Below are 144,179 nucleotides of genomic sequence, written 5' to 3' on the forward strand. Positions count from 1 at the left end.
TAGATACGTGAAAAACCCTCTATAAGAACATTTGAGATCCTCTATAAGGAGAAAGACCCTTGAATACGAGTAGGCTGGCTTAAATTGGTTGGAAGTCTAGGCGCCGCACAGGACTACTGTCCGAGCTAGGAAGTGGCCCCGTGACACCATCCACGCTGCCTCGGGCTCTATGTGCCATCGAATAATTTTTTGCAAAAACTCTTATTATGCCCAAGACACTTGCAAAGAAAATAGAATATTGGAAATAAATAGTAAAATCATGGTCACCTTTGGTTAAGACTTTCTTCGAACGCTTGAGGGGGCATCCGAATATCCAAAGCAACTCTAATCCTCATGTAACTCTTTTAGCCTCCTTTGCTAATGGTAGTGTCATAAGAAATAAATTTTCCAATAAAATCACCTAGTAATTTTGCAACAGCTTCATTAATATAGCCCACCGCCATATGGTGAATTTGGACCTAGAATAATGCTTCATTCAACTCAACTATAAACGGATCCTCGCGAGGTTGCAAATGGTGAGTCACCAACAAATGGTTATTGAATGACCAACGTCCACCGTCTATCACCCGATGCAGATCCACAGGATGAAAAATTGAATCAAATAAAGATTCGATCCCAAATCCTGTATGAAAACACCCCTCCATAGCTTCCAAAGGTGGGAAAGTGTATTACGCATTGCGCTAAAGTTAACAGTACGATCTGTCAAAAGTCGTCCAACCAATGTATATTCGTTATTTGCCTGGTGATCTCCTGCCTCTGCAACCATAAGATCAAAGGCCTCCACTTCATCTATCTTCTGCAAGCGTTAGGTTTTCGAAACTAGACTTCATAGAAAATAGGAAAACTCGCTGCCATAGGCAAGAGAATTTCATACCATTAGAGCAAGACTCAATACCACAATCCAAATACAACCATAATGTATTTGAATTTACAAATTATAATGGAAATTTTTACAAAATTATTCATCGATGACATGTCATCAACACCTCTAACAATATCAAGTGAGAACAATTTTACATTGTCAATATTTTCATGAGGAGAGAGAAAACAATTTTAGTTATCTTTGATATTAATCGCGACAATTCTAGTGGTGTACTTTCAGTATCTAAAAAAATTCTAGTTCATTGATGTCTTTTAGGTATTCCAGACATATCTTTGGGTCGACAAAACTCCACTGAAGAGCTGATAGTGAATTAGATAAGATTCGCGAGCACTCAAAAGCTCAAAGATCATTGTGAAAAATATTTTTTTTTTCCTATGCTTCAAAACGTGCCAGTTGCATCCATTAGTTGAATTTCATAATGATAATCGCTAACCCCAATTTTTAGTCTTGGTATACACCATAGAATTAGCTTAATACCGATGTTTTATGTATTCTATTTGAGCTATATAAATATGCAAGTGTTTATATATAGGGTCAATTGTCAAAAAAAAGAAAAATTTCTAAATTTGGTATTTTTTGCAATTAAATTTTGAAGTTTGATTGATGTTTTAAATTGACCCAACCGTTAAAAATTTATTAATATACTTAATGGGAATTCCATATCAACTACCATGTCATCGCTAGAAAAACCACGTCAAAAATCCTAACTTAGGGTAATTGCCAAAAAAAAAAAAAAAGTTTGTCAATTTTTACAGTTAAACTATAAAGTTTGCATAATTGCGAAATAAATCTTCAAGTTTGATTGATATGAATTCTACAGTAATGATATGGCAACTAACATGGAATCCCCTAAATATGCTAATGGTTTATTGACGATCAGATCAATTTGAAATATCAATTAAATATGAGGGTTTAATCAATAATTATGCAAACTTTATAGTTTAATTGTAAATGTGTGTGTGTGTGTGTGTGTGTGTGTGTGTGTGTGTGTGTGTATATAGAGAGAGAGAGAGAGAGAGAGAGAGAGTATGTAAGATGTTTCTTAGAGTTGATACATGACACTTATTCTTAGTACTGCCTCGTGATGTTTAATATACAAAGATTAATTTCTTTATAATTAATGGTTATTGCTATTTATATTAGGTATTTATTTTTCTTTAAGTATTTTTATTATTACCATTATTACCTCAATTTTAATACTTTAAATTATTATTTTATTAATTAATTCAATACCTAAGGCCCAATAATTAAACTTATTATATTATTTTTTTAGTTTACTAAATATATACTTAATATTGTTCTTTCTTGAGCACTCATATATCTCATAGTATTCATAGTATATATTTTTATAGATGCAATTAATATTATTTTATTATATTGTTCATATATTATGTTATATATTAATTTTATAAGATTGATGAATAGATCTTTCCTAATTGTTGATACATTTTTAAGTTTTGGGTAGGATAGTGAATTTCAGAAGAAAAGTCAAAAGGATTTGAATTTTTTTACATTTAACTTTTTTTAAAATAACCTTGTTATTTATATTTACCCGTTAATTATAGAATATAAAAGCATTATTTAAAATTGTAAGGTTGGTTAAAATTGTCCTACAATTTAAAATGCCCACTTGGAAAACTCCGTTGAAGTGATGCAACCTTACATGCCTGTTTGGCATTTTGAAATAGTAGGCTTATTGTTTGGCTAGTAACATTTTCTCGTCTCCTTGTTTAATTTAAGTTTGTAATATGGTATCAGAATATGTCTGGTCTAGCTCAGTTTAAATGTCGAATTCTTAGTGTTGCCTGCAAGCCCATTTACCCAAATCAAATCAAATTGGTAAGACCCAACCAAAAACCAAACTCTAAATCAACCTTAGGACTGTAGAGCCTCTTAACAGAGCACCCATCGCCGTCCTCCTCCATTGCTTGCCCGTTGTCAACGACTAATATCGCCCATCCAAGCACAGCTACCCTGCCACAACAAAGCAAACTTCTAGAATATCAGCAGAACGATAAACCCAGCTCTGTACCGGGCAAAGGGGGCTACTACAGAGCTCTCATGGCACTATAAGCAATCAAGAAAGCCTTCCCAATTATGGTGTAGAAGCCGTTCACGAAAATTCAAAGACGGCCAATACAAGGAAACCTTCTCACTGTGCAAAAACCAAACCGTAGAGCCAAAAGTCGAAACACCAACTAGAGGCCTCCAAACTGCTTTCGACTATTACCATCGCAGCTCCAGCCAGAGACCTCAAAACCAAACACCGCACACAAGCACGGCTATAAAAGCCCTTTCATTGAAGATCATCAACCTACATGCAACCCCTCAAAAACAGAATCATCGAAGATCCAAAACTTGAAAGGAATGAACTCACCGAGCTGCCGAAACAACTCTAGACCAAGCAATGTCCTGCAGATCCCAACAAAGAAGATCCGAAACCTCCCTTCGGGGAGACTGAACAAGATTTATAATATATACTCATGTCCTTATTATTGTAAAGTTTATAATTTGAATCCTTATATGTAATTCTTATTACAAAATGACGAATTTATTTGTTTCTAATATTTTAAAATTAAATTATACTTTTTGAAGTATTAATTAGTTGCAAACCACATATAAGGTAGCAATATTGAGATGCTCAGCAACAGAATCAATATTATGAACTTCTTGTATTAATTTTAACCAATTTGGTACAAAAATCCAACCCAGAACAGAGAATGCCATGCAAACACTTTCTTTCCTCGATCAGAGGAGAGTTAAAATAGCATATGTGAAATCAAGTTGCATTTTTTACATATAAAGACATGAAACAAAAAGAGAAGGAAAAGGGGTAATCTATTGTTCAACATTTAAACTGGAACTGAATTCTCCTCCTGCATTGAGAAGTCTGAACCTGGAAGTTGAGTTTTTGGGCTTAGAGATAGAACTCCTCTTACAACTTCAACCATTGATGGTCGTTTCTCTGGGATTACAGACGTGCATCGAATAGCAATGTCTAGAGCTCCTAGCATCTCTTGTGGGTAAGAGTTTGATATCTTAGAATCTAGAACTTGGATTGCTCCATTGGTTATGTTGATTTTCCTTCGAACCCACTTCACGATATCAAGTGAATCCACTGGTTCAGCTTGCTCAGCTTGACGGCCAGTTATGAGTTCTAGTAGCACAACACCAAAGCTGTAAAAATCCATTTGTTCTGTTGCTTTCTTACTGTATCCAAGTTCTGTAACCAAGAAATCAACCATGTGAGGAGTTTTTCAGATCTTAAATTAGGCAATAACTCCAGTGCATATCAAAATAATATAGTTCAGTCAAGTCTCATCTTCTGAAACATATTTGTAAAAATCATGGTAATGCTTCTTAGTTTTAAATGAAAAACCCAAAAGCAATTGAAATTTTGCAGAACGTTATCAAAAGAGATCAAATAAAAGGTCCTAAACTGGTGTGCAAATTAATCTGCAATTAAAAGTAGTCCACAGGAAACAAATAAGCATCCGTCAAATGATTAGGATTCATATGTAAGTGGTTGACTAAGAAGGAAAGAAGTGTACCAGGAGCACTGTAACAAGAATCTGCAGATTCTGAAGCAATTGTTGACCGGAATGCAGCTTCTCCCACGAGTCGATCGAGAGCAAAATCAGTGAGCTTTGGTTCAAAATCTGTATCCAGAAGAATATTTTTCGACTTGACATTTCTGTGAAGTAAATGTGGAACATAATCCTTGTGAAGATATGCCAATCCTTGAGCAACCCCAATGGCAATCCTCAGTCTAACACTCCATTGTAACTGCCAATCTGTTCCTCCAATAATATCCCCCAAGCTTCCCTTTTGCAAGTACTCATAAATTAGAAAAACTGATTCATCTGAATGGCAAAATCCAAGAACTTTAATTCTGCTCTTATGCCTGATCTTGGCTAATGTCCTGACCTCAGCCTTCAGTGCTTTCGAAGTTTGGCTCCCAATATTGACTAGCTTCTTTACAGCAACCAGTTCTCCACTTGGTAAACTTATAGTATATACTCTGCCAAATGCTCCACCGCTTCCTACAGCACTTTTCTCATCCATTGCCATAACCAGATCATGCTCAGTTATTCTAAGAGGATAGAAAAACACAGAGCTCCAGCCACCCATTTGAGATTTCCACTTAGAGGATCGATGGAAAACAAAGAACTCAGCAGCAACAAGCAAAATTCCAATACCAACTGCTATAGAGATTAAAGCACATGCCATTGCACTAAGACCAATCGACCTATGGTGACAGAACTCGCATGCCTAAACCTTGATAAAACTGAGGCTTTTTGCTTCTCTTTCAACACTTCTTGGGAGGATCCAAAGGGGCTAAAAGATTCATGATAGAATGTCGAACCTGATGTATTGTCTAGCACTCTTCTTGATACTCCATGAAACCAAATCTTGAATTTGTTTTTTGTTCTTGATTACCAGGTATTACTGAAGTATGGTGACAGGTGAAAGCCCTTTTTACAAGGTTTGTTTTTGCATCATAGTTGCTCATCCATTGCTCTCCTTTCTACTTCATACATGTAATGTCAGCAGCAGCAGCAGCAGCTTCCTCTTCGGTTTCTTGATTGTCTATCCATTTTTTATTCGGGTATATTAGTTTCTACAAAAATTTGAATTTTAAAAAGAAGGTTTTATAACTGACCAACTTTTCCCTAGATGCTATGTTCTTTGGCAGGTCCCTTCCTTGCTTGATATGTCTCAGGAGTTTCATCATGCCTGTTTCAAATGAAAAAAAAAAAAAAGAAAAAAATAAAGAAAGTAAAAGCAGGCTTGAAACACGGTGACAGAATACACTTTTATGTATATAAATATACATTCTAACAGAGGCTACAACATCTTGGTCAGTTCTCAGAGCCATCTTCTCCAATGCCTCGTTAATTTCCTACATTAATATTGAAGTTCCATTACCAAATTCAACAATGTCTCAATGTCATACAATAAAAAAAAATCTCTTTCTTTTCTCAAAATATAAGTCCGTTACATTAAAACTTTGATTGCGTTATTTGATAACATAAAAAAATTTAAGTCACGTTTGGTAAAGCTTGATATAATGCAATCTAATCAATTATGTAATGCAATCTAAATTGTAAGGTAATTTAATTGTCGTTACATTACTCAATTTAGTTACAAAATAAATATATAAGTAGTAAAATATAATGATAAATTTTATTTTAATATTAAATTTATTTATAATATTAATAATAAGTGATAATTATTGCAGTGATTGGTAGTCAAGTAGCAGTGGTGGCGGTGGTAGCGACAGTGGTAATTTGGTAGTGGTGGTGGTGCAAGGTTTGGTAGTAGTGGTAGTAGTGTGGGCAAGTGATAATGATAGTAATGGTGGTAACATGATGGTGATGGTGATGGTGGTGATGGTGGTGGTGGTTGTGGTGGTGGTGGTGGTTGCAGAGTAGGAATAGTGGTGGTAGTAACAGTGGTAGCTAAGTAGTGGTAATAATGATAGTATTAACAATAAATAAAAAAATTAAAATAAGTAATCATTATTACATCCATCTTTGTTTGTAATGATCATTACATTATTGTAAGCATAATTGATTACATTATATGATTGTCATTCTATTACATTAAAGGCCATGTTTGGTAGGACGCAATTAAAGTTGTAACATAATCACGATTACATTGCATATTTGATTACGTTATTGGTAATATAAAAAAATATGCAATATAATCGTGATTATATTATAACTTTAATTACACCTTACTAAATATAGCCTTTAATGTAATGGAATGACAATTATATAATGTAATCAATTATGCTTAAAGCAATGTAATGATCATTACAAATAAAGATAGATGTAATAATAATTACTTGTTTTGATTTTTTTATTTATTGTCAATACTATCACTACCACCATTATTCAACCATCACTGCTACTACCACCACGACCCCACTTTGTCACCACCACCATCACCAATACTACTAATACCATCACCACCACCACCACCCGTTACTACCATCGCTATCACTACCACAACCACTTGACCACTAATATCATCATTTAGCCACTGCCACTTCTATCACCACCACTACCTCACCTTGCGACCACCATCACCACCTAACCACCGCTGTCGCCACTGCCACCACCACTTAGCCACCATTAGCATCCGATTACCAATCCTCAATCACTACCCCTTATTATTAACACTATAAATAAATTAAATATTAAAATTAAAATTATCATTACATTACTCTAGTTATATTTATAACCAAACATATGAATATAATGACAATTACATTATATTACATTACAACTTTAATTGCATTATATTACGCTCTACCAAACATAATCTAAATACATTTGCATAAGCAATAGAATGTAACTCAAACTAATAATGGTGGGAGTTGGTGATATTACCTATTGGAAATCACAGATCTTGAACTCCCCATCACTCTACCTATTTTGATTTGATTGCATTTTTTTTAAAGTCCTTTTAATTTCTTATCCTTAGTAGAAGAGGGATTTTATAACATTTTTCATACTTCACATTTTTCATACTTCCACACTCTCCTTAAAGTGCAATTGGGTTCAAACTTACAAACATCTAACCCTTAATTTTTTAACTTTCTACTAAATGCATCCTAATAATCATGCCATGTTATAGGTTAACCCGCTAACTCAATTTAATACATTTATGAAAAACTTTATTATTTTTTTCACAAGTCAACTTGTGAACCACTAACCCATAAATAGGCATTACCAGAAAATCATAAATTAATATATAAGCTTAACTATTTATTTTATTAGAGTTTTGTTATTTAGTTTGTAAATTTATGTATTATTTTGAAAATTATATTGTTTAACAATTATTTATTTTATAACTTTTGTTTAAAATATTGATTAGCTAAATATTGAAATATGTATATATTGCTTACTTGTTTAATTTTAAGTTTTAAAATTAATGTATTGTCTATCCATTTTTAATTAGGTATATATTAGTTTCTACAAAAATTTGAATTTTTAAAAGAAGGTTGTATAACTGACCAATTTTTCCTAGGATGTTATGTTCTTTGGTAGGTCCCTTCCTTGCTTGATATGTCTCAATCGTTTCATCATGCCTGTTTCAAATGGGAAAAAAAAAGTGTAAAATCAGCCTTGAAACAAGGTGACAGAAAATACAGTAATGTGTATATAAATATACCTTCTAACAGAGGCTACAACATCTTGGTCAGTACTCAGAGCCATCTTCTCCAATGCCTCATTAATTTCCTACATTAATATTGAAGTTCCATTACCAAATTCAACAATGTCTCAATGTCATACAATAAAAAAAAAAAAATCTCTCTTTTTTTCACATAATATAAGGCTATTACATTAAAACTTTGATTATGTTGTTTGGTAACATAAAAAAATTTAGGTTATGTTTGGTAGAGTGTATTATAATACAATGTAATCAATTATGTAATGTAATCAAAATTATAATGTAATGTAATGCAATTGTCATTACATTTCTCTATTTGGTTTCAAAATAAAAATGTAAGTAGTAGAATATAATAATAATTTTTATTTTAATATTTAATTTATTTATAATGTTAATAATAAGTGATAATGGTTATAGTGATTGATAGTCAAGTGATAGTAGTGGCTAAGTGGTAGTGGTGGTGACGGCAGCGGTAATTAGATGGTAGTGGTGGTGGTAAGGTGAGGTAATAGTACAGTCAAGTGATTGTGATAGTGATGCTGGTAACATGATAGTGATAGTGGTGGTGGTGGTGATCGCAGCGACAGAGTAGGAGTAGTAGTGGTAGTAGCAGTGGTGGCCGAGTAGTGGTAGTGGTAATAGTATTGACAATAAATATGAAAATCAAAACAAGTAATTATGATTACATCTATATTTGTATATAATAACCATTATATTATTTCAAACATAATTAATTACGTTACATAATTGTTATTCCATTACATTAAAGGGCCCTGTTTGGTAAGGTATAATCAAAGTTGTAATGTAATCACGATTACATCCATTTTTGTATTGTCATTCCATTATGTTAATTTTTTTTGTTTTACCAAATAACATAATCAAATATCAAATATAATCGCGTATTACAACTTTGATTAAGCCATACCAAACATGACCTTTAATGTAATGGCATGGCAATTACATTATATAATCAATTATGCTTAAAGTAACGTAATGATCATTACAAATAAAAATAGATATAATCATAATTACTTGTTTTGATTTTTTCACTTATTATCAATATTACCACCACCACTATTACCACTACTACTATCCTAATTTGTCACCATCACTACCACTATCCTATTACAATGACTACCACTACCCTGTTACTACCATCGCTATCGCTATCACTACCACCACCACCACTTGACCACTGCTACAACTTAGTAACTGCCACTTCTACCACTACCTAGCTACTATCACTACCACTACCTCACCTTGCCGCCACCACCACACCACTGCTATCACCATTGCCACCACCACGTAGACACAACTATCACTCAACTACTAATTGCTGCAACCACTGCCACTTAATATTAACACTATAAATAAATTAAAAATTATATGTAAATTATTATCACATTACACTACTTATATTTATATTTTGCAACCAAACATAGGATTGTAATGACAATTACATTATATTGCATTACAACTTTAATTACATTATATTATGCTCTATCAAACATAACCTAAATACATTTGCATAAACAATAGAATGTAACTTAAACTAATAATGGTGGGAGTTGGACATGTCACCTATTGGAAATCATAGATCCTGAACTCCCTATCACTCTACCTATTTTGATTTGATTTTCATTTTTTTCTTTAAGTCCTTCCAATTTCTTATCCTTAGTTGATGTGGGATTTTATCACATTTTTCATACTTTCACACTCTCCCTAAAGGGCAATTGGGTTCAAATTCAAGCGCATATGCCTAACTGTCATTTACCATTGTATGGATTGTATGGATGGCCGATCTACTTGGGTCTCGTTCATTTGACTCTACCCCTTGGGTCTAGCTCTCACTGACTAGGTCATTGACAAAAATCTCTCACTACCCTGAGCAATATTAGTTCAAGTTGTAGGTTGCAAATTTAGACACGACATAAAAAATAGAGAGTTAGTATTGGCTTTATTTGTGTTTTAATCGAAATCGTGTACACCTACTTATGACATACTAAAGGGATATTTGGTATGAGGTTAATAAGGGGTAATTATTGTCCTTTTAACTTTTAATCCACCGTTACTTTTGTTTGGATACTTAAAGAGATTATATTAACTTTTCATCTCATTAATATTTATACCTTCTTGAGTGGTTAAATGTTAACCTTGGGGGGCTTACGTTAATAATTACTCTCTTTAAAGAATAAAACTTACAAGGGCAACATTTAACTCTTAAATTTTTTAACTTTCTACCAAATATATCATAATAATCATTTCATGTCATGGGTTAACCCGCTAACTCAATTTAACACATTTATGAAAATCTTTATTATTTTTATCACAAGTCAACTTGTGAACCACTAACCCGTAAATAGGCATTACTAGAGAATCATAAATTAATATATAAGCTTAATTATTTATTTTGTTAGAGATCTATTATCTTATTATAGTTTATTTGTATTTCCTTTATTAAAACTTATTTAGTTTGTAAATTTATGTATCAATTCAAAATTATATTGTTTAACAATTATTTTTTTAAATTTTAATTAAAATATTGATTAGCTAAATGTTGCTTGTTTAATGTTAGGTTTTAAAATTAATGAATGTATTTCACATAATACATTATTTTTTAAAAAATTAAAAATATTGAATTATGTTAAATCATGTTAAATGTTGTGTATTAAATTCATCTTATACAATTTAATATAAATTGTGTTAAATATCTCACATAAAAAGATCTCGTATTTATGTCAATCTTAATTGTGCTCACGTCATTTGTTGACATAATAAGAATATAATCCATCAACTGAATTTTTATTTTAATTAAGTTACTTTTAAAGCGACGCAATCTCAAGTTTGAACTCTAATCAAAACTAAATGAAATTGGATTGTTAATAATAATAATAATAGTAAACCTCTCTTCTATACATCAGCCTACCGGAAAATTTTGCTGTGCAGAGGGTGATGAAAGCTTTTGAGACTCCATTTCTTGAGCTCCTGCTGCCTCACCTTCTTTCTCAGACATACCTGCTTGAACGATTATCAACAAAGTTCATCTGAATTTACATAACTATATTTATACATGTAGTTAAATTATCCAAATTGTATAAATTTCATCAGGCAATTAATCACAGAAAGTTTAATTAATTATTAATATTTACTTGTCATTGGTTGCACGAATCCTTGGTCCTTGATCCTGCATTTCCATGAACAAATTAAAGCTCAGAATGGTCATGGAGTTAGCAAGAAATCCAAATTAAAAGAGAAAAAAGAAAATAAAATCTATCTATATACATGTATATGCTGACCTATTCACGCCTGGATGTTTTGATGATTTTGTAGCTTCCAAATCTACTGAATCTGAGGTTTCATCAGAAGCAGAAGCAATTGCCTAGCTTAGATTGGTTGACCTGTTTATTTTTCACCTGGGAATTTATATAAGATTGAAAGAAAAGTTGCTGAGAATTAATCTTTTTAATAAAGAAACTAGAATTAATACAAATACAATAGTTATCATTCTTGTACTATATACAGGTATTTTTATATGGAACCTATCATGATTTTTACTAAAATGACAATTATTGATTGGTTGGCGATGTAGGTAAGAATTGCCCTTTATTCAAATCTATATACAGTGACACATATACGCCACATCAGATATCCATATATATAAATAAATAAAGAAATATAAATAATTTACTTAACAAATTTGTTTAAAATGGCCATTTTGGAATTTATATTGCCATTTGTGCTTTATTTGTATTTATTCTTTCATGCATGCTTTTATATCCATGCCGGAATACCTTTTTGAAATATAAATTATTATAAATTCATTACTAAAGTGTTTAATATCCAATATAATTAATTTAAAAGGTGGAATTTGAATTCATGTGTAAAATTGATTGTGAAAATATAAATAAGAAATAGCAATCTATTTGAAGCAAACATTTGTGAAAAATCTCATGTTTTTAGAAAAAAAAAATTTCATGGTAAAAAATTAATTAGCTGAAAAAGAATATCCAATAATAATAATAATGATAATGATAATAATAATAATAATAATATACTATCTTAGAAGAGCAATTAATAAATTCCCACAATCTATATATATTAAATTTATTTGACTTTCCAACATTTTCTATCAAAGGAAAGTGTAAATTTCATTTCTCATTGCATATAAGACTAAAAATGTCGATATCTGGTCTGCCAGTGAGTTGGTCCTTCAGAATTTCTCATCAATTATGGAATGTACATGATTGTAGGTTATATAGGAACAAAGACTTTGATAAATTACTATAATTTTAAGGATGATTTATTTTTATTACTAATTCGTGTGTGCGTATATTTTATCTTTGAAAAAAAAATGTTCATGTCTAATTAAGAGTAACAATAGATGGAAAACTTAATTAGCAATCAATTTTAGATCTTTATTACTCTTGTTAATTATTATGCAAATTCAATCAGAAAAATTTTATTTGAATAAAATTTTGTTTTAAATAATAGGCCTGATTTAATTTGAATAATAAAAAGCTCATATAAATAGTGATAAATAATAAAATAGCAATCATACGTAATGAATTTTAATTTGAGTAATTAAACGAAGAAAAAAAACCTAAATTAGTAACTATCTTTTTTACCTTTTTACTTTGGTAATTTTCTTTTTTAAAATATAAATGAATTTCTTAAGAAATAACTAACTAATAATTAATCAGTTTGACTTGGTTAATAGTTGTCACTCACCTGCAAGATTCAGATCATTCCTCCAACCCTCTATTAAAAAAAAAAAATCGTTCTACATTTCACATTAAAATTTTCACATTTTTCTCTATTTCTTTAAAAAAAAAAAAATTACTATTAAAGGCTATTAAGGACTAGGCAGTACTTGATTGTCTTTGCCATAGAAGCAGATTTCTTCGATACCACATATTCCACATCTGCACACATGCCTCTCCCATAGCCCCATCATCCAACAAATTAAAGAAATAACTTAATAATTCATGCATCGAAAAGAAAGAACGTGCACCTGGATGATGACCAACTCAATGCCAATAATCTTACGTAAGGGGGCAATGAATAAAAACATGCATATCATCTTCCACCGCATTACAAACTACACAACCCAGCTCAATATTAATTCCCTTATCTCTAAAGTTAGACTTTATAAGAAGGATACTTCTTAACATTCCCCATAGGAAATTTTTAACCTTAAGAGGGACACGAATTTTTCATACCTTTTTCCAATCTCCAAGCAGAACAAAAATAGAAGTATTCTCAACCGAATTAAAAATAGAATGATATCCAGATTTCACAATATATTTTCCAAACTTGGCAAAATGCTAGATCTGTAAATCTTCCCTCCTAGATATACTTAAAGGAATTCGGGTAATAGCTTCTGCATCACTAGGAAGAAATAATTCAGAAATCAAATTCACATTCCAACTAGAACCATTTTCATTTATCAAAATCGAGACCTTAATCCTTTAAACCCTCAATAAGCAGGGTATCCAAATAAAAATTATGATCTCTATTAAGGATCCCCCCAAACATTTATACTAGACCAATCTCTAACTCTCATCCGATACCCCTAGATAGCAAATCTTGGGACTGCAATAAGCTTTTCCACACAAAACTCTGGTCATACCCTACTTTAGCATCTAAAAAAATCCCCTCTTGGGAAATATTTTGCTTTGAGGATTCTACTTGGAAAAGCATTTGGATTGGAAATAATTTTCCAACCTTGCTGACCCAACATTGCTACGTTAAAGCAATGGAGATTCCTAAAACCCAACCCTCCGAACTCTTTTCTTGAACAAATCCTATCCCAAGACAACCAATGAATTCTTCTATGCCCATTACCATTAGAACCCCACCAAAAAGAATTCATCATTCTTTGCAGCTCCTCACATAAAGAGATAGGGATACCAAAAACACTCACGCAATAAGAGGGAATAGATTGAGCTACAGACTTCAACAAAATTTCCTTACTAGCCCGAGAGAGAAACCTACCCTTCCAACTGCATATATGCTTCCAAACCCGCTCTTTCAAATAGGCAAACACTTGCTTCTTATTCTTGCCTATCAAGAACGGAAGGCCCAAGTACCTACCATGATTGAGAGGAGTAGAAACATCCAAAATATTAAGCTTCAAATTTAGTTGCATCAAAAGTATTAGCACTAAAGAAAATTCCAGATTTTTCAAAATTAATGGCTTGACCAAATGCATCCTCGTAAGTGGCTAGAATATATTTAACAGTATGACATTCCTTAACATCAGCCCAGAAGAAAAAGAAACTATCATCAGCAAAAAGTAAATGAGACACACTTAGGGCACGTCTGCTAATCCTAGAACCATGGATATCACCCCTGCTCTTAGCCTACCTAAACAAAGCTGATAACCCTTCAGCACACGAATGAACAAATAGGGTGATAGTGGATCCCCTGTCTAAGACCTCGATTAGGCCTAATAGGGCTAAAATTCACATCATTCAAAGCAACAGAATATGAAACAGATGTGACGCAAAGCATAATTAATTATACCCATTTATAATCAAAACCCAATTTAAGTATGGACAACCAAAGATATTCCTAGTCAACACGATCATATGCTTTATTGATATTAACTTTTAAGGTTATTTCCCTTTTTTTTCACTCTTGTTTTCCTCTTCATATGGTGAATAACCTCGAAAGCTACCATAATATTATCAGTGATAAGACGACCTGGAACAAAAGCTGATTGGCCAAAGATATTAAATTGGGTAAAATAAGCTTCAATCTATTGGCTAAAACCTTTGCTACAATTTTATACAGCGCAGTACACAAAGAAATGGGATGCAAATCCTTCAACGAACCAGGATTCTCCTTCTTCGGAATAAGGATAATTATAGTGTCATTTAAAGAATCTGGGAAAATACTAGTCCTTAACCACTCTTGACAACAATGGACCACTGATTCACTAATAATATGCCAAAACTTTTGATAAAATGCCAGGTTCATCCCATCAAGACCAGGAGACTTGTCAGGATGTATCTAGAAAATTGCTTTTTTAAATTCCTCAGCTGAGAAGGGAGCTAATAGTCTAGCATTATCAGAAGCAGCAACTTTTGGATCAAGAAGGTTCACCACTCTAGAATAGTCTCCGATTGCTGCAGAAAATAAATCATTGAAACACTCAGTAATGTCTCATCCCCACTTTGTCCTTTTACCAATGCCCCTTTGAATCTTGAAGAGCTTCTACATAATTTGATCTTCTTCGAGAGGAAGCTTGGGCATGAAAGAAATGGGTGTTACTATCCCCTTCTTTAAGCCGAAAAATTTTGGAACGCTGCTTCCAAAAAATTTCCTCCTCCGATAAAACTCTATTAAGATCCTCTTTTAACCCATCCTTAATAAAAATAGAAATACCATCCTCCTTACACTAGATTACACACAATTCTCTTTTGATCTGATCCACTTCTTTCCTAAAACCACCCCGTAAGGCTTTTCCCCACTCCTGAAGCTTATGCCCACATAATAAAATGCACTTGCTAATTTGTTCCCCGACAGTCTCATCCCAAAAATCTTTAACAACATCACAGATATCAGAATGAGATAGCCAGAAATTCTCAATTTGGAATCTCCATGTCTTTCCAGTCCATCTACCATAATCTGTTTCCAGAAGGATCGGGGAATGATCTGAAACTGAAGCTTGCAAGGTAGAAAGCTTACAATTTTCAAACAAACTTAACCACAAAGGAGACACCAAGGACCTATCCAGTCTTTCTCTTATCCATCTGTCTATTCCTCGACCTCTTTCCCAGGTAAAAGGATAGACATGCAACGGGATATCAAAAAGGTTATAGTTATCTATTATTTCTTTAAACCATAGCACAAATAATCCGAGTGAGGATTACCAGCCCTTTTATCCTCCAAATTTAACAAGTTATTAAAGTCACCGATGCACACCCAAGGAAGTGAAGAACTACCTTCCAAGTGAGATAACAAATTCCAAGATTCTTGTCTTCTTCCCCTTTCGGAAGGCCATAGAAACCAGTAAGCCCCCAGTTAATACTATTCATGCCAGAAATGGAGATATTAGTGTAATTAGCAGAAAAGCTAGTAATAGTAATAAGAGAAGAATTATTCCAAAGAACAGCTAAGCCACCGCCACCCAAATTATCCTCACTAAAGCAATAATCATACCCAAAATGAACTTTTATTTCTTCAATTTTATTTGAATGAACTAGAGTTTCACAAAGGAAAATAATATTTGGCTTTTTAGATAAAATAAGCTCCTTCTGAGCACGAACTGCACGAGGGTTAACAAGGCTCCCGCAGTTCCAGCTTAGGTAAATCATGGCTCTTGGCAGGCCTGCTTACCAGGTCTTGCCGTTTTACAATTACCAGATCTAGAAAAATGGACAAAAGAGGGTGACATGCCTGATTGAAGTTGACCCTCCTATGGAATCGCACCATGCACCATACGTTTACTTTTTAACTCTCTTCAAGAAGAATGGTGTTCTCTTTGCCAATAATAATAAGCCCATCCGAACCATCAACTTTATAGCCTAAAGATTGCGAACCCATATTTTCCTTAGGGCCCATTTGGAAATCCGCATCAGCCATATGTAAATCAACATTATTTAACCGAATATCTGCATGATTAATGAAAATCCCATGCGTCTTGCTCATCACTGAATCAGTTGGACCTTTAAATTTGAATTCCTGTGATCCCGCTAACATACCCATAACTTTCGCACCTCTCCTATCATGTAACCACTGATTTCCTACCGTCGATGATTATCGAGTGGACGGTCGTAACCAAGCACCCCATCCATGTAAGGGGGACAGTCCGTTACCCCATGAGGATTGGCCAAATCCAGCTAAGCCATAGGCCTATGAGATGGTGTAAGGGTACAATTGATGAGAATGAGAAGTTTGGCGGACATTTTTATAAATATGGAAAAGTGCAGGGGGGTGTGACCACTGAGACATACTGATGTCTCCTCCTGCCAGAGGTCACTATGTTCGTAATGCTCTTTAGGGGGGTGTGACTAGTTGGCCACTGGTGAGCACGATCAAGCCCAGCTAGTTGCTAAGTTTGGTGTCAAGCTTTCCACCATCCCCGGGGTCACTGGCGTAAGGGCGTGACTCTAAGTGAGCTCCCTACGTACTCATGGTACTAGGCGGCGGGCATCGTGCTCTCGTGAGAAAGGAGCTCGGTGTCACCATGAAGAAGGAGCTTTATGGACACTACAAGGCTGAGGGGCTTGTAGTGCACGTCTCTCCTAGGCCTGAGGTTTCCATATAAGGCCGACGATGCTGCTCGGTATAAGGGCCAATGACGCTACTCAGTATAAGGGAACAAATATTATACATTGGATTTGGGTTCAGCCATATGGTTGGATGATGCTTATTGCCTTGCTTTCGGACGATGCTTGTGGATGTACACAATGAAGGGTGACATCGTGCTACAAAGAATATCAATGCTCCATTACTGGGCTAGATACGTGAAAGACCCTCTATAAGAACATTTGAGATCCTCTATAAGGGGAAAGACCCTTGAATACGCGTAGGCTAGCCTAGATTGGGTGGAAGTCTAGGCGCCGCACGGGACTACTGTCCGAGCTAGGAAGTGGCCCCGTGACAGTTGGTATCAGAGCAAGGTCAGTGCTCGTGATGGATAATAATCCATACCTCCCTTGAGAAACCTTCGATCGTGTGATGCATACGAGATGCAAAAATAGTGAGAAACGATGTAATGCGATGGTTGTTAAATAAAGCGATAGAAGCTAACCGTGTGTTCACCTTGAGAAAGGGTGAGCGGAGATACAACCCCGAAATGGGGGAAGGGCATGATGTCCCCATTAGAAACATATTGTGGTATGCACAACGTATAAGGGATATGTTGCGCAAATGAGTATTCTTGATGTTGTTGAGCCCTGAAGAGGTGGTATGCGAGTGCAGTACACCAATTGGGGCTCCTCAATGCAAAGGATGCTAACGTGGGCAAAACAGTGTGCGAAATTGGCAAATGACATTTGCCAAGCAAGTAACATCATTTGAGACTTTGGTCGGACAAAAATGAGACGATCGATATTGAGACATCACTAGAAAATATGGGGCAACTGGTAGCCCTAAAGCCATTGAGATGGTGAATGACCCTTGTCGGGTGATGAGATACAATACTCGGGATTGCTTAAAAAAGACTGTAAAAGTCTTCGAGATGTGTGGGGACGAGTAAGCCCCAAGGATTGATAAAACGATTATGAATTGTTAATAGATTGTGGAAGTCTTTTGAGATATGTGGTGTGCTATCCCCAACAGATTATGAAACTGATGGCTTATCTCACTGAGATGGCGTCTTACCCTAGTTGGGTTAAGAGTTGGAAGTCGGGAACTACTTATGGGCTATGAAAGCTTTCAAAATACCTTAACATATTTTTTGCGGGTAAAGAGATGGGAAATTTGAGATAGCTTAACGGTTGTGAAAACCTTTGGAATGATGGGTGTGTTAGTAGTATGCCCTAGAGCATATCATTTAGCATGTATCTTGTACATATTTTTATTAATAAAAGGCATTTTCACTTTTTTGTTTACATAATATATTTATGTGTAATAGAAAAGGTCCATTGATATTTTATTAGAAATTCTATTCTTAAGTTATTAAGAATATGAGTGACAGTATTTCTAGCACAAAGTATCATAAATAGATTCACAATCAAGCATACTTCACAATAAGAACATGACTTATCCAGAAAGATTGTAATCATGTTTGTTCCCAAGTTATTTATATGAGATGTAAATAAGATGGAATGGTGAGTTTCATGCCATATTACAAACATGATAGGCACTTATACATGATAAGTAGGTCGAACCAGTGACATTTATGACAAGCACATAGAGTTTATTCTTATCAATGTATTGTCATAAATTATATTAGTGCATATAATCTTTAAACCTGAGATAGCACAGTTATCTTGTATATAAGTGGTTTGAGTTTGATACTACTTTCATACTTGTACTGTGTATGGGTATATGGGTATGTGTTGGCTTCTACTAGTTATATATAGAGGTAGGTGTTGATCAAGATGGAATCTGTTGCCCTAAGTAAATAGGGATAAAATTCTATATTCATTTAATTGTTCTTGATATTTCAAGTTCCTGGCTAGGACAGATAGATTTATTCAGAAAAGAGTTTCTGAAGAGAAAATCTTTTTACTCAAGAATTGGAATTAAAAGAGAATATAATATTCATAGCAAATGGGGTTTGACATAAACCATGACTCCAGCTTGAATTGGGATTTTGTAACAGAGAGATTCTAGTGCATGGTAACATATGATTATAGGTTCATTTAAGGTAAACCTTATTACTAATTGGGTGGCCATGGCATGCTATGCTCGGTGTTAACCATGGTCTATGAGGTGCATAAAATGATTTAGAGAAATCATTTATGGTAAGAAAGAGTTCTAATGATATTAAGAGTTGATATCATGTCTCATTGCCAATTAGTGATGAGCCTAGTAAGTCACACACATACACAAGTAATCACCAAATTAAATATGATTTAATTAATTAATTAAAGAGTTTAATTGATTAATTAAATAATTTTGGTTTGCAATTAGATTGCAAAGTCCCTAGCATGGCTTGAAACCAAATCTAAGTTATTGGATATATAATATAAGTTAAAATTATATTTAAAGTGTTTAAATATGAATTTAATTAATGAGAAATTAATTAATAGAGATTAATTAATTAATTTATATTTGATATAAATTGAGTAGAAGAAGAGAAATAACTATTTTGGGTTGAGAACTCAAAATTAAGACACAGGGGTATTTTGGTCATTTCACAAGGTGACATGTGGCACCATGAGATGGTGACACATGGCACTACACATAAGCTTGCCATATGTCTTTTAATCATGTAAGATGATTAAAATCAAGATTAAATATAGGTTTGACACTTGGCACAATGTGATTGGGTCAATTAAACCTAGAGCCAATCAGAAGGTGACATGTGGCAAGGGTTTTAAGTGGTGACCTAGCTATATAAGTGTAAGAATGAAAGAACAAAAAAGACAAGCTACTCATTCTTTCTTTGGTACCGCCACCCTTGGCTGCCTCTCCCTCTCTTCTTCTTCATCTCTCAACAATTCAAAGAGATTAGCCAACAATCTCTTGAATTAAAAATACTAGAAATCGTTTCTAGTGTCCTGTTTACATCTGTAATCTCTCAAAAGGCAAAACTTGATTTTCTAATTGATTGGGAAAGCTTTAGAAGCTGTTCAAGGGCTGCCATTGGTGATCTTGGTGTGGACAAGCTAGAGGGACATCTGGTGTCCTAGGCGCATCCCAAAGGTGCCAAACACACTACAGTGCGTCAAAAAGGTTAGTGCACTTATTCTTGATCTAATCTAGGGTTCTAAAGAATTAATCTGTTAATTCTAAAATCTTAAATGGCAAATATAGATCCAAAAATATATTAAAAGAGTTTTAATATACTGTTTATCATTGAAATCAAATAGATAAAAATGAATCTTGCATGATGCATGTGACCCTAGATGAAAAATTTGGAATTTCAATGATCTAAACTTGTGTTTTTCATGCTTCCGCTTTTTCAGGGTCAAATACCCTAATTGATATTGAGACGGTTGTTTTCTCCCCTGGAGAATAACCATTGCGGTTGGCTGCTATAACCTTCAAATGAAGGATGAGTCCTGTATAGAGTCCCTTGAGATACGATCGTTGCTATTCTATGGATAACATAGAAAGTGAAATTGTTGCTAGAGTGCAACTCGAGATGAGACGGTCATTGCGTGCCATTGATGGCAAGTTCGGATTATGCACGGATTCCATTGAATCCCATTTAATTATGAGGCGATAGATGCTAAGAGCTGCCGAAGTTACAATCAGCTATGAGATGAATTCGGAAAAGAGACAAGTGGATCCCAAATCATGTTGCGTAAAAATTGAATTGGCTTACTATAAGCCTAGAAAGGATATAGAACCCAAGATCCAATTTCGGAGGTAACAAGTTGGCTTGTGGTAACACTAGAAAGGGCGGAGGCCCAATTGTGCATGGAAGCACTATGAAGTTGCATTGGCAAATGGTAGCCCAAATATTCATATAGAACTCAAAGTCGCGAATTCTTGGTACTAGTAACCGAGTCATCATGTAGATGGTGGTAGCTTATATGAGAAAAAGTTTGCCAAAACAATCTTAAAATGCGAGATGGTGGTGATGAGAGCCACATTGTGATAAAAGTGGTGATACCACATGTGGGAGGGCTACACGCCTCATTAGATGTAATCTTTTGAGGAGAGGGTAATGACTCCACGATGAATTGGGTGTATCAATAGAGCTTGAGGCCACCTTGAATACCTATGAAGTGAGAATACATAGAGATGATGAAGCACTTGTCAAGTGAAATTGAGTTATGGGCAAACGAATGATCTTGGGATCACAATTGTGATGATAGTGGTGTTAAATAGAGTTCTAGACATTCGTGGGAGCTCTAAACAATTGTGATGGCCAAGCATTTAGATTGTAATAACGAGATGAGCTTGATGACTGTGGCAGTCGTGTATATGTGTTTTTCACTGAGGAAACTAAAATGAGAAGCATGTGGGATAAGATAAGTCCCTCGAGGCTATCTTGTAGAAATTTTACAGGTGGAGACTGCAATCATAAGCAATATGGTATCCCTTCGAGGTGTCAACCACATTCCAAGTGGAAGATGAGAAGTAGCAAAAAGGTGGAGACCTCAAGAGAACATGAATGCAAAACTCACTTTGTGGTGCCCAAGGTGAATTAAAACCAAACAGGAAGAGAACGAAGCGAGCAGAAGCAATTGGTAGCCGAGAATTGTTTATTGTTGATAGGCGGTTGCATCAAGAGATGGGTGTACGAACAATGGGTGTGCAGTAAGAAATAAGGGCAAAACTAGCACGAGAAATGAGTCCCACGAGTATAATGTGAGTTCTAGAGAGGAACGTGGTGATACACGAAATCGATAATGTGTAAGTTTCTCTATTCATTTACATGATGACTATGTTGTTCATTATTGGCAACTATAATATTATAGCATAGCTCCGAAATGGAATACTATTACTTCCTTATGCTTGAGTTCATATATAACACTATTGTTTTGTATTGTGATTATTTTGCGAGGTACTTACGATAGCGCGACCATAAGGCAAAGCCATAAGAATGACTTAGTGAAGGCCCAATACTATTCATGCGGAGGCATGTTCATCACAATACAGAGAAATGAAGCACCGAAGGAACCATCATAAAATGAGCTTTAAAGAATTAAGTGGGGGAGTATGCAAAGGATTAAACTGATCCATCAAAGTGAGAACTCGCTGGAATGCAATGCCACGGCAACAATAGTGGTAGTCGACAGGGTTGTCGAGTATCTAAGTGGGGGAGAATGTCACAAGGAAAAAAATGGTAATGTCATTATTAATCAAGCGGGGCAGCCATTCCATCATTGATCGAGTGGGGCAACCATGCCACAATCCTAACATGAGGATGATATGAAGAAGGTGTATGAAGACACACACAAGTTCATATGAAGATACATAAAGGAATCATGAGATCAATATGTGACAACCAGACATGATGAAAGATTTAAAGAGGCACAAGATGTTTGGGAGAGCTTTGTTCAAGATGGTGAATAACACGGAGAGGCACAAGATGTTCAAGAGAGCTTTATTCAACAAGGGTTGTTCAAGGCAAATCGATGAGGACATCGATTGTCTAAGTGGGGGAAAATATAAGGGGGACAGCCCGTTAGCCCTTGAGGATTGGCCAAACCCAGCCAAACCGTAGGCCTATGAGATGGTGTAAGGGCACAATTAATGAGAATGAGAAGTTTGGCAGACACTTTTATAAATATGGAAAAGTGCAGGGGGGTGTGACCACTGAGACATACTGATGTCTCCTCCTGCCAGAGGTCACTATGTACCTAATGCTCTTTAGAGGGGTGTGACTAGTTGGCCACTAGTGAGCACGGTCGGGCCCAGCTAGTTGCTAAGTTTGGTGTCAAGCTCTCCACCATCCCCGGGGTCACTGGCGCAAGGGCGTGACTCTAAGTGAGCTCCCTACGTACTCATGGTACTAGGCGGCGATCATCGTGCTCTCGTGAGAAAGGAGCTCGGTGTCTCCATGAAGAAGGAGCTTCATGGACACTACAAGGCTGAGGGGTTTATAATGCGCGTCTCTCCTAGGCCCCAGGTTTCCATATAAGGCTGACAATGCTGCTCGGTATAAGGGCCAATGACGCTGCTCGGTATAAGGGCCAATGAAGCTACTCGGTATAGGGGAACAAATATTATACATTGGCTTTGGGTTCAGCCATACAGTCGGATGATGCTTATTGCCTTGCTTTCGGACGATGCTTGTGGATGTACACGATGAAGGGTGACATCGTGCTACAAGGAATATCAATGCTCCATTACTGGGCTAGATACGTGAAAAACACTCTATAAGAACATTTGAGATCCTCTATAAGGAGAAAGACCCTTGAATACGAGTAGGCTAGCTTAAATTGGTTGGAAGTCTAAGCGCCGCACAGGACTACTGTCCGAGCTAGGAAGTGGCCCCGTGACACCATCCACGCTGCCTCGGGCTCTATGTGCCATCGAATAATTTTTTGCAAAAACTCTTATTATGCCCAAGACACTTGCAAAGAAAATAGAATATTGGAAATAAATAGTAAAATCATGGTCACCTTTGGTTAAGACTTTCTTCGAACGCTTGAGGGGGCATCCGAATATCCAAAGCAACTCTAATCCTCATGTAACTCTTTTAGCCTCCTTTGCTAATGGTAGTGTCATAAGAAATAAATTTTCCAATAAAATCACCTAGTAATTTTGCAACAGCTTCATTAACATAGCCCACCGCCATATGGTGAATTTGGACCTAGAACAATGCTTCATTCAACTCAACTATAAACGGATCCTCGCGAGGTTGCAAATGGTTATTGAATGACCAACGTCCACTGTCTATCACCCGATGCAGATCCACAGGATGAAAAATTGAATCAAATAAAGATTCGATCCCAAATCCTTTATGAAAACACCCCTCCATAGCTTCCAAAGGTGGGAAAGTGTATTACGCATTGCACTAAAGTTAACAGTACAATTTGTCAAAAGTCGTCCAACCAATGTATATTCGTTATTTGCCTGGTGATCTCTTGCCTCTGCAACCTTAAGATCAAAGGCCTCCACTTCATCTATCTTCTGCAAGCGTTAGGTTTTCGAAACTAGACTTCATAGAAAATAGGAAAACTCGCTGCCGTAGGCGAGAGAATTTCATACCATTAGAGCAAGACTCAATACCACAAATCCAAATACAACCATAACGTATTTGAATTTACAAATTATAATGGAAATTTTTACAAAATTATTCATCGATGACATCCCAACACCTCTAACAATATCAAGTGAGAACAATTTTACATTGTCAATATTTTCATGAGGAGAGAGAAAACAATTTTAGTTATCTTTGATATTAATCGCGACAATTCTAGTGGTGTACTTTCAGTATCTAAAAAAATTCTAGTTCATTGATGTCTTTTAGGTATTCCAGACATATCTTTGGGTCGACAAAACTCCACTGAAGAGCTGATAGTGAATTAGATAAGATTCGCGAGCACTCAAAAGCTCAAAGATCATTGTGAAAAATATTTTTTTTTCCTATGCTTCAAAACGTGCCAGTTGCATCCATTAGTTGAATTTCATATTGATAATCCCTAACCCCAATTTTTAGTCTTGGTATACACCATAGAATTAGCTTAATACCGATGTTTTATGTATTCTATTTGAGCTATATAAATATGCAAGTGTTTATATATAGGGTCAATTGTCAAAAAAAAAATTCTGAATTTGGTATTTTTTGCAATTAAATTTTGAAGTTTGATTGATGTTTTAAATTGACCCAACTGTTAAAAAATTATTAATATACTTAATGGGAATTCCATATCAACTACCATGTCATCGCTAGAGAAACCACGTCAAAAATCCTAACTTAGGGTAATTGCCAAAAAAAAAAAAAAGTTTGTCAATTTTTACAGTTAAACTGTAAAGTTTGCATAATTGCGAAATAAATCTTCAAGTTTGATTGATATGAATTCTACAGTAATGAATGGCAACTAACGTGGAATTCCCTAAATATGCTAATGGTTTATTGACGATCAGATCAATTTGAAATATCAATTAAATATGAGGGTTTAATCAATAATTATGCAAACTTTATAGTTTAATTGTAAATGTGTGTGTGTGTGTGTATATATATATATATAGAGAGAGAGAGAGAGAGAGAGAGAGAGAGAGAGAGAGAGAGAGAGAGAGAGAGAGAGAGAGAGTATGCAAGATTTTTCTTAGAGTTGACACATGACACTTATTCTTAGTACTGCCTCGTGATATTTAATATACAAAGATTAATTTCTTTATAATTAATGGTTATTGCTATTTATATTAGGTATTTATTTTTCTTTAAGTATTTTTATTATTACCATTATTACCTAAATGTTAATAATTTAAATGATTATTTTATTAATTAATTCAATACCCAAGGCCCAATAATTAAACTTATTATATTATTTTTTTAGTTTACTAAATATATACTTAATATTGTTCTTTCTTGAGCACTCATATATCTCATAGTATTCATAGTATATATTTTTATAGATGCAATTAATATTAGTTTATTATATTGTTCATATATTATGTTATATATTAATTTTATAAGATTGATGAATAGATCTTTCCTAATTGTTGATACTTTTTTAAGTTTTGGGTAGGATAGTGAATTTAAGAAGAAAAGTCAAAAAGATTTGAATTTTTTTACATTTAACTTTTTTAAAAATAACCTTGTTATTTATATTTACCCATTAATTATAGAATATAAATTCATTATTTAAAATTGTAAGGTTGGTTAAAATTGTCCTACAATTTAAAATGCCCACTTGGAAAACTCCGTTGAAGTGATGCAACCTTACATGCCTGTTTGGCATTTTGAAATAGTAGGCTTATTGTTTGGCTAGTAACATTTTCTCGTCTCCTTGTTTAATTTAAGTTTGTAATATGGTATCAGAATATGTCTGATCTAGCTCAGTTTAAATGTCGAATTCTTAGTGTTGCCTGCAAGCCCATTTACCCAAATCAAATCAAATCGGTAAGACCCAACCAAAAACCAAACTCTAAATCAACTTTAGGACTGTAGAGCCTCTTAACAGAGCACCCATCGCCGTCCTCCTCCATTGCTTGCCCGTTGTCAACGACTAATATCGCCCATCCAAGCACAGCTACCCTGCCACAACAAAGCAAACTTGTAGAATATCAGCAGAACGATAAACCCAGCTCTGTACCGGGCAAAGGGGGCTACTACAGAGCTCTCATGGCACTATAAGCAATCAAGAAAGCCTTCCCAATTATGGTGTAGAAGCCGTTCACGAAAATTCAAAGACGGCCAATACAAGGAAACCTTCCACTGTGCAAAAACCAAACCGTAGAGCCAAAAGTCGAAACACCAACTAGAGGCCTCCAAACTGCTTTCGACTATCACCATCGCAGCTCCAGCCAGAGACCTCAAAACCAAACACCGCACACAAGCACGGCTATAAAAGCCCTTTCATTGAAGATCATCAACCTACATGCAACCCCTCAAAAACAAAACCATCGAAGATCCAAAACTTGAAAGGAATGAACTCACCGAGCTACCGAAACAACTCTAGACCAAGCAATGTCCTGCAGATCCCAACAAAGAAGATCCGAAACCTCCCTTCGGGGAGACTGAAACAGATTAATAATATATACTCATGTCCTTATTATTGTAAAGTTTATAATTTGAATCCTTATATGTAATTCTTATTATAAAATTATGAATTTATTTGTTTCTAATATTTTAAAATTAAATTATACTTTTTGAAGTATTAATTGGTTGCAAACCACATATAAGGTAGCAATATTGAGATGCTCAGCAACAGAATCAATATTATGAACTTCTTGTATTAATTTTAACCAATTTGGTGCAAAAATCCAAACCCAAAACAGAGAATGCCATGCAAACACTTTCTTTCCTCAATCAGAGGAGAGTTAAAATAGCATATGTGAAATCAAGTTGCATTTTTTACATATAAAAACATGAAACAAAAAGAGAAGGAAAAGGGGTAATCTATTGTTCGACATTTAAACTGGAACTGAATTCTCCTCCTGCATTGAGAAGTCTGAACCTGGAAGTTGAGTTTTTGAGCTTAGAGATAGAAGTCCTCTTACAACTTCAACCATTGATGGTCGTTTCTCCGGCATTACAGACGTGCATCGAATAGCAATGTCTAGAGCTCCTAGCATCTCTTGTTGGTAAGAGTTTGATATCTTAGAATCTAGAACTTGGATTGCTCCATTGCTTATGTTGATTTTCCTTCGAACCCACCTCACGATATCAAGTGAATCCACTGGTTCAGCTTGCTCAGCTTGACGGCCAGTTATGAGTTCTAGTAGCACAACTCCGAAGCTGTAAACATCCATTTGTTCTGTTGCTTTCTTACTGTATCCAAGTTCTGTAACCAAGAAATCAACCATATGAGGAGTTTTTCAGATCTTAAATTAGGCAACAACCCCAGTGCATATCAAAATAATATAGTTTAGTCAAGTCTCATCTTCTGAAACATATTTGTAAAAATCATGGTAATGCTTCTTAGTTTTAAATGAAAAACCCAAAAGCAATTGAAATTTTGCAGAACGTTATCAAAAGAGATCAAATAAAAGGTCCTAAACTGGTGTGCAAATTAATCTGCAATTAAAAGTAGTCCACAGGAAACAAATAAGAATCCGACAAATGATTAGGATTCATATGTAAGAGGTTGACTAAGAAGGAAAGAAGTGTACCAGGAGCATTGTAACAAGAATCTGCAGATTCTGAAGCAATTGTTGACCGGAATGCAGCTTCTCCCACGAGTCGATCAAGAGCAAAATCAGTGAGCTTTGGTTCAAAATCTGTATCCAGAAGAATATTTTTTGACTTGACATTTCTGTGAAGTAAATGTGGAACATAATCCTTGTGAAGATATGCCAATCCTTGAGCAACCCCAATGGCAATCCTCAGTCTAACACTCCATTGTAACTGGTAATCTCTTCCTCCAATCATATCCCCCACGCTTCCCTTTTGCAAGTACTCATAAATTAGGAAAATTGATTCATCTGAATGGCAAAATCCAAGAACTTTAATGATGTTCTTATGCCTGATCTTGGCTAATGTCTTGACCTCAGCCTTCAGTGCTTTCGAAGTTTGGCTCCCAATATTGACTAGCTTCTTTACAGCAACCAGTTCTCCACTTGGTAAACTTATAATATATACTCTGCCAAATGCTCCAACGCTTCCTACAGCACTTTTCTCATCCATTGCCACAGCCAGATCATGCTCAGTTATTCTAAGAGGATAGAAAAACACCGAGCTCCAGCCACCCATTTGAGATTTCCACTTAGAGGATCGATGGAAAACAAAGAACCCAGCAGCAACAAGCAAAATTCCAATACCAACTGCTATAGAGATTAAAGCACATGCCATTGCACTAAGACCAATCGACCTATGGTGTCTAGGCAGCTCATCGGAACAAGAATTAGGCAATCCTGGGCCACAAAGATCAGGATTTCCTTCCAAGAATGAAGCAGGGAGACCTGAGACTAGAGCAGAGGGGACTCTACCAGAAAGTTGGTTAAAAGATACATTGAAGAGAGCAAGCTTCAAATTTTGAAGCCCTAGCGGGATTGAACCAGTGAGATTGTTATCAGACAGATCAAGGTAAGTTAACACTGGCAAATCAGCAAGGGATGTTGGGATTTCTCCAGTAAGACTATTGTCTGCCAAAGACAATGAAACCAGTTTCCTGCATTTTTTTAGTTCAGGAATTTGACCAGAAAGGGAATTATGGGAGAGATTTATAATACTCATAACTGGAGAATCACAGAAATTGGGAGGTAATTCACCATAAAAACCATTAAGAGATACAGAGAATCTATATAGGCTCTTAACCAAACCAAGACCCTTGGGAATTTTACTAGAGAAGCTGTTGTTATCTATCTGAACTTGCTCCAATTGAGCTGCCATTGATATTGAATCTGGTATTTTACCAGAAAATCTGTTGTTTTCCGCTCTAATGAGCTTTATTTTGCTCAATGACCACAACGCATCTGGAAAATCACCAGAAAACTCATTGTTTTGAACTTGAAACCTCTCAAGGTTCAAGCATCCATTAATTGAGCTGGGTATTGGGCCTTTGAAGAAGTTCGTGTGGAGACCAAGGTTTATGAGGCCTTGTGCACCGCATATACCGCCTGGAAATGACCCTGAAAGCTTGTTTTGTGAGACATCAAAAGACACTAGGCTCTTGAGAGAAGACCCCAGTGTTGGAGGAACCACACCACTTAGATTGTTCTGTGACAAGTCCAAAATTTTTAAACTTTGCAAACCCACAAAAGAATCAGGAATTTGACCACGAAAACCAGAGCTTTGCAAAAAAAGTTGCTCAAGCTTCTTAAGCTTCCCAATATCACTAGGAATCTCACCCACCAAATATGCATTTTGAGACAAATCAAGAACAATAAGCTCCGTGAAATTCCCAAAAACAGAAGGAACACTACCTGAAAGCAAGTTGCTTCCCAAGTTGAGTACTTGCAGCTTCACCAAGGAGCCAATGCCTTCTGGGATCTTTCCCTCTATATGATTCCTGCTAAAATCAAGAACTCTCAAAGATTCAAACTGCGAAATCTGATCTGGGATAGTACCCCAAACGAGATTGTTACTGAGATTCAAAGTCACCAAAGAACTACACTGAGAGAGGTGTAGAGGTATAGGCTGGTTAAAAAGATTATCAGAGAGATTCAAAAGAGTCAAATTGGTTAGTTCACATAATTGAGAAGAGATTTCACCAGAAAGATTGAGGCTTGCAAGATTGAGAGTAGTTACGGTAGGCGAAGATGAGTTAGTGCAGGATACTCCAGTCCAGTTACAGTAATGGAGATTTGAGCTGCTAGACCAGCTAGAAAGCGAGTTCCTGGGGTCTTCAATGGAGGCCTTGAAGGAAAGAAGGATATCAGCTTCAGTTAAAGCTGAACTAACAATGAAGAGAGTGAAGCTGATAGACAGAAGGAAACAGTATCTGTAGGAAGCAGAAGCCATAGAAGGACCCTGAGAGAGAGAGATAGAGAGAGCTTGGCTATGTTGTTTTCAACCTTTTGTATGTATGAGTGGAGCTTTGAGACTGAGAGAGAGAGAGAGAGAGAGAGAGAGAGAGAGAGAGAGATGGATAGCCAGATGGTGATGTTGATGTGTTGATGCTATCAGACCTTTGTAAACAAGCCATTAGGGACTTTTTGGAATTTTTCATAAAGTTGAATCATTGCACATTGAATTTAGGGTTAATTATAAAACTTCACATTATGCTTAGCTTAAATTACACTTTAAACCCAACTATTGATTATCCTAATTAGCAACTTTTAGTTCTATACTAGTATTAATGAAATACAAAAATTTGAGTTCAAAAGTGTCCAACAATTTAAAAGTCAAGGCTTAAATACTAAAGGATAGAGATCAACTTTGTCATTTTTGTACAAATAAAGATTTAAGTGTGTTTTGTAATTAAATAATTAGGTTTATGCTATATTGTGGCATGATACAAAGTAAAATAATCCAAAATTTTGTACTTAACTTTTAATTGTGGAATGAAGAAATGTTTTTTGAGTCATCATAAAAATTGAGAAATAAATATAGCAAGAAAAATTGCTTAGTACTATTGTAAAAACAATTAAAGATAAAATATTATAAAATACTTATTTTTTTAAAGAAAAATTGAGACAGTGAATACTCAAATTTAATGATAAATAATATATTTTTAGCCATTAGATTAAACCAGTTAAACCAAAATGCTTGATTTAGTCATGTGAAAATATTCATATAATTTTGATTTGAATGTCTTTTTTTATTTAGACTGTGAAAAATAATTTATATATGAAAAATATTTTTAATGAAAAATATTTTTTAAAAATATTTTTTATTAAAAATATTTTTTATTATTTGATTGTAATATTAAATTAATAATATGTATTTATATATATATATATAAGTATTTTCACATTTTAATAAGATTATTAAAATTAAAAAAAAATGAAAATTATTTTTTTAAATGATGTAGTTTTTATTTTAATTAAGAAAATATTTTTTATTAACTTTTTGTAATACTTTAAATGTTAAAAATATATTTTTCATAAAATAAATGAAACCTAAACAATTATGGATATTCTCGAGTTACCTTTTACACATCCAAATTATTTTTTTTTTTTAGCAATCTTAAAAATGCACTATCCCATGTCATGGATGCTAGTTGAAAAAAAAAAAAAAAAAAAAAAAAAAAAAAGCAGAGCTCCCATATTTATTAACTGAAAATACTTTTTTTTATCAAAATATAAATATAAGAAAATTATAGTGTTCATGACTCTTAAAAGAGTGGCAAAACAAGAGTGAAAATCCACCAACATAGGCATAGCTCAAGAAGCCTGTCAAGTGCATATGCTAAGGTCCAGTGGCATGTGAGAGCATTATCTTTAACTAGGTTGAAAAATTAGACTTAATATCATGAAACTTTGTATAAAAATTGACTAAACCAACAAAAAGAAAAAAGAAAGAAAGATAGGATAAAATGAGGACATAATTTTGTCACATATGGTATGGACAAGCATGATCATCTGATGAGTTAATTTCAAATGGCAGTGATTGATGTGTGCATCCTCATCATCAGAAGCTCAACAGATTCAGCATACATACATAGATAGCTTCAGCTTGTACAATATATTATTACATCAGCAATTCTAGCAATAAATTACACACATGAGATCCAACCCATTTATCACTTGCATACAAAAAATATTGGCAAAAAGAGAAAAAGAAAACCATTGTATTTGAGTTTAATTTCTATGGTTGAGAAGAAGGATTTTTATTTATTTTTATAGTGCAATGGAGACAGGATCTGACCGTCTAACCAACAACCAGAGGGTGTATTTGGAAGGGAGTAGGGGTGTGCAAACGTTCGGTTCGGTTCCGAACCGAACCGAACCGATAAAACCGAAAATTAAAAATCAAAAATTTTAAAAATCGAACCGAACCGTTTGATAAGAGAAAATCGAATCGAATTGAATCGATAAATTTCGGTTCGGTTCGATTTTAAACCGATCAAACTGAAATTTATAAAATTTCATATTTTTAACATTAAATCTAAATAATAAAAACATAAAAACCAAAAAAATTAGAAATCAAAACTCAAAAATCTAAAGGTTCGGTTCAGTTTTCTTTGATTTCGGTTCGGTTCGATTCAATTTGATTCAATTTTTTTATTTCTTATATATATTAATAATTTCGATTCGATTCGATTTTTTTATAAAAATAACCAAATCAAACCAAACCGATTAAATTTTAAAACCAAACCGATTGAACCGAATTAATCGGTTCGATTCGATTTTTTAGTTTAAACCGAAAACTGCTCTCCCCTAGAAGGGAGTAACTAGACCCAATGAAGAATTAGTTTTGAATCAAAATTAGATTGAAATCCAATTGGAACCAATTATACCCTTTAATTTTTTTACTAAAAAAATAAATTAATTTGGACTTAAATAAAAGTTATGAGCTAATTTAAGCAAAAATCTCATAATTACATTATTTGGACTTTAAAAAAATTCAGAGATAAAATCAAACATTGTTTTGTAATTTTCATTAATAGGATATTTTAGTAATTTTCTTTAAAAAAATGTAGCAACTAAAATAACCTAACGCCGATTGCAAACCAACCAGACAGAGACCCTTTTCAAAGTCAGACCCAAAGCATTAAAAAATTTTAAAAAAACGACAAAAAAAAAATAAAAAGCCTTCTCGTGAGCTGGAGCGAGTGAGGACAACAAAGGTCGCAGAAGAAGAGACAAAGTCCAAATCGCACGTGCCATACGTGAGAACTCCGGACTCTTTTTTCAACGACATATTTATCTATTTTTTTAGAAAAAAAAATTCTAAAATTTTATAAATACATTTAATTGAGGCTGTAATTGTGTGTGTGTAGTCATTTTCCAGTTACAGTACAGTAGATTTGGACAATCTCCTTTCCTCTGACTCTCCCCGTAAAGATCACCCGCTTTTACCGCTGAGATATTGTTGCTTGCCTATTGGTTCTCTTATATGATCTGAAATCTTCCAACGGTTCAGATCTTATCAGGACCATTTTGACTGACAGTGGAATCTAATCTTGGTCCCAGTCAAATCTGGCCAATTCACAGATAACAAGGACGCTTTCGCTTATGCTCCGCCCTCCGGGTTTTTTTTTTAATTATTATTTAATTATTATATTTCACATAAATTAATTATATATTTTTAATATTTAAAAAATATATTATTTTATTTTTATATTTTATTTTAATTAAATTATTTAATCTCCCATTTATTAAAATTTTTTAATTAATCAATGTATATCTATTATTTAGTATTTATTTTATTATAATTAATTAATTAATTTTTATAATTTAAAAAATATTATTAGTTAGCCTCTTTAATTTATTTAATTATTTTATTTTAATAAAATTAATTAGTTAAATTTTTATATTTAAAAAAATATTATTATTTATTTTATTTAATTTAATAAAATTAATTATTTTATTCATAAATTTTAAAAAACATATTGAAAGTTTTGTTCTATAAAAATTAAATTCGAATTTACAATTTTTTAATTATTCAAATTATTTTCATTTAACTTTTTGATTTTTTATTGAAAAATAATTTTTTTATATTATTACCTTAATTATTTGAATATTTAGAGAAATTGATTAATTTTTTTATACGTATGACTTATATTAATTTTTATCAAAAGCAGAAAGATAAAGAAAAATTAGGGATAATGAGAAAAAAATAAGAGAAGATAAAAAAAAAATAAAAAAATTAAAAACTAATAAAAAGATTTAAAAAATTAATAAAATTAAATTATAAAAAATAATTAATTATTTTTTAAAATATAAAAAATAATTAATTAATTTTATTAAAATAAAAAAAAAATTAAATAACAATTTAACTGGCGATAAACCTTTGCTAACGGAACATTTAACATAAAAATTAAGTAATTTAATAAAAATAAAATATAATAATTAAATAATTTATTTTTTAAAATATAATAATTAAATAATTAATTTTATCAAACTAATTTTTTTTTAAATCTATTTACTTATAATTTTAAAATTAAAAAATAAATAAATTATTCATATTAATAAAAAAAATATTAATTTCATTAATTTTTAGTTTAAATAATTAATATACAATGGATTTGATTTTTAATACAGTGATGTTGGTCTTATCTTCGAGTAATTAAGTCAATAAAAAAAAAAGAAAGGAAAAAACAAAAACAAAAGCCAAGCGAAAGCAGTTTTATAATACTTTAATGGGGGAATTTTCTTTTGAGGATATTTTTGAATTTTTTTTAAAATTATGATTAAAGTTTGATTTGAGATAATTTTAATATTATTAAATTATAATTAATTAGTGAAAAGTATTATTAAATTAAGAAGAGTGTTGGCATCAATCATAGGTGACGGTTTGATGCCATTGATGTATGTGAACCATTGAAAAGTATTATTATTGATATATAATATATAAAACAAAATCAGTCTCTTACACCCACTTTCTCAAAGCCTCTCTTTCTTTTCTTCTCCTACTTGTCTCTTAATTTTGAGTAAATAATGTGAATAGTTAATTCACTTAATTTTATTTTTATTTAAAACAAATCCTTTAACATATTAAAATATTTTTTTAGAGTTATTTTTAAAAAAAATTAACATTAAATTAATATTTAATCAAAATAAATCTATAAATGATTATTTATTTTTCTTTTTTTATTTTTTTATATAAAAAGTAAAATATTATATATTAATAAAATAATATTTTAAAATTTACTTTATATTATTATTCTAGATTGTTGCAAACTAAAATTTATTAATAATAAAGAACATATATATATAATTAATAATTTTATTAGTAATTTTAGTTAAAATAAAATAATTTTATTGATAATAGTTGTTAATTAATTTAATCGTAAAAGTAAAAATAAAAAAAAAAAGAAAAGAAAAGAAGGAAAAAGGGTAATTTTTTTTAAACCTGAAATCTGTTATTACAAGTATAGGATTTTTTTTCTAAAATAAAACTTAAGTTTGGAGATTTTATTTTAATAAATTAAAGTTAAGAAACTAAAATAAAATAACTAAATAAGGTGAGAGATAGTTAATGCAATTTACTTCTTAATTTTAGAATCCTCAATATTTCTGTGATATCCTCACTTTAGGTAGTCCATACATTTTACTGTTCTGGTGACTAATGTCTGTTCGAACAGTCAGGATGTCTAGAACTACACTTAAACTAGAGTGATGAGACATGAATTGATTAAATAAAGATCAAGTAAAATTAAAGAAAAATAAAAGAAGCGAAGTGCAACTCAGTTAAATAAGCATGAGATTCCGACGATGGATAACCTTACTGGGAAGTAACTGAAAGTTTAGTTGCCACCCCAAACTCATGGAAAACCCTATGGGAGATTTATTTAGGACTTAATTGAAGGATTAATGATTTATGCTAATTGGTAAAGACAACTATAACATGAGGAATGCAATAAATACGCATTTTGGTCATTTGGTACCTAGGGTTGACTTTTGACCTAAAATATCTATTAAAATGGGTGACATTAAAATTTTGAAAATCTATTGAAAACATTAAGCTATATGGAAAATGAAGAGAGGACATAGGTGAAATTATTTGAAAAGTTAAAAATTAAATTCCTTATAATTTAAATTAATTAAAATTATATGGATAAATATAGCAATAAGAAAACAATATTGCATTAAATGAATTTCTTCTTCCCCTTCATCTTCACCTAGGCCGAACCACCATGGGAGAGAGAGCTTCTTCCATTATCAAGCTTTTCAAGCTTGATCTCCCTCCCATTCTCACATAAAAACCCCTACTTATCTTCACTAAAAATTGATTTTACACCTTAAGGAAGTCATAGACAGTCAAGAATTGAAGGAAAACTTAAAGTTTAGCAAGTCAAAGATTGGTCAACATAAGGTTAGTGCAAGATTATCCCTACCTATTTTCTTTAATCACGGTAAGCATGTTAAAAGGAGTTGAAATTTGTATGAAATTGAAAGAATATGAGGAGTGTATAAAGAACCAAAATTTTGGTAGCCATGAAGGGAATTGGGGTTTGATGATTCTTGATTGAATTAACTTGCCTAGTAGTATTGTTAATGAGTTTACAAGATAGTTATGTTGACTTGGTAGGAGTTTGCATGAGATGTGGTTTTGATAATTAGGGTTTTGACCCAAAATTGAGGGTTTTGCGAATTGATGCCTAATTGACATGGTTGAGATCATTTACTGACTATTTGAAATGTAATGAATGTGGTTTGAAGTTTGGTAGTTGGGTGAAATTACGATTGGAAGTGCTGAATTTTTTGTGCAGGATTCTGGACCTATGAGTCCAGTAGAGTTAAGCAGCCATAAGTAGAGCCACATTGCTCCAATTGGTGTGAATCCAATTAGACATTGAACCTAAGACATAATACCACATTTTTTATGAAGAGACCTTGCCCAGAAACTGAACCTAACATGAACTAAAATTGGCTTGAATTTGGGTAACCACCTGCTGGACCTGGAAAAATGACTATATGAACAGTAAATGTTCAAATAGGCATAACTCACCCTAGGAAGGTTAGAATGACTTGATACTTGAACCAATGAAAAGGTTAGACATAGGAGCACATTTTTCATGAAGAACACAGAGCTTAGTTCTGACTCTAACTCAAACAATTTGCTAAAAAAAATTAGGTCAACAATTCTGACCAGAACCAGCACCTGACCTGAAATTCTGGACTTTGACCTACCCGACCAATTTTGGCAAAAATTCCATAACTCAATTCACAAAACTGGAAATGTAGTGATTTCAAAGCAAAAATCTCCATAAGACCTAGAACTACAATTTTTGTAACAACCAAAAAAAAAAAAAAAAAAGGAAATGGGGATGGGGATGGGACTTAGCGTGTGACAGTGGATTTCCACTGTCACTACCAGTTTTTTTTTTTTTAAATTTAAAACAAAATCGGGAGGAGGACCCCCCTCCCCCCCCCCCCCCAATTTCTCTCCTCTCCTCTCTTCTTCTTCTTTTCTTCTCCGGTGACCGGCCGACAACCTCCCAAGTGGCTCCCCACCTAGCTGGCGACCTCCCAAGCGGCGGCAGCAGCCTGGAATCCAGCCAACAGTGGAGAGAGAGAGAGAGAAAAAAAAAAGGGGGGGGGGGTGTCCCAAGCTTTGAATGCTCGTATCCGGCGATCCCGACATCCGATTGGAGTGATTCCAGTGGCTATGGACTCCCAAGAGCGAGCCCTTTCAGATGAGACCAACCTCGCCGGATTTGGTGGCCGTTTCCGGTGCAGCGAGGAGAGAGAAAATCAGCTTTTCTTTGACTTTCCAACGAGATTTCCGACGATCTGACCTTTGGATTGACGATCCGAGACCACCTATGGACTGAGGGAGAGGAGAGGAACATGATGGTATGATCAGATCCGGCAAATGTCACCGGTGACCGGTGGGCGGCCACCGTGCGCAGTGGCTCCGGTGGGCTTTGGAGATGACTCAACTTCCAGAGGCTTTCTCATAAATTTTTGGAATTTTTGAGACACAGATAAACTTCGGGTAAGATTATTTTCATTATTTCTCTATTTGTGGAGCATAAATACAGTGTTTCTTAAACAGGAAAAATTGAAGAAAAATTCTAAAAAAAATATATGATGAAAGTAAAATTATTTGGAGATACTTTATGGCGTTTATTGAATTTTTTAGTGATTGTAGAATATTTTTGAAAAATATAGATGTATTTTAGTTAGATTTTTAGCATATGGGCATATAAGATTATTTGAAGTTATGATATTTAAATTTTATATGATTGGTTGAAGCTTGAGGATGGAGGTTTAAATATGTGAATATTAAATTGGGTTGAATTAAGAATATGTTAGCTATTAAAAACTTATGGAATTGAGTAATATTCTTGAATAAAATATTCATGGGTGATTAGAAAATTACAATTCATTTTGCAATAGTCTTATAATATTATTAAAGACCGCGGGGCGAAATTTTAGAATTTTTAGAGCTTGTTTGAGTGGATTTTTGCAAAATGTCAATTATAGGGACTAAAATGTAATTTTTAAAATTTTGAGTATTGCTTGGTTTGGAGGGCCCAAGAGGGGCCATATAATGATGATGAGATATGAGTTGAATTTAGAAGTGTTATTTGAGCCTTTTTGCAGGTTGGGTAGGTCCCAGGTATAGGGGAAACTCTGCCGGATTTCTGGCATGAATTAGGCTATTTGTTGCCTCTTTAGAGTTTTATCTTAACTTAGTACTAATAATTTATAATTTAATTATTAGGTGATCGAGATTAGCCATTTTTCTGCATCCAGCAGCCACAATAGTTATCGGTGTACTGTGAGTAAAATATTAATTTTAATTGTAATTTCGATATTATTATATGTTCAAGTATGCCCATGCATCACTTATATGTATATATTTATGTAGTTAAACTCTATGCACGTTTTATGTTGCATTCACAATTGTTAAAGTGCCATGTATGTTGTTGTGGTAATTTAGAGCAGTATGCATGCGTTGGATGTGGTGTTGGCTATGGATAGGACGGGTAGACACGGCTTGAAATCTTCGTCTGGACCCGGTCCTTCGGGGTAGACACCGCTTTAGTTCTTCACTGGGACCCTGATTTGGTTATTAAGTGGATGTCCGAGCTGAGTTCTTCGCTGGCACAGGTTGGATTAAGAGAGCTGTATAGGGGATCAGCTCTCATATATGTATTGTTTGACATTATCGGGTATGTGAATGCTCTAAATTACCTTTTTGCTGTTATGATGTGAAAATATTATCGATGTTGTATTTCACTCTAAATGGTGCATTAGCTTTAGATAGTTATAGAGATTATGGTTAAAATTGATATTTTATTCTCTGAATCGAACGCTCACTCCTATTCATCATATTTTTTCCAGGCTACAGGAGGAGACATTTTTCAGAATAACCTATCCCTTTCCTCGCAGGTTATGAAAAGATTACTTAATTGTATTATTATTCTCCAAATTCATAATTTAGGACTCCGCATGTACTAGTAGTAGCATTAATCCTGTCAGGGATTGCATGAATTTAAGTTTTTGTATTAACAAATGAAAAATTTTTATGAGTTTTAAATATTTTATAAATGGTGTAACAGGGTTGAGCTGGGCTCCCCTAATTTTAGTTTCTGATAATTACTGGGCTATGTTGGCCCGAAATAAAATTACAACAGTTTAATTTAAATTATTTTATATGCATATTGGGCCTAAAATGTGGGCTTAGTCATGGGTTGAGGAATAGTTAGGCTTACTATGAGCCTCGGGGGCTTTAGGCTGGCCCAGGTCCTAGTGCCGATCCAGCCCATAAGTTGGGTCGTGATAATTTTGGTGTTTTGACCAAAACTCAGAATCTAATGCAACTTGGAGAATTTGCTATGACAAGTTAGTTCTCCCAATTATGAAAGTCCTAAACTTGAACTAAATAGCCACTTGACCCCTGGACAGTGGTTCAATCATATCTCCCATTAGGAAACTCCAATTGGGATGAGCCATATTGTTCTGGAAACCTAAGAAACGGAACTCTAATTTTGATTTAGGAACTTTTTCAAATTTTGAGTGTAAGAACCCTAAAATGGGAATAAAAAACACTGACCTAAATTTGAAATCCTAAAGGCACAGGGTTCAGGAGTCCAGGTCAATTAAATTGGCCATAACTCACCTTACACATCTTGAAAATTTGTGATTTTTCAACCTAAGTGTCCCTAAGACATAGGGGAACAACTCATATCAAGAACCTTAGGCCTAAAAATGACTGTAGCATGCCCAAATGACTAGACAAAGTTGGTATTCTAGAATCTGTCTAGTTCTGAAATCATAAAGAGTTAATGAACTAGTTTTGGTAATTTGACCATCACTTGAGTTCTAAAACTGCAAATAACATGATTCAAAAAGGAAAATAAAGATAAGACATAGAGGAACAACTTTTATGAAGAAAGTGTGGCCAAACAGTGTCTAGATCTTGGCCAATTTGCTAGGTAAATGTTAAGGACTATAATTGGTACCTAAAGGAAGGTTCAAGGAATTTATTGATACATGATATATAAATTACTTAAATGGTTTGCCATTTATATAAGTTACATGAAAGTGAGATTGGAACCTATTTTTTCCATTACAAATGACATGAAATTGCTATAAAGCACTAATAGTGCATAATATGAAATAATAAGTCTATAAGTACTTAATAACACTAATTTGCCCAAAGTATACCTAGACTTATGTATATAGCTTGGATCAATTGGTATATCAATTAGAGACTACAGATTACAGTACTGCCCACATGAATGATCATTGATAGACAATATCTGTCTGATATAGTTATTCCTCTAGCTTTATGCCTGACATGATGTGATCATCGGCTCTTATGCCTGATTTGATTTATGGCCTTATGCCTGTTCGTTGGCCTTTGACCTAACATGACAGATGTATACATAATAGACATATGGATGTCTAATTAGTATACTCTCGTGTATCAATTCTTTATAGTCTGTTATAAGTTACTTGGGCATTAATGTGAATTTAATAAGACTGAATATGGAATAAATGAGCAGAAAATATCCTGATAAACTTAATTGCTCCCAAAGTTCAATAAACATGTAAATAACTCAAAATTTATGAAATACGCATTTCTTTATGAAATTATATATGGAATAATTATCTTTAATTATTTAGTTATTTTTACTTTAATTTATGCACTACTAAGCAATTCGCTTAGCGCGTTGGTTTTCCCACGCGTAGGTACTGGTGAGCAGGACTAGTCCAGACAGTGAGTTGAAGCTGACTTTCAGTAGTGTGACGTGTCACTTCAGCAGTCTATTTTTGGTAGGGCCTATGTGCATTTAGCTTTTGCATTTTGATCATTGTACATAAGTGAGTCATGTAATTAAATTTTGAGATTGTATAATAATTTATAAATTATGTACTTGACTCTTATAAATAAAATGAGATGAGGTTTCTTTTCAAATGAATTTATGAAAATTATGATGATATGACTGATTATATGATATGGATATGATAAGAGGTGAATTGATATAGATTGAAATTATGATATGAAAATTATAACAGGTAAATAGTAATATGTCAAACGCTAATAAAACAGAAGAGACTCTATTCGGATCTCCAAAAAAATAAAATGTGATGAAAAAAAAATATGAAACATAAGATTACAAATAAATATGACAAGATAAAATAGATAAGGTGTTCTGACACAGAATGTGGCACACCTTATTCGGCTACAATGTAGATCGAGTAAGGGGTGTTACAATTTCTCTACCATCCCAGCCTTTCTTGCGAATCGTCAACTGCCTCACCAACACTCAATTTCAACTCTTAGGTCTCATACCCTTCCCTCTTCATGGTATGAATTTATGATATTGTATTTCTATTAATACATTTGGATTTGGATTGTATAATGAATTTGCACAACCATAATTTGGCTGAAATATTTTATTTCTTAATTTGATGATTAATGGGGAGACTAAAATGAGAGAAAAAAGAGGAAACATAAAGAGATAAGAAATGTAAGAGAGAAAAAAAAAAAAAAAAAAAAAAAAGAGAGAAGGGAGGGGGGGGGTGGGGGAGATGGAACGGGAGGGAGAAAGGGACAGGTTAATTCAAGAATTATAATATTTTCTCTCAATAGAGCAAATTAGTAAAACAAAAATATTTCATTTAAATTAGTTGGAAGGACTTAACTACTAAGTAGAAATAAATTACATAAATTATATAATTTATTTTCAAAATACAACGACTCAAATAATTATAAAATCTAAAGACTAAATAATAAATTACTTATAATATTAATATTTTCTTTGAATTAAGGTTATATTTGACATTATCATTTTATCTAAAAAATATTTATTAAAAATTTTTAAATTTTTATTTTAATTTAAATTTAATTTTAATATTAAAACATAAATAATAAAATATATTTTTTCAAACCACTTTTCAATATATAAAAAATATTTTAAAAAAACAGTTTTAAATAATTTTTTTTACCTTTCCACTCAAACACTGGGTAATTATCGTTTAAAATCGATGAATTTTAATTTTTTTTATAAAATTTATTAAATTTTAATTTAATTTTATAAAAATTATTATAATTAAAAATTAAAATTTTTTAGATTAATTTGTTAACCTATCAATTATTTTATAAATAAAATTATCTAATTAATAGTTACTAATAGGTAAAAAAATTAAAAAAAAGAGAGAAATTTAATAATAAAATGGTGACTGAATGTATTTTATGTATTTTAATTTTTTTAATAAATTAATAAAATAAAATAATTTTATTTATAAATTAATTGATAAGTTAATATATTAATTTAAAAATTTTAAATTTTTAATTAAAATGACTTTATAAAAATAAATTAAAATTTAATAAAATTTATATAAAAAAAATTAATAATTTTTTTCAAATTATAGTAAAATTGAGTGACTTGATGTTACCCAGAAAGAGTGCCTGAAAGCTAATGAGTAGGCTCTTTTGATTCTTACTTTTTTACCAAAAATTGTGACTTTTGTTGAGGTAAACAGGTACCAGTATTTAGGGTGTACCAACTACCAATGGAAGGAAGACAATATATTCCGTAGAGAGCAAAACAGGCAAGCAAGTAGGGAAAAAAGAAATAATAATAATAAAAAAGCCACAGTCACAGACACAGCTTCCAGCTTCCCATTAGTTGACTTTTAATGCTGGTTTTTGACTTAATAATATAACTGGAAAGTGTGAGGACAGCCATTATTGCATCCTCTGGGAAAAGACTAGTGAAAAATTTTTCACTTTATTTGCTCAAAAGCATCCCAAGAAAATTAAAGAAGAAACTTCTTTTCCAATGAACACAACGCAAAGCCCTCATAGCCAGCTTTCATCTCAATCTGAGGCCACCCCACTAATTACACTAATTATTACATGCAATGAAAACTTTTTAAAGCATGATTATTAGTTCTTTCTTGACAAGGGTAGGATCTTTCGGTTGCTAAAAAGCATTTTCTAGCCATGTTATTCCATTATTTTCTATTACTATTCTTTAACATTGTAATGCTAATATCAAAGTTATTGTTTTGAGTTCAAATATCTTAATCATTCTTTACTGTATTATGAGAAATGATTTTTTTTTTTAATAAGAAAAAAAATATACTTTAGTATTCTATAGCTTACACATTTTATTAATAAAAATATGATTTTTTTTTTCATTTAAGAGCTTATATTATTACACTGTTAACATTTAAGAATAAAATTACTAAACGGTATCAATGCATGTTGATATGACAAGTCTCTCTATGCACTAGTGTGGTAAGTAAGCCTCACATATTTAGCAATATAATTATGTTATCCATCTAGTGTCAAGTATAAAAAAATGGGATAAAACTAAAAATGTTGACATTTATTCTATATTATAAAAAAATTAGCAAACTAATTTATATATACAGTCAAATAGATGAGGCTCACTTATCATGCTAATTTAAGAGCACATAATAACTTACCACGTCAGCATGCATTGACACAATTTAATAGTTATATCCTTAAGAGCTAACGATATAATAACATAGGTCATTAAGTAGAAAAAAAAAAAACCTTTAACTCTTATTAATAAAACAAGCAAACCATATAATATTAAAGTGTAATTTTTTTAAAATATTAGGGAGACATTCCACTGTGTTATTGCCTGTATATAAATTTTATTTGAAGATGTTCATCGAGCTTGATTGGCATATAGATATGTAGAAATGACTATTTAAGCAACACCCATGAGCTAAAAGAGATTGGTTGCATGTATTAACAATGTTATCTTATACGCTTGAGTTTGTTATGTCCAAAAAGTTCTTTTGTTTGCATACTCTCATGCTCAATAGTCAAACTTAAAAAAAAAATGAATTAGAGAGAGAAAGTTTGAAGCATCCAAGGAAAAAAATAGACCAATTTTTATTTATTAGATTAGGGATGTGTGTGTGGGAGAGAGAGAGAGAGAGATGGGTTGTGGGTGTTTGTGCTATTTTGTTAGTAATATTCCCTAGATAAGAAGACCCCCCAAGTCCCAACAAAGGATTTGGAGGGTTGCCCTTTTTGTCTTTTGATGAAGAAGCTAGACATGATGTGTTGGGTGGTGGAGTGGAGGGGGTGAGTGAAAGTTGGCAATTATCAAATTTCACTTATTGCATTGAAGAAAGCTATAAGAACAATTATACACCCTCTCAATACCAACATTGCTTTCAGGAGACGGTGGAGAGAGTAGGGACACTCACACTCCTTCCCTTTATTTATTTTTTTTAGCTTGCCATGCTCCTCTCCATATTCTCTTGCTCTTTCTTAATCATTGTATGAGCTTTCTTTTCGTTTCTGCTTGGAAGTGTTTCAGGATTTCAACCATATACAGCGGGTCATGTTAGATAATATTAATCGTTTTAGTAATTATTAATTATTCTATTAGTAGTTAGCAGTTAGATATTAATTATTAATAGTTAATTATTTATATAGTGATTTAAAGTAAAAGCATCAGTAAAATAACTATTATATTAACTATTAAACATAAAAATAGTGATACTATCTTGTTGACCCTTAGTTAAAATGCTTCTTTTACTTTTAAATATTAAGGAGTAATATTTCATAAACCATTCCCTCAATCTCTAAACACTGTCTCACCGAACAATATAAATAAGAGAGGTAATATTTTGACTAGGATTAAAACATTAAACGCTATCAAGTTGTTGCTGAATATGGCCTAGATATCTCATTGCATACATATGTTATGTGTGAAATTGATCATTTTGCCTGTGTGTTACATGATTTTTTTTATTCAATGAAAACACAGGAAATTAAGCAATAATTGATAGGCAATGCAACAGAAAATAATCATATCTTTTTTTTTTTATTATAAAAATAAATAATTTTAAAATAAGTAAATGAAGTATAAAATTAGAGTAGATGATTTTATCACATATAAACTGGATGTTTACGATCGAGCTTGATAAATGTAGGTAAAATATATTTTTAATATTTGAATTATGAGGTCATACTATAGAGAATATTTTCTATTTTTATGAATTTTCTTCAATTTCAATGTGTATATTTTACATTAATTTGATTAAAAGATAAATATGATAAATGAAAATTATTAATCAAATTTCCTATTTTATACCGTAATATGCCTCACTTGGTGACTTTCAAGGGGACGGCCCAAAAGTTCCTTGGGCTTAACATGTGTTGGGGGCATGAGATGTGAGTGGTACAGAGTCTGCCCAATTTTGGGACAAGGCAGTGGCCATATGTATATTTCAGCTTGTTGCTCTCAAGATAATCTCTCACAATAAATCAAACCTTGTGTTATTGAGCCTTTGAATTAAATCAGTCTTGTTATCGCATGAACTTGTTGCTAATGCCCAACATGTGACAAAATTAGCACTTAATTCTTAAATTTAGATCAATTTTACTTAAATTTAAAAAAAAAAATTAAAATTCAACATTATTTTTTTAATAAATAAAATATTATTTTTAAATTTTTTTATAATTGAAAATACTTTTTAAAGTTAAAAAAAACTTAGAAAAAGTAGAAAAAGAAGGTTAAATTCATTAATTAAAAAGTTCTAAAGAACTTAATGTGGTTAATGGTTATTAATATATATTTTTTTCTTGGATTTTAACAGTTCTTAATCACGGTGTTTAAATATTTTTTACTATCGAATTTGAAAATTATAAAATGCTCTCGATATCGATATATTTATTTGACTATATTATATACTCATAAGAATTTAGTTATTTCATATTATCTTTCTCATGAAAAAAATATAAGGTAAAAAAGAAAACAACAAAAACAATAGCAAATTCCTTGTTCATTCTCGCATTCTTCTGGCTTTTCTTTGACTTCTTTCATTACAGATCCAAATTTAAGCAATTTAAAAAATATAAAAAGATTTATATATTAAAATCAACTGAATGAAACCATTAAAAATTGGAATTGAAATGGTTACTTAATCAAACTTATCTGAAATCTAACCGCCTTGGATTGAAAAATCGGTTAAAACTACTTGAAATCAGTCCGATATAATTAAGGTGTACAATTGGTAGATTCGATTTCAAATTGAACTAAAAAAAAAATTTGAACCTTAAAATTATAAGAATTGAAATGAAATACATTGAAAAATAAATCGACTTGAATATACAGTTTCAGAGGTTACAAACACAAATAAACCCATCTACTTTTTAATTAAGGCCAAATAAATTAATAATAATTAAAATATTATTTTTTATTTTTTAAATAATAAAATATTTAAATTAATAATTTTAATATTAAATAATTTTTATTTGCTACATTTTCAAAATTTTTAAATTTTGTTTTAATTAAAACTAATAAATAAATTTTAATGTTTAAAATTAAAAAAAATATTTTGTTATTAAAAATAATATTTTAATAACTATATATTTATTTGACCTTATTAAAAGATATATTAATATACCTAGCTCAAAATTTAATTTTAGACTTATATAACCTTCAAATAAAAGTACACTTATTTGACCCTACATGACCCAATAACCTAGCGAGGCGAGATAAAGAAAGCGAGGCCAAATGGAGCCCTTCAAGGCGAGGCGAGATAAAGAAAGCGAGGCCAAATGAAGCCCTCCAAGGCGAGGCTACGAGGCTAAGCTCCGACGTGAGGATATATGTGACATTTTATTTATTTATTTATTTATTTTAACTAAATTCATCAAACTAAATTAAAATATTGAAATTTTGTAAAATTATAATCAAAACAAAATTAATAAATTAAAAAATCGAATAAAAAAAACGGAATTAAATAAGTATGCTTCGTTTTTCTATTAAAAACGATGAGTGCTCATCTCTAATTTCAATTTATGTCTTTCTTTAATTCTGAACCGTTTTGGTGCGGTTGACAGGTCTTTGACAAAAATCAAAACCCACGAAATAGATGGCCCCACTGGAAAGTAGCGGTTGAGATCCAACTCCACGTCTCGAAGTCACCGTAAAGGCATAGACTATCCCACATCAGATCCATGCGGCGGGAAAATGGGGAAAGAGGCGGGAACAAAAACGGAGAGTTATTCTGATATAAAGGACCCTAACAGAAAATACTGATAACCCAAAGGCTCGTCTTAACTGTTTTCGCAGCTTTTTCTGTATTCTCATTTCTTAGCTTTGTTCTCTGTACACGCTCAACATGGGGAAGAAGAAGAGGTCCAGGGTTTCTCGTGAAGAAGTAGAAGCGGAAGAAGAAGAAGAACAGAAGGAGAACCTGCATCAATCTTCCACAGGGGAGAAGAGTCTCTACGAGGTAATTTAATAATACCCAAATGCTAGAATTTTTAGTTTTCATTATGTTCTTGCCCTAAGATTGGGTGTTGGGTTTAATTATGGATTTGAATTACCTGTCAAAATCATTTTATTTTGTTTTATGGTTTCGCTTTTGTATATTGCATTTAGGTAATTATGCTCATTTGTTTCCATGAATTGGTTTTGTGTAAAATTGAGTGATTTTTTTTTTATTTTTTATAATTAGGGTTTGTGGTGATGTTTTTGAATCGGAAACTGGAAGGTCTGATGGGAATCTTTATCTGGTGCATAACTTGTTTTATTGAATAAGCAACGGACTAGGGATTAAAACCTTTGGTCATATTTATTTGGATTATATTTAGGCATGAACCCAATGTTGCAGCTAAAGTTGATAATAGGTGGAGATTTATCGGTACTTGAAGAGGTAACAGGTTAGAAAGTGTCACTAACTGTTGCCACGATTGCCCTATGGATGCAAATTGTGATATTGGAAACCTCTAGAATTTGCGTGTTCACAATGATTTTTAGTGTTGTCTCATTGTTTTATGGTTGATAAATGTGTTCTTGGGATTAAAAGTTTTGAGAAGAGACGGATGGCACTATTTGAAGTTGGTTATGTCAACTGTTGTTTCAGTTTTCATCTTTAGTTTTCTGGCTATGTTGGGGCTATAAATTGGGTCGAACTTGAATGATTTCATTTGAATTTGTTTAGGCAATTTTCATCGTGTTTTTAGAGTTTAAGGATTATACCTAAACTTCAATTAGATGAAGGTTGTCTAACTCAGGAGTGCTGCCTATAAGTTGTTGCTAGGTGTTGAAAGAATTTGGTTTTTGTCATGTCTAAGACAATTAGAATTTTAAAATGATTTGCAGTTAGATTGAAGTATGTGGTCAGTGAACACCTTCTTCCTCAATGAATTAATGAAGTCATAATGATACGATCCTAATGTCATGCATTGGTTACGTGGGGAAGTTGAGTAGAAAAAGCATTAAAGATGGGAGAGAGAATGAGAGAACATTAAAACAATTTATGAGTAGAGGGATTAGAGGAGCTTGACCTGGGGCGTATTTGCTTAGTTAAGAGAGAAAATATTGCATACAATAATAAACTATATATTGAGAAATAATAATAATAATAATAATAATAATAATAATAATAATAATAATAATAATAATAATAATAATAATGTATGTAAATCTTCAATGTGCAGCAACTTAATTGAGTAGAAATAGAAAATAATTTCATAAAATAATAAATTATCAATATAATATTAAATTTGTAATTATGTTCGATGATTTTTAATTTTTTTGAAAGCATTGCTTGATTGTTTCCTTATGATGCAATCAAAAGTATCTTTCAATATATGTAATCAAATAATTATTCAATAATTGATATCTCATTTGATTCCACAATCGAGTCTTCACAATTTTCATTGCAGAGAATATTCTTTCAACGCTTGCAATTGCAACATATAATATTGACATCAATTTTATAAGCAAACAAACTAATGGGTATGCTAGATTTTTCATATACTACAAGTCAATTGTCAAAACAATAAGTACAATAATTGTTAATTTAAATATCAATTGTTGTATAATAAGTATGCTAATTGTCAAAATAATAAGCCTAAACTTATTAAATATAATAATATTTTAAAAGTTTTGATGGGATAAAAATTTGTTTTAATGGAGTTGTATGAGTAATTTAATTTCATGTATGTATAGGAAATTAAAAAAAAATTGAGTGTTGTTAATCGACCGCACTCATTATAAGGTAGATCTGCCCATGAGCTTGAGAGTCTAGTGATATTGTCTTTTGCCAATGGAATTGCTCACTAGAGGAGGAAATAAAGAAGGCGCACCGCGCCCCTTTCTAGAGCCTTGCGCTTGGAACAAGGCAAGCACCTGTTAAATGTCACTTGCCTTTCTCTTGTAGATGCATTTGGGTTGGAGCAATGTTGTCAAAAGCGCCAGGCACCCTTAAGGCGAGAAGGTCCTTTATTGCTTGAGCGAAGTGAGGCGCTAATTTATTCTAAAATAATAAATAATTAAATATAACATATTACACTATCAATAAATTGACAAATTTCATATTCATATTTCATAATATATTATATATTTTAAACTTTTAGATTAAAAGCATTCCTTATTTCCTCTAATAACACAAAATGTTAAGACAAAAATCACAAAGCACATAATATAATTTAAAATTCTAGATCTAGATGCATTGTTCAATTTCATTCATTATGTCATGCAAATTCAAAATCCTAATTCTCTAGTCATTGTCTTCTTCAACGTCCACCATATCATCATCATCATCATCCAATCCCTCTTCTTCCTCTTCATCAGATTTGTAGTCCTTAATCCCTTTATCTTCCTCTGAATCAGTCTCTTGTTGAATATTTACTACTTTTGAACTTGATGCATTTCATTGAGATCTTGCTTGTTGTCTAGTGTATGCCCTCATTTTCCCAACTTCAGATGCCCTAGCCACATCACCCCATGTTAAATTATCATCAGCAAAAATCAATTCATCTTCAACCTCAACACTGTTAGCACCCATCTCTCCAATCAACCATTCATTACAATCATGAATATCATTTAGAGACATAGGATCAATTAGATTCCGTAAATCATGATCAGCCTTCAAAGCTTGATTGTACTTAATATACACCAAATAACCTTTGATGCTCAAGCCTATTTCTCTTCTTTTTGTGAATCTGTTACTTGTTTAATAATTACATTAATATTTGTAAATATATATAATAAAGTATTAGATATTGAATTTATGAATTCAAATTAAATTATTCAATAGGGAGCATGGAAAAGAAGCCACTTACGTGTTCAAATACACTCTAATTACGTTCACAACCAGATGAATTACAAGTCAAACTCAAAATTTTAATAGCTAGTTGTTGCAAATTTGGAGCAGAATTTCCAAACAGACTCCACCATTCAGCTGTGATATTGCAAAAGTGCAAAAAATTAACAATATTAATGAACAACTTTCTTGTTTTTAGTTAACTAGTATCTAGAAATTTACTTGGGAATTTTGTGTTTTCTTGATCTAATAGCCATGGGAATGCCAAAAAGACCTTTGCCTTTCTTGTACATTGACAGTTCAGTCATTATTTTATCTTGCGCATCAATACTTGGAACCAATCTTTGGATGCTTTCATACAATCCTTTAGAGACCTCTTCATCAAACTCAATTGCTGGATTGCTATAAAAAAATTCTGGATTCAAAAGTGACCAGCTGCATGCAATGGATGATGAACCTGACATTCCCATCTCTTGTCAATGATTTCGAAAATCATCTTGTATTTGGCCTCATTTTCTTTTAAAAGACTTTTGAATGACTTCTTTAGTTTTGTCCATAGCTTCATATATATATGTGTGTGTGTGTGTGTGTGTGTGTGTGTGTATCCCATAGTTGGCTTTTTCTCATTATCAGCAAGTCGAAAGACTCGAACAAGGGGACCCATCACTTTTAAAGTATAAAGCACAGTATTCCAAAAGGATGGCGTCAACACAATCTCATTTGCTCTTTTTCCCTTTGCTTCTTTAGCCCACTTACTTTTCACCCACTTCTCTGATGTGAACATATTCCTAAGATTGTGCTTTTGAGAGTGAATTCTTTGTAATGTCACAAATGTAGTTGCAAATCTAGTGATACCATGCTTAACCAATTCCCTTTTATTTGTGAACTCCCTTATCATGTTCAATGCACTTGTGTGGTTGTAAAGAAATTCAATTACAAATATTGCTCTTTTCAAAGTTCTCTTCACTTGAGCAATGTTTCCAATATCTTCTAACGTGAGGTCCATGCAATGTGTTGCACATGGAGTCCAATACAAGTGTTTCCTTTTTGCTTTTAACAACTTGCCTAATTAAAAATAAGTAAATAAATAAATAAAAGAAACGCATATACACAATTGCCATGTATTTATTCTAAAATTGTCTTCTACTATCATTAAGAATATAAAAATTAAAAATTATATAAAAGAAAAGCTAGTAATAGTTACTTACTAGCTAACTTGTAGTTGCTTCCATTGCCATTTATCACTTGAACAACATTTGCCTCTCCAATCCACTCTACAAAACTATCAAGCAACTCAAAAGTCTTCTTTCCCGTTTTCACAAAAGAGGATGCATCAATAGACTCCACAAACTTTGTTTCCAACGGACAATTGACGAAGAAATTTATCAAAGTTCTCTCTCTCTTGTCTTTCCATCCATCAGACATAATAGAACAACCATGCTTTGCCCATTCATCCTTGTGTCCCTTCAATAAATCTTCTATGTAAGCTAGTTCCTTTTTTAAAAGCGGAACCCTCAACTCATTATAGCTTGGAGGTTTTAAATTTGGTCCATACCTGCCAATAGCTTTAATCATCCACTTAAAGGAGTCTAAATGAGCAGCATTGAATGGTATGCCTGCTTGGTAAAAAAATCGAGCAATATACTGAATTATTCTAACTCTTGCTTCTTTGTCACATGCATCATTCATGCTTGTTTGTCTAAGCTTCCCTCCTTTTTTGCCATGTTGAACTATTTTATCTAGTTTTTGAATCAGACATAAATTCATTGGACCCTTTCCCATTGATTTTGCCTTCTTATTGCCACTAGCTACTTCTATTTTATTCTTTCCCATTCCCACCTTTTTCCACTAACATTCAATTCATGACCCATTTCATCTTCAATTTCATCGACATCATCTCGAATTGGCTCATCACCTAAATCAGGTAATAAGCCATATGATTCCATTGTTTGTGCTTTTTTATTACTCATATGGGTTTCCAATTCTTGCTTCAGATCTGAAGGGCATTTTAAGCATGGCGCTGCATTTTTAAACTTTCCTACTTGATGTTGTTTTGCTCTAAAGATTCTCCTCTTAGTGGTTTTCTCACAAAACATACAAGTCACTGAATTAGGGTCTTTAGGATCTTTCAAGTAGTTATGTTTGCATGTTGGATCTTTTTTAGTGTGTGTAAGATGATGCTATAGATTTTTTAGCCATATGTTTTGATCCTGACCAAATGAGGAAAAAAAAAAAAAAAAAAAAACAACTCCATCATGAGAATTAAGAAAACTAGAATGGATTAGATTGGTATTCAAGAAGAGTAAAAAAAATACTTGGAATGGCCAATATATTTGATAGAGACTAGAGTTAGGAATTTAAATCATACATCAATGAAAGAGAAAAATGAACAAGATTTGTTTATTTCCATCATTGAGTATAAGAACAATGAAAAGCAAAGAACTCCATGACATTTCTAAGTTCTAATAAGGAATAATAAGAACAAGAAAATAAACAACAAACAAACTGCTGGAATAATAAAAATGTAACAGAATTTTAGAAAAAAAAATATAGAATATATGCAGAATTTCAGTTAATATATTGGTTATAAAAAGTGACAATAGAAAAGAATTTCAGAATTTAATATTACATTAGAAGAGAAGAATGAAAAGAAAAAGGACATGTTTAATCCAAAAAAAAAAAAGAAAGGATACAGAATTAAAAAAAAGAGATATAGAAATACCTGACACGTTGGTTCACTGGACAGGGGGTTCTAGCTACTGAATATTCTCAGTTTTTTCTTTTTTTTTTTTTTTTTTTTTTTTTAAATTATGTTCTTCCATGGCAGCAGCAACCTGAGGGTTTAGATAGATGCCTTCCTCTTGTGTGAGGTTATGGCCTTGTATATACTTGAGCCTCAGAAGCTATTGTATGCTGAAGGCTAGTACTATCTCTAGAATTCTGTTTAGAATTTTATTTTGTTGGGATAATAGCTAGGTAATGGCCTACAATCAAATTGAAGGATCATTATATAAGCAGAATGAAGAGATAAGAATTTAAGGGCTGTGGAAACATGTATAAAGAATCGTATTGAATGATATCCATGATTAGTAAATGAAGTGTTAAAAACAAGGAGAGTTTTATTCTATAACATTGCTTACATTGTTTCATTTATTCACTTTGAGGTTTTTAATCTTTTGGGTAATGTAACTAATTGTGAGGGCTTGTGCTTCATTTTGCATGTGTTGGCTTCAGTATCATAAATATTAAGCAACTACTTTCTTGCTTACTTGTCGATACATGAATTTGTGCTGGACTAAAATTTAGCAAATAACAACCTATTTCTTGTAGGTCCTTGGAGTCAAGCGGACAGCATCTCAACAGGAAATAAAGAAAGCATACTATAAGTTGGCCCTGCGGCTACACCCTGACAAAAATCCTGGTGATGAGGTGATTTTTCCTAATGTCAAGAATAAAAAATAAAAAATAAAAAATTTTCTCATGTTTATGTTGTTTATGCTCTGTTGCTTGGTCTTCCAATAGGAAGCTAAAGAAAAATTTCAGCAATTGCAAAAGGTGATATCAATTCTTGGGGATGAGGAAAAACGGGCTATCTATGATCAGACTGGTTGTGTCGATGATGCTGTAAGTGCTTACATATGTGCTATTTTTGTCCTTTTGAATTGGTTGTGTCCCACATCACAGGACTATGGGATGAAAATTATTCCGTCCATCTAGCATTTGAAAACCAAGACAGCATGCTATCCTGTGCAAAACACGCAGTCATAACCAGCAATGCTACTTGAATATTACATTTCCTACTGATCAAGATGTGCTTAATTTAATTATTAATGTAAAGAATTTTGTTTCAAATCTATGAGAAAGGAAGCCAATCAATTCATTTGCTCTGTCAAAATGAATGCTAATCTGGGGAAGTTGGAAAATTTCCCTTTTCATTTGGCATTCTGTATCTCATTTCTGTTCTTCTTGTTGAGCAGGATCTTGCAGGGGATGTTCTTGAAAATTTGAGGAATTTTTTCAGAACCATGTACAAAAAGGTTAAATATTTTATTTGGTCATGCATCTTTCCTGATTTCATCTATTACTTTCTATTCACTTAAGCTGGCAATCATACTTTCTATTCACTTAAGCTGGCAATCATATTTCCAATTCAGGTCACTGAAGCTGATATTGAAGAGTTTGAAGCAAATTACAGGGGATCTGATTCGGAGAAAAAGGATTTGATTGACCTCTATAGAAAGTGCAAGGGTAATATGAACAGGTATGCAATAATATAAAAAGCATAAGGATTTTCTTTAGGCTTGCCAGTTTGATTTTGAAATTTCCCTTCTCAGGCTCTTCTGTTCCATGCTCTGTTCTGATCCTAAACTTGATTCACACCGGTTCAAGGATATTCTGGATGAGGCAATATCTGCAGGTAAGAGGTTATTCTAGCTTCTGTGTTTATATTTTGACTAACAAATATTTATCCAGACAATTTTTAAGAGTTTCTTCTAGCTTATGTTTATATATTTTGGCTAACAGAAGTTTGTCTAGACATTTTTAAGAGGTTAAAATCTTCGATTGTATATTTTAGGTTATAAGTATACTGCTGTGTCTTGGATAGTGTTTGTATGCCACCTTAGATGTCAATGCATTTTGCGATGTATTAATTAAGGTTTCCTGATGCTAAGTTGCCACTTGTTCTGTCATATAGGGGAAGTGAAGGCAAGCAAAGCGTACCAGAAATGGGCTAAGCATGTATCTGAAGCAAAACCACCTACCAGTCCCTTGAAAAGGAAGAAGTGAGTCTTCAGCGTGGCTCTTTGTTTATATTGTCAAAATGTTTGTGCCCATATATTGTATGGATAACCTTCAAATGCATCTTTCGCAGGTCAAATAAACAATCAGAAGCAGATCTGCTAGCTATTATATCTCAGCGGCGAAGTGAGAGAAAAGACCAATTTGATTCCATGTTCTCATCTCTGGTGTCCAAATATGGCGGTAATGCAGGTCCTGAACCTACGGAAGAAGAATTTGAAGCTGCACAGAAGAAAATTGAAAGCCATAAGGCCTCCAAAAAGTTAAAGCGAAAGTAACTTGAGATTGTGAGGGAACAAGGCCCGAGGACTTAATTTTGTGTACAAACTTTTGTGTATGCAGTAGTTGCAAATACCTTTATCTAGTCATTTAACTGCTAATTGAGCGGATTTGATGTTGCTTCTTTATGTTAAATACTTTTGATGCATTTTCCTTTCTGCAGGCTTAAATTGTAAAACAAGATAGGTAAAGTTGGAGTCTTTATGATTCTGCATTTTCCTACTCCATTCTGCATATTCTCTGCACAAATCTTAATACATCTAGCACAAGGCCAATGGTGCACTGATTACAATAATCCTAAAAGGGCTAAGGTTTTGGATGTTAGGCATTAAATTATCTCATTTTCATGCAAAAATAAGGGGAGGTAATTTCTGGTATCTGTGTGTTCCAGCTGTGTCTGATTTGCTTTTAACTATTGATGCATAATGAGACAAACTTTAACTAAAGGCAAGCGTACATGCTGGGGAAAGTTTCTAACTTGAAATGGAGAAAGGTGTTGCCCGACTAGACTTGTATTGTATGGAAGATCCAAGATCGTCCTTTTCATAAAATTTTACTTGATTTGCGGAGTGGAGTGGAGTGGAGTGGGTACATCCTTGTGGGGTTGTGCAGAACATTTGAAGTGGGTTATGCTTATTTTGATCTTGTTTGATTCAGTGGGTCATTTCCTCTCTGATTCTTTGCACGAGGTGGAATTGACAGTTTTCACTCTTGCTGCAAAGTCACCATACACACTATTATGACATTATACCTCTTCATTTATCACTAAAGCTATGATTGATGGGCATCTTTTTTTTCTTTTAATCAAAATCTGTGCAACTATTGTGCTCACTTTAACTATTATTTTAAAAAATAATATTTTAAATTTGAATAACATAATAATTTTAAAAAATATTTAATTATTTTTATGATTAAAACATGCCACACCTCAATTTAAATTAATTTTTATTATCTTTTAAAAATATTATTTTTACAACAGCTGCTTTGAACAATAACAAACAGTGTTTCCCTTACAGTAGTTGGTGTTGGTCCACCAAAGGGGATCTGGCCACAATTTTGGTTTGATTAAAAATTTGACATGTAGTACCCTAAAAGAATCTAATTACTAGTTTTGATTATGCCACAATAAAAGCATATGAAAACTCATGATTATGCCTAAAGATTCTAAAATATGATAGGATAAAACACTATTGGTGTTAAAACAAAGTTAAAATAAAAAAGACATTCCTGATTTCCTTAGCCAAAAACCAAACTTCATAACAGCACAACCACTTGTGAAGGTTGCTTACCTACTAATAATGTTATCTACAAATCCAAATTCTAATTGGGTATTTTTCTTTGTTTTAATTTAATTTAATTGTATTTTATTTAAGTTGGAAGGATGATGACATCACAACTATATGCTATGAAACATTCCCTCCCCCACAGCATGAGTGATCTGATCTCCCTTGAATCTGTAAATGCAAGCAAAGGCTCTCTCTCTCTCTCTCTCTCTCTCATTTTCTATTTGGTGAATTATCAAATCACATATTAGTAAGTACATATTTATATGTGTGCTGCCCATCGATCACACACATTCTTCACTCTGCTTCCCATCTCTCTCTCTCTCTCTCTCTCTCTCTCTCTGTTTCGGTAAGTCATCAAGTCTTTCGTTAGTTTATCATATTAGTGCAGTGCCACTTTATCAATTCCCATCTGTTTCTCTGTACTTTTGGTAAGTCATCAAGTCTTTTATTTACTTCTATCATATTAGTGCAGTGCCAAATACTTGACTTTGTCCTCTCTCTCCCTCCCTCAAGTTGGAAAATGGAAGCCCATAATTATGAAACATAGCTTTACTCGACTTTCTGTCTCTCACCCTATAAGGCGTCTTCTCATGGTTTCAGGGTTACTTCAATAGTCTCTTCTCTAGACTCATCTCTCATCAATTTCTTTTGCTTACCCGCTAATTAATTATTGCTCTACTAGCTGTTGGTAATAGCCTTTTCTTTTCCCTTTCTTGGTTCTTCTCTTCTTTCCTCCTTTTTTGGGAATTAGAAGTCTCAATGAAAAACTTACCCACAAACCCCAAAACTTGTCTTTTATTTTGTAATGGCTAAGATTTACGAATTTGATTCTTTTTAAGCTTTATGAGAAGCTGTGACTTTCTAATACTTTCTTGGATTTTGGGTCTTGAAGGTTTTAAATGGAGACAGATAACAGCGAAGTCAAGTCCAAAATGGAAGATTATGAAGTCATAGAACAGATTGGGAGAGGAGCTTTTGGTTCTGCTTTTCTTGTTCTTCATAAAGCTGAGAATAAGAAGTAAGAAGTTGATTTCTTTATAAGCTTTGTTTCTTCATGTTCTTTCTCCTTTCTTTATCTCTGTGGATCTTCTTGAATATAACCATTAAAAATTTTCATTTTTATGTCTATATATCCAATACATGTGGTGTGTATCAATCTCCAGAAATATTCAATTTCTGGGTTTTGACAAATTGAAGGATGTGAACCGATTTTGCTATTTTATTATTGAAGTGGACATGTATGAAATAAAATTTTCAAGAAGGAAATTGTAAGCATTCTTGTGGTTGGTTATAGTAATTGATTGGAATTACAATCACAAAGTATTTGAATCAAAATTGTGGTTTTGGGATTCACAGTGGTAGGTAGTGGTCCTGTCGGCACAATTCTTTGTCCGTTAGCTCATTGATTTTTGGGATTTCTTTTTCTTGGCATTTTTTCCTCCTGTTAGGTATGTTTTGAAGAAGATTCGCCTGGCCAAGCAGACGGAGAAGTTCAAGGAAACAGCTCACCAGGAGGTCAACTTCACTAACCATGTCATTTTAGAGTTTATTATTATTATTATTATTATTCTTTGAGCAATGAATTATTTGTTGTTCATTTCTTTATTTGTTTGAACAAGATTGGAACTGGGTTTTAGATACTTCCATGATATTGGTTATAGGATTAATTATCATTTATTTATTTATTACTGCATTCTGCTAGAAATCCAACTATGGCTTCTATCATGTGTGTTTGTTTGTAGACCTCTTCTTATAATCTCTTCTCCAATACCTTGATCTAAGCTTTTGAAAGTTGAAACCATGAAAGCTCATGCTAAATTACCAAAAATACAAAAATATGCTATTTTACTGCTAACTTTTTCCTGATGTTATTATGTAGGCAAATTTAATACATCGCTTGTTCTCCTCTGGTCTGATTGCTGCTGTAGAAATATTAATAATTTACATTGTTGAAACTTCTTCTGCCTTTGGAATATGCTGGATGTTTAATATTGATGATCATACGCACAGCTTTCACTTTTAGGATGGAATTGATAACTAGAATATGACCATCCTGTTTTGGTTTAGAGCTTTGTCTTCAAGTATCCAAGAATTTAACTTTCAAGCATGACCATTTTGAGGGGAAAAATAACTAAAGATGATGTTCCTTCTTCACACCAACAAAGAGAAGTTGTTTCTATTAAACAATGTATTTGGCTCAAAATATGAGCATAACTTGATCTGAAGAAAACATGGTTGATTTCATGATTTGTGATGCAGATGGACTTGATTGCAAAACTTAATAACCCATATATCGTGGAGTATAAAGATTCTTGGGTGGACAAGGTAAATAATTAAACATATAATTTCTTTACAATGACTTAGGAATAATCAATGGCTTTTAGACTGTCATTGGCTTAGGAATAATCAATGGCTTTTAGACTGTCATTGGCTCTATACAATTTTGTATGCTGTGGCTACAAAAAAAAACTTCATGCATCTCTTTGCTATGCAGGGAAGTTGTATATGCATAGTTACGGCCTATTGTGAAGGTGGAGACATGTAAGTTACCATGAATTATATATTATTTTCTTTGTTGATTTTGGCTGGGTCAGAATGTTAAAAATGTTACATGCTTTAGAAATGAACCAGAAAAAATATTTTCAATCTGTCACTTCTCACTAGCTCAGAGCAGACTATCTGTAAACAACAATGAGAAATAAGCCTTAATTCCAAACTAGTTGAGATCAGCTATATGGATCCTTTTTCTTTCTTGAGCGAAGAACCCTCCTGACAACAGTTGTCTTTGTTTAGTAAAAGGTTTATATGCTTGTCTCACTAGACACTTAAAGCAAATTAAAATTTTCATCTAGAAAATTGACATGTATATATGTATCAATCATAACATGTCAGGTAAAAATAAAAAAGCATATCAGAACACAGTATTAAGTTTGAATGAACCTTTTTTCCCCTTCTTTCCTGTCCTTCAATCAGGGCTGAGATTATAAAGAAGGCCAGAGGCATTTTTTTACCTGAAGAGGTAACCTTTAAGATTTTCATATAAGCAGAGTTCTTTATTTGTTCCTTCATTTTATCAGCATAGTTACTGTGTTGTGCTCCTCAGAAGCTCTGCAAATGGTTGACTCAGTTATTGCTAGCTGTGGACTACCTACACTCTAACCGTGTCCTTCACAGAGATCTTAAGGTGCACAATTATACATTGATTTATGCAATGAAGGAAAGGTTTTGAATTGTTTTGTTTCTTACATAAACATAATTTTGTTCAATCCCAGTGCTCCAACATATTCCTTACAAAGGACAATGATGTTCGCCTCGGTATGAAGGCAAAAAAACTGCTAACTAGAAGGATCTTCATCAGGTTTGGCTTCCCTATCGTAATTGTCTTCTAAGAATTGTATATCTTTTATGGACTGAACAGGTGACTTTGGACTTGCAAAGCTGCTTAACACAGAAGACCTTGCTTCTTCGGTATGGACTTGAATATATCTTATGCACACTACATCTTATTTTGTTTCAGTGTGTCAATTAAAGCATTATCTCTGGCTTTTCTGCCTTAACACTCCATTGTTTCAACTTTCTGCTTAAATTTCTAATATATTTCATGCTTGCAATAAAACTATTTTGTGATACAATGTTGATTCAAGACTTTAAGAGCTATTTATCCCCTGATAAGTTAGTTCACATCTTTTTGGTTTTCATGCCTCATGTGTAACCAAGGTTGTTGGCACTCCCAATTACATGTGTCCTGAGCTGCTAGCAGATATACCTTATGGCTACAAATCTGACATATGGTCGCTTGGTAAGAAATCTGCAATTTATAAGTTTTTCAAATTTCCTTCTTCTTTAGGAGTAACATCTTCCTGCTGTCTCAGGCTGCTGTATGTTTGAAATGGCTGCTCATCATCCAGCATTTAGAGCTCCTGTAAGTACAAGCCTGAATTGTATATATAGATAGTATCACTCCCATTTACTACTGGTAAATAATCTGTACTTTGCTTCAATATGAATTTCAAGTACCTTAATTAAACAAATAACTCAAACAGGATATGGCTGGACTAATCAACAAAATAAACAGATCCACCATTTCTCCTCTCCCAATTGTGTATTCCTTCTCACTGTAAGTACTTTCTTCATAAATGAAAAACACAAGTGATTTCTTGGCACATATCATTTGTCTACTCTTTTAACATATAAAGTTGTGCGACATGTTTTCTTTTTCATGAATAATGGACATCTGATTCACTTTAATGACCTAAATATGTGTGACGAGTTCCATGTCACAGGAAACAAATTATTAAGAGCATGCTGAGGAAGAACCCTGAACACAGACCAACAGTGAGTTTGACTGGCCTATAGTTTGTATCTATTAATTTTAACCCCATAATCCATTCTAATATCAGCATGACTTGACATTTAGGCTGCAGAACTGTTAAGACATCCTCATTTGCAATCATATTTACTTCGTTGCCGCAATGCTTCTTCTGCATTACTTCCAATAAAGCCCATAAACAATTCAAAGGAGAAAACAAGGAGAAAATCATTGTCCAGCAAATCTAATGGTCGCAAAGCCAACAAGGATAGGGAAGTTAGGCCACTTAACCAGTTAGAAAATGATCATCCATTTGAGAGAAATGGTGTAGTGCAACAAAGCAATCAACCCCACATTGACATCCCAACATCAACATCCAGTGCAGAAGACAACCTTGAGACCAAGAGGGTTGATCCTACTAGCTGTACTGTGGAAATATCAGATTCTATGACTGGTCCAAAGGACAGCTCCTCTGGTTCTGAAACTAGTGTTTGCAATGGAGATAAGCAAGTTGACTCTAGCAGTCTACTTCAAAAAGATAGCACTCAAATTGAGTTTATGTTGAAGAACTCACGGAATTCTGAACGTGAAGAAGAGACCACATCTGAGCATTTTCAACAATTGCAAGAGGTTAATGTCAAACTTGTCACTGCAAAAGATCAACTAACTGTTTGCAACCAAAAAGTTGTTGAAGAAGCTGAAACAGACAGAGAGGGTGTGACAGCAGCAGATAGCAGGGAATTGGCAATTCCTGGTCTAAATTGCACTGACAAAGTTGATTCCTTTGATGATAAAAGCTCAGAGTCACCTATAAATAAACCTTATGCAGAGTCGGAATGCCGTTTACAGAAACCAGAAAGCCCTGATGTGTACACAGAAGGAACTCATATGGAATACTTATCATCCGAAAGTAATGATATCCTTCCGTGCAAAGATGAAATCGGAGCAAAACCAGATAAGAATAAATTCTCTATCCATATGGAGAAAGATGACGCTTATGGGGTGAGGGTACCAACACCAAGTGAAATTTCATTGCTTAATGCACTAGCTGCAATGCATGGTGATGAAACCAAGAGTGAGTGGGAGAATCCTGGACAGCAAAGAGCTGATGCTCTAGAGTCTTTGCTTGAGCTATGTGCACGGCTACTTAAACAGGACAAAATTGATGAGCTTGCCGGTGTGTTAAAGCCATTTGGGGAAGAAGTGGTCTCGTCTAGAGAAACAGCAATTTGGTTAACAAAAAGTCTCATGTCGCAACATAAATTTAATGGAGGGACCTAAATATGAGGTGATTGCCGATAATTTATTATTACAGTGAGAATATGTGTCTATAAACTGTGTTGACGTGAAAATGTGTTTTTTCAAGAGTGTTGTTTGATTGAAGGGCATAACTTATAAACATAGTTTATTGTTTGTTTCACTCACTACTAGCTTTGATGCAGAATAAACTCCCCTTTCCCCCCATTTTTTTCCCATCATTTTTATGAATGTATGAGATGCGTGCTCATTTGGATCAGATGGCAGTTAGAGGTCTAAGAGATGCAAATAGACTATGCTCAATTTCTCTTTTCTTGGTGCACCGGAAATTTCTAAAGGTGCAAAATAAACTCTTGATTTCTTTTTCATCATTTTTATTTTGTCAATGTGTAAGATAGCAGTTAGATAGTTCTAAGAGATACAAATAGGCTATGTCAAGACACCCACTCGATCATTGGATTCTCATTCCTATGAGGGCTATGCCAAACATTATGCAGATGCTTTAATCATGGTGCGGTGGCATGATTTTTGGTGTCTGCAGCTTAAACAACTTAGACCAAGTTCACCCTTGTGAGTAAAACAATGCAACAAACTCTGAACTACAAACACTTTTCATCATTTATATTCTGTAGTTATAGTAGGTAAAGCATAATTCACACGAGGAAAATGGACATCCACTCTGCTAAGAATAGCATAATGGGGAAATCATTTTTGTTTGTTTTGATAAGTCATAGTTCTCATTATTTATTGCGAGATCATAGCAGAAAATGTCCTGATACTGTTGCATATGGTATCAGGTTCTTCCGCCGTACAGAGGATGCCCACATTGGATCACCAGATCTTTCCTATGACATAGGATACCCACTATGAACCAGACACCTTGTTGTACCTCCAGTGGATGGCTGTAATATATATCTATTAGGGTATGTGACAAAGAAAAGTACCTTCAATGAATAATGGTCTATTAGGGTATGCAACTATAGAATTCCTGACAAAATAAAAGTTAAATTCTATAGAATTGTAATTAAGTTATATTGTCTAAGAGCAAATATTAGCATCCAAAGGATGTGGTATAGATGGGGATGATAAGATGTATGTTTGGTAATACATAACGTGGATCAACGTAGTATTGAAAGATTTACAATTTTTAAATATTAATGCTAAATTAGTTTCAAACAGAGTTGAATGGCGAAAAGATATCTATATTTTTTATCTTAACTAGTTTGAAATTAATGTATAGTTTTTGTTGTTGTTATAGTATTCCTTTAGTGTTATTTCTAATGGGCTAACTAATACTGTAGATAGGGTCCTTATAAATTAGTGTTAAGGAGATTAACACTATAAATAAGTCCCCTGAAAAGGAAGGTTATTTAACTTTTGCTTATTAATAGAGAAATGACATAAAGTTCAAGAGAAAGAGACTCTTGCACATTGTCCAACTATTGCTTATGTGGAAATAACATCCTTCATGGCGAATGGCATGTTTAGTTTAAAGACTTTCATGAACAGCAGTGAATATATTAGTTATATTTAAAGGAGAATGAAATGAACAAACTATTGTATTTACCATAAGTGGTAGCTTGATTGAGATGAATCACTTGATGTAATGGGTTTATATATGAGTTGAGAAACAGCTTTGAGCTCTTCATATATCTTATGAATCGTTATTAATAAAAAAATGGTATGTACGTGAATATAATTATATGTTGAGAAGGGTGAATTACGTAAAATATTATTATTATATTCATTTGCTTTTTAAAAAAAAAAGAAAATTACACGTTTTCACAATCACATTAATAATGTAGAGGAGTACATTCTGATTAGTTTTGGAATTTCTTTGTTTAATTTCTATTGATCCTATGGATGTGGGTTATCTTTGTTGCAATGTATCAGCTAGTAATAGTCTACCAGGACAGAAATTAATGAAACAATTGGTTCAGTGTAATTTTTCTTGCAAGAAACTGAAAATATTTCAAGAAATTAATTAAAAAGATTTATAATAATCAATCATCATCTGCTCTTCTCATGTCAATCCCTTCCTTCAAGCAAATTGTTCTACTCCACATTAATACATTTCTATCTTATATATAAATACAACAATATATAATATATATATATATATATCCTGCCGTCTCCTTCCCTGTTAAATAAGCTTACTGCATATAGTAGGCAAAGAAGGACAAAAGGCAAGCTCCGATCAAAGACCCGACAGCCGGGGAGGTCAAGGCAACTCCGCTGGTGGCGGATGGAGCAGAAGCGGTGGGGCCCGCGGCAGTGGGACCCTCGGCGGCGTGGGCGGTCAAGGCTGCGCTCATAAAGGCTGCAGCAACAACAAGGACAGAAAAGGAGATCTTCTTCATGTCCATGATGAAAACGGAGGCCTAGACCTGCCTTGGAGATGAAGAAAGGGTTTTTATTTTATATATTCTTCGAATTTCTTTAAACGATTTTATTTATTTTCTTTTTTTTTTTCAGATCTGAAGAATTGATGGTGAATAGGAATTTATAATGATCATTTATGGCTATATTTAGATTATTCAAAAAAAAAAAAAAAGGTTAATGTTTGTTGCGCAAAGATTGGTAATTATTGGTGTCATTCGTTTGTCCCATTGGCTTTGTGGTGCAAAATTTTTTAACTTCTACTTGAATCAGTCAAAACATCTCTCTCTCTCTCTCTCTATTAGGGGTGTGCAAACGGTCGGTTCGGTTCCGAACCGAACCGAACCGATAAAACCGAAAATCGAAAATTAAAAATTTTAAAAATCGAACCGAACCAATTGATAAGAGAAAATCAAACTGAATCGAATCGATAAATATCGGTTCGGTTCGGTTTTAAACCGATCAAACCGAAATTTATAAAATTTCATATTTTTAACATTAAATCTAAATAATAAAAACATAAAAACAAAAAAAATTAGAAATTAAAACTCAAAAATCTTAAGGTTAGGTTCGGTTTTCTTTGATTTTGGTTCGGTTTGATTCGGTTCGATTCAATTTGATTCGATCTTTTTTGATTTCCTATATATATTAATAATTTCGGTTCGGTTCGATTTTTTTGATTTTTTTATGAAAATAATCGAACCGAACCGATTAACCAAAATTATCAAAATTATAAACCGAACCAAACCGATTAAATTTTAAAACCGAACTGATTAAACCGAATTAATCGGTTCGGTTCGGTTTTTCAGTTTAAACCGAAAACTACTCTCCCCTACTCTCTGTATATATGAACGTAATATTTTTAGTGGTACTCTTTCTGTCCTATAAAAATAAGCTTACTTTTTATTTATTTATTTCAAATTATAGCCCACTTTCATTTTAAAAAATATAAAAATTTAGTTACTAATATATCTTTATTTAATATGTATTGAAAAGTAAAATTTATTAGTTCTAAGAATAATATAGTAATACATATGATTTAATTTTTAATGAAGCAATTTAAGTAATTTCATTCAAACATAAATACATATATAACATTAATTGTCATCGATAAATTTTCATATTTCGAAACCGTTGAGTAATCGTTTTATTGTCAACATTATCAAATACATAATTTTTAATGTTAATAACTAGACAATCATTCATCAATTGATCGCTCACTCCACTGCGCAATCAATTCTTCACAATATTCATTGAAGAAAATGCCCTTTTCGTACTTACTGTGTTGGATTTTTAATCTTGGAATGACAAGAACCAAGCAAAACTTGATGAGATTAAGAGAAGGAATGAAAATAGAGAAAGTTAGAGCAGTGAACGACGGAGGGAGAGGGAAAATTTAGTTGGATACTCTTTTATGAGTTTAAAAAGCTTCTGGACACTTTCTGTGGAATCAAATAAGCTTTTCCTTTGATTAATTATGGTGTCAAAAAAGCTAATAATATATAATGTATGGAGAGAAAAAATGGTTTAGTGGGTTCATTTAACACTACTATGAGTGTAGTTAGGCTTGACTCACTATTATGACTGTGGCGCTGTCACTGACTATATTTTCATAATTTATGTGAAAATAAAAATAAATTTATCTTTGTGGGACGAAGAGAGTACTTCATCTAACACTGAAACTTTATAAAAGTAGAACTATTAAATCTCTAGATTTTATGAAAGTGTAACGATGAGTTAAAAAACATACCAATCACATTTGCGCATTCGCCTATCACATGAGTTAAATAGTTACATTTTTATGAAGTTCAAATATGAAAGGCTTAAAGCTTAAGGAAGTTTAATTTAGTCAATTTTTAACTTTTTATCTAATTTAACTTAAAATTTTCAATTTAAACTCAGTTTTGCCTAAAAATCAAGGTTTGAATTAAGAAATCAAGAAATTTAATTTCAAAATTAAGAGATTGAACTTTTTGATTTTTTATTTAAATCAAGAAATTAAAAAATTTAGCCCATAAATTTTAATGTTTGGATTAAATTGAGTTTAAATTGAATTTTTTATGCTAATTTGGATAAAAATTAAAAAATGAGCTAAATTAAACTTTTTTTATAAGTATAGAAATTAAATTATATGTTTTATTAAATGTGAAATAGAATGCAATTAAAAGTCTAATTTTTTTTTTCATAAAAGTGAATAATATGAAAAAACTCAAACTTTAGAGCTTTCCAAAGGAGTACCCTGATTAGCTTTCAATGAGTCTTAATTATTCATGATTTTGTGATTTTCTTAAACAAATTAAATTATTAATTTAATTATATTTATATTTATATTTTCATATAATGACAAGTCATTGAAAAGCAAGAGAGTGGATGGTGGAGGTGTGGCCCAAAAAGCGAAAAAGTTCCACAAGAGTAAAAAAGAGGTAACTTAAGAATTAGTTTTGGTTTATAAAATTTTTGCAATTATTGCTGTTTTACCATGGCAACCAACTTTTTCTTCTCATCACTAATAATTAACATTTATAGCAGAATTTGGTTCAAATCGAAAAATTGAATCGAATCGAATCAATTCGATTTAATTGATTTGGTTTTAAAATTCAATCAATTCAATTTGATTCGATTTTATATTATAAAAATTTCGATTATTTCAGTTCGGTTCGGTTTTGAAGAGAAAAAAATCAATAAAATTAAACCAAACTGAATAATAATTTATATATTCAAATCAAACCAAATTGAACCGAATCAATTTTTGAATTAATTTATTTTTATGAGAAATTTATGAATTATATTTAATTATATATATATATTAATTGTTTAATTTCATTGATTAATGGTTATTAGGTTCAAACCAAAGTCAAAATTAGACCAAATAACTTAAAAATCAAGTATAAATTAAAAAATCAATCAAAAATCAAAACCGATATGTTTAAACCGAATCGAACTGAAATAGAATGATTTGATTCGATTCGATTTTTAAGCCATTTTTGTTCAGTTCGATTTCTAAAATTTAAAATTTGATTTTATAATTTAATTAATCTCGGTTCAATTTGATCGGTTCGAACCCAATGCTCACCCCTACTAAAGCTGACCTCTCACCTCTCCTTTTGACACCCCACCTTTCCTTTTCAATTTTTTTTTAACTGATTTTTCAATATATATATATATATACATATATCATGCTTCATTCATATTCTATTCTTATTTATTTGTGGCTAGTTGTTGTAAAAACAATTTAATTAGCAAATAATTTAAATATATGAGTATCAAATAAAAAATGTATCAATTATAAAATTATACTTTTTTAATTTCTGAATCAAACGGTTGTAAGAACTTAAAAATAATTAATAAATAAAATTAATTATTTTGACACAAACAATTATAACAATATTTTTTAAATAGAGATTTAATATAACAATTAATAATTTATTAATGAGTTATATAGCAGAAAATAACTTTATTATTTTTATTATAAAAATAATAAATTTCATAATGAATAAATAAAAAAAATAAAACTTGACACTTTTTATTTTTATTTTTTAACTTTTAAAAATAGAGTTAGTTGGTTAATAACAATAATATTTGAAAGTTGAATTTAATTTTTTTAATTTATTTATTATATATGTTTTGGGAAAAATCAGTAAGGGCTTTAGAGATTTTTTTTTATTTACTAAATCAATGAAATAGGAAAGTGTCCTTTTTTAAAAAAAATCTTAAATATATTAAAAAATTCATTCCTTTTAAATAATATAAAAAATAAAAAAATATTATTTTAAAAATAAAAATTTACCTTAAAAATCTTATTTTGCTTTATTTTCTCAAATAAAATGTTAATTTTTTTATTTAAATAATTTTTTATTTTATTTTAGAGTTTTTTTTCACCTGATATTCAGATAAAATCATAATCGTATAATGCTGTATGAGAATTGAAATGGTTTTATAAAAATTTATTTTTTTTATTTTTATAAAATTATTATATTAACACAAGATTTGAAAAAAAAATAAATAAATAAAAAATTGCTCAGTCTTCTCGTCCGTATCTAGAAGGTCGTCTATCCATCCATTACGCCACGCTGGCTATGCTGGCGAAAGCGAGTTATACACACCCCACGAAAAACCAAATATGAAACCTTCCACACTAGAAGATGATACTTATTCCAATTGACCAATGCCACGTCAAACAAAAAAGTCATAAAATCCACGTGTTCCAATTATATGGAGGATATACCATCACTTTTGTAGTCTTCGTATTATATGAATCCTTGCTTCGTGGCTCCCACAAGTCTTAATGTAAGTCATATTAATATAAAAAATAAATTATATTATAAATTAATTTAAAATTAAATCAGTTTGACATTGTCTAAGTTTGTCATAAAATTGAACACATAAGTATCATACTGCTTTAAAAAAAGCCATATTAATTTAATTCAATCGATTATTGATTTATAAAAATTGATTGCTAATCGATTTAACAATTAATTTAATCTGTTGCAATGAATTTAATTACTAAATCGATTATAAAATTAAAAATATAAACATTATAAAACTAAAAAAAACATTATAAAATTAAATATTTTTTTAATCGATTGTAAATGAGATCGATTGCTAAATTGATTAGCATAAGACTAATAAATCAATTATAGTTAGCAATCGAAAATCTATTACAAATAACAACTAATAATAGAATCAATTGTTAAATTAATTAATTTAAAAAAATAAAAAAAAAATCTTCATCCACCTACTTAAAAAAGAAAAAAAATTCATTCACTGCCTATAAATAGATTGTTTGATACTACTCTCCTTCACAATATCCCTCACACATATACTATTGACCATTAGTCATTAGCCATTACCTTCTCTCCCTCTCTCTAAAAATTATATCACCAAAAATTTTGGTAAGAGCATGGCACAGTTTGGAGCTTCATTTGCTCACATGGTGATGCTGGTTGTGGCGGCATTATTAGTGCATACTCGTGGAGTAATGGCACAGGATATTTCTCCGGTACCGGGAATGGATACCGGAGCTGCGTTGGCGTTGCCGGTTTCTGTGGCTTTGACATGTTGTTCTATGATAGTATCTCTTTTTGCCCTTTAATTTCTTACACTAAAAAATAAAAAATTTTGGGTTGGGATGTGATATTCCATTCTCTTCTTGAGGGCTTGTATATTGGAGATTAATGGCTTTATATATATGGTTGCTGGGTTTGCCTTTTTATTTTTTTTTTCCTTATTCAATTTCTTATTGTAATGTAATTGGGTGCTTATCATTAATAAAACTAAGAATTTTTCTTCTTTATGTATTGGAAATTAAAAAAAAAATGAAACTAAAAGGAGATATGAACTTTAAAAATAAAATCAAAATTTTGTGTAGATATATTTATATTATAAAACAGGTCAAGTTTTTCTTAAAAGTTGTCATGGGACACTAAGAACTGCTTGACTTGTTAATTAATATTATTATATTAATGTTTTAATTTATTTTTAATTAATTAGATTAAATTTACAACTTTGAAAAATAAAATAATACATTCCATTGATTTGTAATTTATGGATATTATTTTATAAAAGTGATAAAAAAAACTGCAATTTTATTAAAAAAATTAAATTGAATATGTAAATATTAAAAATAAAATATTAAAAAAGAGTGTTATAGTTATATATTATAAATTTTAATGATTAATAAAAAATATTTAAAAAATTAATAAAAAATAAAATATTAAAATTTAAATTAAATATAAAAAAATTAATTTTTATTAAATTTGTGCATAATACAAACATTGTATTAAAAAGAAATGATTATCTCATTCATAGAGAAAAAAAAATATAATAGGTAGAAAAAGAAAATCCACCAACATTATTTTTATAAATATCAATGAGAAATAAAGATGTAGAGAAAAAAAAAGTCATATAATGAATTAATTATTATTTAATTCACTAAATCCTTTTTTGATAAAAAAATGCATAATAAATTAAAATTGATAATGATCATTGCTTAATAATCACAATCATATATGTATTCGCCGTATGTTAATTTTCTTGAGTCATTATAGTTCTGTTTAGTATTGCAGTTAGAACTGTTATTAAATATATATATATATATATATATATATATATATATATATTAAATATATTAATTAAAAATTAAATTTAATAGATTTTAATTATAAAAAATTAAAATAATAAAATAAAATTTTAAATTATTTTTTAATAAAATTTAAAATAATATTTTTATTTTAAAAATATAATTTTTGATCCTCAAATCTCCATACTAAACAAGCACATGTTACAGAAGTTTACAAGTGTTAATCTACTTTCATTACCCAAGAAAAAGAAACTAAATCTAAAAATTTGGACCATTTCAATATTCCTTTCATCATCATTACTTATCTCAAGTTAAATTTAATTTAACTAACAACTCTGCCTAATGTAACTCTTTAGCCCTTCTTTCAGCTTACTTACGTAGCAGCTTTATTGTAATTAATATTTTAAAATTTGGATTAAATTTGACAATTAACACTGATTAAATTTAAAATTAAAATTAATTCAATTAAATATATATTTTTTACTTTAAAAAATTTTTAAAACTTTTAAATATCTTTTGATGAAGTTTTGACCAAATGGGGGGAGAAAAAAAGAAACTAGGCAGACAGGTGACCGATTCAGAGATTGATCGTGTGGTGGTTTCATAAACAATACGTATGAGTTTGGTGAGGTCTCCCATCTCCATAAAGAAACAATCCAACCCACTCAACAATGAGATGCCAACTGCGTCTTTGCTTAATGTCAGGCTCCTACGCGGCCGCCGTCCACTCTGTGGACCGACCAATACCAACCACCACAGCAGGACGCACAAAATCTCAGACTGCCCAATCGATGATTTATGAAATTGAAGCATCCACTTCACCTTTCGTCTTTTATTTGGATTGTATATTTTTATAAAAATTCAATTAATTTTTTTAAAAGTAATTTATTATAAATGAAGACTAATTAAAATTTTGAAGAGAAAATATAGAAATGATAAAAGGAAGAAAATATAATTATTTCTCTTATTTAAAAATAAAATAGTATTATTTTCTTTAATTATCATTTCATGGTAACTTTATTAAAGACACACAAAATATGAACAAAAAATCAAAGAGTACATATGTAATTTTACAATTTATAATTCAGCCGATTCCTTTTTTTTTTTTTTAATTTTCTCCCTAAATTAAAAAGAAAATATCCAAAGCATTATAATCCTTATTTTCCTCTCTTTGTATATTTTCCTTATCTAACCAAGAAAAAGTGGATATCTTATTATTTTCCTTGAATTATTTTCTTTTCTTTCCCTTTTTCAATTTCAACTATCCAAACAAAGTGTTAAATATTTTGTAATTTCACATTTTTAATATTCAAAATTTGAGATTTTTTTTTCTTTTCAATGATTTTATGCTTTTAATATTCAAAACCAGAGAAACATATAGAATTACATCATTAGTACTTAGGTGATAAAACAATTAACGATATTAAGAATATTTACATGGCACGATAAAAAAAAAAATATTTTTTAATTGTAGTCATGTCAATAAGTGAGTCTTATTAAATTAAAAATTTTAAATTAATAATTAAAACATAAATTTTAAATTGTAACTATTAAAATAATGAGTGGATTACTTTAATGTTCCTAGAAATATTTATTATTTACAAATCTATCCCTATATTTTAACAAATTAGGCTCCAAATGTTATAAATTTTTAGAAATATGTCTTTGTATTTTCATAAATTAGTCTCTTAAAATTGCCACTATTTACAAATGAATCCTTGGATCTCTCTCCCTTTCCTCCTCCTTCTCTCTCTCTTAGAGATGACAACGGATTGAGTTTTTATAGGTACTCAATTGATTAAATTCTAATAAGACAAGTTCAAATTTAAAAAATAATACTCATGATATATTTAGTTTAGATTTGAATTTTATATGATGAGTTTTTATTATCTAAATTTATTTATATAAATATTTAAATAAATATAAAATATATATTTTTTATAATAATATTTATATATTTTATTTTAAATAATATAGAATTTAAATATTTTATAAAATTAAAAAAATTTTAAAATATAAATTATTAATAAAATAATTTTTTTATATAAATTATTAATTAAAATATATAAAATTAAATGAATTTAAGTATATAAAAAATTAATAAAAGAAAAATATATAAATAAATTTAATGACAAATATATACAATAAGTATTTTATATGTTGGAGTAAAAAAACTAGTGAGCTGCTGGTCCACACACGAGGCCATACATACTATAATAGATATTAGACAGTGCCAAACGCGTCATCTTCTCACAGGACAATGAACGATTTGAACTGCTAGCAGGGTTCATGCTCCCTGGTCTTGCAGTAATTATTATGAAGCAAGTTCCTATTTCTTGCAGAGCCATTATGATTATGATTCTGTTCATGGTTTCTGTCTTCTCATCGGCTGCTACAGCGTCAGCCCAAATGGCGCTGGCCACTACACCGGACATGGATTTTCTTCGCCGTTTCTGGTGCTGTTGTTGGATTCTCTACCATCATCTTTCTTTTACTATCCTCTTTAACCGAGTAATTATTATGTATATTTTTATAAAAATAATTATACTTTTAATTTTTTTTTATAAAATTTATTAAAATTTAATTTAATTTAATTTTATAAAAAATATTATTAAATTTTTAGATTAATTTATTAATTTATTAATTATTTTATAAATAAAATTATTTAATAAATAGTTGGTGACGAAAAAGAAATAAAAAAAGAAATTATTTTTTAAATTATTTTTTTAATAATATCTAAAATAATATAATTTTAACTATCAAATCTCGATGGTAAACAGGCACATGTTATAAAATTTTACAAGCGTTAACAGCTCTGCTGAATGTAACTCTTTAACTCTTCTTTCAGCTTATTTACGTAGCTTTATTGTAATTAATATTTTAAAATTTGGATTAAACATGACATTTAACACTGATTAAAATTAAAATTAATTCAATTAAATATATATTTTTTAATTTTTTACTTAATTTTTTTTTTAAACTTTTAAATTGCTTTTGATGAAGTTTTGACCAAATGAGAAAAAAAAAAAAAGAAAACTAGTCAGACAGGTGAATCGGACAGTACACCGATTCAGAGATTGATCATGTGTTGGTTTCATAAACAATGCGTATGAGTTTGGTGAGGCCTCCCATCTCCATAAAGAAACAATCCAACCCACTCTAACAATGAGATGCCAACTGCGTCTTTGCTTAATGTCAGGCTCCTACGCGGCCGTCGTCGACTCCGTGGACCGACCAATACCAACGACCACAGCAGCACGCACAAAATCTCAGACTGCAACATCAAATGATTTATGAAATTGAAGTATCCACTTCACCTTCTGTCTTTTATTTGGATTGTATAATTTTATAAAAATTTAATTTAATTTAATTAATTTTACGAGAATTTAATTTTTTTTAAAAAGTAGTTTATTATAAATGAAGACTAATTAAAATTTTGAAGAAAAAATATAGAAATAATAAAAGGAAAATAAATTTTCTTTTCTATCTTTTATTTTTTTTCTGTGTTTGAATAAATAGAAAATAAAAAATAAAAAAATATATAATTATTTCTCTTATTTAAAAAGAAAATAGTATTATTTTCTTCTATTATCATTTTACCGTAATATTATTAAAGACACGAGAAATATGAACGAAAAATTCAAAGAATTTATTTTTTATTTTTTAATTTTCTCCCTGAATTAAAAAGAAAATATCCAAAGCATTATAATCCTTATTTTCCTTTCTTTGTATATTTTCCCTTATCTAACCAAGAAAAAGTGGGTATCTTGTGATATAAATAGTTAGTGATATAAAAGTTATTCCATATCAAAATAATTATATCTGTTTATTAAAAGGTATCAAAAGAAGCTGTTCATAATTAATAATTGTATCTTTTATAAGAGTTGTATATGAACTGATGTAATTGTTCTATTTTAAAATGTATAAGTGAACAAATATAATTTTTCTAAGAGATATAAAGTGAATCATTGTATCTATTATAAAAGTTGCAAGTAAACAGATATGATTATTCTAATAGATACAAGGTGAATTATTATATCTATTTAAAAGAGCTGTAAATGCTTTATAAATAGTTGTAGTTTTTTGAATAGAAATTTTAATTATCTATTTCTCTTCTATTTCTTCTCTTCACTTCTATTAACAATCAACATTATTATTCTTTAATTTGTTCTTAGGAGAATTCTAGAATTACTGTCCAGAATTCTGTTTTGGCTTTGTTATCCTGGAGGGATATGCTCAAATTACCCCACAGCAACATAGTGGGGGCATAATTCCCTTAAAGAGAGTGACTACATGATCAAAATCTATTAGTATTGTTATTATTATTATTATTATTATTATTATTATTATTATTATTATTATTATTATTATTATTATTTTCTAACAATCTCAAGGGAATTAAACAACAATAGGGGCTTCTAGTACCTGTGTTTCTGATTCTGCTTTCAACAAAATTGTCAATTCTGATGTCTTCAAATAAGAGCATTTTGATAGAACTAATTTTACTCGCTGGAAGGACAAATTATCATTTTTGCTTACTGAATTGGGTGTTGCATTTTTGTTAGGTGACAGTTTGCCCAAAATTCCTAAACCATCTGATAGTGAGGATGCAACAATCACAACATCTCGAAAGAAACATAAAGAGGATGAAGTTCAATGCAAAGGATTTATTTTGAATTCTCTTTCTGATAGGCTGTATGTTGTCCCAAAATAGTCCAAGAGGGGGGTGAATTGGACTTTAACAATTTTTCGGCCCTTGATTGTAGCCTAATGAAAAATTGTGGCTTTGTTCAACTAGGTGCTTTTCAATATAAAATAAAAGTAATATGTGCTTCAACAATGTGTTCCTAAGTTGCAATTCAAGTCTCAATCAAAGTATATGGCAATATTTGACAAAGCATTCATCATACAATATATAACTAATTTTTCAAGTCACTCAATATGTCCACAAATTTATCAATTCAATCTATTCAATCAACATTCAATATCATGTATATAAGAAAAAATTTAAATTGCACAAAAGTAAAGAGGTTAAGGTTAGAGAGATCAAACACAATGATTTTTATAGTGGTTCGGCTTAACTAGCCTACATCCACTCTCTCAAAGAATCCTCTTTGAGTCTTGTCTCCACTATTTGCTCTTTTGAAGGCAAGAGACCAAAAGCCCTTTACAACTTTTCAACACCAAGCTTTCACCAAGGTAGCTTGAGACCTTTACAAGTGCTATCACAAGCACTTTCTCTCTCAAGCTTCAATAGGTGCTTGTACAACCTCTCTTAAATGCAATTCAATATTGTAACACTCACTCTTACTCAATACAAATCAAACTATAAAGAAGAGATGAGTTGATTTGCCAATGAAAGCTCAAAATCTTTAAAGCTCTTGAATGAAAGCAATAAATGAAAAATCAATGTTGGAGTTCAAATGTAGGCTTTCATCAAGTGTAAATGAAGTAAAGAATGTGTATTTATAGTCCCAAATCATTTTAGACCGTTTGAAACCCTTTTGGAACGTTATACACATTGCCCAAGACAAAATAGCCGTTATTTTGTCCTTTTGTGCGAAGTTGAGCAGCTCTGATAAATTAGCAAACTAATGAAATTTTAGGAGCAGTCAGTAGACTGGATAGTAAACTAAGTCAACAGCTGCATATCTCAACTTGCAATGTCAAATGATTTAGACCTTAAAAATATTTCAATGGTAGTATCCAAGGTCATGATGAGAAAAAGTAATCAGAAAATAAAATTTCATCTTTGAGCTCCATATGACTAAATTCTCATCTATCCTTTTCACAAAGGACCTAAGACTCACTCCTTAATACTATGCCTTTCATACCTTTTTTTTGAGTTTTGGCTTCCATAGTCTTGTCCTTTTCTCATTTTGAATTTGTCTTGAAATGCCTTTGAGTATCCTTGCAACTTCAAGAATTAATAAGACAAAGAATCTACATATCACTTTTAAGTTGGGTTAGATAGATTCCCTTTGAGTTTTGTTATCATCAAAATCAATGCTCATTTTGAGCTACACGAGGTCAACACTGTATGATTTATTTCGACCTATCAAAACTCCATAAGAAATTTGGCAGGCTTTAGAAAATAAGTATACTTCTGAAAAATAAGGTATGGATAGCTTTTAAAGTATGAAGTTTTTTGAGTCTCAAATGTTAGAAAATAAATATGTTCTAAATCAAGTAGATGAATTACTTATTTTGGTATCTAGACTTAAAGATTTGAAAATAGAAGTGTCTGAAGAACTTCAAGTGGCTATTGTAACTGTAAAATTGCCCATCACTTAGAATAATTATAGATAAAAACTATTGCACACTTCTGAAGGTATTACCGTAGACCAACTTATAAAGCATGTTCATATTAAAGAAGAGACTCGCATTCACAAGAATAAATTTGCTTTAGAATCTAGTACTAAGATAAATAATATAGATTCTAGTACTAAGAAATCTAGAAATACCAAGTCTGGAAAAAAGAGAAAGTATACTGATGTTGCTTCAAGTTCTGATTCTGCAAATAATAAGAAAAACAAGTCATGTTTTTTTTGTTTGGTGGAAAAAAGGGTCATTTTAAGAAAGAATGCAGGTTATATAACAAGTTAAAATTGAAAGAAAGTGGTAGTAAAAAGAAAGCAAATATCATTGAAAGTAAGCTATCTATTTCAGAAATTATTGCCATAGTTTCTAAACTTAATATCAGTATGGTAACAGAATGCAATATGACAATAATTGAGAAATCAGTTGATTGATGGTATGATTCTGGTGCTACTATTCATGTTTGCAATAACAAAAATCTATTTAAAAATTATGAAATTGCAGCAAAAGATAAAAAAGTTCTGATGGGAAATCAAGACACAGCCAAGGTTCCTGGAAAAGGAACTATTGAACTTCTATTCACTTTTGGAAAAAAGTTAATTTTAACAAATATTTTTCATGTTTCGGACGTGACGAAGAATTTGATTTCTGCAAATTTATTATGCAAGACGGGTCTGAAGGTTGTCATAGAAGCAGAAAAAGTTATTTTCTCTTTAAATGGTGTATTTGTTGGATAGGGATTTTCATGTGATGGAATGTTCAAATTAAGTATTAATAAAGTAGATGTTTCTGTTTATATGCTTGAGTCTTCTTTTAATTTATGGCATGCTCATTTATCACATGTTAATTTTCAATCAATTAAATATATGTTTAAGTATGGATTGATTCCTAGTATTAATAAAAAATTTGAAAAATGTGAAATATGCATACAAGCAAATATGACTAAGAAACATTTTCCAAAAAAATAAAAGAACAACAGAATTACTTGAAAATTATAAAGTCTTGGTAGAAAATCAATTGGAAAAGAAGATTAAAATCTTACGTAGCGATAGAGGAGGTGAATACTTTCCAAATGAATTTTCTATTTTTTGTGAAGAAAATGATTTGATTCATCAAACAAGTGCTCCTTATACCCCACAACAAAATGGTTTAGTTGAAAGGAAAAATAGAAAATTGGTCGATATGATTAATGCTATGCTTATGCAGACAAAATTACCAATGAATCTATAGGGAGAAACATTATTAACAGCTTGCCATGTGCATAACAGAATACCTTCAAAGAAGTTTAGAGTCTCTCTATATGAAATATGGAAAGGAAGGAAGCCTAACTTAAATTATTTAAGGGTATGGAGTTGTATAGCCTATTATAGAGTTTCAGATTCTAAAAGAACCAAGTTAGGATCTAGAGCTCTTAAAAATATTTTTGTGGGATATGCTGAAAATTCAAAAGCATATAGATTATTAGATTTAGATTCTAATGTAATTATAGAATCTAGAGATGTTGAATTTTTAGAATCAAATTTTCTTGGTGATACAAACATCAATCCACTCTCAAATACAGAAAGGTACTAATCGTACATTAAATCAAGATGTCAATTTGAATTATAGTTCTTTCACAAATAATAAACGAAAATAAATTAATTCTCCTATTGAACCTTGGAGAAGTCAAAGAGTTCGGAAAGAAAAGAACTTAGATTCTGATTTTATTTCTTCACAAGCAATAATCTTCCTAGTTGAAGGTAGTAGAGATAAGGTATTACATAAAATACCTATTATCTTAAATGTGGAAGAGGATCATAAATCTTATAGTGAAACGATTACTTCAAGAGATTTTGCTTTTTAGAAAGAAGCAATAAATGATGAAATGGATTCTCTGTTATCAAATGGTATATGGATATTAGTAGATTTACCTCCTGATTCTAAACCTATTAGATGTAAATGGGTATTTAGGAGAAAATATGATACCGATGGCTCTCTACAAACTTTCAAAGCTAAACTAGTTACAAAAGGTTTTAAACAAAAAGCAGGAGTTTATTATTTTAATACATATGCTTCTATGGCAAGAATTACTTTAATAAGAGTGTTATTCGCTTTAGCATCAATTTATAATTTATTTATTCATCAAATGGATATTAAAATCGCATTCTTAAATGGTGATCTTAATGAAGAAGTATATATGGAGCAACCTGAAAGGTTTGTATTTCCTGAAAATGAAAAGAAAGTTTGCAAATTAGTAAAATCATTATATAGTTTGAAGCAAGCCCCGAAACAACGGCATGAAAAATTTGATAATATGATATTATCACATGGTTTTAAACATAATGGAGCAATTAAATGTATTTATTCTAAATTTACAAAAGATTATGATATAATAGTGTGTCTTTATATAGATGGCATACTAATAATAGGAACTAACATGCAATGTATGAATGATACTAAGAAGTATTTAGCTTCTCAATTTAAAATGAAAGATATAAGAGAAGTGGATACTATCTTAGGTATCAAAATTAAAAAACATAGTGAGGGTTTTGCTTTGAGTCAATCTCACTATATTGATAAGATTCTATCCAAGTATAATCATTTGTGTATTAAAGAAACTAATACTCCTTTTTGATATTTCTAACAAATTATTTAAAAATTCTAGAAGATCTGCAAGTTAATTAGATTATGCTAGTGCAATTAGTAGTTTGATGTATGTTATGCATTATACTAGGCCAGATATTGCTTTTGCTGTTTGTAAACTTTCAAGATATACTCATATCCTAGTGCTGATCATTAGAGAGTTGTTGGAAGAGTTCATGGTTATCTTAAAAGGACAAAGTCTTTTGCCTTGTTTTATAATAAGTTTCCTTCAATACTTGAGGGTTATAGTGATGCCAGTTGGATAATTAGTATTAATGATAATAAGTTTACAACTGGTTGGATATTCACTTTAGGTGGAGAAGCTATCTCATGGGCTTCTAAGAAACAAACATACATTACCCATTCCACAATAGAATCTGAGTTTATTGCTTTAGCAGCAGCAGGCAAAGAGGCAGCATGACTGGGAAATTTATTATTAGATATAAAGTTGTGGCCACAACCGATGCCAGTAATCTCTTTGCACTATGATAGTGAAGCTACTATGTCTAGAGCATTTAGCAAGATTTACAATGGCAAGTCTAGACATATTGCTTTAAGACATGAGTATGTTAGATAATTAATTTCTAATGGTATTATCATAGTTATATATATCAAATAAAAAAATAATCTTGCTGACCCATTAACCAAAGGGCTCCCAAGGGATATGATTAGTAGCACTACATGTGCGTTGGGTCTAAAATTTTTCTAACTTGTCATTAGTAATGGGAACCTTAACTTTATTATTACTCAGTAATTTTAAAGGTTTAAAAGGTAATAACAAGTTACAGTTTGTGACAGTTTGTGAGCACTAAAAATTTAAGTAGTGCTTAAGAAAAAGAGGTTGAGTATTTATTACTCTTAATGAAGATACTTAGTTTGGTTTAGAACAAAAAAGTTTAAACTTCACCTATGTAAACACAAAAAGTGGTGCTGCTTTTATCAAAGTTTGGAAAATAATACTTTCTAAGTGTTTATGAATTCAAGAGGTAGCATAAGACCATAATATGGTGTTCAAGCTCAAGGTGAATGTGTTAAAGAAGTTGATAAGATTTATGTGTATAATATTTCTGATCTTATCAATATAGGAATTATGGTTTAATATTTAAAAATAAGCAATAATTTAGATAAGATTTTGAAAAATTTATACTAATAGTATGTTGAAGTCGAAAGGCACTTTCTATATGCATAAATCTTAGTTCATGTTGATTGTGTTTATTACTAAGTGAGAGATTGTTATAAATAGTTAATGATATAAAAGTTGTCCCATATCAAAATAATTATATCTGTTCATTAAAAGGCATCAAAAGAAGCTATTCATTACCAATAATTGTATATTTTATAAAAGATGTATATGAATTGATATAATTATTATATTTTAAGAGGTATAAGTAAACAAATATAATTTTTCTAAGAGATATGAAGTGAATCATTGTGTCTATTATAAAAGTTACAAGTAAATAGATATAATTATTCTAATAGATACAAAGTGAATTGTTATATCTGTTTAAAAGAAGTATAAATGCTTTATAAATAGTATTAGTTTTTTGAACATAAATTTTAATTTTCTCTTTATCTTCTATCTCTTCTCTTCACTTCTACTAACAATCAACATTATTATTCTTTAATTCGTTTTTAGGAAAATTTTAGAATTGTTATCTAGAATTCTATTTTGGTTTTGTTATCCTGGAGAGATCTGCTCAAATTATCCGGCAGCAACATAGTGGAGAGCATAATTCCCTTAAGAAGAGTGACTACACGATCAAAGCCTATTATTATTATTATTATTATTATTATTATTATTATTATTATTATTATTATTATTATTATTATTATTATTATTATTATTATTATTAACGTCTTGATTATTTTCTTTGAGTTATTTTTCTTTTCCCTTTTCCAATTCCAATTATCTAAACAAAGTGTTAAATATTTTATAATTTCACACTTTTAGTATTAGAAATTTTTTTGTTACAATGGTGTTGTTCTTTTAATATTCAAAACCTTGGGAATATATAGTATTACATCATTAGTATTTAGGTGATAAAATAATTAACGATATTAAGAATATTTACATGGTACGATAAAAAATAATTTTTTAATTGTCGTCATATCAACAAGTGGGTCTTATTAAATTAAAAAATTTTAATTAATAATTATAATTTAAATTTTAAATTATGATTATTAAAATAATAAGTGATATCCCTATATTTTAACAAATTAAGGCTCTAAATGTTGTAATCTTTTTAGAAATATGTACTTATATTTTGATAAATTAGTCTCTTAAAATTGTCACTATTTATAAATGAATCCTTCCATCTCTCTCCCTCTCCTCTTCCTGCTCTCTCTCTTAGGGATGGCAACGAATCAGATTTTTATAAATACTCAATTAATCAAATCTTAATAGGATGGGTTCGGATTTGAAAAATAATACTCATAATAGATTTGGGTCAGATTTGAGTTTTACATATCCATTACTTAAACTCGCTTATATAAATGTTTAATTATATATATATATATATATATTCCTAATAATATTTATATTTGTTTAAATAATATAAAATTTAAATATTTTATAAAATTAATATTTTTAAAATATAAATTATTAATAAAAATATTTTTTATGTAAATTATTAATTAAAATATATAAAATTAAATAAATTAGAATATGTGAAAAATTAATAAAAAAATATTAATAAATTTAATTACAAATATATACAAGTATTTTACATGTTGGAGTAAAAAAACTAGTACCTAAATAAATGTATTCCCCCAATTATGAATTTAATCAAGGGATATTAAAGTAGTGTCTAGATCTTTAAAATTGTATCGAGATTCGGGGGTAAAAAAAAATAGTGAGCTGGTCCACACGCGAGGCTATACATACTATAATAGATATTAGACAGTGCCAAACGCGTCATCTTCTCACAGGACAATGAACGATTTGAACTACTAGCAGGGTTCATACTCCTTGGTCTTGCAGTAATTATTATGAGGCAAGTTCCTATTTCTTGCAGAGCCATTATGATTATGATTCTGTTCGTTAGGGGTGAGCATTCGGTTCAAATCGAATCAAATTATAAAAATTGAATCGTAAATTTTAGAAATAGAATCGAATTGAAATGAGTAAAAAATTGAATCGAACCGTTTTATTCAGATTCTATTTGGTTTAAATCGATTGGTTTGATTTTTTATTAATTTTGAATTTATACTTGATTTTCAAGTTATTTGGTCTAATTTTAACTTTGATTTGAACCTAATAACCATTAATCAATGAAATTAAACAATTAATATATATAAAATTAAATATAATTCATAAATTTTTCATAAAAATAAATCAATTCAAAAATCGATTCGATTCGATTTAGTTTGATTTGACTATATAAATTACTATTCGGTTCAGTTCGGTTTAATCGATTTTTTCTCTTCAAAACCACACCGAACCGAAATAATTAAAATTTTTATAATTTAAAATCGAATCGAACCGATTTAATTTTAAAATCAAACCGATTAAACCAAATTAACTCGATTCGATTCGATTTTTCAGTTTGAACCTAATTCTACTCAGCCCTACTGTTCATGGCTTCTGTCTTCTCATCGGCTGCTACAGCGCCAGCCCAACTGGCGCTGGCCCCTACACCGTCTATGGACACCGGACATGGATTTTCTTTGCCGATTTCTGGCGCTGTTGTTGGATTCTCTATGTCATCTTTCTTTTATTGTTCTGTTTAACTGAGTAATTATTATTCCGATACATTCAATTTTACGAATATTTTTATAAAAATTATTAAATTTTAATTTTTTTATAAAATTTATTAAAATTTAATTTAATTTTATAAAAAATTATTGTAAGATTTTTAAAGTAATTTATTAATTATTTTATAAATAAAATTACTTAACTAGTAGTGGGTGGTAAAGAAGAAATAAAGAAAGAAGGGGAGAAACTTAATGGTTAAGGGTAGCTGATGCGTTTTATGTCTTTTTTTTTAAGAAATTAATAAAATAATATAATTTTATTTATAAAATAGTTGATAGATTAATAAATTACCTCAAAAATTTTTAATTTTTTATTATAATAATTTTTATAAAATCAAATTAAAATTTAATGAGTTTTATGAAAGAAATTAAAATTTAGTAACTTTATGAAAGTACTCATAGAGTTGAGTGAGCACGTATTATATTTATCCCTCTTGAATTAAATTTTTTTTATGTTTTTTTTGAATTTGGTTGACATTTTGTATTATATTTTATTAATTAAAAATAAAATATAAATTTGAACTCATTGTGTTATTATATTTTTAAATAAGTAAACTCGGCATAAATCAATTATAAAAAACAATAATTATCTTTAAAGAGTTATATTTGATAAAACATTTAACTTAGCCGATAGATGAAAAACATGGCAATCTACAACTAATGTTTAACTCTATAGTTTTTTATTAATTCTTATGCCATATATCAAATTACATACCCTTTATTTTTATATATTTATTGTACTTTGAAATTTAAATTCAAAATTTTATTACTTTAAATATAATTTCAGTATCATTGAATTATAACTTATAATAGTTAAACTTTGTTTCTCACAAATTTAAAATGTTATTGTCCTAATACTTTAGATGTATTAATATAGCATTGATAGAAGAACATAAGGAAAAAATTTTGATTAGTAAAACTCTAAAAGGATAATTACCAAAAAAAAATTGCATTTTTCAAATTTTTATAATTTTATCTCATATTATGAAAATTATTAATTAAATTCTGAATTTTAAAATTTTTATTATTTCTATCCCACTTAGGAGTGGCAATTTTGGATACGACCAGCGAATACAAAACGAACACGATACGAAAATATAGGGTTTGGGTTAGACTTATTTGTATTCGTGTTGACCTATTTATAACACAGTTATAATCGTGTCGTCTCGCAAGTTAACCTGCTAACCCGACTTGACACGTTTATGACAAGATTTAATATTCGTGTCACGTGTTAACCCATGACCCACTGACTCAATTGACCCACTATAACCCATGAACCCACTTATGTAACGTGTTAAATGGGTTAAGTCGTGTCAAACCGTGTTAAATGGGTTATTTCGTGTTAAATGGGTCGTATCGTGTTAAATACACCTAATACAATTTAATATTAATCGTGTCGTATCGTGTAACCCGTATGATAGAAGGGTCATATTCATATTTAAATTTTTAACACGATTTGTTAATCGTGTTATGTTCGTGTCGACCTTAATCGTATTCGTGTCGCGTAATGACACGATACGAACACAACCCATCAACTCGAATTGCCACCCCTAATCCCTCTATTAAAAAATTGCCATCTTATGAAAAGAAACGCTACATAAGTATAACTTAGTTATAGTCAATATAAAAGAGAAAGACATATCTTTAAATGGAAGATAAAAAAATATATTTAATTCCATATAAGTACCTTGTATTAACATATATTTGAAAAGTTACATTAAATAGTTTTTTAGCGTTGGCAAATGAAACAAAGATATTGGATTGAAATACTTGAATAGACTAAGAACATGTATTTTTAAGTAAGAACATATTATTTTAATATACCAATATGAAAAACATTGCATATTATTGAAATTGCATTTTACGTGGCGCTTACATGCCGTCTCTTCTGTTAGTAAAATAACAGTTTTCTTCATAATAGGGTAGAATTAGTAAGTGTTAAAAAATTTAGAGTTTAATTAATAATTTTGAATAAAATAATAAAAATTTAAAAATAAGTTTAATCATAGACAGGATATTGAAAGACGCAGTAGTAGCTGTGAAAAGAGTAGGAGATAGAATTATACTAGTAAAGCTAGTACTAGACGGAGAAACAATAAATATAGTTAGTGCTTATGCCCCACAAATAGGACTAGACAGTGAGAGTAAACAAAGGTTTTGGGAAGATATGGATGATTTAATGCAAAGCATACCGAATGAAGAGAATGTTTTCATTGATGGAGATTTGAATGGACATGTAGGAAGTGATAGGCAAGGTTATGAGAATGTTCATGGAGGTTTTGGTTTTGGCAGTCGAAATGAGGAGGGAAAAAGCATCCTGGATTTTGCTATGGCATAAGACCTAATACTAGCAAATACCTACTTTATAAAAAGAGAGTCACATTTAGTGACTTTCAAAAGTGGGCAACATAGAAGCCAAATCGACTTCCTCTTAACCAGGAAGACAAATAGAGCTCTATGCAAGGATTGCAAGGTCATTCTAGGAGAGGCTTTAACAAGTCAACATAGGTTGGTGGTCTTGGATGTCAAGTTTAGGAACAATTCAAGTAAGGTCAGAAGAAATAGTGTAGCTCGAACAAAGTGGTGGGAGTTCAAAGGAGTAAAGCAAGTGAAGTTCAAAAATGAGCTTTTTGAGTCCAAAGCATGGAAGCTAGATATGGAGGCCAATGATATGTGGATACAGATGGCATCAAAGATTAGAGAAGTAGCTAGAAAAGTACTTGAGGAGTCTAAAGGACATGGACCACCCTCAAAAGAGAGATGGTGGTGGAATGAGGAAGTACAAAAGGCAGTGAAGAGAAAAAGGGAATGGTATAAGAAATTACCTAAATGTGATAATAATGAGGCATATGAACAGTACAAGATAGCAAAGAAAGAGGCAAAAAGGCGATTAGCCAAGCAAGAGCACAGTGCCTTTGAAAAGTTATATGAGAAACTTGGAACTAAAGAAGGGGAGAAAGATATTTATAGATTAGCAAGGAGTAGAGAAAGGAAATGTCAAGATCTCAATCAAGTTAGGTGCATTAAGGATAAAGAAGGAAAAGTGTTGGTGAAAGATGAGGACATTAAAGAAAGATGGAGAAATTATTTTAATGATCTCTTTAATAATAGTCAAAATGGAAATAGCGTGAATATAGATTATAGAACAATAGAAAAGAATGTAAATTATACTAGAAGGATTAGATCTTTAGAAGTAAAGGAAGCACTTAAGAGAATGAAAGTAGGTAAAGCTGTGGACCCGATGAAATACCAATTGAAGTGTGGAAGTATTTGGGAGATATGGGAGTGGCATGGTTAACTAAATTATTTAATAAGATTCTAAACTCAAAGAAAATGCCGATGAATGGAGGAAGAGTATTTTAGTACCTATTTTTAAAAATAAGGAGACATACTGAGTTGCTCAAACTATAGGGAATTAAACTCATGAGCCATACTATGAATTTGTGGGAGAGAGTTGTGGAGCATCGACTACGTCATGATACTTATATCTCTCTCAATCAATTTGGGTTCATGCCCAGTCGTTCAACTATGGAAGCGATCTTTCCCATTAGAAGCTTGATGGAGAAATATAGAGATGTGAAGAAAGATCTACACATGGTTTTTATTGATTTGGAGAAGTCTTATGATAGTGTTCCAAGAGAAGTCTTATGGAATGCGTTAGAACAAAAGAGGGTATCTATTAGTGCGTACAAGTATTGAAAGATATGTATGAAGGAGCAACTACTATTGTGCGCAGTGGGAGGGGACACAAGAGATTTTCCGATCTCAATTGGATTACACCAAGGATCGACCATAAGCCCTTACCTTTTACATTAGTTTTAGATGAACCGAAACATATACAAGAGAGTATTCCTTGGTGCATGATGTTTGCGGATGATATTGTTACGATAGATGAGACACGAGAAGGAGTCAATAGGAAGCTAGAACTTTGGAGAAGTACTCTAGAGTCAAAGGGTTTTAAGTTAAGTAGAACGAAGGCAGAATACATGCATTGCAAGTTCGGTGAAGGCCAAACGGTGATAGGGAAGGAGTTAGTTTGAATGGAGTGGCACTGTCCCAAAGTAATCACTTTAAATATCTAGGCTAGTCCTTCAAGTAGATGGGGATGTGAGGAGGATGTTAGTCATAGGATTAAAGCGGGATGGTTGAAGTGGAGACGTGCCACGGAGTTTTATGTGATCGTAAGATTCCCAATAAATTAAAAGGAAAATTTTACCGCATGACCATACGACCGGCTATGCTATATGGTAGTGAGTGTTGGGCACTGAAAGAGTCGTATGCATCTAAGATAAGAGTTGCAGAGATGAGAATGTTAAGGTGGATGAGTGGTCATACTAGACTAGATAAAGTCCGTAATGAAAGTATTAGAGAAAAGGTAGGAGTGGTGCCAATTGAAGATAAGTTGAGAGAAGGGAGATTGAGGTGGTTTGGTCATGTGAAGCGTAGACATACGGATGCTCCAGTTAGACAAGTAGAACACATTAGGCTAGAGGATAGAAAGAAAAAAAGGGGTAGACCTAAATTGACTTGGAGGAGAGTAGTACAGCATGACTTAGAAGCATTACACATTTCTGAGGATTTAACCCAAAATCGTTCAGAGTGGAAAAAGCGAATCCATATAGCCGACCCCAAATTTTTGGGATAAAGGCTTAGTTGAGTTGAGTTGAGTTGAGTATACAATTGTCCCAACTCTAAAAGCCATTATCAATGTTGTTAATGCCTTAATTGAAAAAAAAAAAAAAAAGGCAACTAAAAGTAAAGTGTTTTGTATTAGCAACTAAACAATTATGGATCATATGATGCACAAAGGTGTTATCATAGCTAACAATTTTGATTCAGAAATAATGCTCCTAAAGATTGAGAATTCAATTGTTTTACCCTAATTTGGGATGAGATTGGTATGAATACATGCAGTTCTTTAAATTTTGTTATAGAATTCCTCTATATGTGAGTATAATGAAAATAGTATGTGTGGCGTAGATAGTCTTTTCAATTAATTTACCTCCACCCTTTGCAGAAAAAGTAAAAAAAAAAAAAAAAAAAGAATATTAGCATTAAAATTACATTCCAGTCCATGCCCCAAGGCTTTTCTTCTAACCATAACACCAAATATGCTATCTTCTTCATCTTACGTTTACTTTTATTTTCTGAACAATGACGCATTCTCCCGTTGAAGACTAGACCCAGTTCTCACATCACTATAACGCCATTTCCCAGTTGAAGAATCACAGCGCAACCACGTTCACCTTATTGAGGAGGCATGAATTGATGAGCTAGGAGCACTAAATAGAAGAAAAAACAAGTAAGTGCAAACGCTAAATCCCTAGGAAAGCTTGTCCATGGTTTCTAAATCCCTGGGAAAGAAGTAAATGCGCGTTTTGAAGGAGAATTTTTTTTTACTGTTGAATTTTTTTTTTTACTGCTTTCTTTTTTTTTAAAAAAAAAAAAAAAAACTTCGTAACATGATTTTCTTAAATAAAAAATTTCACCCTCATTATTATAAAATAAAATAAAAATAAATTAGAAAAAGAAGAAAGGGTGGGAGAGTTCACATGGAGCCAATGTGAATAAGTGATGATTCCTCTGTGTTCCAACCCAATCCTGTCTCCATCCTCAACCACAGTGACAGATCGAATTAGAACGTCTGTTTAACAACTAATAATTAAATAGTAATTTACTATTTTTATTTTTTTAATTTGATATTTACTTTCTATATATATTTTAGGAAAACTGTAGCTGTTCTGGAATTTCCCGAATGGAAATATCCCAACAAACACAACATTTGAAAGCCAACCACCACGACCACAACGTGTCAAGATCCTATCAGGCGCCGTCCAATTAAGCCTTTCAAGCTACGCGCACTGGAGTGGACCACTCTGCTTCCTTCACAGCTCAGCTTGAGGACTCCATGCCCACACCCACCTATATATATACCTTAGCCACTATCCATCTTCTTGCACCCCCTACAGCATTCTTGCTTACATATCACAGCTCAATTCATTTCAAGCACTCTTCTTATCCTTCACTAGAATGGCTCAAATTAGAAGCTTCAACACCTTTGTTGTCGCCTGTATGGCCAGCATCTTCCTGGCAGCTACTTATGCATCTGCGCAGACTGCTGCTGCTCCTGCTCCTTCTATGGATACTGGAGCAGGGTTCTTTCTACCAGTGTCCAGTTCCATTGTTGCATCTTCACTTCTTCTATCCTTCGTTGCTCTTTTGAGGCATTGATTCTATACATAGATATATATAATAGGATTGGCTTTTGTTGCTTTGGGATTTGGATGATTTCTTGGTTTTGTGAGTGGTTGAGGGTTGCATTTTATTCATTCTTTGATGTTGGTTATACGCAGAGCTAAATGAAATAATGGATAAATAATTCATTTGTGTGATTTGTTCTTTATTTCATTCTAAATTTCTTATCTAACAGAAATTATAATACACACGCACAATTAGTCAATGTGAATCGCATATTTTCTTCCTTCATATTTCTATCCATCAAACTTCCAACAAAAGAAGTTGAAAAATAGCAGAATCCTACCTTATTAAGATGCAGTTGCCCTGGACTCTTGAATGTCCAATTCATGTTCTGCTACCATAATACAGGAATCTGCTTCAAGAGATGAAGCTGAGCTCTTATTCTTCAACAATGAATCCTTGGGTGAATTGAGCATGCCTGTTGTGCACTGCACATCAGGCATTATCCCAACCTGATCTATGTCATGAAGTGCAGGTGATAGATACTTTGCAACTGTGATAAATAGAGCTGATCCATCATGCAACTCTGTTACACTCTGCAGGAAGAAAAATATAAGAAACCATAAGAAGTAATGCATTTATGAATACCAATTTTAGCTTTATAAAAGAATATGCATAAAGAATGTCATCACAGAGAAACTGGAAAGGTTGCTTCAGAATTCCACCACAGACACAACAGGTGATCACTGGAATGGTTTCTTCAGGATGTTTCTCAACCAAGAATAAGGTCCATACATTATACCTTCTTTATTTGCATATATTTTGGTCAAGGTGTCTTTGATTATCTTTCAACCAAGGACACTATATACTATGCATGGTCCTCATCTTTTTATTAAGGCAATAATTGTACTTGAATATTCTTCTACACCAAGTGGAAAATGTTACTAATTAAGGAAGGGATACACTACAGAAAATGTCTTCTTTTATTTCCAATTTCACTTGAAAATGTTCCCAGGTAGATAAAAAAGATCCAAACCAATGCCATGTCACTACCATGATGTTAATGACAAGCAGTACCTGGATTTTTCCTTTGCCAAAGGTTTTGTGCCCCACAAGGATAGCTCGACCATTGTCATGCAGTGCTCCAGCTAAAATCTCACTTGCGCTTGCACTTCCCTCGTTGATCTGTTTCAATTAATAAAGATTTAAAGTAATCACATAATAAAGTAATCACATACAAGGCATGATAATAACATAGAAAAACCATTTATAAAACTAGAATCTACACAAGAACAAACCAGAGAATGTAAAATTTAACTCGCATGATTCATTAGAAAAGTTTCTTATATGGGTTAAAGTTAATCAAAATTGAAGCCAAACCAAGAACCTATGGTTTAATATAATTGAGTTTATAGTAGTACATCCATTTCGGACAGGTTGGCTTAGTTATATTTTGTCACTTCTACTTTCAAGGGAAAGTTTTTTAAATTTGCTTCAAATGACCTTAAAATCAATGCCTATAAAATTTAATGTAGGTGTATATATGTCTAGCTGTAGTTCATTTGTGATGAGAAATGCTGAAAAATTTATGCCAGAACATCTATGAACTTCATTTCAACTCAGTAGCACTCATAGGATACTGATAAATATTCAACTGCTTGCCATGAAAGGAAAATTATCGGTCAATTCTTACGAGCACAACAAGTGGATCATGTGTTATGGCATGCCCATCCACCATATTAATGGGGAGCATATTTCCATCTCTGTCAATGGTGTTTACAAGAGTCTCATCCCCATCCAGCCATATTTGGGCAACATCAAGTCCTGCTTTTACCAGACCCCCCTGTGAGATGAATTGAAGGAAAATGAGAACTAATCTAAAAACTAAAGGCCAGGCATTGAACCTTTTGACCTTTTTTTTTTCAATAAAGATGAGAACAAAAGAACATACTGGGTTGTTCCTTAAATCCAGAATGTATGAATGTACACCTTGTGTTTCCATTTCATGTATTGCATTTGCCATATCATCAGCAGCACTCTGTTAAAATGGAATAGAAAGACATTTTCATGTTTAGAACAAAGCATAGCAAGAAATTCAAAATCTGGATCACAGAAAATAATAATATCCATAAAATTAATAGAGGAATTACAGCTTAGCCTAGATGTTCTGTTATCAGTACCTGAGAGAAATTTGACAGCTTCACATAACCGGTCTTTATTTGACGGCCATCTGGTGTTCTATGTGGGATGATAGAGCTGGCTATTGGGGATAGCTTAATGTACTCACGAGGCAATTTGACCTTCAAGCAAATGGCAGAAGTTTTTATATCAGTTTTTCAGAAATATATATATATATATATATATATATATATATATATATATATATATATATATATATATATATATAAGTATGACGTGAATGAAAGGGGAAGAATTTGAATGAGAAAAAAAATACAAGGTTATGTTTATTATTTATAAGGACTGAATAACTAAATTACTGTTGCTAACTTGCTAATAATTTTAATTAACAGTTTTGAGTATGTCTTCCCCAGAAAATCTCCAGTACATTGAGAAGGAAAGTAAGATAATATTCAAGAATAGCTGAGATTTGATATCCTTGTATTTAACCCAAAATCGTTTAGAGTGGAGAAAGAGAATCCATATAGCCGACTCTAAATTTTTGAGATAAAGGTTTAGTTGAGTTGAGTTGAGTTGTTGAGAGACTGATTGTTCTATGCTAACTTCTGGTATAAATTTTATTTCCCTTTTTAGGCTGGTGGTGATCCCTTATAAAAGCCTAATAAGAGGGAAGGAGAAACTAACAAAACTGCATAAAACTAATAAATAGAATGGGGAAAAAAAATCTTCACATATGAGCACACACAAAGTTTTAAGGTTCTCCAACAAACTATCCCGGTCCCATTACACCATATTTGAAAATTAACAAGATTTATGGATAAAGACAAACAACAAAAGATGTCACTGCATGCTAGTGTTATGCAAATGATGAAAGGTTTAATACCTCTTTGGTACTACAATCACTTTTCGAATCTTGCACCTGCAGAAAAGAAAACTAAATCAATTATCTTAATTGATTTGCAATTCTTAGAAATGTCTGATTTTTGCTCCAAACACTACCAAAGCAAAGAAAAGAAAATCATTTCATAAATAAAAGTAAGCACTCATGCAATAGGGAAATGATAAAAAATTATACATTCACTCTTTTTGCATGTTCACAAACACTTTGCAAGATATTTCTTTACTAACAAAAACACCATTTTATTTGTTCTTATAAATAACTAGAGATAAATCATTCATTGATTAGCAAAACATTGTGCACAACGTTCATTAGCTGAGATGAAACCAGATTACCAGGATAAAGTTCCATAAATAAATTTCACAAAGCAACGTTGCTTAGTCGTGTTAGTTGTATGTGAAAACTATCCAAGTGCTCCATATGTAGGACACAGTAAAACTTATAAATCTGGTCCATAATTTTGAGATTCTAGAAAGGACCACATATTTTTTTTTTGAAGTAGTATACATCAGCCCCTTTGTTATGCAATTGGACAGATAATAACCAATTCAGATGAATTGTCAACATAAAAGCACCAATGTCATGCTGCTAAAATAAAAACACAAGTTCCATAACAATATGAGAGTATAACATGGAATTGCTGTTATAAAATGCTCAGAACATTACATTACAGCAGTCATTCTTTACAACAATTAGTTGGCAGAAAATAATTACTGAGGGTGATAAGTGATGATTACGCTGTGGACTTTTACTGTAACAGATGTTCCAACTTGCCCTCTAAGCTTCCGTGCTGCAGCTTCACTATCAAGACCATCAAGCCTCTCCCCTAGTATTGCATGAAAAAGAGTTTGAGATTAAAATGATTTAGGATGTGTTGAAATTGCAGAAAAAGAGAATGGTGGCCCATATGACCATGCCTTCAAAATTGCAGAATGTAAAGATGATGGTAGCCCATAAGGTCAGCCTTTTGTAACAACCTGGCTCTAGAAATAAATTTTTGTTCTTTGTTTATTAGGTGAAATTGAAAAGGAGGAAAGGCTGATCAGAGATTTTGTGACCAATTAATGCAGACACAAGGGTTGGTGCCAACCTGTTTGTTATGGAAAGTCAATCACTATATTATTTCTCTGTATATTCTATATTCTGTATTTCTATTTATGATTTCTTATTTAGTATTTCTTCCTAATTAGTAGAACACAATTATAAGAATCAATTGTATATATATACCCATGTACAGATTAATTGAAATTAAGGAGAATCATCTCTTTCTACATGGTATCAAAGCAGGTCATCTATCTAGGGTGACTATTTGTTCTCACCACCCAGCTCAGGAGAGACCTTGGCCGCCGACCAGCCGTTTCGACTCCGATCAACATCGCTGGCGTCATCTCAACCCCCTCATTCCACCACTGTGTGCTGTTGCCTGATCCAGTATACCATTAAAGGACTTCTGAGGTTTGGCTCTCAGATCCTATTTCGGTATTTGCTTGAATTGTGATTTTGGGTTATTTTGCTGCTGTAAGCACTTTGAATTAGCATTTCGGTTAGTTTTCTTTGACTCAACAAATGGCAGACAATAAGAATGTTATTTTTGATGTGATTCCGGTGATGACTAAGATCACGGAACACAAACTTAATGCTTTGAATTACCTGGAATGGAGTAAGACTGTTAGGGTCTATTTGCGTAACATTTATAAGGATGATCACCTTACAAAGATCCACCTACGGATGATACACGACAAACTTGGCTAAGTGAGGATGCTCGGTTATTTTTGCAGCTTCGGAACTCGATTCGCAGTAAGGTAATTAGTTTAATTAATCACTGTGAATTTGTTAAAGAATTGATGGATTACTTATATTTTCTGTATTCTGGTAAAGGGAATATCTCCCGTGTTTATGATGTTTATAAGGCATTCTACCGTGCTGAGAAAGATGATAAGTCTCTCAAGGCTTATTTTATGGATTTTAAACGAGTATATGAAAAACTTAATGTATTGTTGCCTTTTAATCCTGATGTGAAAATTCAGCAGGCCTAACGGGAGCAACTGGCTGTTATGAGTTTTCTTGCAGGCCTTCCTTCAGAGTATGAGACTGCTAAATCTCAAATTCTCTCCAGTTCTGAGATTTCTTCTTTGCATGAAACGTTTACAGGGGTCCTTCGTACAGATAGTACCCAATTTTCACAGCCTGCCAGTAGTGCTCTTATTAGCCATAATCCAAATGGACAACAGGGTAATAGAAGAGGAAGTAGAGGAGGAATTACAGGCAACAGAAGTAATCAGCGTAATGGAGAGGCTAGTTCTAATCAGGACTCAAGAGGAGTCATTTGTTATTATTGCCATGAGCCTGGCCATACAAAATATAATTGTCCGCAACTGCAGAGGAAAAATCAGCGATCACAGATGGCAAATATGGCAGTAGAGGATTCTACAGTATCTTCCTGTGAGAAAACTATTTGGTATCTGCATAGGATTTTGCACAGTTTTTCCAGTATCAGACATCTCTAAAGCCTACCAGTTCCCCTGTCACTGCGATCGCTGAGTCATGTAAATCCACTACATGCCTTGTGTCTTTCTCATCCAAATGGGTTATTGATTCTGGTGCGACAGATTACATGACAGGTAATTCTAGCACTCTATCTGCTTTTTAGTCTAATCTCACTTCCTCTACTGTTACTTTAGCTGATGGTTCCACTTCTTGTGTCATGGGTTCTGGAACTGCGAATCCGACTTCGTCAATTTCTTTGTCATCTGTTGTGTGTCAACCAAAATTCTCTTTTAATCTACTTTCTGTTAGTAAACTTACTCGTACCTGAAATTATTCTGTTTCCTTTTTTTCCTGACCAGTGTTTGTTTCAGGATCTTGCGACAAAGCAGATTATTTGTAGAGGACGTGAGTCAGGTGGTTTCTACATTCTAAAAAATCATGTACCGCGGTCGCTTGTTTGCTCCAGTACCTTAACACCTCTTGAAACTCATTGTAGATTGGGTCATCCTTCTTTGTCTACCATAAAGAAGCTATGTCCTCAGTTTCAGTCTTTATCAGTACTAGAATTTGAGTCATGTCAGTTTGTAAAACATCATCGTTTGCCTTTTATGTCTAGAGTCAATAAACGGACTTCATCCCCTTTTGAGTTAGTTTATTCTGATGTTTGGGGTCCTTGTTCTGTTACTTCTAAAACTGAATTTCGTTATTTTGTTACTTTTATTGATGATTACTCTCGTGTTACCTGGTTATATTTAATGAAGAATCGTTCTGAGTTGTTTTCTATCTTTTGTGCCTTTTGTAATGAAATCAAAACTCAATTTAATATTTCTATGCGCATATTAAGAAGTGACAATGCCAAAGAATACTTTTCAGCACAATTTCAGTCTTATATGACACAAAATGACATTCTTCATCAGTCTTCCTATGTGGATACCCCATCCCAAAATGGCGTGGCCGAAAGAAAAAATCGGCATCTTCTTGAGGTAACTCGTGCTCTTCTTTTTCAGATGAAAATTCCTAAACACTTTTGAGCGGATGCAGTTTCTACGGCATGTTTTTTTATCAATCGTATGCCGTCTCTGTCCTTAATGGGGATATTCCTTATACTGCTTTATTTTCTATAAAATCTTTGTTCCCTGTTGAACCTCGTATTTTTTGTTGTACCTGTTTTGTGCGTGATGTTCGTCCACAAGTTACTAAATTGGATTCAAAGTCTCTCAAATGTGTCTTCCTTGGGTACTCTCGGCTGCAAAAAGGGTACCGCTGTTTCTCTCCTACTCTTAATCGTTATCTTGTTGCTGCAGATGTCACATTTTTTGAGTTCACTCCATTTTTTCCTCAATCATCTGTGTATGAGAGTCAGGGGGAGGAGGATGATCTCTTAATATATACTGCCAACCAATGTCTAGTCCTCTTCCACAGTCTGTTCCTTCTGTCTCTAGACCAATTCGACCTCCCGTTGTTCATGTTTATTCCAGGAAATTGGAGATTCCTGACTCAGATCCTCCATTAGCTACTTCGTTGGGAGATCCTGTACCTCATACTGATCATGATTCTGATCTAGACTTACCCATTACTCTTCGTAAAGGTAAATATTCATGTACTTACCCTATCTCTTCTTTTGTTTCTTATAATCAATTGTCTTCTTGTTCTCGGTGATTTGTTACTTCTTTAGACTCTGTTACTATCCCTAATACTGTTGGTGAGGTACTGTCTCATCCTGACTGGTGTGCTGCTATGAAAGAGGAAATAGAGGCTTTAGATGCTAATGGTACATGAAAACTGTTGTCTTTACCCACTGGTAAGAAAGTTATTGGTTGCAAATAGGTATTTACAGTAAAGGTAAATCCTGATGGTTCTATGGCTAGGTTAAAAGCATACTTTGTAGCAAAAGGATATGCTCAGACATGTGGGGTTGATTACTCTGACACTTTTTCTCCTATAGCTAAACTTACTTCTGTTCGCTTGTTTATCTCTTTAGCAGCTACATATGATTGGCCCCTGCACCAATTGGATATCAAGAATGCTTTCCTTCATGGTGATCTTCAGGAGGAGGTGTATATGGAGCTACTACGTGGGTTTGTTGCTCAGGGGGATTTGGGTAAAGTTTGTAGGCTTCGGAAGTCTCTTTACGGCTTGAAACAAAGTCCTAGGGCCTGGTTTGGGAGATTCAGTGAAGCAATACAGAAATTTGGTATGCAAAAGAGTAAGTGTATCACTCAGTATTTTATAGGCAATCTAAGGCTAGTCTAATTCTCCTGGTAGTCTATGTGGATGACATTGTCATCACTGGGAGTGACTCTGCAGGTATTTCATCTCTTAAAACCTTCCTCCAAACCTAGTTTCGGACCAAAGACTTGGAATTGTTAAAGTATTTCTTGGGTATTGAAGTTATGAGAAGTAAGAAGGGTATTTTCTCGTCTCAAAGAAAATGTCATCGATTTATTGATAGAGACAGAAAAATTATGTTCTAAGCCTTGTAGTACACCAATGACTCCAAATTTACAACTGTTAGCAGGGGATAGTAAGTTGTTTGAAGATTCAGAGAGATACAGGATATTGGTAGGAAAATTGAACTACCTTACAGTCACTCGTCCTGACATTGCTTATGTCGTTAGTGTAGTAAGTCAGTTTATGTCTTCCCTAACTGTTGCTCATTGGGAAGCCTTGGAACAAATCTTGTGTTATCTGAAGGGCGCTCCAGGAAGAGGTTTGTTATATGGTAATCATTGGCATTTGAATGTTGAATGTTTTTCAGATGCTGACTGGGCTGGATCTAAAGTTGACAAGAGGTCAACTACTGGATATTGAGTTTTTGTTGGAGGAAATTTGGTGTCTTGGAGAAGCAAGAAGCAGAGTATAGTATCTCGATCTAGTGCCGAATCCAAATACAGAGCCATAGCACAATCAGTATGTGAGGTAATGTGGATATTTCAATTACTAGATGAGACAGATTTTAAGACCTCTCTGCCTGCAAAATTGTGGTGTGATAATCAAGCTGCTCTCCATATTGCTTCTAATCCGGTGTTTCATGAGCGGACCAAACATATTGAGATTGATTGTCACTTTGTTCGTGAAAAGATTCAATAACAGATCATCTCAATATAACACATTAAAAATGGAGAGCAGTTAGGAGATATTTTCACAAAAGCTCTGAATGGAGCTAGGATTGACTACATTTGTAACAAGATGGGCATGATTAACATCTATGCTCCAACTTGAGGGGTAGTGTTATGAAAAGTCAATCACTATATTATTTCTCTGTACATTATGTATTCTGTATTTCTATTTAAGATTTCTTCTTTAGGATTTCTTCCTAATTAGTAGAACACAATTATAGGAATCAATTGTATATATATACCCATGTGCAGATTAATTGAAATTAAGGAGAATCATCTCTTTCTACACTGTTCAATTATTGATGCCGTAGCATTTTAAACAACTAAACTACATACCTGCATTGGTGCACTCCGTAAATTCTCTGATAAGATCAACTAATTCCATTATGGACTTCCTTGAACTCTTTGATAAACTTGTAATGTACTTCCAATACAACTCAACTCAACTAAGCCTTTATCCAAAAAATTTCAAGTCGGCTATATGGATTCGCTTTCTCCACTCTAAACGATTTTTGGGTTAAATCCTCAGAAATGTGTAATACTGCTAGGTCATGTTGTATTACTCTCCTCCAAGTCAATTTAGGTCTACCCCTTTTTTTCTTTTTCTCCTCTAACCTAATGTGCTCTACTTGTCTAACTAGAGCCTCCGTATGTCTACACTTCACATGACCAAACCACTTCAATCTCCCTTCTCTTAACTTATCTTCAATTGGCACCACTCCTACCTTTTCTCTAATACTCTCATTACGGACTTTATCTAGTCTAATATGGCCACTCATCAACTTTAACATTCTCATCTCTGCAACTCTTATCTTAGACGCATACGACTCTTTCAGTGCCCAACACTCACTACCATATAACATAGTTAGTCGTATGGCTGTACAGTAAAATTTTCCTTTCAACTTATTGGGAATCTTGCGATCACATAAAACTCCCATGGCACATCTCCACTTTAACCATCCGGCTTTAATCCTATGACTAACATCCTCCTCACATCCCCCATCTACTTGAAGGACTGAGCCTAGATATTTAAAGTGATTACTTTGGGACAGTACCACTCTATTCAAACTAACTCCTTCCCTATCACCAGTTTGGCCTTCACTGAACTTGCAATGCATGTATTCTGTCTTCGTTCTACTTAACTTAAAACCCTTTAACTCTAGAGTACTTCTCTAAAGCTCTAGCTTTCTATTGACTCCTTCTTATGTCACATCTATCAGAACAATATCATCTGCAAACATCATGCACCAAGGAATACTCTCTTGTATATGCTTCGTCAATTCATCTAAAACTAATGTAAAAAGGTAAGGGCTTATGGATGATCCTTGGTGTAATCCAATTGAGATCGGAAAATCTCTTGTGTCCCCTCCCACTTGCGCACAATAGTAGTTGCTCCTTCATACATATCTTTCAACACTTGTATGTACCTAATAGATACCCTCTTTTGTTCTAACACATTCCATAAGACATCTCTTGGAACACTATCATAAGCCTTCTCCAAATCAATAAAAATCGTGTAGATCTTTCTTCACATCTCTATATTTCTCCATCAAGCTTCTAATTGAGAAAGATCGATTCCATAGTTGAACGACCGGGTATGAAACCAAATTGATTGAGAGAGATAGAAGTATCATGATGTAGTCAATGCTCCACAACTCTCTCTCACAACTTCATAGTGTGGCTCATGAGTTTAATTTCCCTATAGTTTGAGCAACTCTGTATGTCTCCCTTATGTTTAAAAATAGGTACTAAAATACTCCTCCTCTATTCATCAGGCATGTTTAAAATCTTATTAAATAATTTAGTTAACCATACCACTCCCATATCTCCCAAACACTTCCACACTTCAATTGGTATTTCATCGGGTCCACAGGCTTTACCCACTTTCATTCTCTTAAGTGCTTCATTTACTTCTAAAGATCTAATCTTTCTAGTATAATTCACATTCTTTTCTATTGTTCTATAGTCTGTATTTACGCTATTAAAGAGATCATTAAAATAATTTCTCCATCTTTCTTTAATGTCCTCATTTTTCACCAACACTTTTCCTTCTTTATCTTTAATGCACCTAACTTGATTGAGATCTTGACATTTCCTTTCTCTTCTCCTTGATAATCTATAAATATCTTTCTCCCCTTCTTTAGTTCCAAGTTTCTCATATAACTTTTCAAAGGCCTGTGCTCTTGCTTGACTAACTGCTTTTTTTTCCCTCTTTCTTTACTATCTTGTACTGTTCATATGCCTCATTATTATCACATTTAGGTAATTTCTTATACCATTCTCTTTTTCTCTTCACTGCCTTTTGTACTTCCTCATTCCACCACCATCTCTCTTTTGAGGGTGGTCCATATCCTTTAGACTCTCCAAGTACTTTTCTAGCTACTTCTCTAATCTTTGATGCCATCTGTATCCACATATCATTGGCCTCCATATCCAACTTCCATACTTCGAACTCGAGAAGCTCATTTTTGAACTTCACTTGCTTTACTCCTTTGAACTCTTACTACTTTATTTGAGCTACACTATTTCTTCTGACATCCAAGACCACCAACCGATGTTGACTTGTTAAAGCCTCTCCTGGAATGACCTTGCAATCCTTACATAGAACTCTATTTGTCTTCTTGGTTAAGAGGAAGTCGATTTGGCTTCTATGTTGCCCACTTTTAAAAGTCACTAAATGTGACTCTCTTTTTATAAAATAGGTATTTGCTAGTATTAGGTCGTATGCCATAGCAAAATCTAGGATGCTTTTTCCCTCCTCATTTCGACTGCCAAAACCAAAACCTCCATGAACATTCTCATAACCTTGTCTATCACTTCCTACATGTCCATTCAAATCTCCACCAATGAAAACATTCTCTTCATTCGGTATGCTTTGCATTAAATCATCCATATCTTCCCAAAACTTTTGTTTACTCTCATTGTCTAGTTCTATTTGTGGGGCATAAGCACTAACTACATTTATTGTTTCTCCTTCTAGTACTAGCTTTACTAGTATAATTCTATCTCCTACTCTTTTCACAGCTATTACTGCGTCTTTTAATATTCTGTCTATGATTATGCTCCCTCCGTTCTTGTTTCTCTCCTTTTCGAAAACCAGAAATAACATGCACTACTTTTTTAGTAAAGACATATTAGCCCAAGAAAAATGCTGGCCTTTATAGGTACAACAAATCATTGAAGCCCTTGATGACCTGGCGTTTCATCATTCTCACTTCTTTTCTGAATTCTGATAATGGATGAGACCTTCACACTGTCCTTTTTAGTTTTTGGGAATAAATCTTTTATTTCAGAGATCTTAAGCTGCCTGAAATTGCTAGCAATGTATTGAAATTCATCAAGCATCTCTTAATATGATCTGATAACATTGCAATTTTAAATTTGAAAGCTTATTTTCACATGCATTTTTTTATGATAAGTCATGAGGACATTCTATCCTCAGCTGAGAAAAAAAGAAAGGCAAAATACTAACGATAGACAAGCAAACTTAATTATCTAAGATCAATAGCAATGTTAATCTCATTGACCACAAAATTTATTAACCCTTTAGTAGGTGCTTTCAGCAAAAGACTGGTAATTATGGTGAGTAGTGACAAAGCTGAAATCGTGATGTACAAGGTCACAATTTCACTTAACTTAAATGTACCAAGCAGTTAATTGGACCACATTTCAGTATAAGAAAATGTTAAATGTATGATTGGAAAAATACCATTAATCTCAATCAATTCATCTCCTTCATGTATGCCAGCACGAGAAGCTGGGCTACCCTCTACACAAGACAAAACAACCTACAACACCAATTTCTAGTAAGGAAAAAGTATTATGAAATAAAATAAATGGCAAAATATAATATGGAGGAATAAAATAAGAAACCCCTTGGCAAGTGCTCGATAAAAATTAATTACACTAATCTTTAAGATGTTTTCTCTTAGTGCAGGGAAAAATAAATTCCACAAAATATTTCAATGGAAAAAGAAAAAGTTATGACGAATGCTTGCGCTCTTCTATTTCTATCAATAAGACTTGGTCATCATGTCATCAAAAAACAAAAAGCCACATGGATCAAGACCTAAGACATTCCAAACTTGATAAAACCTTAGGTTTCAAAAAGCACTATTATAACAGCATAAGAAGATTTTCCAAACGAGAATGTAGATGTCATGTAGCAGTCTGATACGGTCATAATGTCATCTTAACAGTTAATGAGATGATTGAAAAATGAGAAATTTTCAAAGCAGAATGCCAAGGCATATTAAATATCCTATGAACAAGCAAATCAATATCTCAATCCCATAAGTAATTACCAGACATAAAAATGAATAAATAGTAAAAAAAAAAAAAGAAAAGTCTCTCATGCATATCACTTACCAAATGGCCGGACTTTGGTTCATTATTTATAAAAATTCCAACTCCTTGCAAATTACCATCATTTCCAATTCTAAAACTCTGGTACTCCTGCAATTTAGAAACTAAACCATGTCAGCATGATTATAGATGTATCATTTCAATATAGATCTTTTTGAATAAAAAGAAGCCATTTTTTGAGCATAAAAAATAATGGGAACTAAGAATGAAAATGATATCATTTTTGCCACGAATGTTGTTTTTCAGCCAGAGTTGCATGCAGCTGCCAGCCTAAATCAACATAAAATTGACATGAGAAGAAAGAATTAAATGATAATAATAATTACTGTAACACACGTTTGGACTTATAATCCGAGTAAAAGGATCCCCAAGAGTAGAAAGCATTCCTTTGATTTTTGTATACGCAGCATCTGCTGAATTCAAAGGAAACATTTCCACCATAGTTTGCTGCAATTTTAAATCCCAATCTGCAAATGAATAAATAAATAAATAAATAAAAGTACATCTTCAAAATCATAAAAAAAAATACACCCAATAGTCACACTCAAATCAATATTTGGTATGAGAACAAGATCAACCACTAGGACAAGCACAGTATATAATCAATATAAAAATTTTAACAAATTAATTAATTAATTAATTAATTATACCTTGATGGTTAAAAGTTGGGTCTACAAATGTTTCTCTAATCAAACCCCAAGCCTCCACAAGCGTTCTTTGAACTGTATTCACCTAACAAGAAAACCTTATTTACTCAGTAATTAACCTCAAAATAATCATACAATTGGAACAATCCCTGTAGACTAAAATAAAATATACCAACAATCTGAAAAAAGAATTCAAAATAGATCAGCTGGTGTCACCTCGCGAGCTCGGGAAACAGGAAAAGCGACCGTTAAAGACTCAGCAAACGCGGGAGAGTCGCAACAAAGCGAGGCTAGAGCTGCAGCGGCGGCGGCAAAACCAATAAAACCTTTTCCGACGGATCTGATGAAATCTGGAGCATTGGATTGGGGTCTGGACACCGTCGTCTTAGCGGTGTGATGAGAGGAAGCACAGTAGAGGCTCCATTTTCTGGATACATTAAGCCTAATCGAGGTAGAAATCCGAGGAGAAGAGAAGAGAGGCAGCAAAGCAGGTTTCGAAGGCGCCGTTGAGATCGGAGAGAGATCGAAATTTGAGCACAGAGGCTCCATCAATTGTTTGTTGGGAAGGGGAATTCAATTTGTGAAGCAAATTAAAAAGTGAATTAGTTAGCAGCTTTTTTTTTTTTTTTTTTGAAATTTCAGAAATTGTTGACCGTTATTTGGCGCTGGGATTCTGGTAGGGTCCAGGCGGATCTAATTACTTGTGGTAATGGGATCTGTTGCGTTGCGTTTTTCAGAATCTAAGTGGGAGAAAGGAAGAAATAGCAAGGCTCATTGTTTGTGGCACACGTGCGCAAGTTAACAAAATAGAAAAATGTCGTCTTCCTTCCTGCACAAAAACGTGGAATTCACATATTTTTATTGGCAAATTGTTCAATTTAGAGAAGTTTAGTTTAATTTATTTTTAATTTTTTATTTAATTTAATTTAAAATTTAAAATTTTAATTTAATTTAATTTAATTTAAAAACTAAAATTTATGAATTAAATTTTTAAAATTTTTGATTTAAATAAAAAAATAAAAAAATTTAATTTCTTAATTTTTAGATTAAATTTCTTAAATTAAAAAGTTTAATTTCTTGATTTTCTTAATTTTTTATTTAAATTGAGCTTAATAATAATAATAATAATAATAATAATAATAATAATAATAATTTAAATATTAAAATATATGAAACATTTTTTTTTATTTCAGGGTATTAAGCTATAATAATATTTTCATTGAATATTGATCACAATATTAATTAAATCAATATTAAAATTTTAATTTTGATTTAAATAATTAAATTTAATATTTATATATGTGTAAATAAAATTATTATAAATCATTTAATACTCTTGTAATGCACGTACATTAGAAATAAGTCTATATAAAAGTAGGAAGGAGGAAGAATATTGGAATTACTAAAAATGTTTTTATTATTTATATTATTTATAATTATATTATTTTTATTATTTAAATTAATTTTGTAGTCATTTTCAAAACAAGTAACAATACAACTATTCAATTCAAGTAATTTAAATAATATAAATATTTAATCATGTAATTTTAAATCAATCTATTTACGATTACTCTCTCCTCTTTTACTAACTTGATTAACAAAAAAGTTAATAAGAGAACTAAATAGTTCAAAGACAATAAATAAGAGACTAATTAATATATTTTTTAAAATTAAAAAATTAATTTTATTAAAACATAAAGGCTAAATAATAATTTTTTTAAATTTAAATATTTAATTTGTTCATATTACATTCTCAGAAAAGTTAAATTCTTCAAAATTATCTTACCTCTACTTTTTCATGATTCTAGTCTCTTAATATATATATATATATATATATTAAATCAATAGTATGTATTAAGCCATGTATGTAAAAGAATTTTCATATTTTAATAAGATTATCAAAGTCTAGAAAATAAAAAATGACTTTCTCTTTTAAAAAATAAAAATATTTTTTTTAAATAAATTAATTTTTCCTTTAATTAGAAAAATATTTTCTATGAACCTATTTTTCCTATTTTTTTAAGTACCCAAAATGCTAAGAAATACAAAATATATTTTGTAAACAAATATTTTCTACAAAATATTTTTCTAAAAAATAATTTTTATAAAAATACTTTTCACATATAACTTATTTTTGAAAAATAAATAGAACCTAATTACAAATATCACTTTCCTCAAAAATTATTTTTTCAAAAAATGATTTCGAATGAAAAATATTAAATTCTTGCAACCAAACGCTCCCTTAGGTTAACCCCAATTGACCAAGTCTTGTTAAATTATTTATGTGTTACAATTTTAGATATCATGAGTTCATCCATAATTTGTGAAATGTTCGAGTTATTACCACCCATTTTGATCGACAACAGTGCCTGTTTCTCATAGTGCTTGATGTATTACCAATTCATGCATTAAAAAAGAATATTTTATGTTAACAGAAAATATTTTCTATATTTTATAATATTTGGAACATTAAAAAATATTTTATTTCATATTTTTTAATATTTAAGGCACTAAAAAATATTTTATAAAATATTTTCCTTTGTGCTAAGTGGAGCTTACTGCTGTACTGACTTGTGTTGTTGATGCCCTAACCATGTCTTGCGTAGCTGTTACCTCTGTTTTATCATTGCCATATCTGTTTTTGATCTTTTAAGGCAGCTTTCATTTCAAGTCAGCTTGATGTTGTTGCTGCAATCGGCAGTGCCTCCAATAGTTTCGTTGTTGTATCCTTTGAATCCTTTGCTGTTTATATTCTTATTCAGGTTTTTTTCACTTAACATGTCGTCATTTAAAACAGGTCCTTTGTTATTTATATCTTTATTCAAGTTTTTTTTCATTTAACATGTCGTTGTTTAAGACGGGTGTATTGGGGAAAATTTATTGATTAGGGTTTAACTACGTTCATGCTAAATTTTTCCTAAATCCTTTTTAATTAATAAAATTATCATTCATAGAAAAAAAAAAAAAAGAGTCAATAGGAAATATTTTATTAGTTAAAAAATACTAAATCATTTTAAGGAAAGAGAAAGTCATTTTCATTTTCTAAACTTTAATACGTGAAAAAAATTTATATTATATAATATAAACATATATTATTATTATTTAATATTATAACTAAGACTCCGTTTGTTTCATAGAAAATAATTTATACATAAAAAATATTTTTCACAGAAAATATTTTCTAACAAAACATTTTTTCGTTATTTAGTTGTAATATTAAATTAATTATATGTATTTATTTTATGTAAACATAAGTGTATTCATATTTTAATAAGATTATCAAAATTAAAGAAAACAAAAAATGATTTCCTCTTTTAAAAAATGAAAGTCATTTTATTTAAAAATGACTTAATTTTTTCTTTGACTAGAAAAATATTTTCTGTTGACCAATTTTCTTGAATATTCCAAACATCAGAAAATACGGAAAATATTTTTTAGGAAAATATTTTCTGTATAACAAATAGAGAAGTAATAGACAATATTTTTATGAAAAATAATTTTGTAGAAAATACTTTTTATAAAAAAATGTTGTATATAAATTATTTTTTACTAATAAACGACCATAATTTTTTAATAGCTTGCGTTTTATATGTGAATGAAATGAGGGAGTGTTGTTTGGATCAGTATAAATATTGTAATATTCTACCATTTGCAGTAAAATTGTGAGATATTCAGAAAATATAATGGGATTAGAGTTTGAGAGTTCTGAGTGATTGTATCTTACTTTTTTCATCGCAGTGAAATTTTTTCTCTTATTTTGCTCGTGAACGTAGAACTTATGGTTGAATCATGTTAAATTTTATTTTATTTTTCTTATCTTTTTTATAATGTGTGATTGTGCGATTTGTGTATATGTCTTAAATTTACGTGCCTATTATAACAAGGATGGATTTAAATTTTCATTTTTTAGGATGAAAGAAACATTAGGGTGACGATTTGAAGAATTGGGTTGTGTAGTCAAAAGCTTGGGAGGTATGGAAGATTGGGGGTGAGAGCCGGTGTCATGACCCAATCTATGGGCCGGACCGGCACTAGGACCTGGGCCAGCCTAAAGCCCTCGAGGCCCGTAGTAAGCCTAACTATTCCTCAACCTAACTCTAAGGCCCATTTGGGCCCAACTTCAATTCAATCAGACAGAGTTCGGCTATAAAATGGACCATACAACAGAGAGTTTTTTACTCACCCGACTTGTAAACACAATATATAATCATCTGGGGAGGTCAGCTCACTCTCCACATAATCATGATGCCATAAAAATAAATGGGAGCTCGACTCCCTCATCCAGTCCAACATACATGTATTTAATAAGTTTACAGGTCTAACATGGCAAATATATTATAGACCCAAATCAAATAAATATTTCTAACACATGCGGAATTCTAGGAGTTAACAGAATTATACAAACATGACATTAATAGACGACCTGCGAGGGAGAGAGGCAGGTTAGTACTCAACAAGAAATCTTCTGTATCCTGGAAAAATAGATGAATAGGAGTGAGCGTTCGACTCAGAGAGTAAAATATCAATTTTAACCATAATTCCTATAGCTATCTAAAGCTAATGCACCCTGTGGAGTGAAATGCAACATCGTCAATATTTTCACATCATAACAGCAAAAAGGCAATTTGGAGCACTCACACACCCGATAACGTCAAACAATACATATATGGGAGCTGATCCCCTATACAGCCCTCTTAATCCAACCTCTGTCAGCGAAGGTCTCAAGCCGGACTTTCGCTTAATAAACTAAATACAGGGTCCCAGCGAATCTCTCAAGCCGTATCTACCCAGAAAGACCGGGTCCCAGCAAGTATCCCTCAAGCTGTGTCTACCCGTCTTGTCCATATCCAACACCATACCACACGCATGCCAACTCACGCACACTGCTCCAAATTACCACAAATAACACCCATGACAATTCATCAATTAAGAATGTAATATAAAATGTGTCTAGTGTTTAACTACATAGATATATACATATAAGTGATGCATGAGTATACCTGAACATATAATAATATTGAAATTACGATTAAAATTAATATTTTACTCACAGACTTAACTGCAATCACTGTAGTGGTTGGGCGGACGAGGAAGGATGTCCCGACTCACCTGACAATTTTATTATAATTATTTAATACATTTGACTCAATACAACGAAGAAAAGATCAAAGATGTCCTAAGTCGTGTTGAAAATCCGGCAGAGTCTCCCCTATACCTAGGACCTACCCAACCTATAAAAGGGTTTAAAACACACTTCTATATCCATAAACCATACACCCACAACTCAATCACATCACACAGCCCCTCCTGGGCCCATCTAAACAGTCAATAATCATAATATTAAAAATTACATTTTAGTCCTTATAATTTAACCCTTTTACAAAAACTACTCAAATGAGTTCTAAAAATTCTAAAACTTTGCCCCGTAATCCTTAGCATTATTACTAAGCTAATGCAAAAGGAATTAAAATTTTCTAAGCTACCACGAATATTTTATGAATTTTTAATCCAATTCAAGCACTAGACATTTAAGAAAAAGTAAGGTTTGGGTTTACCTATGCCGATTCCTACCCCGGGATGCGCTTGGGACGTCTGACAACGGTGGGGTAGCCAAAATGTCGACCAAATTCCAAGACTTTTTCGGTAGCCTGTCTGTCTGGCCGAAAATTTACAGACCTGAGCAACCGTTGAATTTCCGTGAATTGAAGGTACCTACACGAAGCCCACAACACGGAGGTTAGTACATAATTTTTACAAAATTTTCTAAGCTCATTTAGTACTCGGAAAAATACTATGAAGTTTCGTGGGACTCACCGAAAAACGGCGTCGAAAAATTTTAAAATTTATATTACCGCGAAGCTCTTGACAAATGGAACGCTCCGGTACTCTCAATTTTCTCGTGGGGTTCACGGTTTGTGAGAAATCTAGCCCAAAATTCGAAATTAGATAAAATTTTTCGGACAAAAATTGGGCAAACCGCTCAATGGATTTTGATGTTCTTGATGTCTATGGAAAGCTCTCGAGGTGTAAATGTGTTTTGACATAAGATCTGGCCCAAACAGTGGCCAGATCGGCCGGATTTTAGCTGGGAAGCCGAAACGATGCCCGCGGGCAGGGGGAACTTCGCCCGCATTTTCCTGTCACCTGGAGCGTCGACCGATGGTGGGATGGGACAAGGGCGGCGCGCCGGCGAGTGGGGAGGGCTGGGATGGCAGCGGCGCGGCGAGGGGAGGTGAGAGGAGAGAGAAAATGGGAGAGAGAGAGGAGACGTTAGGCGCGCGTGAGAGGATAAAGAAGAAAAAGAAAAGGCAGGTTCGATTCAACCAGTCCGATCTGGTCCGGTTCGATTCTGTTGGTCAGATTCAAGATGTAAATATTTGAATTTTTACTCTGCCTTGGGACCAAAAACGAGACTCAAAAATTTTAAAAAAATTCTAGAAAACTCAGAAAAATTCATAGAGTCCAAATATATTTTTAGTTTTGCTACGTGGTCTTTAAATTAATTTTTAAAAATCATCAAAGTTTTATATTTTTAAAAAATCAAACCTAATTTCTAAAATTCAAAATATTTCAAATAATTTTCTAAAATTTAAATAAAAAAATATTAATATTTACCCACAAAATAATAAATTTAAAAATTTGGAGTGTTACATTCTTCCCCCCGTACAGAAATTCATCCTCGAATTTTATACAAGGCAGAATAAAGTACATTTTTACACATTGAATAGATAAGGGTACTTACTACACATGTCTCGCTCTAACTCCCAGGTACACTCTTTCACTGACTGGCTCCTCCACAGAACCTTAACCATAGGGATCTGTTTTGATCTTAGCTGCCTCACTTGGTAGTCCACTATGCCTACAGGTTGCTCCTCAAACGTCAGGTCTTCTTTCAGCTCTACTACATCCGGCTTTCGTACATGAGAAGGATCATATATGTATTTCCTGAGCATGGAGATGTGAAATACAGGATGAACATGAGAAAGGTTGGGTGGTAACTCCAATTGGTAGGCAACTGCTCCAACTCTATCTGTAACTTTAAAAGGTCCAATATATCAAGGTGTCAACTTGCCTTTCTTTCCAAATCTCATGACTCCCTTCATCGGAGAAACCTTCAGGAATACGTAATTGCCTACTGCAAACTATACATCCCTCCATCTAGGGTCTGCATAACTCTTCTGCCTACTGAAAGCTATTTTCAATCTTTCCCTGATTAAAGGAACTATCTCTGAAGTGCACTGCACTAGGTCTATATCATGCACCTTCGCTTCTCCCATTTCCATCCAACACAGAGGAGACCTACACTTTCTGCCATATAGTGCCTCATAGGGTGCCATCCCTATGCTGGAATGATAACTGTTATTGTAGGCAAACTCCACCAAGGGTAATTGATCATCCCATTGACCTCCAAAATCTAAAACACACATGCGAAGCATGTCTTCCAGTGTTTGGATTATCCTTTCAGACTGCCCATCTGTCTGAGGGTGGAAAGCGGTACTAAAATTCAACTATGTGCCAAGTGCCTCTTGCAACTTCTACCAAAACTGAGAAGTGAACTGGGGCCCTCTGTCAGATATTATGGAAGCAGGAACTCCATGCAATCTGACTATTTCTCGAATATAGAGCCGGGCGTACTGTGCAATAGAATATGTGGTCTTCACAAGCAAAAAATGAGCTAATTTATTTAGATGGTCTACAATTACCTATATCGAATCATATTCCTGCGTAGTACGAGGCAACCCAGTCACAAAATCCATAGTAATCATTTCCCACTTCCATTTTAGGATAGGGAGCTCTTGCAGCTTTCTTGACGGCCTCTGGTGTTCAAACTTCACCTTCTGACAAGTCAAGCACTTGGACACAAAGTCTGTTATGTCTCTCTTTATGCCATTCCACCAGTAGCTATCTTTCACATCATGGTACATCTTGGTGCAGCCTGGGTGGACATTGTACAGTGTATAGTGTGCCTCTCGCATGATTTCATTTTTGAGATTGTCCACGTTGGGCACACATATCCTGGAACCTTGCATAAGGGTGCCATCATTGGCAAATCCAAACTCACTACCTTCACCCTGTTGTACTCTTTCTATGATCTGCATCAATTGCTGGTATCTGTGCTTGGAAACTCTAACTCTATCTCACAAGTCTGGCCTCACTGAAAAATGGGCCAACAATACCCCCTCATCAGAAAGATCTAAAATCAGACCTTGATCTATCAATTCATGTACTTCCTGAATCAACGATCTCTTCTCCGTTGATATGTGTGCCAAGCTGCCAGAAGATTTTCTACTCAAAGCATTTGTTACTATATTGGCCGTCCCAGGGTGATATTAGATGGTACAATCATAGTCCTTCAGAAGCTCCATCCATCTCCTCTGTCTCAAATTTAAACCCTTCTGTTGGAAGATGTATTTCAAACTCTTGTGATCGGTGTATATCTCGCACACTTCACCATACAGGTAGTGTCCCCAGATCTTTAGTGCAAATACTATAGCCGCCATTTCCAAATCATGGGTGGGGTAGTTCTGCTCATGCCTCTTTAGCTGCCATGAAGCATAAGCCACTACTTTTCCATTCTGCATCAAAACACACTCTGAGCCAATTCTGGAGGCATCATATTACACGGTATATCCTTCACCACTCATCGGTAATATCAACACAGGGGCGGTGGTTAGACACTCCTTAAGCTTCTGGAAACTCTCCTCACAATCATCTGTCCAAATGAATGAAATATTCTTCCGAGTTAACTTAGTTAGGGGAGCTGATATCCTGAAAAAATCCTAAACAAAACGCCTATAGTAGCCAGCTAGGCCCAGTAAACTTTGCACCTCAGTGACTGTTGTAGGCCTAAGCTAATCAGTTATAGCCTCAATTTTCTTGGGATCCACTTGAATGCCTTCACTAGAAACCACATGTCCCAAGAATGAGATGCTTTCTAGCCAAAATTCACATTTTGAAAATTTGGCATATAGCTGGTGCTCCCTCAAAGTCTGCAACACCATTCTCAAATGCCACACGTGTTCTTCCTCAGTCCGAGAGTATACCAAAATGTCATTGATGAATACGATGACAAAACGGTCCAAGAATGGCCTAAACACCCTGTTCATCAAGTCTATGAAGGCTGCTGGTGTATTAATGAGTCCAAAAGACATCACCAAGAACTCATAATGACCATATCTTGTCCTGAATGCTGTTTTGGACACATCCTCATTCCTGATTCTCAACTAATGGTAGCCTGATCATAGGTCTATTTTGGAAAAGAATCTAGCTCCTTGGAGCTGATCAAACAGATCATCGATCCGAGGAAGTGGATACTTGTTCTTTATAGTCACCTTGTTCAGCTGTCTATAATCAATATACAACCTTAATGACCCATCTTTCTTTCTCACAAATAGAACAAGAGTACCCTAGGGTGAAGTGCTCGGATGTATGAAACCCTTGTCCAAAAGCTCTTGTAGTTGCTCCTTTAGCTCTTTCAATTCTGCTGGTGCCATCCTGTAAGGAGGCATTGATATGGGGTTTGTACCCAACACAACATCAATGCAGAACTCTATTTCCCTTTCTGGTGGCAACCCTGGAAGCTTCGTAGGAAAGACATCCATGAATTCTCTGACAACAGGAACATTTTCCATGTTGACACCTTTTACAGATGTATCTCTCACCAATGCCAAATACCCTTGACATCCATGCCTCAACATTTTTCTAGCACTAATTGCTGACATCAAATTATATGGAGCCACGCTCTTGTCACCATCAAAGCTAAACTCTTTCACACCAGGTATGTAGAAGTACACCTTTTTGTTTCTGCAGTCTAAAGTGGCATAATGAGTTGCCAACCAATCCATTCCAAAAATTACATCGAATTCCATTACTGGTAGAGGAACTAAGTCTGCTGGGAGGATCCTTCCATCCACTACTACTGGACTATCCAGAAAAACTATATCTATATCTATGTTGTCACTAATCGGGGTAGCTACAGACAAAGGGCATTCTAAAGTTGTAGGGTTCCTACCCATTCTCATGGTAAAGACTAGGGAGACAAATGAGTGCGTAGCACTCGGATCTATCAAAACATGAGCCTCATAGGAACAGACTAGAAAAATACCTACCACAACTGCATTGGAAGACTGAGCATCTTAGTGGTTTAGGGTGAAAACCTGAGCTTGGCCCTTACCCTGTGTTGCAGAACCCTGATATTGACTTCTATCTCCTCATCTGCCTCCAAATCCATGTCCTCCTTGTCCTCGGCCTTGTTGGCCACTGAACTGACTGCCTGCCATGTTGAAAGCACTGGGATACAACTGACAAAGAGCATTTGCAACAGAACCCTGTGACCCCATCTGTGGCTCACTGAACACTGGACATTCTCTAGCAAAGTGACCCTGCTGGCCACACCGGAAACAAACTCCTGAACCTATCATACAAGGTCCTGAATGTCCTCTTCCACACTGTGTGCAAGGTGCAAAGGAGGATCCTGAACCAAAGCCAGAACTGCCGTATCCTGAATTGTGACCACTGCTGGATCCGTGTCCTGATCTGAATCCTCGAGACTTGTGTCTAAAACCACTCTTCTTGTTCCTACTTCTTCCTCTGTAATGACTTTGGCCTCCGCTATCCATAGTACCCATGTGGGGAACACCTGAAGAACCCTCTGCTCTATTTTTCTTTGCCCTTCCGCTGTCATCTCCTGTATAGCTAATATCAATCTATCGGGCTCGATCAACTACCATATCAAAAGACTGATCCGACATCATAGCCAGGTTTACATACCTCCTGTCCGGCCCCTACAGGAACCTTTTTACCTTTATACTTTCTGTAGCCACTGATGTAGGGGCATACCTTCTCAGTTCTAGAAACTCTGTAGCATATTCATCTACAAATCTACCATTCTGTCTTAAGGCCTTAAAGGCCCACTGCTTTTGATCTCTGAAACTTTCTGGCACAAACCTATTGATAAACAGTTCCACAAACTGGGTCCATGACAAATCTTCCATCCGAGGTAATATGTAGTCATTCATCCATTGTCTAGGCATAGGCCCCATGACATGCTGCACACACTCTATAAGTCTCCTATCAGTCAACTGCAACTCCATCCCTGCCTGTTTGCAGGAATCCAAAAACTGATAGGCATCATCTGACACATCATAAGTACCAAGCACCAACTTCTTGAAATTAATTATTTGTTTGTAAGGTTCCCCTCTTGGTGCGGTGGGCTGCTACTGTTGGGCAGGGTGGACCATATATTTTGCCATCATATCGATGGTTCTCTGCAATCTGGCTAAGGTAGCTGCCATTGGGTCCATGAGACCCTGTGCTATAAAAGACTGATCCTGAACTGGTGGCAGCTGCTCTTCTACTTGAGTAGCTTTAGGCCTCTTACCCCGCCTCCTCAGGGCAGGCGCCTCATCCTGTGCTGACACCTCCTCAGGCACATCTAGTTCTGGTGCAGTGGTAGCTCTTCTGCTTCTACGCATTTTCTTGAAATTCAGCAGCATTAGCCCATAAAAATTTCAAACGGCATGTTACACAACTCTATAGACTTATATTTACATACAATTATATAAAGCAGAAACTAGAAGCAAAGATGACAATGCAAGATGAATGTGGACCCTATTCTCCGCATGTGACTCCTATTAGACTCTTCCCAACACTTTAAACAAATATTTCCTATGAATCTGGAGCTTAAGCTCTGATACCACATTTTTCATGACCCAATCTATGGGCCAGACTGGCACTAGGACATGGGTCAGCCTAAAGCCCCTGAGGCCTATAGTAAGCCTAACTATTCCTCAACCCAACTCTAAGGCCCATTTGGACCCAATTTCAAGAAATCAACCGGATAGAGTCTGGCCATAAAATGGACCATACAACGGGGAGTTTTTGACTCACTTGACCTGTAAACACAATATGTAATCATCTGGGGAGCTTAGCTCACCCTCCTCATAATCATGATGCCATAAAAATAAATGGGAGCTCGGCTCCCTCATCCAGTCCAATATACATGCATTTAATAAGTTTACAGGTCTAACATGGCAAATATATTACAGACTCAAATTAAATAAATATTTCTAACACATGCAGAATTCTAGGAGTTAACGGAATTATACAAACATTACAGACATTAATAGACGACCTGCGAGGGAGAGAGGCAGGTTAGTAGTCAATAAGAAATCTCTTGTATCCTGGAAAAACAGATGAACAGGAGTAAGCGTTCGACTCAGAGAGTAAAATATCAATTTTAACCATAATCTCTATAGCTATTTAAAGCTAATGCATCCTGTGGAGTGAAATGCAACATCGTCAATATTTTCACATCATAATAGCAAAAAGGCAATTTGGAGCACTCACACACCCGATAACGTCAAAAATACATATATGGAAGCTGATCCCCTATACAGCCCTCTTAATCCAACCTCTGCCAGCAAAGATCTCAAGCCGGACTTTCGCTTAATAAACCAAATAAGTGGTCCCAGTGAATCTCTCAAGCCGCGTCTACCCAGAAGGACCGAGTCCCAGCTAGTATCCCTCAAGCCGTGTCTACCTGTCCTCTCCATATCCAACACTATCCACACGCACGCCAACTCACACACGCTGCTCCGAATTACCACAAACAACACCCATGGCAATTCATCAATTAAGAATGCAATATAAAATGTGCCTAGTGTTTAACTACATAGATATATACATATAAGTGATGCATGAGCATACCTGAACATATAATAATATTAAAATTACAACTAAAATTAATATTTTACTCACAGACTTAACCGCAGTCACTGTGGTGGCTGGGCAGAGGAGGAAGGTTGTCCTGGCTCACCTGACAATTTTATTACAATTATTTAATATATTTGACTCAATACAACGAAGAAAAGATCAAAGATGTCCTAAGTCGTACCGAAAATCCGGCAGAGTCTCCTCTATACTTAGGACCTACCCAAACTGCAAAAGGGTTTAAAACATACTTCTATATCCACAAACTATACACCCATAACTCAATCACATCACACACCCCCTCCTGGGCCCATCCAAACAGTCAATAATCATAATATGAAAAATTACGGTTTAGTCCTTATACTTTAACCTTTTTGTAAAAGCTACTCAAATGAGTTCTAAAAATTCTAAAACTTTGCCCCGCTATCCTTAGCATTATTACTAAGCTAATGCAAAAGGAATTAAAATTTTCTAAGCTACCACAAATATTTTATGAATTTTTAATCCAATTCAAGCACTAGACATTTAAGAAAAGTAAGGTTCGGGTTTACCTATGCCGATTCCGACCTTGGGGACGCGCTCAGGACGTCTGACAATGGTGGGGTAGCCAAAATCTCGACCCAATTCCAAGACTTTTTCGATAGCCTGTCTGTCTGGCCGGAAATTTACAGACGTGGGTAACCGTTGAATTTTTGCGAATTAAAGGTACCTACACAAAGCCTACAACACGGGGGTTAGTACATAATTTTTATGAAATTTTTTAAGCTCATTTAGTACTCGGAAAAATACTACAAAATTTCATGGGACCCACCAAAAAACAGTATTAGAAAATTTTGAAATTTATATTGCCGCGAAGCTATCAATGAATGGAGCTCTCCGGTACTCTCGGATTTCTCATGGGGTTCACGATTTGTGAGAAATCTAGCCCAAAAGTCGAAATGGGCTAAAACTTCCCAGACAAAAATTGGGCAAACCACTCGATGGATTTTGGTGTTCTTGGTGTCTATGGAAAGCTCTCGAGGTGTAGATATGTTTTGGTACAAGACTCAGCCCAAACGGTGGCCGGATCAGTCGAATTTTGACCGAGAAGCCAAAACAACGCGCGCTCGCAGGGGGAACTTTGTGCGCGTTTTTCGACTACCTGGAGCATCGGCCGGTGGTGGGGAGGGACTGGGGCAGAGCGCCGGCGAGTGGGGGGGGGGGGGCTAGGGCGGCAACGACGCGACCAGGGGAGGTGAGAGGAGAGAGAAAATGGGAGAGAGAGAGGAGACGTCGGGCGCGTGTGAGAGGAGGAAGAAGAAAAAGAAAAGGCCAATCCGATTCGATCGGTACGATTCAAGATACAAAATTTTGAATTTTTACTCTGTCTTGGAACCGAAAATGAGGCCCAAAAATTTCGAAAAAATTCTAGAAAACTCAGAAAAATTTGTAAAGTCCAATTATATTTTTAGTTTTACCACGTGGTCTTTAAATTAATTTTTAAAAATCATCAAAGTTTTATATTTTCGGAAAATCGAACCCGATTTCTAAAATCCAAATAATTTCAAATAATTTCTTAAAATTTAAATAAATTAAAATATTAATATTTATCCGCAAAATAATAAATTTAAAAATTTAGGGTGTTACAGCCGGGGTGAGGGGGTATTGGAGTGAGCAAGGCTTTCAAACTCGAATGGTGAATGGTTAGTGAATTGGTGGATACAGGGGGTTTAAGATTTGATTGGAATTAATCAGGATTTAATTAGTATAATATGAAATATTTTATAAAATTAACAATTTTTTAAAATGATAATAAAATGTATTATTATAATTAATAATCTAATATATTTTATAAATAATAATTAAAACAAATTTACTTAAAGTGTAAATAATTTTTACAAAATAATTTAAAATTTTTAATAGAATTTTTAAATGATAATATTTTTAAATAAATTTTTTATAAAAATAAAATTTTTCATATAGATAAAAAATAATTTTAATATAAATTTATAGAACAATAAATAGAAAAAAAATTAAAATAGAAAACATTCATGTTAACACACTAATAACATAAATTATTGGTACTATTAATTATTCAAATCAAAAGTTAGTGAAATATGAAGACCTTTATTTTACTGCAATCGTACTAAGTTTGATAGTTGGTTATTTTATATTAATATTTAATGCAATAATTTATATATATATATATATATATATATATATATATATATATATATATATATATATATATTTATTTATTTATATATATATTTATATTTGAAAAGCAAAATTACAAACTTTGGTTGGAGTTTGGAGGTAATTTTTATAGTCTATCTTTAAACTTTATCTCGTGTTTTACTTTCACTCTTATTTCAGTTTGTTAATAAAAAATTCTTATTGTGAGTTTTCTTCCTCTTATACTCATAAAAATGGACTGTTTCAATCATTATTTGGACTTATCACAAAATATCAATATCATCATAATGATTTATTTCCTGTAAAGAAGGATGATTTACCCATGATTAAAAAGTATTGAAACTGTAGTTGTAAACATCATACTGTAGCTTAGAAAAGTTTTTTAATATGAAAATATGCTATTACAAGTTAGAGAGACTTTTTTGAAATAAAATTAAAATTTAGAAATTTTTTAGTAACAAATTAAAATTAAGGAATAGAAGTGAAATATACGATAAAATTTAAAAATGGGTCTAAAAATTACTCATAGTTTGAAGTGATAAGAGCTATCAAAGATTTGCAATACACTCAGGGATTGAGTCCCTACATCCCCCATCCATCATTTGCTTTTTAAAAAAAAATTTTTTTTAGTGATTCAACCAATTGATTTAAACTCAATCAGGTTTATTGATTACTTAATTGATTTATTCTAATTCAAGGCGAGTTTATAAAAAATAAGATCGTGAGTAAATTAAATCAGACCAAACTATAACTCTCAATTAAATCAATTCCATTGAATGATCCAATCTGAGTTTAAAAACTATACGAGTAAGCAAAGCAAAATCCAATTAAGAGGGAGAAAGAGAAAAATTGAAACATCTCTCTTTAAAATTCTCTCTCTACAGAAACTCTTTCAACTAAGGGAGGCGTTGCTTCTTGTTCGTGACAACCCCCTCCCTCCGCCTTTAGATTTTTTCTTCTTCCTTTCTTTTTTTAGTTTTGTGTTTTTGTTTTATGTGTTTTCTTTCAATAATAAGATTTGTGCCATTATAGAACGGATATTGAGAATTTTTTCTCAATTCTATTCTTTTTGATAGTTCTTGAATATATGCTATATGCATTAAATTCTTGGAAAAAATATTTCAAATATAAAAAAATTTAAAAGAATTTATTTTATCATCAAAATTAAACAAAAGACCAATAGTTACTTAGAAGATTTATATTTTCTGTGAAGATGATCTTCAAGTGGAAAGATTCAATAATAAAGAAGAAAGAAAAGATAAAGCTAGCTACAAGTTATTTTGGTTTGCATGGGAGAGCAAACCCTTATGAAAAATGAAGAATAAGGTCCATGGACTCTATACCATGGGCTTCTAGTCTCTGGATTAGCTCATATCATTTTACATGAATCCAAAACTAGAATGAACTTACAAGATGTTAGTGAGAATTGCAAACTTTGTTCCATTTCTAGGATCTTAGATTATGAGATCCTCATTAGTGTTTTTGCAAGTCTTAAATTGCAAATCCTATTTGAATCAAAATTTTAATTATTCCATTTTCTTCAGTTTTGAAATTTTTTTTTAAATTATAATTAAAATTTATTATTTAAAATTATTTCAAGCATATAAATTTTGTTTAAAAATTAATTAAAATGAATTCTATTGATAGAGTAGACTTGTTCAACCAATTCAATTGCACGATTTTGTTTCAGCGTGGCGCATGTTTATCATAGACTAATACCACGTATATTTCCAATTTCCATATTTATAGAAAATTAATTGATTTAAAAATTTAAATTTATAAATAAAAATTCAAAAATGATTTACATCTCTAATATATCGCTCATGTGAAGCTGTTGGGCTTATATATATATATATATATATATATATATATATATATATATATATATATATATATATATATATATATATATTAAGAGCTTAATGGCCCAAGAATAATATGTATATATGGCACCACCGAACATGGTAGTTTAATAGTTAACTTGGTGAGATAACCTTGTTCCACCTTGGTTTGAATTTCTATACCAGTACGATGATTAAATATTATCTTTACTTAAGAGTGTAATGGAAGGAGACAGCAAATTATTTTATGAATCGTCTTATTGAGTATCACTTCCGGTTCAATGGCAAGTCCCTTCCTATAGAGTTAAGTTAAATCAAGAATGTCAATTGGTGATCCTAAACTTGAGACCTAAGGGAGTTATGATGTGACATTCCTCACCCGACCACAGTGTAGCAAAGCAAAGCATGTCACACAGTGTGTCGGAATACCTTCTCTTATCCTATTTCAATTTATCATTTCTTCTTTTATTTATTAAATGTCACTAATTGAAATTTATGCCATTTGCATCATTTATTGAAATTTTGAATTAATTTAGGATACTGAAAAATTTTATAGAAAATCCGGCAGAGTACCGGCTAAAAATTGGGAAACCAATTCTTTGAAACCTGTTAAAAACACTCTCAATTATATTTATCATATCTCCAAACTCTAAATACATTTAACATAATCTCATCAAACCTCAATTTCTCAAACTCAAAATTTTCATTCATTCCAAGTATAAATAAATATTCATATTTATTTAAAGAAATATTCAATTCATAAATCAAAATTCTCAAACTTTATTAATTTACATAATTTGCAAACTAATTATATAAATTCATAATTTACATGCTATATAAAAAAAATTAATTACATATGAAAAAGCTAATCTATTAATTTACATAACATATATATCAAATACATTTTCATAACTTACATTACATTATAACATGATAGCTATTTATAAAATATAAAATACATTAGTATGACCTATATGGGCCCTATCTACATGCATTGCTGAGGAGGTGACCACCTTGGGTACTTTGCAGATCCGGACTCCAAAATCCCAGTCTAATGACCACTGGACTTTATCTTCAGTACCTGTGCGAGGAAACAAATCTATCGCTCTAAATATTGCTGCTTAGTAGTGTAATAATATAACAAAGAAATAATATACAAATAAAAATAGCAATAAAGCCTAATTTGGATAATTAAGAGCTAATTTAATACGTATGAAACTTCTAATATTTACTATCTTTTATCCTAATTTATTCCTTTCGAACGTGCTTAGTTCATAAATTTACAGTAATAATATACAATGTACAAAATTAATGAAAATACTAAGTTTATATTCATATGGTTATGGAAAGTACCTTTGTAATATTCATTTAAGTTATACCTATTTTTTTATAAATTTTTCATTACTTTACTTAATAATTTTTATCTGGTTGTATCATTTCATGATAACTAATATTCTTAATTCTAACTAATTCCTTTCAAGTCTTTCTAACTCATGTATTTAAGTTCTAATATTTTTAATTTCTAATATTCTTAATTTATTTCACTGCCTAAGTAACCTATGACAGACTGACTAAACTGGATAATCGGGTCACTGGGCACTGGACACCGTGGTATCTCGGGCCGTCATACCATATGACGTGAAATGCGGAACGTCAACCACGTATACAGTCGATATGGCTAAAAAGCCATGGTAACAGATAATCAGATAATCAGGCATACAAGCCATGAATGCAGGCATAAAGCCATAAATACAGGCATAAAGCCTTACACAGTACTGCTAAAATAATACCCTATTGGCATGCCAATCTATCCAATCTGACATACGTGTCTAGGTAATACATGGGCACATTATTACTATTAAATTTTCCTAAGTTTTACCATTTCATTTTATTTTCCAATTATAATTTATAACATTTCAATTCTATTCTTAGCAGAAGTATAAATTTCTAAAATACATTTCTAGAAGTATAAATTTCTAAAATACATTTCTACATAAATTATGCATTCATCATAATTTATACATTCATTTTATCATTCATATTAATCACAATTCACAACAATGGTTCTTATATACCATTGTACTTAAAATATTCTTCATTTCTTTCTAATGAGAACTAATATCCCATTCACACATTTATGTGATTCATTTATTTATTACAAATTGTCTTAGCTTTGAATTATCATTTGCAATTCAAGAAATATTTTTGCTTTCTAAGTATTTATGATTCTCCTTATTTCCTCTCATATACTATTTATAGGGTAAGGTATTATTATTGTTATTCTAGTTACGATGAAATATATATCCTCATAATGACTTCGTCTCATCTATACATTTGACAATCTACTTATATTAATTATAATTTCATATTTCGAGTTGAATTACTAATGTATTATAAATTCTATCTGTGATGGGCATATAAGCCCTAACTACTTATTCACATGATTTAAGTGAATTACCATTCATTGTTCAAGTAATCCATGAATATTCCATGGATTTTAAATTTTTAGCCTTAATTTCCCTTATATCCTAGAGTCACTAAAATATAAGAATTTAAATTCACTAATCACATTATCTATATTAACCATTATAATAGCTTTGCTAATTTATTATATCATTTCCTATGTCATTGGAGTCATTCAAATTCACCAATCACAAATTACCTATCACATCCTATATTTAACAATTACAATGGTTTTTCTAGTTCATTTTACTATTTCATATAATTTAGTAGTCACTATTTATATATTAATATTCACTCAAATTATTGACTTTTTCATACATAATATGTATACAAATTTTAGACACATAATTATAACACATTTGGGTTTTAAATTTGTTGGCATTGATTGCTAATTACAATTCAAAGCCTCCTAGAAGTATTTTCAAAAATTTAGTTTTTGTGTCCCATGTTTACTGTTCCATTGGTCTAAGCTACAGTCAGAATTTGGCAAACTTTTCTTCATCAAAGTTGTTCCTTTATGTGTCTTCTTTAATTCTTTTTTTGAATATCTCCATTTGGAGTTTTGTAGCTTAAGTTATGGCCAAATCACTATAACTGGCCGAATTGGCCATTGTCCAAAAATTCTGAGCAAATCTTGGTTCTGGCAGTTTTGGTGTCTGAATTTTGGCTAACAATTTGAATTGGTTATGATTATAATTTGGGTTTCTATTCTTCATTAAAGTTATTCTAAATTGCCTTAGCTTTCTACGGCCATAAAAATCAGGTCATTTGGACCTTTCTACACAAAGTTATGGCCAAATAAATAGAGTTCATTTGGTCAATTTTTCCAGGTCCAAAATTGGTTACCCAGATTTAGCCAATTTTTAGGTCATCCTAAGTTGATTTTCTGGGCAGGGTTTCTTCACAAAAAATATTGCATTATGTGTCTAATTTCACCTCAAATTGGCTTTGCACCAATTGGAGCTACTCAAGTCTAGTTAGGGCTGTCCAAACACACTGGACTCCAAGGGTCCAGATTCACAACCACAAGGCAGCCTAACCATTCCCCTATTTAATGTCACAATTCACTCTAAATTTAATTCATACTACACCAAATGGTCACTAATTGACCATTAAAACATCAATTCACCCTCAATTGCATAAACCCCCAATTTTTGATTCAAAACCCTAACCCTAAATTTCCAATTGTACAACACACATACAACCCATGCAATCACATATACATCCTACGAAACTTCCATAAACACATTTTATTTCAACTCAATTCATCAATTCCCATAACTTCACATGTTGGCCGAAGTTCCTCTTCAATCAAACATGTCTAATTTCTTACTTTTCCTTGCAATTCTTTCCATATCCTCACTTAACTTCAAGTTTACAAGATGAATAAAAGGAGGGAATAGCACTAACCTCAATTGAAGTTTTTCCCAAGCTTGCAAACTCTTTCTTTTCTCTTCTTTTTTGCTGCTTAGAGATTATTCAAGGTGCAAGGAGCAATTTTTGTGAAGCCAAAAAGTGGTTTTATGGTGTGTTAACAAGGAAAATCTAGTGAGAAGGAAGAGCATAAATGGAGGTGGTAGAGAGAGAGATGAGGTTCGGCTAGTTTGAAGAAGGAGAAGAAGTTGGAATTTCTTTTAAAATTTGTCCCTTTTTATCTCCTTTTTAATTGGTTTAAAATTGCTTATTACAATGTGATTGGTGGAGAGCTTTTTAATTGCATCATGCTTACTCAAGCATGATATAATTATTAAACTTTTCTTTCATTTTCTTTTTCTTATATTTATACTTATTTTTAATTAATTTTTTAATAATATTTATTCATAGTTTGTGTCATATAATTCACTTACTTAATTGGACAAGTTGGTCAAAAATTATCTCTAAAGGTGAAATGACCAAAATGCCATTCGTTTAGCTTAACAAGCTAAAATCGTCTGTACCGATTGATAAAATTTTCTAAACATTTTCTTGGCATTCTAGTGCCATCGAAGCCTCAATAACTCTTCACTGGAGTCCTAAAAATAATTTCACAGGGTTTTTCCATTGGTATAGGGTCGACAACTGTCTTCACAGTCGCTTCCCTTTGAGTCACCCATCGCTATTTGCTGGAGCTCCGGCTCATTTAACCTTATTGCATTTCATTTTTAAAATTTTTCCTTAATTTTTCTTATCATTATTTAAGTTATTTATGACTCTTCACTCTAGTTTAAATGTAATTCCAGACATTCTGGCTGTGCGGACAGACATTAGTCACCAGAATAGTAGAACGTATAGACTATCTAAAGTGATCAGGATGTCAAATATGACTGTTATTCCCAGAGAGTTCTCATTTTTTGCAATTAAAAAAATATGTATATATGGGCACTTTAAAAATCTTAAATGCTTTGTTTGAAATAAATAATTTGTTAGAAAAAAATTTAATTAAATTTTAGTATAATTATATTTATTTTTTATTTTTTTTAAAAAAAATTATTTTTTAAATAAAAAATTAAAAATTTTTATTCTAAACATAATAATTAACAAAAAAATTAATTAAATTAAATTTTTATAAAATTTTGATTTCAAACAGGAGTATAAGAAAACAGTTACGAGAGTTAGTTTGAATATGCTTGAATAATTATATAATTTTAAAAGTTTATGGATAAATACAAATTATGACAAGTAAATGATTTAAACTTTAGTAAGATAATGGAGAATATATAAATATTTAACTAGATTGTTGCCTTTATGGTATAGAAAGTTTGGGTACAAATAGCTTTCCTTCTATAAATAAATCATTTTCCTCGAAATTAAAATTTTATAAAAATTTAATTTAATTAATTTCTTTTTAATTAATTTTATATTTAAAATGAAAATTTTATTTTTTTAATTAAAAAAAATAATTTAATAAAAATAAAAATCAAACATAATTATATGAGAATTCAATTAATTTTTTTTCTTATAAATAATTTATTTTAAAAGAAACCTTTAGCATAAAAATGAAAACAATTTTAATAATTGAATGATCAATTATAAATGGTTCAAAAGGGATTTTAATTTTATTTTTCCAATGTGTAAAAGATTTTTCTTTCTTAATTTAAAAGGTAATTTTAAATTTTAAATGCATTAATCAAGATATAATTATCTTCATTTTACGATTGACAGAAGACTAATATCTCTTGAATATTGAACGTGTAAAGTGAGACACTCTTCATACTGTAGATGGAATTTAATTTAAGGGTGAGAAGTCTTTTTTGTTGTTGGACATATGAATTAATATGTCATCCCACATTCCATGTGCTAGCTAGCTATCTATCAAAATCTTACTGAAATCTAGAGGATTGGATGATTTTGACAACTCTAAAGAGACTCACAAGAAAATTTTTGTTTTTTTCAATAAAAAAACCCTACACTACTAATTGACTGCTCATATAAGGTAAAAGATACATCAAATTCTGGATCTTGAAATTACGAAAGAAGAATTTCATTAATTTACATTCCACATTAATTTTGAAGACAACATTATGAATCCTGTTTTTCTTTTATCTTGTGATTGTGATTGTGATTGAATGAAGCTTAGTAATTAATACTACCACATGGGTTTCTATAGAGAATGTCTCTTTTGAATTTTGCATATAGCTCCAAACACATCATGTAACAAAGGAACATAAATCTTTGAAACATTGGAACTAAAATTGTCTTTTAATTCACTCGTGCTTTGCACACTAAGTAAAGGGGAGATTTTGATTGGATTTCCCAAAGTTACTTGAGAAAAGAAGGATACAAGGACACATACCTTCACTTAAAGCTAAAAAAGAAACAAGAGATTAAGAAGTTCTCATGTGGGTCATGAATATTTTTGAAAAGACAATGTTGACCTTGTCTTATTGTTGCTTTATGCAAATTTCATGTCTTGTACAAAGGCCTTTTTAGGGTATGCATTATTGGAAAGAGAGTTTGCTTGGTAGATAAATGTAGCACAAGTTAAAATTTATTGGATTGCAATCAACATGCACACACAAAGAAGTTTCTTGAAAATACTCAAGCATAGCAATCAAGAGAGAAATGATGATAGATAGAGAGCTATCCTTAATGGGTAAGAAAGGCTAACAATAAAGGGATATAATTCAAAGGAGGCCAAATAATAGCATATAGAAGGAAATCCTCATGAGACACAAAATTCTTAAATTATTGTTGTATTTTTTTTAGCCATAAGATTTAATGAGATTTAATTGTATTTATACCTCTTTTTAAATTAAAATAAGAGAAAAAAAAATGATATAGGGATGCAATTTCCAATGCAAAAATTAAGCTCAAACAAGAAGATTTTTAAGGGTAAATAAACTTTTTTGTACTTGTCATGCTTCATCTATTTGAAGCACAAATGGTTAAATGGAATTTGGTTTTACTATTTACTTTTAATTTTTGATTCAAAATATATTTTTTAATTTATGAGTTAAATTAAAAATAAATAATTGATTGTTTAGTAAAATGACTTAAAATAACTTTTAAATAATTTAAGTGTTTGGATAAAAATTGCTTAAAAGTAATTTAATTTTTGGAAATTATCAAAAATATATGTAATTAAGTATTATAATTGTTAAAATGAGAATAATGTTAATATTTTTAAAAATTATTAGAATAATATAATTTTTTACTTAATTAAAAAATAATTTTAAAATAAGTAGATAGTCATAAATAAGTAAATAATGTTCATATTTTTTAAATTATTAGGATAATCTCATGGGAGCCCATTCAAACAAGTCTATCTTAAGGATGCTATAGTTTTTTTTTTTTAATTTTAATTTTAATTTTTTTTATTTTACTTAAAATTTATTTAAAATTTCACAATTTAAAAATTGACTATAATAATATTTTATTATAAATATACACACCATAAAAAAATAATACAAAATCCAATAAAAGAATGTGTAGCCATTAAAAGATGAAAAGGTCTAACCAAAATATCATTTTATTCTCCATGATTGCTGGGGTGGATACACCATAGCAAAAAAAGAAAAAGCAAAATCTTCCATGATTAATCCCCTAGGTATTTTAATTAGGATTAATCACCTAAAAAATTATTAATGTTCTCCATTGATGAAAATTATAGTTTAATTTTACCTCAATTATGATTTACAATCATTATCACAATTAATCTAATATCTTGGTGAGATTAAATCTCAACAAGACATGCAGATTTAATCAAATTTAAGATTTTTCGTATTTTAATATTAATTGGGATTATTGATAAAATATTGAAAAAAAAGGCACAAGTTCATTACAAATCATTTGAAATCAATTGCTAATCAATTTAATAACTGATCTGAAACCATGGTAACAAGATTTGTTGCTAATTTACTTTGTTTAGCAGCCGATTGTTATTATCGTTGCTATTAGCAATGAATTAGCAACCAAAATTCATTGCTAATAGCAACAAATATCATAAATGGCTGTAAATTTTATAAGTCTTTAATTAAACAATGTAGCAATAGCATTAAATATATATTGTTATTTGTCACCGATTTAGCAATGAAATTCCATTGCTAATTGCAATCGATTCTTAAAAAAATTTACTAATAGAAATTATAAGCAAAAAATTCATATAAATAAATTGTAATAAAATTTGTTAAAATAATAAATTATTAATAAAAAATTAATTTAAAAATATTATAAAAACAAATTACTAATAAAAATTAATAACTAAAACAATATCATAAATATATTATAATAAAATTACCAAAAAATACTAACGAAAAAATTAATATAAAAATATTTTTAAAATACAAATTACAAAAAAAGCCATAAATATATTATAATGAAAATTACTAAAAAAATTAATTATTAATAAATATTACTACTAAAAATAAATTACTAAAAAAATACATTTGTATAAAAATTTCTATTTTATGAAACAAAAGACCAATATAAATACATTATTAATAAAATAAATAACTACTTTATTAATAAATAGTAAAATAAAAGAAATTATATGAAAAAGAAAAAGAAATAAAAAATAGATGAAAAAAAACATAAGAATAAAATGAGAGATAAGAGAAGAAAGAGTAAAATGAGAGAATATGAGTAAATTATATGAAAAGAGAATAAAAACTACAATGAGAGTAAAAGAAAATAAAAGAGAGGTGAGGAAAGAAAATGAGTAAGAGTTTTGTCAAAGCAAATTAACAATGGATTTTTACTAATTAAAAAAAAGTTTTTTTTTTTTTTAATAATAATAAATTAATAAAAATTTTTTTTTTTTTTTTTTTTTAATAAACTTAAAAATATTTTATTAATTTTATTTTTAAATTACAAATTACATTGCTAATAAAAAAAAAAAAAAAAAAAAATATACAAAAAAAAAAAAAAAAAAAAAAAAAAAAAAAAAAAAAAAATTTTTTTTTTTAATTAACAATTAATTTTAAATTCATTTTTCAAATATAAAATTTTTAAAAAAAAAAAAATTTTTTTTTATGGATATATAATAAAAAATTATTTAAATCATCAATCCATCTCTCATCAATTTTTTTTTCCATAATTTTTTTTTTTTTAATTAATGTTTTCATTTTTTTAAAATTTTTTTTTATTTTATTTTTTTTTTTTTTTTTTTTAAAAAAAAAAAAATTATATTATATATATATAGATTTATATAGATTAATTATTAATATTATTAGTAGTATAGAGTTGATTTTATAAGATAATGAGAATTTTTTTTTAATAAATTCTAAAATTTTGTATTTGTGTTGGAAAAAATTCATAATTTTTAAAAAAAAGTTTTTACTTATTGGATTTAAAATAATGTTCCATCCACTCAATTTGGAATTTTTTTTTTCAAAATTTATAAATAATTTAAAAAATTTTCACTTCCTTTTAAATAAAATAAAATTATAAAGATTTAAAATTGTAAAAACTTTATTTAAAAAAAAAAATCTAACTTCACATACTCATAAATATGAAAAACTTTACTAAAAATATCAAGATTAAGAAATTAAAGTTTACTAATGATTCTCCACATATTGATGCTCACTAGTCCTGTCAAAACAACATAGTTAAAAATGCAAAATTAATTACAAAATCTTATTATTATTATTATTATTATTATTATTATTATTATTATTATTATTATTATGGCATACATTGTATTAAATTTATATCTCCAATCCATTATCTATGTTGAGACTAAAATATTAAAAAATATATATAATTATTATTTAATTTTATGAGTGATTTCATAAAAGTTATTGAAGTTAATTTTTTTATAAAATTCATTGAAATTCAATTTGATTTCATAAAGTCACTGTGATCGAAAATTAAGAGTTTTTAAGTTAATCTATTAGCTTGTCAACTATTTTATAAATAAAATTATCTAACTAGTGATTATTGACGGAGAAAAAATAGAGAAAGGGAGGAGTTTAACAGTAAAGATGATAACTGAATGTGTTTTATACATCTTATTTTCTTTTTTTTAACTAATAAAATAAGGTAATTATATTTATAAAAAATTGATAGGTTAATAAGTTAACCTATAAATTTTTAATTTTCGGTCACAGTGATTTTATGACATTATATTGAAGTTCAATAAATTTTAAAAAAAATTAAAATTTAATAATTTTTATAAAAATACTCACAAAATTAAATAACTATGTCTAATATTTTAAAAAAATACCTCATTAATTATAATCTGACTAAAAAATTTAAACGTTATTTAACAAGATGAGAATAAATACTTATGAAACAACGAACACTTATCAAAACTTAAAATTTTTAAGTTTGGATTTTTTAATTATTCTCATATTTATGCTTAATATATAAACACTCTTCGATTGTCTTGAGGAATCAAGTTAATTTTTTCTCCTCAACTGTATTAATAATTAGTAACATTAGTAGTATAATTTATTTCATTTGTTAATAATAATGGCAAAAGATAATATTTTTATTATTTATAAAATATTTTTTTACTTATTATTAATTTATTATTAGTCTTTTTTAATAATTCTAATTTTAGACTATTGTAATTTATTTTGAAAAATATTTTTATTGTATTTTTAACATTTTTTTATTTTTATTACTATTTTCTTAGAAATATTTCTGTTATAAAATTATTTATAATAATATATGTATGATATGTATTTATGATAATTTTTTTAGTTCTAATTTTTATTACTAAATTGTTTTTTTTAATAATATTGGTATAGTAATTTTTTAGTAGAAATTAATTTTTATTGATAATTTATTACTTTATTTTTATTGATAATTTATTACTTTATTCAATTTTTTTTCAAAATTAACAATGGAGTATAATCTTTACTAATTAGCAATGAAAAATCCGTTAATAATAATTATTAACGAAATTTAATTCTGCTAATATTCTGATTAGCAACGAAAATATTAGAAATAAAAAAAAAATGATTTTGCTACTCCATTACTAAAATGAATTAACAATCAAAATTTTGGATAATTTTCATAGTTCGCCCCTGAACTTTACCTCGTGTTTAACTTTTATCTTTTAACTTTAATTTGTTACTAAAAACCCTATGAACTTTAATTTTGTTTCACGGGAAAATTCCCCTAACCTATAATAGCAGGTTTTTCAGATTAAAAAATTCTTATGAACTATAGTGGTATATATAAATGTAGTTTCAACACTTTATGATGAAGAGTAAATCCTCATCCTTTCTAGAAAGTAGATCGTTATAATGGTATTAATGTTTTTATAATAAGTACAGATGGTGATTGAGATGGTTGATTTTTTGTAATGTGGGAGGAAAGGAGATAAGAAGATAGTTTCTTTTTTTTTTTTTTAATTTGAAAACCTATTATAAAAAGTTAGAGGAATTTTTATAAAAAAAAATAAAATTTAATAATTTTTTAATAATATATTAAAGTTAAAATACAAAAATAAAATAAATGATAAAATTTAGGAATGAACTATTCTGCAAATTTTACATTGCTTTTTAGTGTAATTAGCTCAAGATTCTCATTTATTTGTTAGGTAGACTATACTAAATCAAACAAATCCTTGGGGACATCTACACATGTATTACGCAACCAAAAACATTATAAAATTGGCTATATTATTCAATGTTGTGTTATGTGCATTTCAATGCAATGTAGAGCCAAAACTTCGGATAAATTTTAACAACTGTCCCTAAACTTATATGGTTATAATATTACAGTCCCTTGACTTTAAAATGTAGCATAAAACTCCCTAAACTTTCAAATTTTGCACAGTAAAATCCCTCTGACTTTCAATTATTGATTTTTCAGTTAGAAACTGATGTGGATAGCTCCCGCATGATACTTAGTCAATATTTCTCTCTCCTCTCTTATGCAAAGTGTAAAATTATTCTCTTTACGCATGAAAAATTATTCTGTTTATAGAGAGAAGAAGAATTCAATTTACACATGGCTTGAAAGAAAAAAGAGAAATACTGACTATGCTCCATACTGGAACTGTCCAGGTTAGCTTCTAACTGAAAAACTGGTAATTGGAGGTAGGGCTGTGCACGGTTCTTGGGAGAATTGAACAGAACTGAAGAACCATACCAAACTGACAAGAACCATATCGAACCGAATTTATTTTGATACTATCACGACCCAACCTATGGGCCGGACCGGCACTAGGACCTAAATCAACCTAAAGCCCCTGAGACCCGTAGTAAGCCTAACTATTCCTTAACCCAATTCTATGTAGGAGCGGAAGCAAGAAAATCATAAGTTTAGATCATTGAAATTCAAAATTTTTCATCTAGGGTCACATGCATCATGCAAGATTCATTTTTATCTATTTGATTTCAATAATAAACAGAATATTAAAACACTTTTAATATATTTTTGGATCTACATTTACCATTTAAGATTTTAGAATTAATCAGATTAATTATTAGAACCCTAGATTAGATCAAGAATAAATGCACTAACCTTTTGATGCACTGCAGTGTATTTGACACCTTTGGAATGCGTCTAGGACACCAGATGTTGTCTCTCTAACTTGTCCACACCAAGATCACCTATGGCAGCCCTTGAACAGCTTCTAAAGCTTTTTCTATGAGTTAGAAAATCAAGTTTTGCCTTTTGAGATATTACAGATGTAAGCAGGACACTAGAAACGATTTCTAGTATTTTTAATTCAAGAGATTGTTTGCTAATCTCTTTGAATTGATGAGAGATGAAGAAGAAAAGAGGAAGAGTGTTCTTTAGGTGGCGGCACCAAGAAGTAAGTGGCTGCTTGTATTTTTGTTCTTTCATCCTTACACTTATATAGCTAGGTCATCACTTAAAACCCCAGCCACATATCACCTTTTGATTAGCTCTAGATTTAATTGATCAAATCACATTTTGCCAATTGTCAAACCTATATTTAATATTGACTTTAATCATCTTACATGATTAAAAGACATTTGGCAAGCTTATGTGTAGTGCCATATGTCACCATCTCATGGTGCCACATGCCACCCTATGAAATGACCAAAATACTCCTGTGTCTTAATTTTGAGTTCTCAACCCAAAATAATTATTTTTCTTCTTCTAATCAATTTATATCAAATATAAATTAATTAATTAATCTCTATTAATTAATTTCTCATTAATTAAATTTATATTTAAACACTTTAAATATAAATTTAACTTATACTATACATCCAATAACCTAGATTTGGTTTCAAGCCATGCTAGGAATTTTGCAATCTAATTGCAAACCAAACCTATTTAATTAATCAATTAAACTCTTTAATTAATTAATTAAATCATATTTAATTTGGTGATTACTTGTGTATGTGTGTGACTTACTAGGCTCATCACTAATTGGTAATGAGACATGATATTAACTCTTAATATCATCAGAACTCTTTCTTACCATAAATGATTTCTCTAAATCATTTTATGCACCTCATAGACCATGGTTAACACTTAGCATAGCATGCCATGGCCACCCAATTAGTAATAAGGTTTACTTTAAATGAACCTATAATCATATGTTACCATGCACTAGAATCTCTCTGTTACAAAATCCCAATTCGAGCTGGAGTCATGGTTTATGTCAAACCCCATTTGCTATAAATATTATGTTCTCTTTTAATTCCAGTTCTTGATTGAAAGATTTTTCTCATCAGAAACTCCTTTCTGATTAAATCTATCTGTCCTGGCCAGGAACTTAGAAACATCAAGAACAATTAAATGAACATAAGATTTTATCCCTATTTACTTAGAGGAACAGATTCCATCTTGATCAACACCTACCTCCATATAAACTAGTACGAGCCAACACATGCCCATATACCCATACACAGTACAAGTATGAAAGCAGTATCAAACTCAAACCACCTATATACAAGATGACTGTGCTATCTCAGGTCTAAAGGTTATATGCACTGATATGATTTATGACAATGCATTGACAAGAGTAAACTCCATGTGCTTGTCATAAGTGTCATTGATTCGGCCTACTTATCATGTATAAGTGCCTATCATGTTTGTTATATGGCATGAGACTCACCATTCCACCTTATTTACATCTCATATAAATAACTTGATAACAAATATGATTACAATATTTCTTGATAAGTCATGTCCTTATTGTGAAGTATCCTCGATTGTGAACCTATTTATGATACTTTGCAATAGAAATACTGTCACTCATATTCTTAACAACTTAAGAATAGAATTTCTAACAAAATATCAATGTACTTTTTCTATTACACATAAATATATTATGTACACGGAAAAGTAAAAATGATGTACAAGATACATACTAAATGATATGCTCTAGGGTATACTACTAACAAATTCTAAGGCCCATTTTAAGCTCAATTTTAAGAATTCAATCAGATAGAGTTCGAACATAATATAAACCATACAACAGGGAGTTTTTGACTCGCCCGACCTGTAAACACAATATATAACAATTTGGGGAGCTCAGCTCACCCTCCATATACTCATCATGTCATAAATCAAATGGGAGCTCAGCTTCCTCATCCAATCCAATCACAATCACACATACATGCATTTAATGTTCTTACAAATTCAATATAATATTATATTATAGTCCCAAATTGATTAAAGTACTCTTAACACATGCGGAGTCTAAAATTTAGCTAAATTGTACAAAATACATTAGATATTACTAATTGACCTGCAAAGAAGAGGAGCAGGTTAGTCATAATAAGTAATCCTCCTGTAGCTTGGAAAAATAAGGTGAACAGGAGTGAGCGTTCGACTCAGAGAGAAAAATATCAATTTTAACTACAATTTCTATAGCTACCTAGAGCTAATGTATCATAAGGAGTGGAATGCAACACCATCAAAATTTCATACACATCACATCATAACAGCAAAAAGGCAATTTGGAGCACTCACACACCCAATAATGTTCAAACAGTACATCTATGGAAGCTGATCCCCTATAGAGCTCTCTTAATCCAACCTCTGCCAGCGAGTGTTTCTCAAATCGGACTTTCACTTGATAAACCAAATGCAGGGGCCAACGAGATCATCTCGAGCCGTGCCTACCCCGACTTATCCATAAAGGACCAGGTCCCAACGAGTGTCTCTCAAGCTGCGTCTACCCGTCCTATCCATATCCAATACCACACACCACACACACGCCAACGCACGCACATGGCTCCAAATTACCATCAACAACATCCATGGCACTTCATCAATTAAGAATGCAATATAAAACATACCTAGTATTTAACTACATAGATACATATTTATAAGTGATGCATGGGCATGCCTGGACATATAATAATATTGAAATTATAATTAAAATTAATATTTTACTCATAGATTTGAACCCGGGTCACTGCGACAGCTGGATGGAGGAGGAAGGCTGTTCCAGCTCAGCTGACAATTTCATTACAATTATTTAATATATTTGACTCAAAATAATCTTAGAAAAGACCAAAGACACCCTAAGTCGTACAGAAAATCCGGCAGAGTCTTCTCTATATAGGGGTGGCCACAGTTCAGGAACCATCGATTACGGTTCCTGAACCGCCGATTTAGGTTCAATGAAATTATGAACCTGAACCAAACCGCCAGGGGACGGTTTAAAAGACGATTCCTGAACCACCGATTCTGGTTTGAGCCCTGGTTTAAAAGGGTTTGAAGGACGGTTCGAAAAAGAACGGTTTAAGACAGTTTGGAGGATGGTTTAAAAGTGATTTAGAGATGGTTTAAGGGTAGCTTAGATAAAAAAAATTAGAAAAAAAATTTTATTGATTCAAAATTTAAGTTATATTTGTAAAAATATTTTAATTTTTCTTAGAAATCTTTCAATCAAAATAAAATAAAAAAAAAAGAAAAAAATAATTTATCTTTAAGAAAAATTTAATAAATAAAGACTTGAACCTGATTAAAAAACTAGAGATGAAATTAATTTTTTTTAAAGAAATTAGCAAAAAGTGTATGAACTTAATTTTGCCCAAATATCCCTTTAGGATTTAGAGGAATAAAAATTTCTAGTTCTATTACTTGCCTTTTTTTTAAAATTATATAATAATTTATAATTAAAAAGTATTAAAGAGAAAAAAAATTAAAATAGAGGGTATTGAAAATTTTATTGAGGATTTAAAGTAATAGCAAAGTAATTGAGATAGTATTGAAAATTTCAGTAAGTATATAAAATAATAAAGTAGGAAAATTGAGAGAGTATTGGAAATTAAAATGAGTGTAGAAAATAATTATTTAAAGAATTTGAGAAAAATTGAAAAAATATTAAGAATTAAAGAAAATGCAGTGAATAATTGTGTAGAGAATTAATAATATATATAAATGAATTAGGAGTGAGGTAACATATTTATTGAATTTTTTTATATTTAAATCGCCGGTTTAATCCGGTTTGAAATCGTCGGTTCAATCCGGTTCGGAACCGTCGATTCACGATTCTTAAAAAATATGAACCTGAACCAAACCGCAGAAGGACGGTTTTGGTCTAGTCCAAAGTCAATTCTGGTTTTGACCAATTTTGGTCCGATTTTGACCGAACCGATTTCGGTTCGATTTCAGTTCCAAACCAGATCATGGCCACCCCTACCTCTATACCTAGGACCTACCCAACTTGCAAAAGGGCTCAAAATGCACTTCTATATCTACAAGTCACACATCCACAACTCAATCACGTCACATGACCCCTCCTGGGCCCATCCAAACAGTCAATAGCCATAATTTAAAAAATTACAATTTAGTCCCTACAATTAACCCTTTTGCAAAAACTATCCAAATGAGCTCTAAAAATTCTATAATTTTGCCCCGCGGTCCTTAGAAATATCATTAAGCTAAAGCAAAAGAAATTATAATTTTCTAACCTATCAAGAATATTTTATAGATTTTTAATCAAAATCAGACACTAGATAATTAAGAAAAAGTAGGGTTTGGATTTACCTATGCCAATTTCGACTTTGGGGACGGATCCGGAACATCTGAAAACAATGGGATAGCCTATAATTTCTATCCAATTCTGAAACTTTTTTGGTAGTCTGCTTACCTCGAAATTACAGACCTAAGCAACTATTGAATTTTCACAAATTAAAGATACCTACGCGAAGCCCACAACACGGGGGTTAGTATATAATTTTTACGAAATTTTCTAAACTCATTTAATGCTCGAAAAAATACTGCGAAGTTTCGCGGGATCCACCGAAAAATGTTGTCGAAAAAATTTGAAATGGGTATTGCCGCGAAGCTCTCGTCTAGTGGAGCACTCCGGTACTCTCGGATTTTTAGTGGGTTTACGATTTTCGAGAAATCTAGCCCAAAAATCAAAATGGGCTAAAACTTTTCGAGCAAAAATTGGACAAACCGCTAGATGGATTTTTGTGTTCTTAGTGTCTATGGAAAACTTTCGAGTTGTAGATGTGTTTTGAGACAATACTCGATCCAATTGGTGGCCAAATCTACAAAAATTGGCCTGGGAAGCCAAAACGGTACGCGTGCAAGGGGGAGTTTTTGGGGTCGTTTTCCTACGACTTGGAGTGTCGGCCGGTAGCGGGGAGGTGTCCTGGAGGCTCACCAGCGACTAGGGAAGGCTGGGGCGGCGGTGGGGCTGCAAGGGGATGAGAGAGGAGAGAGAAAATGGAGAGGGGAGAGGAAGAGTCGGGCACGTAGGGAAGGAGAAGAGAAAAAGGAAAGGGCTGGTCCGATTCGACCGATCCGACCTGTTCTGATTCAACTCTGCCGATTCGATTCAGGATACTTAAAAATTGAATTTTTACTTTGCCTTGGGACCTAAAACGAGGCTCAAAAATTCTAGAAAACTCAGAAAAATTCGTAGGATCTAAATATATTTTTAGTTTTGCCACGTGGTCTTTAAATAAATTTTTAAAAATTATCAAAGTTTTATATTTTCAAAAAATCGAATTTGATTTCAAAAATTTGAAAAATTTCAAATAATTTCCCAAAATTTAAATAAAATAAAATATTAATGGCTACCCATAAAATAATTAATTTAAAAATTATAGGTGTTACAGATACTTTGATTCGGTTCTAATTTTTCACTAAGAACCGAATCGGAATCGTACCGAAATCGAACTGGAACCGTATTGAACTGGTACCGAATTTATATATATGTTTTTCTATGTTTTTTTTAGATGTATTATATACTTTCAATATAATTATATATACTTATATATGTGTATATAATTATAAGCTAAATATAACTTAATATTACGTTTTATTTTTCTTAATAATTTTAGTTATAAATACATTAAATTACCTTATGATTCTTAATTATAAATATACTATTATCTTTTATATATATATATATATATATTAATTCTTAATTATATTTGTATCTTATAGTTAAATATTATATAATTAATAAATAGTTAAAATATATATTATATGATATACTATTATATTATATAATATATTTAATCTAAGTTATACATGCACCTTATAATTAAATATTATATAATTTAAGTATAGCTAAAAGATATATTATATGATATATTATGTATTAATAACTCAATTCAAAACTTAAATGCTAATTCAAGTATGACTTTTTAAGGAAATAATTACATAAAATTATTTTAAGAACCAAAAATTGAATTAGAATCGTATCAAACCGAATCGAACTGAAATCGAAGAACCAAGAACTGTATCAAATTGAAACCAAAACAATGAAGAACCGAACCAAAATCATACCGAAATTTCTAAATTCCAGTTTGGTTTCGGTTCCTATGCAAATCTCGAACTGAATTGTAATGGATTTTATAATGCAAAATTTGAAAATTGATGAGGTTTTATATTATATTTTTAAGTTGAAGGATTGTAATATTACAACTAGATAAGTTCAGAAATAATTATCAAAATTTACCCCCACAACTTCTTTTGGTACAGAGATTGTTTTTCTCTCCTTTCACTTTCCTCTCTAGTCTAACGTTGGGCTTAGGTTTTTTTTTTTTTTTTTTTGGTCGGTTGTGTCTGGCCTCCTCTGCCCGATGTGGGTCTTATCCCTCCCATTTGTGGATGGACGGTGTATATCCTTTTTCTTTTGTAGGTTCTGTACTTAAAGGAAGGGGCTTCATTTTTTGACCTGAAGTAGCCTTTATCTATAGTTGCATGTATGCTCTGATACATATGGTGCACTGATGATGGTGGATTTAGCAAGTTTGATGGGTTCCACTTGAAGGGATCGGAAAGAGGCTCCCCTAGAGTGTTGCCACCCTCCTGTATGGGCCTTGTCTTCTTCTCTCTACTTCTCCCTCTATGGCTATCGATCGATGCTGAAATAAGTTTTATGGGTTGTTTATTGTCCTAAAGGAGTTTACTAGCTTGAGTTGCTCTTAGTTGTGCTTTGGTTGAGGTGTCTCTCCTTGGTAGACGACTCTAGTTTCTATGATTTGGAAGAGCTCCATGGTCGGATGTCTAAGGTGAGCGACGCTGTTTAATGAAGAACCAAGTCTCCTTTAGTTTCTTCGAGTCCCGACCCGTTTTAGCTTAGGGTTAGCCTATTGATGTATTGGGTTTGTCGCTGAACTTGATGGTGGGCTTCTTGTTGTAACGATAGCTTTTTTAATAGCTAGTATTCTTCTTCTGGTTTAACAGGTCATAGACTTTGTACCACTTTCTCTAAGCCTGTTAAGGCCATTTTATTGAAATATTATCTCACATAAAAAAAATATATATATACTTTATCTTATCAATACTCATCCTTTATGAGATAGAAATATTTCACTATGATTATTAGGCGTGATAAAGGGATTTCCGATGACAAAAATATTTGAAATTATCATTTAAAATAAGCGAATTCCATTATAAATAGTTTTAGCTTCGTTCAGTGACCTATAATTGGGGCATGTTTGGTTTAACTATCGAATACAGTTGATAACTGTTAGTCGATAACTGTTACCGTTACTGATATCTGGTAATTGATTATAGCTAATTTATGTTAAGTGTTTAGTAAAATTATATTTAGCTGTTGCTATTTATACGTAAAATGACTAATAAGAGTATATATTATATAATTTATTTTATTATTAAAATAAATATAAAATATAAATTTATTATATTATATTATTTTTTTATTAAATTAAATATATAATTATTAAATTAATATATTATATCATTTATTATATTATAAAAATGAATATATAATTATTAATCTATTATATTATATCATTTATTTTATTATTGAAATAAGAAAATAATTAATTTTTTTTAAAAAATAATTAAATAACTTTAAAAATATTGATAAAATAATAAAGTAATTATTATTGTTGATAAAGAAAAAAACTTATAATTAATTTTAAGTTTTTAGATATAAATAAATATTTTATATTTTATATTATTAATAAAAAATATTTTAACAAAGTTGAAATGCATTAATTAAAATATTAAAATTATAAATGAAAAAGATAAAAGTATTAATCATATTAATTTTTGAGTTAAATAAAAAAAGGGTACTATGGTCAAACTAAAAAAATGAAATCAAATTAGCTATCGGCCAATGAAAAACAGCTCTAAAAATACAGCTAATACAAACTGCAGCTAATGGATACTATATTAATTACCTATCAACTATCAGCTTTATTTTTTGAAACTTAACAAAATTCTAATTCACCTGTTTGAGTGTCTATCGGCTATCAGCTATCAGCTATACCTCCAACATGTAAACCAAACAACCCCTTAATCTGTTTCAATTTACACAAAGCTTAAATGACTTGTAAAATTAAAGATTCAATTAATAAAAGTCATCTTGATGACCTGTCATGAAATTGATCGATTTGGATTGATCCCATCAACTTAAAAAAATTTAAAAATTAAAATAATAAAAATGATTTTTTATAAAAATTAATATTTTAATTTGAAACAATCTACAATTTAGAAATTGATCCTAATCAAAATTTTTTATCTATTCAATATAGATAACTCAAATCAATCCACAACTTAAAAGTAATTTAATCTAAAACCCTTAAAGAAATAAAATCCCAAATAATTTATAATTTCAAATAATTTAAATCCACTGGACCCGTTCTCTCTTCTAATTGATGTCATTGATTAAAGCTTAGATAGTGACCATTGCAATATATATATATATATATATATATATATATATATATATATATATACTCTTTTTTTTTTATTAAATGAAAATACAATGAAATGAATAATATCGATGGCCTATGCAATGGGAGATAATTCATATCTCTTATACTTATAAAAGCAACTAATTTTAAAATAAATAAATGAAAATATTCAAACTTAAGATTTTCTTACTTCTTTTTCTGTTTACTAAAAGTGAAGAAAGACTAATCAAACAACAAAAAGCATATATTCTTATCATAACAATATGGAAATTAAATTAAAATCTCCACAATTATATAACATCATAATTATTTTTTTTAGGAAAATTGAGAAAACAAAGACTCGAACCTGAGTTTATAAAAAAAATGATATGCCTTTAACCGTTATACTTATATAACACCGTAATAATCTAGCTACTTGGTACTTTTTTAATTAAGGTGATGGTCCGTGTGGGTGGGTAATGAGTGTATTTGAGGTGTGGGCTGCTATGTTTTCTTCTTTTTATCTTTCAATCAATAGGATCTTCTGTAAATATATATAAATATGTCTCTAATTGTGCTCTAAAAGAATGGTTTATACCTATTTGATTAGATTTTGGAAAGCCATGAACGTCAGCCATGACTTTTTCACTGACCTTGAGCAGAGAAAAAAGCCTAGATATGCCCCTTTGATCTCTCAAGTATGCTCACTTTCTTCCCTATGAAGTTTTTCTCTCTATATTCTCTATAATAACAAATGATACCCAATACCTACAACTTGGAGAATCTCCAGGCTCCAAAGCAGCCTAACTTTACCAGAAGAAAATGGATAATCAGAGGAGGCATATGTCATGGATAATGATCCCTGGGGAAAAAGAGATCTATAGGCACAGTCCAAAAGATGGATTTTTGGACCATCTTATTTTATTTTATTTTATATATATATATATATATATATATATATATATATATATATATATATATATATATATATTCTTTTCAAAGGGTACGTGATTATGGGTCAAGATTATTTTTGCCTTTTTCTTTTGTTCATTGGGTCCTCAATAGGCAAAGTTGTCTCGTATACTATGAGAATCAGGCCAACCTTAATTTAATTTTCCTTCTTCACACTTGGTGCATCTATAAATTCATATCATCGACATCATTAATTTGCTTTTCCTTTATGATACCTTAATTAATTAGGGTATGGTAATTTTTTTAATGATGTCATTGATTAATTTTCGTCTATATATATATATATATATATTAAATTTTCTCTTCTACAAGAATGGTATATATATGACCATAAAAGGGGGAAAAAAATTCATATATTCTTGGGTCTCTGAAATGGTTGTACATATAGGTTTTGTAGAGAATACTGCGCCTTTTACACTTGCACACATTTGAGAGTATCCTCACCATATTTATGTTGAGTCAAAATTTAAGATACTCTCATAATATAAATAAAATTAATTAGTATCACATCAAGAAATCAATAGAAAGATTTAAACTTGATATCAGGTTGAATGAACCTCCTTTACCACTGAACCAATCCCTTAGTGGCAAAAGTTTATATATTCTAGCTTTTATTATGGTGACATGCTTCACCTTTTACATGCCCCACTACGATTAGCTGGTGGCATGGATGGATAGTAAAGTAACTTTGATGTTTTCCCCCCCTAAAGGTGAAAGTTTTTGCTTTACCAACTAGCAATTCAATGTAGTCTCTTGTTATAAATGTACAAACTGATGAAGTAGTACTTGCCTTGGAAAAGAAATTCTGCATAGTTTTTTTGGCACTGAGGAGACCTCTACATGCTTCAAGAAATATCCCTTTTGAATAATATTGGTTAATTTTCGAGTTATTTTTCATAGAGGTGTATTTTAATTTCTCTTTATATGATTTTTATAGGGATCGAGGTAGCATTTAGTTCTTTGATTTATTTTTATTTGTCATATTTAAAATTTTATTTTATTTAAAACTATCCATCACATTTAAAATATTAAAAAGTATTAACTATTTTTTTTAATCAATTTTACTCTTTACCTCTACTAAATTCAATCAATATTTACATAATTTTTTAAAACTAATAAATTAGAGTAATTAGGTGAGATAAATGAGTAATTTATTCAATTAGTAGTATATTTTTATAAAAATGAAGTTATTTCATTATTTTCTTGATTATCGTACAAAATCTAAATATGACAAATAAAAATAGACGAAGAGAATAATATATATTAGCATTTGATCCTGTAATAACTATAAATAAAAGTTCCCTTTATAGCTCATTTGGATTAATAACATTTATATTAATTATTCAGTTTTTTTATTTGATGTAAATTTATACTCATTAAAATTTATTTAATATATTTTAATTGTGTGAAAAATTATAATTTTAATGATAAATTTTATGAGAAATTGTGTTAAATGAATAGTTGTAAAATATGCATTTAGTATAAGCTCAAACTTATATAAGAACGAATTTAATAATTATTAAATTAAATATTTATATTGATATGTGTGCAGAATTAACTAAATTATATATATATAATACACAAATATATATGTAAATATTTAATATAACAATTGATAAACTCATTCTTATATGAGTTCGAGTATAATATACCCAATTATAAATTATAATTTTTCATGCATTAAATGAAATTTAATAGGGGTAAATTTACATTCATTAGAAAAACGTTTAATTATTTTACGTAATTAACAAATATAGAGAAATTATTAGTGATTCGAGCCATGGGAGACGCGTAATGGAATATGAATACAAAGAAGAGAATAAAAATATGAAAATATTCCTTCTCATGTCTATATATATATATATATATATATATATATATATAATGTATGATGCTTGGCCTCCTTGACAAGGTTATTCCAACAGTATTAAGGGAATTATGGAACCAATCTTAATAATAAATGTATTTGAAGGCAAAAGGAAACTGAAAATTATAATTGTATATACACTTGTTTTGTGTATGTGTGTATCTATGTGATGGAGATAGAGTGGCCCATCAAATGTGTGGTAGGCATAAAAAGAATTTAAAATTTAATTGAAATTATTTATTTTGTATAATATTTAATAAGTATTGAATTTATATTACAAAATTAATATCAATATGATATATACTTCTTAACAAATCTTAAATTTATATTACATAATTAATTATTTTTATAAA

At 31.5% G+C, this 144,179-nt stretch overlaps 5 protein-coding genes across 17 annotated transcripts; 2 read left to right on the forward strand and 3 right to left on the reverse strand.

Moving 5' to 3' along the window:
- Window positions 1-3,642: 3,642 nt before the first annotated feature.
- LOC110644683 (probably inactive leucine-rich repeat receptor-like protein kinase At5g06940) lies at window positions 3,643-30,353 on the reverse strand. 2 transcript variants are annotated; one of them, XM_058143793.1, is made up of 2 exons: window positions 27,926-30,329; window positions 3,643-4,106 (listed from the first exon to the last, which is right to left on the reverse strand). In XM_058143793.1, the coding sequence occupies exons 1-2, from the start codon at window positions 30,213-30,215 to the stop codon at window positions 3,736-3,738; spliced, it is 2,661 nt and encodes an 886-aa protein (XP_057999776.1). In that variant the 5' UTR covers window positions 30,216-30,329; the 3' UTR covers window positions 3,643-3,735. The 2 variants fall into 2 exon arrangements, with proteins under 2 accessions (XP_057999776.1, XP_057999775.1); XM_058143792.1 differs by lacking the exon at window positions 3,643-4,106 and adding an exon at window positions 27,024-27,597 and having other exon boundaries at window positions 27,926-30,353.
- Window positions 30,354-47,188: 16,835 nt separating this feature from the next.
- LOC110659338 (chaperone protein dnaJ 6) lies at window positions 47,189-55,673 on the forward strand. The gene is made up of 8 exons (XM_021817227.2): window positions 47,189-47,560; window positions 53,711-53,809; window positions 53,903-54,004; window positions 54,358-54,417; window positions 54,535-54,641; window positions 54,715-54,797; window positions 55,077-55,164; window positions 55,254-55,673. Exons 1-8 carry the CDS (start codon window positions 47,447-47,449, stop codon window positions 55,456-55,458), a joined length of 858 nt encoding a protein of 285 aa, XP_021672919.2. The 5' UTR covers window positions 47,189-47,446; the 3' UTR covers window positions 55,459-55,673.
- LOC131178620 (uncharacterized) lies at window positions 49,269-52,589 on the reverse strand. The gene is made up of 2 exons (XM_058143794.1): window positions 51,589-52,589; window positions 49,269-50,045 (listed from the first exon to the last, which is right to left on the reverse strand). Exons 1-2 carry the CDS (start codon window positions 52,211-52,213, stop codon window positions 50,023-50,025), a joined length of 648 nt encoding a protein of 215 aa, XP_057999777.1. The 5' UTR covers window positions 52,214-52,589; the 3' UTR covers window positions 49,269-50,022.
- A 1,299-nt stretch (window positions 55,674-56,972) lies between the features above and the next one.
- On the forward strand, window positions 56,973-63,476 carry LOC110659336 (serine/threonine-protein kinase Nek6). Of its 9 annotated transcripts, XR_009147550.1 has the most exons (16): window positions 57,212-57,433; window positions 57,638-57,763; window positions 58,194-58,260; window positions 59,005-59,070; window positions 59,240-59,286; window positions 59,719-59,764; window positions 59,849-59,929; window positions 60,018-60,060; window positions 60,164-60,213; window positions 60,463-60,544; window positions 60,618-60,667; window positions 60,789-60,862; window positions 61,029-61,080; window positions 61,163-62,342; window positions 62,572-62,649; window positions 63,109-63,476. XR_009147550.1 is itself a non-coding variant. In XM_058143796.1 (15 exons), the coding sequence occupies exons 2-14, from the start codon at window positions 57,645-57,647 to the stop codon at window positions 62,333-62,335; spliced, it is 1,950 nt and encodes a 649-aa protein (XP_057999779.1). In that variant the 5' UTR covers window positions 57,212-57,433; window positions 57,638-57,644; the 3' UTR covers window positions 62,336-62,342; window positions 63,109-63,476. The 9 variants fall into 9 exon arrangements, 8 of the variants coding, with proteins under 8 accessions (XP_021672915.2, XP_021672914.2, XP_021672913.2 ...); XM_058143796.1 differs by lacking the exon at window positions 62,572-62,649; XM_021817223.2 differs by lacking the exons at window positions 57,212-57,433; window positions 62,572-62,649; window positions 63,109-63,476 and adding an exon at window positions 56,973-56,992 and having other exon boundaries at window positions 61,163-62,527.
- A 24,994-nt stretch (window positions 63,477-88,470) lies between these two features.
- Window positions 88,471-104,011, reverse strand: LOC110636272 (carboxyl-terminal-processing peptidase 3, chloroplastic). Of its 4 annotated transcripts, none has more exons than XM_058143800.1 (13): window positions 103,532-104,011; window positions 103,319-103,400; window positions 103,005-103,135; window positions 102,672-102,758; window positions 102,013-102,091; window positions 93,435-93,523; window positions 92,683-92,718; window positions 91,841-91,960; window positions 91,612-91,698; window positions 91,354-91,503; window positions 90,738-90,845; window positions 90,004-90,256; window positions 88,471-88,744 (listed from the first exon to the last, which is right to left on the reverse strand). In XM_058143800.1, the coding sequence occupies exons 1-12, from the start codon at window positions 103,862-103,864 to the stop codon at window positions 90,008-90,010; spliced, it is 1,551 nt and encodes a 516-aa protein (XP_057999783.1). In that variant the 5' UTR covers window positions 103,865-104,011; the 3' UTR covers window positions 88,471-88,744; window positions 90,004-90,007. The 4 variants fall into 4 exon arrangements, with proteins under 4 accessions (XP_057999783.1, XP_057999784.1, XP_057999782.1 ...); XM_058143801.1 differs by having other exon boundaries at window positions 88,472-88,708; XM_058143799.1 differs by lacking the exon at window positions 88,471-88,744 and having other exon boundaries at window positions 89,823-90,256; window positions 103,532-104,010.
- Between the last annotated feature and the right edge of the window lie 40,168 nt (window positions 104,012-144,179).

This window comes from Hevea brasiliensis, chromosome 3, assembly GCF_030052815.1.
Source record: "Hevea brasiliensis isolate MT/VB/25A 57/8 chromosome 3, ASM3005281v1, whole genome shotgun sequence".
In the NCBI taxonomy this organism is placed as follows: Eukaryota; Viridiplantae; Streptophyta; class Magnoliopsida; order Malpighiales; family Euphorbiaceae; genus Hevea; species Hevea brasiliensis.

Bases quoted from the DNA above. Each gene is read 5' to 3' on its own strand.
- LOC110659336 (XM_021817223.2), top strand. From the start codon at position 57,645: ATGGAGACAGATAACAGCGAAGTCAAGTCCAAAATGGAAGATTATGAA. The intron at 57,764-58,193 runs GTAAGAAGTTGA...TCCTCCTGTTAG, and splicing joins CATAAAGCTGAGAATAAGAA to GTATGTTTTGAAGAAGATTC. The intron at 60,214-60,462 runs GTATGGACTTGA...TGTGTAACCAAG, and splicing joins CAGAAGACCTTGCTTCTTCG to GTTGTTGGCACTCCCAATTA.
- LOC131178620 (XM_058143794.1), bottom strand. From the start codon at position 52,213: ATGGGAAAGAATAAAATAGAAGTAGCTAGTGGCAATAAGAAGGCAAAA. The intron at 50,046-51,588 runs GTAAGTAACTAT...TGATGTGGCTAG, and splicing joins AAGCAACTACAAGTTAGCTA to GGCATCTGAAGTTGGGAAAA.
- LOC110659338 (XM_021817227.2), top strand. From the start codon at position 47,447: ATGGGGAAGAAGAAGAGGTCCAGGGTTTCTCGTGAAGAAGTAGAAGCG. The intron at 53,810-53,902 runs GTGATTTTTCCT...GTCTTCCAATAG, and splicing joins ACAAAAATCCTGGTGATGAG to GAAGCTAAAGAAAAATTTCA. The intron at 54,005-54,357 runs GTAAGTGCTTAC...CTTGTTGAGCAG, and splicing joins CTGGTTGTGTCGATGATGCT to GATCTTGCAGGGGATGTTCT.
- LOC110644683 (XM_058143793.1), bottom strand. From the start codon at position 30,215: ATGGCTTCTGCTTCCTACAGATACTGTTTCCTTCTGTCTATCAGCTTC. The intron at 4,107-27,925 runs GTACACTTCTTT...TCTTGGTTACAG, and splicing joins TTCTTGTTACAATGCTCCTG to AACTTGGATACAGTAAGAAA.
- LOC110636272 (XM_058143800.1), bottom strand. From the start codon at position 103,864: ATGGAGCCTCTGTGCTCAAATTTCGATCTCTCTCCGATCTCAACGGCG. The intron at 103,136-103,318 runs GTATAATTAATT...ATTCATTTGCAG, and splicing joins CCCAACTTTTAACCATCAAG to ATTGGGATTTAAAATTGCAG. The intron at 102,092-102,671 runs GTAAGTGATATG...TTGGTGTTGTAG, and splicing joins AACCAAAGTCCGGCCATTTG to GTTGTTTTGTCTTGTGTAGA.